Below are 144,179 nucleotides of genomic sequence, written 5' to 3' on the forward strand. Positions count from 1 at the left end.
GTCATACCTGAATGTTCTAGTGGTTTCCCCTGGTTTCTTCAATTAAAGACTTAATTATGTAATAAAGAGTTTATGATCAGAGCCACAGTCAGCTCCCAGTCTTGTCTTGCTGACAATATAGAGCTTCTCCATCTTTGGCTGCAAATAATATAATCAATCTGATTATGGTATTGACCATCTGATGATGTTCATATGTGGAGTCATGTCTTGTGCTGTTGGAGGAGTGTGTTTGCCGTGACTAGTGTGTATTCTTGGCAAAACCATCTAAAGGTGTTTCCTTAGATGTCTCCAATAACTAAATTATCTTCTTTAATGCTTAGAAAATGGGGTTTGTAAAACTATATTCCACTAATTACCTATCCTGTCATATATAGTACCATCTTTCTATAATGACCATAGTCCTCACCTGTGTAGACTGAATGTAGTGTTAGGGCAGAACAGTAGCTGTAGCCTTGACTTCTGGACCCGAGATCAGTCCAAGTTCAGTTGTCTCCTCCACACTGGCCTTATTTATGCTTATATTACTGTTTAGACACTCATTCTTTTCCAGAAATAAGCCCTTGTCTTTGTATTCTCCTCCCTTGCTCATGCTTATCCCTCTCAAGCCATCCTCCAGGGAAGAAATCTTTACATGCAGTAAATATGAATATTTGTCATGAATACTGTCAAACAGATCAAAGAACTCCTTCCGTAAGATTTAGAGAGTCAAGTTACTATTGCTTCACCCTCTACCCTGCCAAGCTGATTAGCTCTATAACCATCTGAAAATAGCATTTTCAGATTTCACAGAGCAAACGACAAAGCTAAGTGAAGTGCTGCTGCCGCTTCTAAGTTGCTTCAGTCAAGTCTGACTCTGTGTGAACCCATAGATGGCAGCCCAGCAGGCTTCTCCATCCCTGGGATTCTCCAGGCAAGAATACTGGAGTGGGTTGCCATGTCCTTCTCCAATGCATGCATGCATACTAAGTTGCTTTAGTCGTGTCCAACTCTGTGTGACGCTACAGACAGCAGCCCACCAGGCTTCTCTGTCCACAGGATTTTCTAGGCAAGAATACTGGAGTGGGTTGTCATTTCCTTCTGCTAAGTGAAATATTTATAGTAGCAAATTGTCAAGCACGATGAACTTTCCTCTCATAGCAGTATGCTTTTATAGCTTTACCCTTTTAAGTCATTCTGTAATAAATCTACCTAATACCAAGAACAAGACAAATAAAACTGTTACACAGGTAGTCTAATTTCACTGTGATTTAATGTGGGCATGTTTACTTCCTCGTGACTAGAAAACACTTTGGTATCCTACCAAACTACAGATTCTGATTCAGTAGGTCTAGGATAGAACCTGAGATTCTGCATTTTTAAGAAGTTCACAGGTGATGCTGAGGCACCTGACTCAGATTTCACACAATGAAGTAAACAAGAGTTTAAACCGTTTGTCCTTAGCTATGTCACTCATGAAGCGCTAGTTCCTTCATGAGTGTATAGACTGGAGCATTTCAGAAATATGTGCATAGAAGCTTACTAGCATCTGAGAACAGTTGGGAAAAGAGAATAGGAGTTAATATGTAAAAATGTTAGATAGGGTCAACAATAGCTAATATATAGTTATAGTAGTAATATCAAATATCATTCAAATCATACACATTCAAAACTAAATAAATGAAAAGCAAATCATTTTTCTACTAAAGGAAGTTTTTATTTTCACAAATATTTAATAATGCAGCTACCTTTGAGCCAAGAAAGGAAAAAGCAGAGTATGCCTGTATTTTTTTGATGCCAGTATTTGGCACTAATTCATCTTTAATTCATCAACTCAACTAGCTGTAAATAACTCAGAAAAACAAATATAGGCAATTCTGTTAGTATATGCAGAAAATCATAATGAACAGTGATTAATTAAGTGGAGTGGTTATTTATAGTTGTAGGTGACCATGAAGAGGCAGATAGAGAGAAAGCAGCCACAGTGTCTCTAATACATTGAACTTCAACCAGAACACTGAACTGACAGAACACACCTGCAGCAAACTCCAGCTAGAAAGATCCTCTGTAATTCAGACCAGACATTGATAATGGGTTAATAAGATCAACAGCTTATCAAACATGTAAAAATCTAACATACAGCTATGTTTCCCCTAAGATGACACCCCCTTTAACCTCTTTTTCTGAGTACTGAAAGATCTACACATTTTCTTTTCTTCATGTGCTCGTCAGCAACAGTAAGCCTCAACCCACTTTAGGATGCCACAGATTCTCCAGTTTATGTTAACCCCTTTGCAGATGATACAGATTTTCAAACTTTAAGTTTTAAACACCTGGGTTTTTGGGGTGATTTAACAATGTTGAATAAAAATGTGCCTCTTTAAAATATGGGGCAATTTTTCAATGAAAAAAAGCAGACTAATCCATCCATGTGTACAATTATACTTGCTCTGGGGCAATTAAGTCAACATGAAGCATACTCCCCAAAATGCCGAACTCCCGCCTCAGCACACGCATGTGGAAGCACACACACACACACATCCAAACTCATTGTCATATAAAAATAACTGTCTCCTGCTTTTAAAACAGGGTATTATACTTTCTACTAGGTATTTTTAATGTATTTCATTTGTCTTTATGTATGGATTGTTTTTCCTTTTGTATATTTAAAGAATTTAAAGAAAATATGGTAATTAATGATAAAAATTAGAATATAGTGAGTACTATGAGCTCATAAGTCAGAACCTTTCTCCCCGCCTACCAATGCAGAAGACATAAGAGGGGCAAGTTCCATCCCTGGGTCAGGAAGACCCTCTGGAGAAGGGCATGGCAACCCACTGCAAGTATTCTTGCCTGGAGAATCCCATGGACAGAGGAGCCTGGCGAGCTACAGTCCATAGGGTTGCAGAGTCAGAAATGACTGAAGCGACTTAGCACACAAATAATATGAGGTGCATTTCTTATTTTTTTTAATTTTTAAAAATTTCATATTTTTAAATATGAAGATTTAAAATCTGTGTCATTGATTGTTTATACAGTTCTATCTACCCTTAGGTGGGTATGTAATTTTTTATTCAATTCTTCTGAACTATTTCTGCTTTACATCATTCAACCCTATTTAGTTTAAGACTTAAAGAAGTATCCTTTGTATTCTTCCTAAATCAACATGTCCACAGGTATCCTAATGTAGTGAAAGTAGACTCAGTATATGAAGACAGATGGCTAGGATCTCACATGTTGTTTTGCCAAAAGTTTTACTTTCCTTTAGGTTTGATGAATTCGTTAACAAAAGAAACCACGCCTTACTCACAAATAAACAATTTCAATTTTTTTGAGTTAATTTCAATATACAGTCATTTTAAAAAAAGAAATATAAGCGATGAAGAAGTCACAGCTTATACATCACCAGATTGGGCCTATCTATATCCAGACTTGAGCAGCACTGAGAAGTCCCTCCTTAATCTGGAGCCCCAACAGGGAAAGGGTCCTGGGAAGTACATCCACCCCATGGGTGAGACTTCAGATTGAAGTTTTGGGATCTCCCATTTATAATCCCAGGCCAGCCACATGCAAACTGATAGCAAAATTGCAGTTTTGGTTTTTAACTTTTACAGTGCTGTTTGTTTCACCTCATGACTCATCAACATTTCTTAGAACCCCTTGGGGGCTCGTAAGCCCTTCAGGGGTTTAGTAGATTCCAAGATCTACTCTCTTTCCCATATAAAATACTGTCTGACTGGTGGGGCTCACAGGTAGGCACAGAATTCAGGCAGTGTCCAGGCAGGTCAGAAACCTGCTCTCCTGCTCCTGAAGCCTGAACTACACTTTGTTCATTTTAATTTCTGTAACACATCCCCATATTTTAGGAGGATACTTTTTCTATTCCCAGGAAATGAAAGGATATTACATCAGTATGTTTTGAATATTTTCAAGATTTTTTCCAAAGATCCTTCCAAACTGGTGTTATCTCGGTTTGCAGTTTTGGGTATTTATTTACCCTGGCAACTGACATGACAAGATTATTCTTGATTTTAGTATCTAAACAAAGCAGTTACCAATAATTTATCCTATAAAACACAAGGCAGAATGTGGTCCATCGTCCCCTTCTGTGGGGAGCCTTTTTAGGAGGACTCGTGGTCTCTGCCGTAAGTGAACTTCTGCTTAAGAAAGCAGGACTACCTAGCAATACATCTTCTGGTAAAAAGGAAAGGTCTTTCATAATCTAGAATTTAAGTTCTGCACCTTTAAAGCATGACCAACTATCTTTTTATTTCCTTATCCCCCAACTGGCTCAAAAATTAGTTAAGGAAAAAGTTGTAAAGATTGAATTTAGAAATAATATTTCAAAAGGAAATATTAGATTCATACAGAAACAAAAATTCAGATAGAACAATTAGAAAACTAGAGTAAATATTTTGTGACCCAACAGGAACTAGACAAAGTACAAGATTTTAAGGAACATCTTTTAATGTTCAAAACCAGTCTTTCTGAGGTGACAATGAAAGCAAGAAATTTTACAACAAATGACTATGAATACACATTCTACAGCTAGTAATCTTCCACATAATTTCTGTATTATCATTTACATCTCTTAGTACTAGCACAGCATTCTGAAGGTGCCAAGTGTAAGTTGTATGCAACTGAGTAGAAAGATGAAAATTTGCTCAGATTTCCAGAAGAGCTGTAGAACATGGAAGATAGCAAAGTTCTCAAACATGTCCAAATGCATAACCATTGACAAAAATATAAGCATATATTGTTATAAATACCATGGTTATAATGCCTTGCTGATGCTGTACAAAGGATTCCGTAGAGGAAAAAAAAACTTGAGAAATGTATAATAAATGGTTCATAGGCTAGTCATTTAGTTTACATTTTCAAATATCTTTCAAAATATTTGCTCTTCAGAGGCAATGTACTGACAGTACTGGGTCTGTGTTTTGCAGGGACACTGATGAGGGTAGTGATGTTTTCCTTTTGATGAGGAAGGCTAGTGTTCAGGGTCCAGGATTTGTGTAGAATGACCATCTCTCTGCTGAATTTAGCATTGGGAATAAATCAGTGAATCAGTACCAAGTAAAAATAAGTGGATCACGCTCAAGCCACATCTGTAGAAACTGAAGTCCATTCCATTGTGAACATGTTGAATTTTTAAAAGTGCTGGTTTTTCGTTCGAAGTGTGGAATTTAATGATGTCTTAATAATCCTTTTGAAATGTGCTGCTACTTATGGGGGCAGGTGGGAGGGAGTGTCACCAGTTCTTGAACTGTAAGATAAGGTGTGTTTTGCAAAAATAAAGCATGAAAATCTTGACTTTTGTAAGGTGATATTAAGAAAGGTCCTGACATAGCTGGTTCATAAATGTAGAGACTCTTTTACTCCCTGGAAAGAAGAAAGATAAGGTACATATCAGAAATTCATGGGAAAATAGTTAAGACTCAAATTCTATATATTAAAGATGTTGTATTTTCTAGAAATCAGCCCAATTTATCCAGCTGTAGAGAAAATTTCTCTGATGTGCTTCACGGATAAGGCAGTTATTTTCCCATTCCAGGGTTCATGGAAGACTCCTTCCCAGCTCTCAAGAGCTGCACGCAGTCAGATGAGGAGGGTCACTCATTAAATCTGCTCTGCGTGAGCATTTCCACTCCTTGCTGTCCCTTCAGACCATCCTCTGTTTAGTGGTGTATGTACTGCTTCTTTTGAAAAGACTATTGGCTTATTCTCTTCGTGATCCATTGAATAAATCCACACCTTCACTCTCCCATCTTTACTTTATTCCCTCTGCACAGCGTCTCCTTATTTTTCAGTTGCTTATAAATATTCCCAAAGGCATAATTAATTACAATATTCAACATGAGGCCTGTTTAAGGAAATCTATATCTGTGATTCTTCTAAATCTAGTAAATCAAGTAATCAACCTAGAAAATTTTTCTTCTCTATTTGTAAAGAAAAAAAGACATACTGTTGTATAAAGAGCAGTTACTTTCCTTGTAACAGTCAGAAGTTTAAGCCAAACCAATATATTTGTTGATAAAGACACTCTGGAAAGTTTTCAGTCTTTTACTTTCAGCTGCATAGCTCTGCTGAATCGCTCAGTTGTGTCCAACTCATTGTGACCACATAGACTCTAGCCCTCCAGGCTCCTCTATCCATGGGGATTCTCCAGGCAATAATACTGAAGTGGATTGCCATGTCCTCCTCCAGGCGATCTTCCCGACCCAGGAATCAAACCAGGGTCTCCTGCATTGCAGGTGGATGCTTTACCTGCTGAGCTACCAGGGAAGCCCAAGCTACATAGAGACCCAAGATGTTGGACATTCAGGGCTCATTAAGCACTGATGAAATAGGTTATGTAATTTCAATAGAGAATAATACCAAAAAATTTACAACTACTATAGTTCATTTTGAAAAGCTTATCTTCCCACTAGAACAAGTTTTGTTTTAACTTGGCTTTCAATAGATGGTATTTTGGTCTATTATATAAATGGTCATATGAATTACTGTGTTTAAACATAACTTGTTACTGGATTGATGACAGGTTTTAAAGGTGATGCCATATTTCCTTTATTATAACATGAATGTATTAGCATTTTGAATACATCCTGTCCAAATAGACCATAGGCAGAATTGTTCAGTCTCCTCTTAAGGAAATATATATAGGCAGAAAGCATCAGAACAAAAGATCGAGTTGCCTTCCTCAGTCTGAGCTTTCAGTCTCACGAACACACACAAAAAAATTGGTCCAAAAAGGCCAGTTTGTTTTTAAATCTTCAATTTAACTGATTCACACTTTGAAAATAGTTTTATACTGTTAAAATGTACTTTTCTGTAATGTCTCCCAAAAACAGAAGGGATGCTGATAGATCCATGGCTACTGGAAAATCATAAATTTTTATTAGGGATTAGCTGTGAAATTCATGTAAAATGGCATGATTTGAGCACATGAAGGTCAATAATTGTCAGTGGCAGCTCCAGAATTTCTATACAGGGCAGCTTACTGTCAGCAATCTGAAAGTGGAATGAGAAGACTTGTTTTAAAATTGTGATTGGTTTTCTTCAGAGCAATTTGCTGCTGTTGTTGTTCACTTGATAAATTATGTCCAACTCTTTGCAACCCCATGAACTGGAGCATGCCAGGCTACCCTGTGCTTCACTATCTCCCTGAGTTTGCTCAAACTCATGTCCATTGAATCAGTGATGCCATCTAGCTGTCTCATCCTCTGTCACCCTCTTTTCTTCATTCCCTCAGTCTTTTCCAGTGAGTCGGCTCTTCACATCAGGTGGCCAAAGTACTGGAGCTTCGGCATCAGTCCTTGCTTTAATTTAGATTATATATATATATATATTTTCTTGTTCTTCTTCTGCGCTTCCCTGGTGGCTTAGATGGTAAAGAATCTGCCTGCAATGCAGGAGACCCGGGTTCAATCCCTGGGTCAGGAAGGTCCTTTGGAGAAGGGAATGGCAACTCATTCCAGAATTCTGGCCTGGAGAATTCCATAGACACAGAAGCCTGGCGAGCTATAGTTCATGAGGTGGAAAGCAGTAGGATACTACTAAGTGACTTTCACTTCGCTTCATTTTTTTTCTTTGATATCCCAGGGAAGGAACGGTGGATAGAACCTATGGGTTAGTAGAGAATCCACTCCCCTCAGGCCATACCAATGCCATGTATGATTATTAAAGAAAGGCTTCCATTTAGAGAAAATAGGGTCTGGTATACACTCCTCTGTGTACAACGGGACACGGGTACTAATATTTAAAATACAGAGGCCTGAACTCCCTCTTTAGTTTTGCTAAAACTCATCCATCCATATTTATCTGATTTTTCCTTTAAACTCTAATTATTTGGTTTTAGTGAGTTCAACTTTATTCTATTTTCTTGTACTCATTTAATTCTAGTTCCTGAATTATAATCATTCATCAGGGCTTCCACATGGAACATCTAGGGTGCATGTCATGATTTTGGACAGCATGTCTATATGCAGCAGCTCTGTTTTTATATTAATATGCTATTTGCATTTAAAAATAGCATATTTTTATCTGATTTTTATCTCTACCATTTAGTGACTCTTTAATTCTCATTATTTTATAGCTTATCTAATTTTACTTTTTATTTTCTTTTCCCTTATAAATTTCAGTCTTCCCAAATAGCTGCCATTTTCAGTTTCACATAACGTTTCCTAGTCAGATATATTAAATTATTTGTGATTTTTAAAATAACTATCTAGAAATAATTAAGAAATAAAAATTGAGTACATGTATAGCTTTGGTGCAGCATTCTAACTTTTCAAAGGTAACACCTTCACAGTTTAGCCCATTTCCTCCCAAAATAAAGATGAAATATAGTGATCTGTTTAATATTGATAAGCCTAAGTACTCATTCAGTCTTCATTTTAACTTGCATTAAGTGTCTCAAAGTTTCAAGAATATATTAAAAATGATAGTTGACTAGACATGTTCATTAATATTTGCAGCCTAGTTTATAACTGTTTTGATAAAATGAAAACAAGTAATATTTAATGTTACTGAAGTAATATATGGTTTCTGTTATATACTTACTTAATTTACTCTCTTTGATCTGCATGCACAATATGAAATCATGAAAGCAATAAACATCACCACACCAACACTGAGCAAGACGATTTCTACCAGGCCCAGGAGGTTTATTTTCCCAGTCACTTGATTTCTGAACATTTCCGCCTTCTCATCACCAATGGTACCAGTCTGTAATCAAGTTAATAAATGGTGTTATTTGAGTAGGTTTGAGAGCAGAATACTCAAAACTCTCCACTTATGTGTATCACTTTTATCGAAACAGCACACAAATGTCAGTCATCTTTATCTGCAAGACAAGCCTGTTGGAATTCTCTTTGTATGTCAAAGAACACAGTAAATGCCCAGGTAGAATATTTAGAGAGAGAGAGAGAGAGAATATTCCTTCCTTTAAACATGTTATCTAGTGTTATTGAATATACTGATTTCATTGATCGGTATAGCAGTCTTACTGAAATATTCTCCAGTTTCCCAGAGGTTGCTTCTTAGTGACAGAAGGAAATGGCAAAGCTCAACTGTTTCTATCCTCTAAAGGCTTATGCAATGCATTTCCTAATTCTGTGGTTTATCGGTTCCATGATTTATATTTAAAATATCTTGTCAGGCACTAGATAGACAGCCTACATCTACTCTTAATTTGCCCATTATAAGCTTGGGTGGTTTTATTAGCACTACAAGGCTCATATTGAGTTATTTGGAGTTTAATATTTTCATGACTCTTTCCTAACACATGTACTATGACAAGAAAAATTATCTAATAAATGTATTATGAAGTATTTTTATTTTCATAAAAGTTAGACTTAAGTCTAACATAATCCTGATACTTCTGTATGACTTGTTTTAAAAAATAATTAATTATATAATTAATAATATATAAACTCACCCATAGATACAATGGAAAAACAAGTTCAAATACTGTGTGTGTGTGTGTGTATTTAATTTTCAAACATCAAAAACTTTTTCTGTATATTAAGCTTACTGTTTTTAGTGACTAATAGATAAAAATACTAACCTCATTAAGCCAAAGAATAGGGACAATATAGTTGTGCTTCAGATTCTTTAATGCTCTGTAATAAACATTGAAAATAAGTATGAAAATATATACTAATATGCTATACACATATGACAGATATTAGTAATTACTAGTGAAAATAAATGTTCAGAAATTAGTTGCTTTTACAACCTGGTTAAGTTACGTGCTTTGTTTCCCCTGTAATGAAGCATTTAAATTTTAATATTGCTGTTTCTCAGACATCTTTCCTACATACACATCTTTTTAATACAGATTTTTAAAAATATTTATTTATTTTTGGCTGCACTGGGTCTTCGTTGCCATACGTGGGCCTTTTCTAGCTGCGGCCAGCAGGGGCTACTCTGTAGTTGCTGTGCACGGGCTTCTCATTGGAGTGGTTTCTCTTGTTGTGGAGCATAGGCTCCAGGAGCGCAGGCTTCAGTAGCTGCTGCATATGGGCTCAGTAGTTACGACTCAACAGCTCCAGAGCACAGGCTCAGTTGTTGTGGCGCACGGGGTTAGTTTCCCAGAGGCCTGTGGGATCTTCCCGTATCAGGTATCAAACCAGTGTCCCTTGCAGTGCAAGGTGGACTCTTAAGCACTGAACCATAGGAAAGCCAGCTAATACAGGTTTTTTAATTAGAGTGACTTTTTCTAAGTATGTATTTTTCCTTTAAATAAATTCTACCCAGGAAACTAAAATATGAATGCTGAAACTATTGTCATAAAAATATTTGGACAGTTAGCAAAGAGAGAAATACCAGAAATACTCATTCCAAAATATGGGTAAGTACCATTTCACTACACATTAGATGTAATTCTAAATTACAAATGACAGTTATAAGCATTTGATAATTATTTAATGACATTAAGCCAAACAGAAGTTGAAATTTTATTTCCATCTCCTTTGATAGATATATCCGCATCTTACAAGAAAATTTGAAAAATCGAAATAAAACTTGTTTAAGAAACTCACTCAATTTTTTTTGCTGGCTTGACCAGCATGTTGACCTGCAGCCGTTTTGCAAACCGTAAAGTAAATCCAGTTATCTAAAAAGAGAACAAACTAATTACCAACTTATTTTAAAAACATTCTTTTATAATATCCAGACCTTATTTTTGTTATGTAGAGCCTAAGGTGAAAGTGTACTACTTGAACCTGTGAAATTTGTTATTTATTAATTGGACTTAATCAGACATATTGAATATTACTATGAGTATATGCATATGTGTATACAGATATATCCTTGCCCAACCTAATGTCAAGGTTTAGTTAGATTTGTGATGTTTACTTGAATTGCTTTTTGGGAATTAGTAATGACATCAACAGTAGTGAAATCTAAAACTCATTTGACAAAATATATCCTGGAATTTAAATACATACTCAGTCAGAATCCATGTATCATCAGTATAATTTTAATGTTACTTCTGTCATCATTTAAACTAAAATATGACTACTAAAGTCCTGACATTTCATTTAGCTGTTGAGAAGGGGAATATTAATATAAATGAAAAATTGAAACTATTAAACTATAGGGACTTAATAGATTTTTCTTGACAGTAAGAAATATATTTGATCTTGCCTCAAGTGCATGTATACCCATAAAAAATTTTTAATCCCTCATGATCTACAGGGTCCCTTCATATAAGCAATATTTGTAGTTAAGAATAAAGTACATTTGAAAGAGTAACATATAAAATCATTTTAATCCAAATAGAATGATTTTCATTATTCCTGACCTTTACTGAAAAACTAAAATTATCTTGACATTTCATAAGCAACAACAGGAAGAAATCACTGTAATTTTCCTTGAAGTAAAAATAAGTAATTTATTAAGAATGGAGTACAATAAATGTGACTAAATGTGACTGATAGAAAAGAGATAATTTAATTTTTTCTTCATTTTTATAAAATAAATCCGATCAATAAAGTATTTGCTTACAGGTTCAACATCTAAGTACGTGCTGTGTTCTTCTTCATTTGGACTTAAGCTTTCAATAGGTTCTGCAAGTTCAGGACTTCCATGTAGAAAATGAGGAAGTGAAATGTACACAGGTTTTCCTGAAAGCAAGTTTTAAGAGACAGTTGGGATAAATCATTTTCCTCATTTCATATACCACCTAGGAAAGATTTCCTTGAAAACAAAGCTTTATAATTTAAAAAAAGAAATGCAAATTTGGCTTTGAAATCTAATCAGGGGATGAGAGTGAGGGAAAATTATAGTATCTGATCACTTTTGAACAAAAATAAAATGTAAACTTCTACATCATCCTACTGACTATTTAGTTAATGTCTGTTGTTCATCCCTTAAGGTGTTTATTTTCACCTTAGGTGTTTTCAATATGTAAAGCTTAGCTACTGAACACAAAGTTACAACCATATACCCTCATGTTTCAGGCTGTAAAATGTCTTTGGACTGAGAATTTATTTAAAGAGGCTTTTCTTTCTTTATTCTCACCCACTCTAACATGAAGAAGGTAAGCAAAATAAGATAGACTCCAGATGCCATGTTTGAATCAATTTTTGTTTCAGAGACATCCTAAAATATACTTATTTTATTTACAGATTCTAGATTAGAATAAGAAAAATGTCAGATGGACAAGTTGGGATGCTCAAAGTATTCTGCAAACTATTTTCATTTTACCCTACATCTAAAAGGAGCACAGCCATTCTGCACAGCAAAAGAAATGGTCAGAAATGAAACAGGTAGGAGAAAATACTTCCAAAACACGTATCCCATAAGTGATTAACATCCAAAATATACAAGAATTCACGCAACTCAAAAAACATAAATAAACCATTTAAAAATGAGCAAAAGACCTAAAGAGACATTTTCCAAGTAGCACGGGAAGTATCGATAAGCATGATTATACCTAATAAAAACTAACTTTTGGAACACGAAAATAACTGAGACCCTGAAGCAAGACAAACATCAAAACAAAAATATCCTACCATCACTCTTACTTTCTGCCCTTATTGCTTTCTCACTTTATATTTCTGGTGGAATCCTGGGTGAAGTTTACATTTTAAAGGATAATGCAAATTATGCCATGGATTGTGACACTGAGAACTTGTACTCACCTTCTTTGCATTTGCCAATGTCTAGCACACCATATAAGGTACAATTTTTTGAGATGATTTTTTCTGTGCAGAAACAGTGGTTGTCTGGATTTTGAAATGGAGATGCAAAAGCAAAGGATGGAAGAATAAATCTATACACAGGGATTCCTTTCAGATTTATTTCAGCTCCAAACACAGCATAGATGGACCTGAATACAGATAAGAAAGAGCTTCATTCTGGGAATCTAAACTTCGTTGTGGAAATTTGTTTTATCTTATATTTAAATTAATACTATTGCTGCCTTAAATTAGAAAAATTAGATATAATCTTATTAGAATCCTTACCTTTTAGGAAAAAAAAAACTTGCAAAATTTTAAGACACACTAGAACTTAATACTTGAGTATGAGCTATTCTTATCTTTGTTTTCAAACGCTTCTGAGAAATATTTTTGCTTGTGAATTACCGTGGAGTATTTACAATTAAGGCATTCCTCACAGTTAGTTTCATTTATGGATTAAATATTTTCTAATCCCCAGTTGACTATTTGAAGAAATGCTGTTCTCTTCAATTTTACAGATAAGGAAAAAGATTCAGAGATATTATGCTTGCTTTACGAAACAGTGTTAAGAAACCAGGTGAGCATTCAAGGATAGACGCCAGTGCTTGCGTGATGGCTACTGGGCCCCCATCAATTTGAAAAGATGCTGTATGGTCAGTGGGGCACATGGACATGGTTCTGTGTTTGTGGTATCCTCTTCTTTACAAAGACTGGGCATGCCTTTCTAGATTTGACTGTTATCACTCTTACTGCTAATTTAGAAAAAGAATGAAAAAAGTAGTTCTTAAAAATAACAAAAAGAAACTGATTTGCATTATACACAACGTCCTTCTACATCAAATTTTAAAGACTCATAAATACATTGTGTGTGTGTGTGTGTGTATGTATGTATTGGTGGCTCAGTTGTGTCCAACTCTTTGCAACCCCATGGGCTGTAGCCCACCATGGTCCTCTGTCCATGGGATTCTCTAGGCAAGAATACTGGAGTGGTTTGCCATTACCTTCTGCAGGGCATAAATACATCATGAATTTCACATTGTATTTATTCTTAATAGATCAGGAAAAAAGTCCCTAAAAGTATTTTCTTTTTCTCAAATAACATGATTAATAAGCATGAGTTTCTTGGTCTGTGTTTTATCACTTAGAGAAAGAATTCTGACTTGGAAAAATACATCATTGTCTTTCTCTTACCTGCAAATATCAGAGGAGAAAAATTGCAATACCCTTGTCTTCTCAACAAAAGGTGGAAATGAGGCTGCATCTGTTTAAAAACCAAACCAGTGGCAAGGGATTAGATGGAAAGAGTGCATCTTAGACAAATCTAGAAATCTTGATTCCAGCATGGTTAAGAGAGATATAATGCAAACTGTATATATAAAATTAAAATTCTCCAGTAACTGCATTTTAAAGATGAAAAAAAAAAAATGTATCAAGTATATGTTGTTTAACCCCATATATCAAAAATACCATCATTTTAACATATAAAAATTAACAAATTTCTGAAAATCCAGTGTTTATACTTACCGTATTTCAGTTTGTACTAGCTGTGTTTCAAGTGCTGCTGAATTGTGACCTGTAGCTGCTGCTGCTGCTGCTGCTAAGTTGCTTCAGTCGTGTCCGACTCTGTGCGACCCCATAGACGGCAGCCCACCAGGCTCCCCCGTCCCTGGGATTCTCCAGGCAAGAATACTGGAGTGGGTTGCCATTTCCTTCTCCAATGCATGAAAGTGAAAAGTGAAAGTGAAGTCGCTCAATTGTTTCCGACTCTTAGCAACCCCATGGACTGCAGCCAGCAGGCTCCTCCATCCATGGGATTTTCCAGGCAAGAGTACTGGAGTGGGGTGCCATTGCCTTCTCCGATGTAGCTAGCAGCTACCATATCTAATAAGACTGTATACTATACGTAGTCATTGGTATTCTGTTTCATATTAAATTTTCCCATTCCATAAGTACAGATGAAAGTTTTTAAAAATGTCAAAATTACGTTGTCAAAATTACGTTGTTAAAACTGCAATTTTATGTTTTTAAATCTTCCATCTATCAGTAGAATAGCAATTTTTTAATCTTGAGATTCCTTTAAAACTCATTTTTGTAAATGTTGTTTGTACTTTTAATAGCGATCCATTCACCTACCCTTATGGCTGATCAATAGTTTTTAAATCACTAAACAATTTCACACAAATGGTTGGAAAATGTACACATCAAACAAAAAAGGGCATTTTTTGAGCTTAGTAAATCTTTACTACGGTTGTGCTCCATAGTACACACTGGATGTAAGAAAAAATAGCTAGATAATTCCTCCGTTTGCTCCACAAATGAACATCACCAAACATGAGCCACCACTGAATGTGTTTGTTCCAAACAGTAAGACCTACCCTTCAGTTATGAATACCATACTCTTTTTCTGGTAATGGCTCTGACCTTGTGATTTTATTACATTTCACTTACATTTTTGTGATAGGTGAAATATAACAGAGGATCTCAGTGAACCTGATAGAGACATTGAGAGAATGGGATACTGAAGGTTAAATTCCCCAAATAGGTCCCTGAATGGGCCTTGCCTACAACTGCTGTCCCAACACCTTAGCCATTAATGGAAAAGAGTACATTGAAAATCTTTAAAAACCATCGGAAATATCATCAAAGATTATGTTGTAATGACACCAGTAACTACCAAGAGCCATGACCATAACATAGCTGATACTAGCAGGGCTCTCTTTTTTTAAAATACATTCAAATATAAATAAATATTTTCATTTTATGTCTTTAAACTTAATGAAGAAGATAGAGGAAGTACTTCTAAATCATGATTTAAAAATCAACTTGGATCCATTTACATTTCATTAGTCTTTTTCTCAGAGAAGGCAATGGCACCCCACTCCAGTACTCTTGCCTGGAAAAATCCCATGGACGGAGAAACCTGGTGGGCTGCAGTCCATGGGGTCGCTAAGAGCCGGACACGCCTGAGCAACTTCACTTTCACTTTTCACTTTCATGCATTGGAGAAGGAAATGGCAACCCACTCCAGTGTTCTTGCCTGGAGAATCCCAGGGACGGAGGTGCCTGGTGGGCTGCTGTCTATGGGGTCGTACAGAGTCAGACACAACTGAAGCGACTTAGCAGCAGCAGCAGCAGTCTCTTTTTCTAGTACTGTGACCAAGAATCTCCCATCAGAGTCCCTGGTCTACCCAGTCAATCTTTGCTCCTAGTTTGTTTTACTGTTATTTTCTTCTTAGATACTTTTAATTTCATGCTTGATTCTATGTATATGTTACTGTCATTAATGGATCCTCTTATTACTGTTTTAAAACTGCTCTATTTTTTGTTTTAGACTAAGATTTAAATATATTTTAAGCCCATAAGCAATAGTTTACTATTTAGGAGAAGCACACTATATTTTTCTCTTAAGGACTGAAGTGTATGCTTATGAAATTAAAGTTAGTGGTATTGGGACAGTTGACTATTTACAGAAATGAGCTACTTGGAAAGGATTTCTTCACCCATCACCATGACTCTAAAGTGTTGCGAAGCAAATTCAGCGGTGGTTTTACTGGTGTTTTTTTTTTGTTTGTTTGTTTTTTTAGCAGAGTGTAAACAAAATTAAATAAACCTGTGAAACTCAGCAATACCTTTGTGAAAATGAACGTTCTCTATGTTTCCTTCTTATTTTCTTTTATGTACTTTATGTATAATATTTTTTTCTTCATTGTGTTACATTCTTCTAAAGTGTTACCTTATCAACTTTACATGCACAATATTCTGCTTCTGCTTCTTAGTAGCTGGAAGATCACCTTTGATTTTAAATACCTAATGGTATTTTATTCCTATTACTTTTTAAAATTTTAATACTTAAACTAATAGGCATATGTGTACTTTGCTTTTCCTTAAGGAGAATAATAAACTGGATCTATCACACTCTGAATCTAAAGTCCTAGTACCTTCTTTCTTCCCAGCTCTAATTCACAGTTATTTTTGCATACATTTCTCATGGTTAGTACAGATGCAGCTGTGTTTTATTGTTGTTGTTTTCTTTCTCATTTTAATCATCTCATTCAAAATCTGTGTTCAGCCTTGAACGTCTCTGATTCTGCCTCATATCGAAACCTGCACTTGGACACAAGTTTTACTTTTGTATTTATCTTGATTTTTTAATTCTTTAAGTTTTAAACTATTCAGTTCAGTTTTGTCCGACTCTTTGTGATCCCATGGACTGCAGCATGCCAGACTTCCCTGTCTATCACCAACTCCCAGAGCTTGCTCAAACTTGTGTCCATCAAGTTGGTGATGCCGTCCAACCATCTCATCCTCAGCCGTCCGCTTCTCTCCTGCCTTCAAACTTTCCCATCATCAGAATCTTTTCTAAGGAGTCAGTTCTTTGCATCAGGTGGTCAAAGTATTGGAGTTTCATCTTCAGCATCAGTCCTTCCAATGAATATTCAGGACTGATTTCCTTTAGGATTGACTGGTTTGATCTCCTTGCAGTCCTTGGGACTCTCAAAAAGAGTCTACTCCGACACCACAGTTCAAAAGTATCAATTCTGCACTCAGCTTTCTTTATGGTCCAACTCTCACACTCATACATGACTAATGGAAAAACCATAGGTTTGACTAGACGGACCTTTGTCGGCAAAGTAATGTCTCTGCTTTTGAATATGCTGTCTTGGTTTGTCATAGCTTATATAGTATTTCCAAAACATGCAAACAGTAACTACTACTCTAAAATATTCTACCCCCTTACTTCTGTGGCCAGGAAGGAAGTTCACTTAAGTAAAGCTTTTACGAAGCAAACATTTCCCAAGGAATGCAGTAAAGGCTTATCTTCAATGGTTAATATTCAGAAATCCCATCACATTAGACTGATATTTAATAAGCCTATATATAAGTATAGAGACTCTGAATTATGTTGTAGGGATACGAAGATAAGTAAATGCATATCCTCAACCCCCAGAACATTGTAGATATGATGGAAGATTTGTGGGAGAAAGAAGGTGGTTTCATTGTGATATTACCACAAAACAGATGTCCTTACCTGTACCATTAATCAGGTCACAATAACTTGACCAATAGGAGAGATTCCTTAGGAATTAAAAAAAGAAAAAGAAAATGATCAGTCTCATTTCAGGAGCACCTTCTCATATTACATTGTCTATTATGAGTCAGTATTTCTGCAGAAATAATAACAATTAATTAGACTAGATGTGACAGGTGCTAAGTTTAAGAAATGTTCTAAGTCATTTGGTCTATGTATTGTTTGAAGCCGGCATCTTGTTGAGATAAAGGAAGAGCTTGATAACACTAAGTGGCTAGATTATAAAATAAAAGCTGCCAAAATTTGGTAGTTAGGAACAACTTGGAAAAGATAAAGTTCTGCAAAAAGAAAATTTAAAAACACATATCAGCATTTAGATGTCTACTTCAAGAAAGTTTTTTGTTGTTGCTCCAGTGGGAGAAATGGAGTATTTCATATTATGTTGAAGTGTCCAGCTGAGGAGGAAGATACTAAATGGTTAACTGATATAAACTCATTATGAGAGAAAAGAGTAGAATGTAGAAAAGGAAAGAGATGTTTGATTAATAGAGATTTAGAAACATGTAGAAAATCAATATATACTTTTCCTCTCAACTCTTGCATGAGCTGGCATTAAAGCAGGATGAAGTTTATTAATTTATATTCTGGTATCTACATAAAATATACATGTGTGTGTATATTTATATATGGAAATAATGAAAACAACAGTAGTTATAGTTTCTCTGTATGCTCAACCACTTTTTGGTGATGGAAAAATGGTTTTGTGACTCTAACATACCATCCAGTAAGATGTCAAGGCAAGCTATTGCTTCTTTTTTAAACAGAATAAGCTGTCAGTCATGTTCAGTCGGTTAAGTTAACCTTATCATAATCTTAAATGAAATTCTTACTCCAATTTGGAGCATTTAGTAACTGTCCTTAAAAACTGGTAATATTGAAATGCAAGAAATTCTCACTTTCCTCAATATACAGAGATGTGATTTCCCTAAAATGAACATTTAGAAGTGTTTGTTTTCCTCCATTAGAATTTTCAAAATAATAAAAGACTGTGAACTCTGTAGATGAAAAGTCTACATGAGTGAGTATTTAACTGTTTTAGGCAATTTTTAGGGACACACTCAGTGTGAAGTTATGGTTACTTAATCATAAAAATATTTCATCTCTTTTGATTTTGATCACTTTATTCTTTGTCAGGAATTACTGATCTTAAAACTCTAATTTCAACTTTGAGGAGAAAAGCTTTTCCCCATTGATGTTTATTGGGCTTCTTTGTATTTTAGCTAGATGACAGATTAGGTGTACTGCACATAAACAGGCAGGAACTTGGGAGAAGTAGGAAATCATGGGTATGTGAACATATCTCATTCTACTACTACTTCATAGGAAGTGTACACTTTATTTTCAGGTTTAATATGTCAGTTTTGGAACAGGAAATAATAATTCCATTTTTTGCATTGACAATGGTTTAAAAAGCTGAATTATCAATATAGAAAATTATTTCAGGAAAATTTTTAAGGGACAAGTCATGAAAATGTTCACATGGATTCATTGAACATTCATCTTTATAGGTACATTTAATCATCTCCCTGGAATGAATGATGTTTTTTGACATGCTCAGTTAAAAAAGAAACAGTAAGATGTCTGTATTCTGACTTGCTAGATGATGAGTTGATATATTGATTTTCCTCATTTTCATTTATGTCATTGTTGCGTGTAAGATAATACCGGTTATGCAGCAGGGATGGAAGTAGTCCCTTTAGATTTCTTTATGTAAGAGAACTTGTTCATAAAGGTGAACCCTCCAGTGGGGCTGATACTCAGCAAAAATGCACTAGTGTGACCAGTCATTACAACTAAAGGATTAATGCCTGGTAGACCTAGGGAGTTTCTAGGGCTGAGATACAAACAGCTCTGTCCCACAGGTTGTGCCTGTGCTTTACCAGCTGGTAAATAAATTTCTTGCCTGCCTTAGAGTATCCTAGTGACACACACTTTGCCTGGATACTTACTTTCTGCCTTTGTATGTGTCAATTATAGCAACTTTGCTTATGTCGTCCTTTCCATTGAAAACTCTGTAAATTCCATCCGCAGTATTATTGTACTGAAGAGATACAAGAAACAATTACTTCTACAACAAACCATACTTTCCAAGTTATTAAATATGTAATTAACTCACATTTCTCAGTGGTTGTTCATAATTATTTCATACGATTTTAAATATACATGCAATAGTTTCAAAATTATTGGTCTTTAATATTTTAAAAAGACAGAATACAAAAGGTGACTAAAAATAAGTGCTAGATGCCGAGACAAAGTAAGATAACAAATGCCAAAGCTGTCGTGATCAAATTCTAGCGCTCTCTGTTTTATTTAATCCAGAAAGGCCATTTTGATCACTACTCCTGATATATTGAGGTGAGGCGAGAGTGAACAAAACCTATGAGAAAAATGACCAATGTCTGGACATTGTCCAATGTTATGAGCTCTAAGTAGTTACTAAGACGAAGTGCACAAAATTAACAACAGAATTAGCCGAGGAAAGAAATAAGAATATGTGAGTGAAATAATAGTAACTGAATTTATCTCCCTTAAGGCTTTCTGTATTCATATTTGATTGATATATGAACTTGCAACGCTAAAAACCATCTAAAGTAAAATAACAATGAACTGCAAAATATAATTAATATCTCATATAGTGCCAGAAGGAATCACAGTAAAATTTTCCATGCAATAGTCACCTTGTCCTATTTGTAATTCAGAACATTCTGCCATAACTAAGTACATCACCAAATTCACTTTTTATCTCCAAACTGCCATTTCATGAGTTTGTAGATAGAAGTTCTTATCAGCTCTGAGCACTGCACTCACTCACAGAAGTTCTTACCAACTAAATCCGAGAGAATACAACATGCTGATGTATCAATCTTGTGTACAATTTAAGGTGACTTTTAAATTTACACTGAAACAATTTTTAAAGAATGATATGATGAATATAATTAACAAAAATAAAATACAGCTTAAACTTTTTTTTTTTTTTAGACAGGAAACCAAAACCAAAAACAGTATTCAAACTCTTAGCACCTTATAACCTAATTTTAGACAATTGCATGTTTATCTAGGAGTGGAAACTTGATTAAATGGCCACTTCTTAATCTTAAACTTAATTGTCAAATCCAGATAAGTAAATTTTCCCAACCAGGAAAGCTAAATCCATGTGAGGTAGAGATTTTTTAAAACTTATGGTATGTATTCTGAGATCTGAAATAGGGTTTAACACACTGAATGATAAACTTATGAATTGCCAATGTGATTATATTTATCCAGTTAAAGTCTAACAGTATCAACATTTATAATTGTTACTCACAGGATAAAACACACCAATTGTAGTAGTAATAGGATATGGAACCAAATTCAAGAATGGATCCGTATAGCCCCACAATAGTTCTTTCAAAGTTCTGTTTTGAAACATAGAAGATTTGGACTTTTTGATAAATGAATTGAGTATTCCTTGCATAAATGTATTTGGATACAGCTGTGGTGCAGCCTGCAAAAAAAAAAAAAATCATGGTTTAAGACACCAACTGCAATATCACTTTCTTAACAAATAAATATAAATACAAGAATTAAACTGAATAAAACAATTTCCAGCTATCTTTAAAATGACTGCCAAATCTAGCCAGGACTAAAGTATATTATTTCTTCATCTCTTAATGATTACATTTCTCTGTGGTTGTGTGGGCCACAGGAAGAGGAGTTTCAAAGTTAAGTCCTACTTTTTGACAAATTTTACTTATTTATTTCATTAGTGATTTATTTTGGCTGTGCTGAGTCTTCATTGCTGTGCACGCTTCTCTCTAGTTGCCTTGAGCAGGGCCAGTCTCTAGTTGTGGTGCACGGGCTTCTCATTGTGGTGGCTTCTCTTGGTGCAGAGCATGGGCTCTCGGGTGTGCAGACTTCAGTAGCTGAGGCATGTGGGCTCAGTGGTTGCGGCTCCCCAGCTCTAGAACACGTGCTCAACAGTTGCGGTGCGCAGGCTTAGCAGCTCTGAGGCATGTGGGATCTTCCTGGACCAGGGATTGAACTCATGTCTCCTGCATTATCAGGTGGATTCTTTATCACTGAGCCACCAGGGAAGCCCCATAAATCCTTTTTAAAATGATACACTCTAAGTGGTCTTCTAATCAGTCTTCAGTTGTTTATTCTATCATCTTGTCATCTTTCCAAATGATCGTAATTCAAAATAATAACATAAGAAAGCATTTTTATAAAAATGAAAAAAAAAAGATATCTAATTGCAGTTTTAATCATGAGATTATTTACAGTTGGGTTCTAGAGGATTTCAAAATCAGTAATTTTGCTGTTGTCTACTCACTGCTACAGCCAGGTTGAGAATGGTGAACGTGTCATCCTCAGTTCCAACTGATAGCGAGGGTTCAAAGATGGCACCATTGGGCTGCAGGAAAGAGACCGTGTGGGTCTCAGGGTCCTGGGTTATATTTTCCTTGGCTAGATAACGAACTCTGAAAAACAGGAGGAACTAAAACTCAAAAGCATTGTTTCAAATGAATGTCATTCATTCTTGCAACAAATAATTTTAAGTACATAGACTAGACTGTGTCAGAAATTATGCTAAACAAGTAGACCAAAAGGATAAGCAAGCTGATGGTGAGACTCTAGCAAATTAGAGAAGGAAGGTCTTAGATGTACATACCAGGGGAGAAGGAATACATGTTATTATAGGAGGTTACACAGATTCTGTGAGAAGACAGAATAGGTACAAACCCAGGCTTGGGATGGTTATGGTGGGATAATGGACAGGATACAATTCCATATAAGTGGTTTGAGTGAAAGATAGAACTTTAACTTGGTAAAATATGGTAGAACATATAGGATAAGTAAGAACATGGTAAATAACATGTTTCAACATGGTTGGTTTACAGTGTCTGAGGAAGGGGGTGGTAGAAAACACAGCCACTGAAATGAGCAATATTTCAAAGACTAAAGGATTGCATTCTACATTCAGATGTTCACCTTTTATCTTGAGGGTGAGGGGAAAATACAGAAGTTGAAGCAGGGGAATATTATGAGCCCATTTTCTTATATTAGAAGGACTGTTCAAAGTAAATAGCCTTTCTATCACTGGCTTGGCTATAATTTTCATTATTTTAATGAAAGTTAAAGATGGCAATGGCACCCCACTCCATCACTCTTGCCTGGAAAATCCCATGGATGGAGGAGCCTGGTGGGCCGCAGTCCACGGGGTCACTAAGAGTCAGACAAGACTCAGCGACTTCACTTTCACTTTTCACTTTCGTGCATTGGAGAAGGAAATGGCAACCCACTCCAGTGTTCTTGCCTGGAGAATCCCAGGGATGGGGGAGCCTGGTGGGCTGCCGTCTATGGCGTCACACAGAGTCGGACACGACTGAAGCGACTTAGCAGTATCAGCAGCAAAGATAACTAACAATATATTTCCACATCACAGATCAATTCCTCTCCAACCCTACCCCATGTATGGAATAGTTACTAGTTCTGAGCTCCTGGCTGTAATCTCTAGGCAGAGTACCAACTACTTTCTAGGAATGTGGTGAAGGGTAATATCATGGGAAAAAAATATTTTGTACATACAAGATATTTACTGAGATGAAATAAGGTGTACATTATTCACTGCTCTATCATATATCCGAATGTCTCTATCATGTGATCTAATAGTTATTTGTTGTTATCTAAGATAAAAATTGACAAAATATGGGACTGAAATAGAAAAAACAAAACCAACCAGAAAAGCCTGACCTGATTTCAATCAAGTATAATAAAAATGTAGGTTCCTATGCCATAGGTATTATGAGTATTTTGTATCCCCAAGCAGTGTCTGGTACATGGATAAGTTCTTGGTAAATAGTTTTGAATGAAGAAATTATTTTTTACATTCTTTAAAAAGAGAATTCACAAAAATATGGAAATATATATTATTTCTAATACAATTTCATCAAGCTCTTTATTGTTTATTCTCCTTGGAGTAGTGTAGACATACAAAGAATATAAATATGTGAGACATCATCCTGGAGAATCTATTACTAATCAGTTACTCTTTTATATTAGATAGTTATATGTTAAAATGATATTACATATTCATATTTAAAATTAAAATAATTTTCAGGAACATTTATATTTATATAATTGAAATAATAGCAGTATAAGTAAGTGTAAGTAACTGAAAGTCACTCATTGGTGTCTGACTTTTTGCGACCCGATGGACTATACAGTCCATGGAATTCTCCAGGCCAGAATACTGGAGTGGGTAGCCTTTCCCTTCTCCAGGGTATCTTCCCAGCCCAGGGATCGAACCCAGGTCTCCCGCATTGCAGGTGGCTTCTTTACCACCTGAGCCATAGTTGTGACCCAAATTGTAGTTTACTTAGTTGTACTTACATTATACCAGCAGATGGCACTCACTAACAGAAAAAAAATCCTTCTAACTGAGGTCTGTGTTTACAATGTACTTGAAAAAGAGATTATAAGTACTCAAGTTTTTGTTTAAAAATTAGAATGTACACAGGTTTTACAGAGTGTTGGTTAATAAGGTTAAAGGGAGGAAATTGCTTCATATTTTGTTTTCCATGTACTCCTGGCAAAGCAAAGTAATTAAAAAATTAATGTTCTATCTGAGAATATTCTGAAGGAGTTACCAGGTCTTCATAGAGATGATATACATAACTAACATCTCAATCCAGGAAGTTTCATGCTTTGACTCATGTCACACCCTGTCAAAGTTTCATCAAGCTCACTTCAGCAGCTAAAAGGCAAATAAGCCTGTGTGGTTCTGTTGAGGAGGGACATCCTCTTCCACTTCCAATTTCAACTGAATTCAGGGTGTAATTGATAGGAAGTAAATTCACCTCAGCACATGGAAGACTCTCAAACTATTAACTTTTTCTGAAAGGTAACCATTGTTTTTCCCATTATTTAGGACATCTAGGTAGACAGTAAGGATTCCTTTGGCAACATCATAAAACATCATGAGATTCCTTTAGAATTGTTATATAAATTTGAGTTTGTTTACATACTTTAGCTGAAAATCCAACTTCTCCAACCCTCACCTCATTGCTTCTCCAAGTAAATGAATTATATCTAATCCACTCTATTTTTATCATGAAGGTTTTAGCCTCCAAGAATAAGATATGTATCTTATCACCTATCCAGAGCAGGACTGGGACAGGATTCTATATTATGATTGTTTTTTACATTCCACAATGAATACCCTTAAAAGTAAAAACATACCCCCCGACACACAAACAAGCAAAAAAATTAAGCAAAACCTGTGATGAGACAGATCTCAAATACCACCTATTTTCTCTTATCACATGTATTCAGTTCTCTCAGGGTATGATTTTTAATCTGTTATGGTTTGGCGGTTTAGTCGCTAAGTCATGTCTGGCTCTTGAGACCTCATGGACTGTAGCCCGCCAGGCTCCTCTGTCCATGGGGTTTCCTGGGCAAGAATACTAGAGTGGGTTGCCATTTCCTTCTCCAGGGGATCTTCCCAACTCAGGAATTGAACCCAGGTCTCCTGCACTGCAGGCGGATTCTTTAACAACTGAGCTATAACGAAGTTTAGTCAGTTATACTTAGATTGTATTAGGTCATACGTGAGTTCTAGATTTTCAGAGTACATGTTTTTTTGGAATAAGATATTCAGATATCTTATTATATCAGGTTTTTGATAGTTATCTAAGAAGTATAAGACTGAAAAAAAATTTTTTTTAATATTTCTGAAAGATTATTTTCTGTAACAATGAAAACCAAGACTTCTTTGACCGAGTTGTGAATAGTCATAGACATATGTCTGAAGACAGGAGATGGGGATAATTATTAGGATGGAATAGTACCATGGCACTCTACAGCTTATATATTATGTTACAGCAGCAGGCATCACCCTCCCAACTACTGTTACTTCATTATATTTGAGCAAGAGTTGCTGATATAGAAATAAATTAATGCATGGAGAGGAAAGAAATTATATAATTATAGACTACCTAAAACAAGTAAGAAAGTAAAACTATGAATTATAAATCTTTACAAATATGAACTTTTGTGATAATACTTGATTATTGTCTATAACTAGTTGTAATTATCCTTGAAAAATCATATTTATATAGCAAATGATACAACAGGACTTAATTCTGTTCCCATATGGGGTCTATAAATGTCCTAATACCTGGCTAAGGTTAGTGTTTTTAGCACTTCAATCTATAATTTTGATAGGGGGAAAATGTATGCAAATATCTAGGAGTTACCAGTTTCCAGGATTTTGTCATTGTGGACAAACCATTTAACTTACCTGGTGTCAGTCTGATTTTTAAATTTACAAAATGAAAAGTTCTGGCTAATTATTTCCCCCTACATCTGATGGATCTTAGATTCTATTCAAAATGTGTTAAACTGTTAAGGCATGTAGATAAAGGTATTTTTTATTCAGTCTTTGTACTGGAGAAAATATAAGAATGAAACTACTGCATAAATACACTCTTAAGACCTGAAAAATAGTTTGAATAGAAATCCTAAGCAGGTATTTTACTTACACAGAAGTTTAATGCTGTGGTTAGCAAAACTGACTATGTACTACAATCACCCAGAGTATTTGTAAAACTCATTACCAGTCTCAAACCAAGGGTCTCTGATTCACTTGGTCTAAGGTAGGGCCTGAGAATTTGCATTTCTGCCTAGTTCCCAGGTGATGCTGATACTGCTGGTCCAGGAGCCATACTTTTAAAACTACTCATGTACCTACACTTTTCAATTTTAAGATTTTAAAATACTCATTTTTTAAATTTTTGATAGATTTTTTTCTATTTAGATGCATATTTCAGAGTTTTTAAAACATATATGCCACAAGTATAAAACACATGTGACTTGTTACATGTAGGGTAGTTAACTGATGCTGGTAAATTCATAATAAAACCTGTTTTTTAATTACCATTAAATCCTTAGATTAGGATTTTATGTAGGCAGAAACAAAATATTTCCATATATATTAATGGTAAGAAAATAATAAGTACATTTCAATACAATGACATTTGTCAAGTGGAAGCTTTTTCAGAAATACCTGTGTTCAAGGAAAGAGTGCCACGTATTTTGGCGACTCACCTGTATGTGTAAGGACCTCTTTGCTTAACTTTAATTTTGCTGCTGTTAACTGTCACTTCATCTGGATTCTGCACATCAAATATCCAAAACTGTCTGTAAACATCTGTGCCTGTTTTAACCCAATTTTTAAAAGCAATTGTGCCTTCTTCAAGGACAACTTCCTATGAAAAAGAAAATGTTTGGGTTATTTTTTTGTAGCCAATATGGGCACCTGTTGGGAGTTTAAAATTTTTCGTTAGTCAGTGAAAGACCAAGCTGAAGTATCCTGCTCATGAAAACCTTTGCAACCTGCCACATGCTTGCAACAGAAATGTTTTCAACACATTATGGTAGCAATCTCTTTCAGTCAGCCTTTTACAAGGAAAATCAGTGTGTAATATTGCAAACATGTCTGGTGATTGTAAGCCAACCATTGGCAAGCTTTAGAGTGACCCTATTTCAATATTGCAATAATTTGTAACTATTTATTAAGCAAGATTAAAGCATTTCAAAAAAGTACTTATCAGGTTGAATATAAATTTCTAATGTACCGTCAATGATTCAGACTGAAGAGGCAAAATGGAAAAACAGAAAAATCTAGTGGAATTAGAAGTTTTCTCATTTTCTTCAGAATTTGGATACTTCAGGGGAAAGTCAGTTAACATTTGTTAAGAAAAACACAGCTTTGATTTCTCCCTTTCAAAACCCTGATCAATGAGGCTTTCCTCTCAGTACATTTGCATAAACCTATTAGTACATGTTTCCAAGATTACAGTAGTCTAATTCATTATTATTCGGTTAATACTTTAAAAATAAAAGATGAAATACAGAAGTTTTCTTTTCTTTTTTTGTGAAATCAGAAAATCCAACATTAGAAGTATCTACTAGTTTAGGTATCTTTTAGTATGGATATATAAGTATCTATTAATAGTTTAGGAGCTGAGACAGAATAGAGAGTCACCAAACCCTTTAAGGTCAATTTTATTATCTGTAAAGTGAGGGAGTTACCATAGATGCTCTCCCAGGTTCCTTCCAAGGCTTTTACTCTCTGAGCAAGAAGCCTATGGCGCTCTAGCAGCTAATGGAGACAAAGGTGACTTTGTGGCAGGCAATGTTTCCAATTAACTACCTTGGAAGGAACACATACTCAGGTGTAAAGCTCCAGCTTACCCTTTTACTGCTAGAGGAAGAGGAAGGAAAGCATTTCACAGAAAATAAGCCTTAAAAAACCCACAAGAACAATGTCACCTGTTTGTTTAGTTCACCAGGAAGCATCAATTCATAGAATGATGGATCAGAAAAGGACAGTGAACATGAGCACATTTCTAGGAGAGCATGCTGACACTCTGAGAAACCAGGTATCTGGCCCGAGGGTCACTGAGGCAAATGCCTAGTGGCAGAATCACCATGAAGATCCTAATCTTGACCCTTAGGCTAGTCCTCTTTTACACCGAGTTACTATTTTTTGTTCCTGTCACCTCTGCACTTAGTTGGTAGAAGTCAAAGTGAATTAGCAATCTTCAGGACACTTGACTTATTGCTTAATGGAGAGAAAGAGAGAATTCCTTAGAGAAGAACAGGGCATCAACTAAAATGTCATTACAAAATCCTGTGCTGTCACAATCCTTTTACACTGGGTACATTGCGACTGTTAAAGCAGTGTGAGACCTTAGTACTTTTAACAAGCAATTGTCCTTGAAGATTGCCTTATTACTCCTAAAAAGTCTTAATTCCATAGCAAACCCAAATCAAGACAAAATTATGTATAGATAAGTATTATGGCTATTCTAAATGTAAAGGTGTTTACTGTAAATGAGCAGGGTTTTGAAGCTGAAATCTACATGGAAGCTGCAAGCTATTTTCATTTACCCGTTTCAGGAGACATTATGAGAGGAGAACACACATGAACATATACACATGCACATTATTGCTTTCGCACTGTAGAATCTTAAAGACTAGTATAATATCAATTGTTTATCATTACTTCTCAATACACATATTTTATTTCAATAATGTACTTGCTGCTGCTGCTGCTGCTGCTGCTGCTAAATCACTTCAGTCGTGTCTGACTCTGTGCGACCCCAGAGACGGCAGCCCACCAGGCTCCCCCGTCCCTGGGATTCTCCAGGCAAGAACACTGGAGTGGGTTGCCATTTCCTTCTCCAATGCATGAAAGTGAAAAGTGAAAGTGACGTCGCTCAGTCGTGTCCGACGCTTAGCGACCCCATGGACTGCAGCCCACCAGGCTCCTCCATCCATGGGATTTTCCAGGCAAGAGTACTGGAGTGGGATGCCATTGCGTTCTCCAAATAATGTACTTGGTGGGACAGAAATCTCCCTAAGGCTTGTGCATTTTATATAAAGAAACATTGTAACTGTATCATGTCTTTCTTCTAAGGGCCATGAGTTACTTTGTCTTATTTGTCAATCTGGAGATAACTTTTTTAAATGGGGAAGTTGAAACACAAAGAGTTGAAATGACTGCATTGAATTTCTAGCTTTAGAGTTAGGGTCATCAGTGTCAGACTTTATTTTTCTGGGCTCCAAAATCACTGCAGATGGTGACTGCAGCCATGAAATTAAAAGACGCTTACTCCTTGGAAGGAAAATAATGACAAACCTAGATAGAATATTCAAAAGCAGAGACATTACTTTGCCAACAAAGGTTCGTCTAGTCAAGGCTATGGTTTTTCCTGTGGTCATGTATGGATGTGAGAGTTGGACTGTGAAGAAGGCAGAGCGCCGAAGAGTTGATGCTTTTGAACTGTGGTGTTGGAGAAGACTCTTGAGAGTCCCTTGGACTGCAAGGAGATCCAACCAATCCATTCTGAAGGAGATCAGCCCTGGGATTTCTTTGGAAGGAATGATGCTGAAGCTGAAACTCCAATACTTTGCCCACCTCATGCAAAGAGTTGATTCATTGGAAAAGACTCAGATGCTGGGAGGGATTGGGAGCAAGAGGAGAAGGGGACGACAGAGGATGAGATGGCTGGATGGCATCACTGACTCGATGGATGTGAGTCTGAGTGAACTCTGGGAGTTGGTGATGGACAGGGAGGCCTGGCGTGCTGCAATTCATGGGGTCGCAAAGAGTCAGACATGACTGAGCGACTGATCTGATCTGATCTGAACACCATCCATTTTTTTTAGTAGTGGAAGTGGGTCCTAGAAAAACAGATATCTAATTCAATGTTGCACAATAATTTGGTAGTAGGTAATGGTGAATCCGGCATTTCACGCCAATCTTGTTTGGTTTTTATAAACCACAATTTGTACAGAGACAGAGAAAAATATTGAATCAGTCTTAATAGGAATGAATTTCTTCTGATCCTAAGACTACGTAGGTACTAGAAATTTGTATAGACCTCTTTGACTATCAAGACTAAATATATCATAAGGTCCTCTTAAAAAGGAGCTTAAGTTCTTTGTGACTTTAAAAGGCCTTGATTTTAAATTGACTTTGGACTGTCTGGCCTATTTTGTGGATCTTTCAGTAAATTTGAAATACAAAGGTGAAATTATATGTACAAAAAAAAGTAATATAATTGAAGATCCTCTCCCTTGGCTGATACATACATCAGTATCTATCCCTGACTTTAAGTGTTCAGAGTATTTAGCCCTGGATTTAAGCTTGATGACTCGAGTGTGGCATGGTCTTCAGCTGAGTTGAAAGCCATTTACTTTGAAAGTTCTGTTTTGCTACATTAATTTGAAGGCAGATGTCTGGGACTGTAATACCCTCTATCTAGTCCTGTGGTCACTTGGGAAAGCAGTACTCATCCACATGATGGGCAACTTTAGTCTAACTATGTTCCTTTGAATGAACTATATAGAATACATATGCAGAAAATAATATTGTCCCACTTCTCAAGGTTCTTATATAGTACTGAAAGATGGAATCATATAAAGCAGATTTTAATCTATGAATAGATTTCCTTACCCTACTACCAACCTGACTAAGTATATTGGCTTCTGTACTCAAAGCCTAGAGTGAAAAGTGAAAGTGTTAATCACTCAGTTGTGTCCGACTCTTTGTGACTGGATGGATTGTAGCCCATCAGGATCTTTTGTCCATGGAATTCTCCAGGGAAGAATGTAAGAGTGGGTTGCCGTTCCCTTCTCCAGGGGATTTTCCTGATCCAGGGGTCGAATCTGGGTCTCATGCATTGCAGGCAGATTCTTTACTGTTTGAGCCTCCTGGGAAGCCCAGAGTGAAGTGGTTAACAATGAAATAGATGCTATGAGTTTGATTTCCAGTTTGATCATATGCTAACCATTTAAACTTGGGCAGGTTATTTGATTTCTTGTACCTCAGCTTCCTTATTTATAAAATAGGGATAATAATAATATTGGAAATAATATGAGGTTGAATTATATGAAATTAATATTTCTGAAAGTCAATATAGGTGGAATATGGTATAATTGTATTATTTATTTCATTCATAGCATTCCTGCCTGAACCAGTCATGTGGCAATAACTCATGTAAAATCCTGTGACACTTCTGCTATTTAATCATTTCTATATTTATTCTCCATCCAGTGAAATCAAAACTTCCCTAAAAAGCAGAAACATACTGAAAAGAGTCTTTATCTTCTTCACTCACTACCACAATTTGTTCTGTTTAGAACCAGTTACAAGCAGTCTTCCTATGATCAAAACATTTTCTCCTATGTGTATACATGCTGAGAGAAAGAGAAAGCAAGGATTAGAATATTAAAGCCAGTTGTGCTAACAGTCAAAAAGTGGTTTTGGTCTCAGGTTATTATCAAGTCATCACTTAAGCCTCAGACTAACAACTGGTGGAATTGATTACATATAATGTGTTTCTAAAACTCAGGAAATCAGCCTCCAAGTGTTTATGTAAGAACCTAAAATGGGAGAGTTTTTATTTGGCATGAAAAGTATACTATGTTGATATTAAATTGGGCTGGAGGAAGAAAAGTACACATGCTGACTTGCTGTTTCTTAAAACATTTTTAAGTGATTTTATTATTGGAGTTAATATGCAAATACATGTTTAATCCATGTTTTACTATTTAAATTTAGAATTTATTTTATATTATTTCATGTTCTCATATATTAATATTAAATTTAGAGCAAATTCTACTATCTTTAACAACCTATATATGTCTGGCACTTTTTTGAGCTTTTAGATACTATAATAAGGTAAAAATTATTTTATCATATCTAGAAATAGTCTAAGCATACATCATGAAATTAATATATATGTGTATAAAGTTTACTGTCAAATATTGACTATTGCTTTGAAATTATAGTCATTTTAATAAGTCAAAATAATAATCATTTATGTTTATTTTATCTGGAAGCATGTTTTGGCTATGAGAAGATCATTTGTTTCAAGAATAGGGAAAGGAAATGGTGTAATTAAATGATGGTATGATTGAACATTAGTCTTTTAATTGAAAAAGATATCTTGATTTTCTATCTTGATGTTCCACGGTTAATATAATAGGTGAATTCAAACTATTTAAAATTGCCTGTTATATAATATTCAGCAATATTAATCAAGTGATATTTTATGGTGTCAGGTGATAAATTATCCTTTGTGAGTGGTGCCAGAACTTTGACCTTTTTCTGAAGTCCTCTGATAATTTCTGCTTTCCACATTTGTGGCAGCTCATGCCATTGACTTCTAGTCTATCTAGCAAGATTGCATAAATCTGCTGGTCCCACTCAATTCCACTAGGAATCATGATCTGAAACACTGGTATAAAAGCATTCAGCTATAATGCATAAAACCCTACATAATGCATAATTATCTATAATGCATAAAAACCCTACAAAATTTCCTTTGGAAATAGTGAATAAAGAAATATAATGGTAAAATGTATCCACTGTTTTATGCCATTTCAGATGTCATCTTTGAGAACCACAAAGTATCAGAGTCCCAACTCTAGAGAACAAAATGAGATGGTTTTCTTATCTTTTTAAATTAAGCACTTTAATTTTTTATGGTGCTTATATATAGGTAATAACTTTGCCAATTTGCTGTTAGTCCATTAAATAATGCAAGTTACATGCAATGAGTTTTAATTGTAGAGAAAAACTGACTGGTAATATAACATATATATATATATATATATATATACACACACACACACACATATATATATACACATATACATACATATATATATACTGCCACTACTGCTGCTGCTGCTAAGTTGCTTCAGTTGTGTCCGACTCTGTGCGACCCCATAGACGGCAGCTCACCAGGCTCCCCCGTCCCTGGAATTCTCCAGGCAAGAACACTGGAGTGGGTTGCCATTTCCTTCTCCAATGCATGAAAGTGAAAAGAGAAAGTGAAGTCGCTCAGTTGTGTCCAACTCTTAGCGACCCCATGGACTGCAGCCTACCAGGCTCCTTGGTCCATAGGATTTTCCAGGCAAGAGTACTGGAGTGGGGTGCCATTGCCTTCTCCGATATATATATATGTGTATTTGTAAAATAGCAGCATTAACCTAAGTGCTCTTGAGGCAGGGGCAAGACACTTGGCTCTTTGTGCTTACACATAATTCAAAGATCTGACCTCTACATGTATGCCAAACAGATACATATGCTAATCTCATATTTAAAATAATTTTGTAAACTAAATTTAAAAGAAACAGTTTTATTTAAATGAAAAAGTCCCAACATCTTTACATAATTAAAATAAGCAAGGTCAACACCGCTATATGATAATCTGAGAGCAAAAGCAGGCTGTCTTAACTATACTACACAGCTCCTGACCATTGAAGGGCTTCTGATGATGTCTTGAAGAGTGAAAGTGAAGTCGTTTAGTCGTGTCCAACTCTTTGCGACCCATGGACTGTAACCTATCAAGTTCCTCTGACCGTGGGATTTTCCAGGCAAGAGTACTGGAGTGGGTTGCCATTTCCTTCTCCAGGGGATCTTCCTGACCCAGGGATTGAACCCAGCTCTCCTGCATTGCAGGCAGATGCTTTACTGCATTGCAGGCAGATGCTTTACCATCTGAGCCACTTAATCTTAACCAAAAGGCCAAGAGGTGATGTCTTAGAGATGATGTCTTAGTCTGTGAATATTGAGCTGGGTTACAGTGTAACCCAAAGATTGCAGGTAAGCCTCATTTCAAAAATAAGAAGGGAAAGCACTCTATTTCTTTATTTTATCCCACTTTATTACTCAGCACTACTGAAAATATAATTTTAAAGTTATTAGTGACTGTGTTTTAACTATTTCTTAATTTTCATCTGCCTGAAATAATTTTACTTTTTCCTTAAAAATTGGCTTCAAAATAACTTCTAAAAAAATTAGTCTATTATTTTCATTGCTTCATATAAAATAATTTTTCTGTTTTCTGTTGTCTTCCTACTTACCTCTGAATGCACAAATAGCGTAATAATTTCTCTGCTCTTTTGTCTCTATATTCAAACTCTCCTCAAACATATCTATTGTTTAGTTTTATCTGTATTCTCTATAATAATGCACAAATGTCTAAACCTTCCCTTTGAAATATACACTGATGTTCTTTTCAAATCATTTATAAAACCTCTGTGCTTTATTCTTCTAAGGTATGCATGCTTCTGTCAAGAACACAACTGGACATCTTGTAGTTTGAAATTTTTACTCCTCTTTTCCCTATTTATTTAGTTCCTCTATCCATTGCATTCCATCACACATCAGTTCTACATACTCCATCACACTAGACCAGAGAGCCTTTTGTTTTGTGCAAACTGTGCAAAGATCTGTTTAAAAGTAAGTGTTAAATTCTCCTTGAAAGTGATCATGTCCTACATAACATTTCCTGTTTTTGGTCTCCTCACTTTCCAACACTTTCTGTTGTAGAATTAGAGAGTGCAAAATGTATAAATCATCTCATCTCTGCCTTCAGATTGCCTAGGTTTAGAAACTAACTCATATTCCTTTTGGCTGGGTGAGTTGTCAGGTTGATTTAAGGTCTTGTGATGGTAGTACGTTCTCATTGATATTTGTGAAGATTAAATGAATTAGTATATATGAAGCTCTTAGTAGGACTAAAAAATGCTTTATTTAGTATGTAGTATAATATATTAGTATGTGTCGCATATAACTTACTAGTATATTGTATTGCCGTTTCCTTCTTCAGTATATTTGATACCCATCTCTAAATGCAGATTTTGTTATATCTAACAACTACAGGTAAATATACAGTACTATTGCCTGTCATGTCATTAATTAGTCTTCTGCCTGATGCTCAAAAGTTTCCTAAATTTTACCCCATGTTAGTATCTTTCCAATCATCTTTGCTGTTATTTCTTTGTTTTGACACATTAAAAAAAATATTTTTCCTTCTATCGTCACAATATTTAGTTGCATGTCCACAACTTTTTCCATGGCATCAAGCAGTCCCCTGACACTTTTATTGGAACGCTCTTTGGACTTTCAAAATTTTATACTTCAAAATCCAATTCAAGTCTCACCTTCTTCCTGAAGTTACTGAATACTCTGTGAAAGTTCTCTTTCTAAATAGTGTATGCTTTAGAATTCAAGTACAGAGTTTCACAAGTCTCTGTAGTTTTTTTTACAATATGCTTTTTCCCAGTTAAAATTTATATTTCTTGAGATAAATATTTATTCTCTCTTAGCCTCTATACAAATTTTTGATGTCTCAAAACTCTTATTTCCTGAAGATTAGGCATATGAACTTAGAGATAAATATTAAACAATTAAAATAGATGTTAGTGCCTCTCATGATGTCTAACAGAGACTCTGTATGTATAATATTGTTGAATAAAAAGAAGAAACAATAGATGATCACTGTTCGCTACTGATTATCAAGTATGAATAAAAAAAATCTTAGTCTAAGATAATGTAACTGGAAGATTATTGTGGCTTTTCTCTTCTGAAGATTAAATAAAAAATTATAGTCTGTGTGTCAAAATTTATCCTGTTCTCACTCCACAGATACAGAAGGGAAATGAGTTTATAGAGTAGAAAGGATATAGGACAGTAGCAGTTCTCTCTAACACGTTAGACACTCCACACCTCACCATCTCCTGTCTGTCTCTATTCAGCTATATTAATATCAAGAAAACTGGGAATTCCAAGGAAGGAGATGGTATTTAATGTATAATATTTCCAGTTAAATCCATGAGGTTACAATTTTGCTGTCAGTTAGCAAGAGAAAAGATAGAAATGCCTGTGTGGTTATTAAGCAAATATAGCATACAAGTATAGAAACTGTACCAAAAATGTCCTATTTCTTAATCTGTTGTACTAAGACAACAGCTATAATAATACAGTCAGAAAATTTTTTAAATTTATAGACTAAGCATTTAGCTGAACAAAAACAAACCAAAAAAGCTTTGGAAAATAGTAACTTCTTGTCCTGGATAACTAGATTTGAAATTAAATCTTCATATTGAGTCAGGCAGTGCTTTGGTGAAAAATAATTGTAATTATTTAAACTCCTAGTAAGAGTAGGATGTCAAACATGGGTGAATGGATGAGACAGATAAAGGTCTTGACAGGAACAGAAACTCCAGTATGTTGTTGATCTCCTCTGTACATTGTGCTTACTGACATCTAGACCACTGGCATCTGAACCAGGATGACAGCTGAGGCTAGCACTCAGATAAGTTTATTTGGCCAGCATTATATTTTAAAAATAAACATACATGCCTGTGAGCAGGGCACACACTTTTAACTTCACAGTAGTCATTGTCTTGTTTTTATATTGTCCTTGGTAGCTTTTTTAAAGGCTTGTCACCAAACCCTGAAGTTATTTGAATTTGCTATCCCTGGTTTAGGACTCCAGCAGATCTACATCTCCTTATGTCTAGTCTTCCTTTACTTTATCAATTAAAGTTGGTGAGTATAAAGCTGAATTAGAAGGAACTAGGATGAGAGACAGATTCTAGTTTGTTGTGCAAAGCCTATGTATTGTCACTTTATTTTTAGTTAAATCTGTAGTGAACTTGTTTGTATACATACATATATATATATATGCACACACACATATATATACACACATATACATACATATATATACTGGGATATGTTCTGCATAACATTTCTGAAAATATTTTCTAAAAGTCCCTTATCAACCTTCATCAGTAGGAAATGTTTATAAGAATCATATTAATATTATACACATATATAACAGTTTACCAAACAAAAATAAATTTTACCAGTTTTACCAAATATTCCTAAGTCAATATTAAACACAGTTTTAAGTTATATACAATTTTTCTTTAATCAACTGTAACCAAAGGGCAACTGTCACGGGCGGAGTACCTGACTCTGGCGATAGCCGCCGCCTCCGTTTGCGCCAGTCTCCATCTGGAGCACGGAACCCACCATGCTTACTAATTATGCCTGGGCTTCTAAGATCCGACCGGGGAGGCCTCAGTGTCTCCTCTCCTTCGGGAGAACGGAAGGACGCCTGCGGCCTACGTAAGTGGTGCAAACTTCTTGTCTTGAAGTTTTATTGGTCTCCCGCGTAAACCAAGCTACTCAGCCTCTTTTCTCCACTGAATTTTCCTACTGAGCTATCCTCATCCTATTACTCTTTATATCTTTAATTAATATCTAATTGAAGCTATCGTATCCTGACCCTCGCCGACGCCGTCTCTCCTTCGAATACCCTGGATCAGCCGGGGCTGGACCCCGGCAGGCAACTACTTTTATAAATGTACCCTCACAAAATAACACTCATTTCTCATTCAAAAGCATATGAAAAGCATATCAGCATACTCTTTGGACATAATTTAATGGAATTACTTCTACTTATCTGCATACCTATAATAGTTTTTATCAGAAATTAAATATTTAGACTTAAGATGACAGTGCATTCATACAGAGTATACATCATATTTTGATTACTTCTCTATCATGTAGAGTTTCAGTTGTTCAAAATCACCTTTGTGTTAGACACAAAATTGCTGGTTATAATGAAATATAAAACAGGAACCCTAAGCCAAACACAAATCAAGGTAGACTGAATCAGGATGAAAAGAAATATTCTTGATACCACTTGTACCTTTTTAATTGTCTTCTCAATAAGCATGTCTCCAACTGGCATTAGAATCCCTCCAAACACAGCCAGGACTGCACCAATGACAGCACCAGCAATGAGCCCACAGTTTCGATTGCACCCCATTTTTCTTATTCAAGGAAAAACTGAGGTTCAGCACCTGCTTCTTTCCAACTCCCGGGTCTGATGGAAGTGGTTGCCAAGAGGTCTGGTTCTGTCATTAAAAGAGATCATAAAACAGAAGCATAAATATCAGTACAAAAAGATCAAAGTACAAGGAAAACGCAACTGAAACAAATCATTTTGCCAGGTATAAACAGATTTTTTTTTTTTAGAAAAATTTCTAGATCTTTTTTTTTTTTTTTTAAACTAAACCTACCTACTGGTGGTAGAAACAATAAATATCATCACACAGAGCATTTCCTCAAAATTCTCTTTAATTTTTTTTCTGTGGATGATTAACATACTGAAATCTTATCTATGTAGAATATGCTTATGTACTCTTGCCCTATGCCTACCTTCTGTCAGCCTGGGACATTCATGGATATTTTTGCCCTCTATCTGGCTTTTCCACCTAAACACAGCCATTTGCACAGCACTACATAGGGAACAACAGACTGGTTCCAAATAGGAAAAGGAGTACATCAAGGCTGTATATTGTCAGCCTGCTTATTTAACTTATATGCAGAGTACATCATGATGCTGAAAGAAGCACAAGCTGGAATCAAGATTGCCAGGAGAAATATCAATAACCTCAGATATGTAAATGACACCAGCCTTATGGCAGAAAGTGAAGAAGAACAAAAAGCCTCTTGATGAAAGTGAAAGAGGAGAGTGAAAAAGTTGACTTAAAGCTCAACATTCAGAAAACGAAGATCATGGCATCTGGTCCTATCACTTCATGGCAAATAGATGGGAAAACAGTGACTGACTTTATTTTGGGGGGCTCCAAAATCACTGCAGATGGTGATTGCAGCCATGAAATTAAAAGACACTTACTCCTTGGAAGGAAAGTTACGACCAACCTAGCCAGCATATTAAAAAGCAGAGACATATTACTTTGTCAACAAAGCTTCGTCTAGTCAAGGCTATGGTTTTTCCAGTGGTCATGTATGGATGTGAGAGTTGGACTATAAAGAAAGCTGAGTGCCGAAGAATTGATGCTTTTGAACTGTGTGTGGTGTTGGAGAAGACTCTTGAGAGTCGCTTGGACTGCAAGGAGATCCAACCAGTCCATCCTAAAGGAGATCAGTCCTGGGTGTTTAGTGGAAGGACTGATTCTGAAGCTGAAACTCCAATACTTTGGCCACCTGATGCAGAGAGCTGACTCATTTGAAAAGACCCTGATGCTGGGAAAGATTGAGAACAGGAGAAGAGGATGACAGAGGATGAGATGGTTGGATGGCATCACCAATTCAATGGACATGAGTTTGGGTAGACTCCGGGAGTTGGTGATGGACAGGGAGACCTGGCTTGCTGTGGTCCATGGGGTCACAAAAAGTTGGATGAAATTGAACTGAACTGAACCTGGTATTCTCCTGCAAATTGAATGTGGGTTGACTGGAGTCTATTCCATCTAAATGCCAAACAAGAACGGTAAAAATTTTTTCTTTACCTTTTTCACAATTAGAAAGATACAGTTTTTACAGTAAACGATCTGATGAGTCTTAGAAGGAGTCAGTTCTTCTAATCAGTGGTAACCTATCAGTTAAAACAAAAAAACACGAGTAAATTAGGGAAATACATTGTCAGAAAATTAATACTACACTACTTTCTAATATCACCAAAATTATAATCACTGTTAAAAGAAAATTCCATTCTCATGGATATTGATTTCATGCTTGAATTCTTTCTTATCAACTGTGTTGAAAACGTTGAAATATTTTACATAATATTTTCACTTATTTTTAATAACTGATTTTTATATCTTCTAAAGGTGAACAGAACTTGAAGAAAATATGTACTGTAGAGTATATCTAGATTCTGTAATAGGTATTGCTTTCTTACTAGCCTGAAATACATATATTTTAACATATTCAAGAGCAATAGTGTTCCTTTTGTTGTAGGGAGCTGATTCATAGGGCTTCCCTGGTGACTCAGTGGTAAAGAATCTGGCTGCCAATACAGGAGACGTGGGTTGAGTCCCTGAGTTGGGACAATCCCCTGGAGAAGCAAATGGCAATCCACTCCAGTATTTTTGCCTGGGAAATCCCATGGACAGAGGAGCCTGGTGGGCTACAGTTAATGAGGGTGCCAAAGAATCAGACATGCTTAGAGACTAAACAGCAACAACAATAAACTGATTCATAACAATTCTGTTAAAATCAACTAGACTGTGTCAGTATGTATGTCACTTAGTCTTATCTTTGGAAAAAAATTCTTAGCGTAATAAGTAGATCCTATGGTAACAAGACTTTATCATTCAAATACCTAAAACATACTCTTGGAGCAGTTTGATTGCAGTAGGAAATCTATACTAGGGTTGACCTGACATTGATAAACAGAATGTGCTTTGTAGCTTGTAAACAAATACTCCCTACTTCAGAATGCCCTTGCCCAAGGAAGACAAAAATTGCAACAGATTGGAGGGACACACAATATTTTTGTCAGTCTTGTAAGGATAATAGTAAAAATCATACTTTGTTATGGTTTCAGATTTTTCCCTCCATGGCTTGGTTGTGGTTACAGTACCATTCTGATGGTTTTAATAGTATTTCTTTCCACTTGAGTAAGCATTTAATTTTTTAAAAGTACTAATTGCATAGCTAAGAAAATGTTAAGAATAATGTTAAGAAAATAAAGGAATAAGACTTTCCCTAAAAATGGAAAAAGGCAAATCTTACAAACTTTTTTCATTCTTCAGGATTTCCACTCGCTTATACCAAATACCTAGGATGATCCACTGTAAATCAGGATGAACGAACCGATTCACACTGAGGTCCTGGTGGCTAAGAAGTTTGAATAGTCATTAATGTCACATGTTTTTTCCCAATGTAAACAAAACACACAAGCCTAAACAAGTGATTTACTTTTCCTGTGGAATTTTATGTCTCTGAGCAAGTTGAGTTGTTGTTGTTTAGTTGCTAAGTCATTAGCAACTCTTAGCAACTCATGGGCTGCAGCACACCAGGCTCCACTGTCCTCCACTATCTCCTGGAGTTTGCTCAAATTCATATCCATTGAGTCCATGATGCTATCCAACTATCTCATCCTCTGCTACCCCTTTCTCCTATTGCCTTCAGTCTTTCCCAGCATCAGGGTCTTTTCTAATTAGTCAGCTCTTCACATCAGGTGGCCAAAGTATTGGAACTTCAACCCATCCTTCCAATGAATATTCAGGGTTGATTTCCTTTGGGATTGACTGGTTTGATCTCCTTGTAGTCCAAGGGACTCTCAAGAGTCTTCTCCAGCCCCCTAATTTGAAAGCATCAATTTGTTGGCATTTGGCCTTCTTTATGGTTCAACTGTCTCATCTGTACATGACTACTGTAAAAACCATAGCTTTTGCTATATGGACTTTTGTAGGAAAAGTGATATCTTTGCTTTTCAGTACACTAAGTTTGGCATAGCTTTCCTTCCTTTATTAATTGCTTGGGGGTAGAACCTGCCTGCCAGTGCAGGAGATGTAAGAGACACAGGTTAGTTTCCTGGGTCAGGAAGATCCCCTAGAAAAGGGAATGGCCACCCACTCCAGTATTCTAGACTAGAGAATTCCATGGACAGAGGAGCCTGGCGGGCTATAGTCCATAGGGTCACACTGGTCATGACTGAAATGATTCAACACAAAGAATGAAGAATAACATGCTCCCTCCTATGGCTTTGGGTAGGATTGTCATAATACAGTGGAATAAATTATTTAAACTTGATAATAATGACTAGATATTCTCAAGTAGAATCTCTTTTCTACTTGTGAATATCATTCAAGTGTGCTGTACTGTATGTAAGAGACCATATTCAGGGGAGCTTATCAAGCACTATTTTACTGAATGCCCATCTTATAGACCATTCCCCAGTTCTCATCTGTAAGTTATATTTGAGGTAGACATCAAAATACAGGGTTCCAAACTGCTGTAATTAAGGGTGGGAGACTCAAGATGAAACCAAAGTGTGATTGGCCATTTTCTTGCTCTGTTCCTCAATTTCTTCATGTGTAAAGTAAGATTATAAGATGAGACTCCCATTTTTTCATTTAAGCAGCTGAACTGGTTCTTCACTCAAATCCCTACATGGAAGACCAAGCCAAGTGACTTAGATTACAGCATTTGTGGGACCACCAAGACCCTGATTCCTAACTAGGTTTCCTGCATCCCACCTAGCTCTATTTTGTCCCATGTTTAGGATGCTTGAGGAGCATCTCTGTAGAAACCTGTGGATTGCAATTTATTAAAAAACTGGACAGGAAATCCTGAGGGTCAAATTCTAGTTTCGTTTATATAACATCAGGAATACAACTCAATCATCTCTTTTGGAAAGGTATTTTCTACATAAATGCCACAAAATTATTCAATATTAATGTCCTTTGCAGTTATGTCAGATGGAATATAAAATGATTTTATTTTTTTTAAGCCCTGTTGCTTTTATTTATTTATTTTTTAATAGAAAATTATTTAATTAGTATACATGTGTTCCCCATCCTGAACCCTCCTCCCTCCTCCCTCCCCACACCATCCCTCTGGGTTGTCCCAGTGCACCAGCCCCAAGCATCCAGCATCGTGCATTGAACCTGGACTGGCATCTCGTTTCATACATGACGTTTCACATGTCTCAATGCCATTCTCCCAAATCTTCCCACCCTCTCCCTCTCCCACAGAGTCCATAAGACTATTCTATACATCAGTGTCTCTTTTGCTGTCTCGTATACAGGGTTATCGTTACCATCTTTCTAAATTCCATATATATGCGTTAGTATACTGTATTGGTGTTTTTCCTTCTGGCTTACTTCACTCTGTATAATAGGCTCCAGTTTCATCCACCTCATTAGAACTGATTCAAATGTATTCTTTTTAATGGCTGAGTAATACTCCATTGTGTATATGTACCACTGCTTTCTTATCCATTCATCTGCTGATGGACATCTAGGTTGCTTCCATGTCCTGGCTATTATAAACAGTGCTGCGATGAACATTGGGGTACACGTGTCTCTTTCCCTTCTGGTTTCCTCAGTGTGTATGCCCAGCAGTGGGATTGCTGGATCATAAGGCAGTTCTATTTCCAGTTTTTTAAGGAATCTCCACACTGTTCTCCATAGTGGCTGTACTAGTTTGCATTCCCACCAACAGTGTAAGAGGGTTCCCTTTTCTCCACACCCTCTCCAGCATTTATTATTTGTAGACTTCTGGATCGCAGCCATTCTGACTGGTGTGAAATGGTACCTCATAGTGGTTTTGATGTGCATTTCTCTGATAATGAGTGATGTTGAGCATCTTTTCATGTGTTTGTTAGCCATCTGTATGTCTTCTTTGGAGAAATGTCTATTTAGATCTTTGGCCCATTTTTTGATTGGGTCATTTATTTTTCTGGAGTTGAGCTGTAGGAGTTGCTTGTATATTTTTGAGATTAGTTGTTTGTCGGTTGCTTCATTTGCTATTATTTTCTCCCATTCTGAAGGCTGTCTTTTCACCTTGCTAATAGTTTCCTTTGATGTGCAGAAGCTTTTAAGTTTAATTAGGTCCCATTTGTTTATTTTTACTTGATTTTAAAATTACAGATCTTTTATTTCTGAAATGGATATAGGTGTGTGTTATTTGTCTGTTCCCAGATTCTGTGCCATCACCTAGTTGAGAATCTATCTGACCTTTCCCAGAATCATTATCCTTTCTTTAAGCAGTCCCATGGACTATAGGGAAGAGTCCCGAGGGGCAAAAAGTCCCCCAAAATCTTATGGATGACCCAATGTGTTCTTTAGCGCCTTCCTCTCTAAACATGCTACTACTACTAAGTCACTTCAGTCATGTCCGACTCTGTGCGACCCCACGGATGGCAGCCCACCAGGCTCCCCCATCCCTGGGATTCTCCAGGCAAGAATAGTGGAGTGGGTTGCCATTTCCTTCTCCAATACATGAAAGTGAAAGTGAAGTCGCTCATGAAAGCTCATTATTATGCCATCCAAGGACCCTGTGCCCAGAGATGTCAAGTTATCGGCAGACCTGGGTACTGCCTAGACTCTGTCTGCTTTGAACTCAAAACTGAAGTGAGATAGTGCACACAGCCCAGTGCTGTTGAATCAAGTTCATCAGAAAACAGAAGTGTCAATGATTTATTCTGCTAAATTGCATGCTTAGACAGTTACTAGTCTAACACTGGTCTGGATGATATCTAAGCAAAGATAGTAGTGTGACTCACATTCCTGCATACATGTACTGATATTTTTTACAGAAAGAGATTGACTTTATGAACTTTTTGGCCAGCTTATTTCGTTATCTTGATGCAAGTTTTTTTTTTTTTCCTCTAAAAATAGGCAAGATATTTTATATAAATGTAATCCTTCTTTGGAGAAGGCAATGGCACCCCACTCCAGTACTCTTGCCTGGAAAATCCAATGGACTGAGGAGCCTGGTAGGCTGCAGTCCATTGGGTTGCTAAGAGTCGGACATGACTGAGCGACTTCCCTTTCACTTTTCACTTTCATGCATTGGAGAAGGAAATGGCAACCCACTCCAGTGTTCTTGCCTGGAGAATCCCAGGGAGGGGGGAGCCTGGTGGGCTGCCGTCTATGGGGTTGCACAGAGTCGGACACGACTGAAGCGACTTAGCAGTAATCCTTCTTTATCAATGGCTTTGCTTTCCATGGTTTCACTTATCCACAGTCAAAAGCGGTCAACTGAAAGCGGTCAACTGAAGCTAACTGAATCCTAGAAAGTAAAATCTTAGATTTTACTACTTAGGGTTTGGTGCTATCTCTAGGTTCAGGCACCCACTGAGGGTCTTGGGTTTATCACGCTTCAGTGCCTTGTCACCATGAGTAAGTATTGTTATTGTAATCATATTTCAAGCTTATGCTTCATACTGCTGCTGCTGCTAAGTCGCTTCAGTCGTGTCCAACTCTGTGCGACCCCATAGACAGCAGCCCACCAGGCTTCACCGACCCTGGGATTCTCCAGGCAATAACACTGGAGTGGGTTGCCATTTCCTTCTCCAATGCATGAAAGTGAAAAGTGAAAGTGAAGTTGCTCAGTCGTGTCTGCCTCTTAGCGACCCCATGGACTGCAGCCTACCAGGCTCCCCCATCCCTGGGATTTTCCAGGCAAGAGTACTGGAGTGGGGTGCCATTGCCTTCTCACCGCAAAATTACAAATACAAGTTGACCCTTGAACAACGTAGAGGGGTTATGGACAATGCAGGCGTGGAAAATCCACATATAACTATACCATCAGCTTACCTGTGGTATCCAGCCAACTGCATATATTGGATCAGGTTGTACTGTAGTGTTTATTCAAAAGATACTCCATAAAAGTGGACTGACAAAGTTCAAACCTATTGTGTCCAAGGGTCAGCTGTAATTTGTGCTTTCCCAGGAGGCTCAGTAGTAGAGAATCTGCCTGCCAATGCAGGAGGTGTGGATTTAATCCCAGGGTCATGAAAATCCCATGGAGAAGGAAATGGCAACCTACTCCAATATTCTTGCCTGAAAAATCCTATTGGACAGAGGAGCCTAGCGGGCTACAGTACATGGGGTTGTTGCAAAGAGTCAGACAGGACTTAGCGACCGAGCATACGTGCCACTGTAGTTTTATTCACCTGAAGCAAAGGAGGAACCAACAAATTAAATAGGACGTGCACTGAATACATGAGAAAAGTTCAGGTTACTCAGCATGCTGTACTCAATAACAGCTTTATAAAGTGTAGTTTGTCTCCACTATTCTCTCAGATGTAGCTATTTAGAGCAGATAAAATTTGCATTTTGCACACTTGGTTTTCTTAGTCATATAGATTCTTTCATAATAAAATTTTTTATTTGCTAATTTTAGGTTAAATTTTATTCTTACCCTTATTTCTTCATTAGAAATAATAATTTACTGCTTGCTTCAGTCCAGTTCAATTCAGTTGCTCAGTCGTGTCCGACTCTTTGCGACCCCATGAATCGCAGCACACCAGGCCTCCCTGTCCATCACCAACTCCCAGAGTTCACCCAAACCCATGTCCATCGAGTCAGTGATGCCATCCAGCCATCTCATCCTCTGTCGTCCCCTTCTCCTCCTGCCTCCAATCCCTCCCAGCATCAGAGTCTTTTCCAATGAGTCAACTCTTTGCATGAGGCAACCAAAGTATTGGAGTTTCAGCTTTAGTATCAGTCCTTCCAATGAACACTGAGGACTGATCTTTAGAATGGACTGGTTGGATCTCCTTGCAGTCCAAGGGACTCTCAAGAGTCTTCTCCGACACCACAGTTCAAAAGCATCAATTCTTCGGCACTCAGCTTTCTTCACAGTCCAACTCTCACATCCATACATGACCACTGGAAAAACCATAGCCTTGACTAGACGGACCTTTGTTGGCAAAGTAATGTCTCTGCTTTTGAATATGCTATCTAGGTTGGTCATAACTTTCCTTCCAAGGAGTAAGCTGCTTGCTTAAAGTACTTCAATTTAGAAAACAAAAAATTCACATATACAGGAAAGAAAACTTATTTTTGAGACTTACAAGAAGAAAGAGGAGAAAATAAAGACATTGTAAGATCCCACTAATCCCATACCTTTCTTGTCTGTGTTCTGTCAGTTCACAGACCATAAATCCTACTCTTTTTGTAGAGTTTGTGAACGTAACTACATGTGGGCTGTTTATTTTCTTGCTGTCAAGTCAACAGTGTGTTTCTAGATGAACTTATGAGTGTTATGCCTTTCCATTATGTTGGAAACCTGGTGGTCGGAACTGAGACTAAGTTTTAAGTGTCCACATAAGTAGGTCAGAATAGTCGAGAAACTTCCCAGAGAATTTGTGATTATTTTCATCTGTGTATAGAGCTGTGTTTACTTGGAAACTCCACCCAGAAAAAGGCATGGCCAAGAGGTATGGTTTCCTAGGATGCAAACTGTGAAACTTTAAAACAGTTTCATATTACATACTTGTGCTATGAATGAATGCCAGGACCTGGATGACATTTTCTGACTCATGAGTGAATATCTCAAATTTCCTATTCTATCCATAAGCCTTCCTTCTGCTTTTCATCAGAATAGGAAACCAGATCACATCTCTGTTTTCTACTGGACACACAAGTAATTCTTTTAATACACAACCTTTTCCTCACCAAATACAGTATTTGCCAAAAAAAACCCAGGTTTGGAGTTTGGGGGCGATTAATTCAACAACAGGTTGAATGTGAAAATTAGCTTTCCAAATTAAGTTCCTTTTCACACTCTTAATTTACACGATATCTAGGTGTGTTTTCAAAGCCACGATTCCCTAGACATGAGCAAGATGCAGATTCATATCAAGCTAGTTAAATCAGTTATTTAGATCTGGTTGTGTTTCATCAAGTGAATACAGAAGGTCACTAGATTAGTACTTACTTTACCTGCAATCGCAGCATATGAAGGTAGTTAAAAGAAGAACTATTCTGATCAAAGTGGGCAGGAACTGTGGCCCTTTCCCTTTCTAGTCACATCTCAGTTGGGCTCTGAGTCATCCCCACAGAACCCTAGGGCTCTGTGGAAAATGTTTAAATAACTACATTCGGAAATCTTCATCATCTTCTCTTATTGAAGTTACCATAATCTTTTTAATGTATATGGGCATTTCCATCCTATCAGAATATATGGAGGTAAATATATATAATAGAAAATGTATAGATATCATAATATAATACACTTCACTAAATTATGCCTTTCAAATATAACAACTTTTATTTTTGTGGTAATCTTAAAATACTTAAAACAGTAATTACATTGACTTCAGTATCACATTAAATGTTCTTCTAGAAACACACCAGTCTTTTGGAGTAAGTTTTAGAGTACTTGATTATAGAGATTACTGTAGATTTGAAATGATTCTTTTAGAGTCTTATCAGTTTAAATAGAATCATCTAGAACCATTCTTGATTTTTGAATCCTGATAGAAACACTATTGTTTCTTTTTCCCCAACCCAACTCTTACTATGAACAGAAAGATAGTATAAGATTTTCAATAAAATTGAAATAAAATTGAAATAAAAAAAAAAGTTATTATTCTGGGCTTTGAATTCAAGTAATTTAGGTTTTATTCTCAGGCTAACATTATAGTTTCTCTGTGGCTCAGTTTTCTCTAAAATGGATATATATACAGCATATATGGTTATAAATGTCAAGTAAAATTCAGTCAGAATGAATAAAATTTCCTGTCATAGCACCTGTTATGTTATTTGAAATATAGGAAATATATTGAACTATAACATAACAGTAAAATATTATTGTGAATTGGCCAAGTATTTTTAAAAATTCTACTAAATGTGTCTTTTTCATAAATAATAAATGATCATTTCCAAAACTCTTAGAATACAATAAAATCTGCTGAGATGGCTTATTCTTAAGTATACAGGGGTTTAGAATATTATGTAAATGAAAAATCAACTCCTAGGTTAGAGTAATTCCTCAAAACTTTCAGCCATGACTTGGGCTACTGAATTAAAAAATACCTTGTGATTAAAATCAGAAAATAGTTACAGAATCAGTTCTTTAAGGAAGAAAGAATCCACAAGATTTTTTGCCTATAGTGTTGCAACTATAACTCCCAAGATAAATTCCAAAATTTTCAGTGCATTCTGTCTAGTACCTCTCTAATTATACTTTATTCCTCTCAGTTTACTTCTATCTGATATCTGTGTATTTAATTTATTGTTCTGGTCTTGTAATGATTCTGGTAAATGAAACAAATTTCTGTGTATTTTTTTTCTCTCATGAAATCCAGTGGACCACTGGACTCTCTATATAACAAAAGTTTTGAAAAAAATTATTTTGGTTATTTTTTGATTGAATATTAAGAGCACTGTTTTTTTTTAACTAATTTAAAACTACACACTAAAGAACTGAAAAGTGCATGCAAAGATTTTAAAAACATTTTTCAATATGTTACTTGACGATTCTAGAAACTGTTTGAAATTTACTTTAGAGAATTTATGCCATTTACAGTTATGTATGAGTTCACTTACTATAATTAATTTATAACTTTTAATTTCTCCAGAATGATTTGTAATTTATTATTATCATTCAAGAAAATAATTTGCTGGTATTTGTAATAAGTTTCCTAAAAACACAAAAACTTCAATTAAAAAAAAATTATATTACCAAATTTTATATAATTTATACAGTTATATAAATAAAAATCATTTGGAATTAATATAATTTACCATTCCCAGCAGCAAGTAAAATTCAGTGAGAATGAATTTTTTAAAAATGCTGAAGAGGAATATAACCAAAATATACACTGCTGTTAACCATGTAGACAAAGTCAGGTTCATCAAAATATTGTGACATTAAAAACTAGAAGATTGAATAAACCAAAGGCTCTCTAAAATAGTAAGTACTGAAGAATTGCATATTAGAAAGCATGTTGGCATAAGAGTGTCAAGTGAATTTTAAGAACTAATCTTACTAAACTGATTGTTATTTATGTTGATTTTCATTCATAATTTAAATTAAAAACCGTGCATAAATACCCTGAGTAGACAATAAAAGTTCTGAAGTAACAAAATTGGATAGTACATCATTTTAACAAAAGCTGTTTATGCATAAACATAAGGTTTTAAACATCAAGACGCAACATGATACTGATTATTGGACAAAGTTTTAGTATTTCTTAAACATAAAAGGTAAGGTTGATAACTTTGGAAACAGCACAAACCTAGCTTTTAGGAAAAGCCTAATGATTTCAAAAAACAGTTCCTGCTTACTGCTGCTGTTCTATAACTTTAAGGGTGTGTATATAGTAGTGTCATCTCCTGTCATTTAGGAGACAGAAATTTAAAAAAAATCAGTATGACTTACCTTTAAAAAGACTAAGAAGTATTTTCCGATCAAATGTTCCAACATTTGAACAGTCAGTTCTTAGTAGGACCAAATGGTGTCCTGCAGAAAACCCTACACCGAAATCCTCATTATAAAAAGTGTGTGAGTTTAAATATGCTTTAAGAAAAAAAAAGAGAAAGGCAACGTCAGTCAGATCCCAGTGAGTGGTTTGTTCCAAGAGGAGTTTAAAAAAAAAAAAAGGAAACTGCACACTTCCCACTTAGATTGTGTGCGAGGGGTGTGATAGATCTTAAGGGTCTGTTTTTATATTATCGTGTGGACCTAGTACCTATATCTGAGATCCTCTGCTGTCTTTTTTTTTTTTTTTTTGGCCATTTTCCCATCCAAGTAAGTCAGAGGCCAGAGACAAAAGGAGCTAACTTGCTGAGCAGCCTTTCATATACTTTTTTATTATATTAATACAGTCATTATTCCAGATGATAAAATGGGCTCGGGGATGGAAAATGTAAATTGGGAAGAATTACCGGACTCACTTTCCTGCTTGAAACACCTATTTCAGGAAGTTTAAATAAAATATACTTTCTATGCATCATTTATCCAAAGTGTGTCAAGCTAATGATTTTGAAAACAGTTGGACTTTGTCAATTAACAGGGATGACAAACAGACTTTAAAAAAGGAAATAGCCTACTGTTCTAACTGGAGGGTCTTCACTATTTATTATTTTCTGTTAGTCTTACAGAAATTTCATGAGCAAAGCAAAATCCTTCTATGAAAACCAAGAAGTTGTATTTCTCTTAGATCTCTTTAGATAAAAAGACAATTTTAAATAATATTTAAATAAAATTTCATATTAAAAGCCATCCTAAATAGTAAAAGTATATAATGAAGTTACTTTTAAAAGAAAGGCATTATTTTAAAATTTCATCAAAAAAGAAGGCCTTAAACTTTTGGGGAGAAAAGACCCGCATGTTAAAATCCCATTCTTAGAAAGAAATTCTCAGAATCCTACAGGGAAAATAAAAATCTTCAGGTTAAACTGTTATCTGTCAGACAGACCAGATGAATAAATGCCTCTAACTCAGCCTTGAAAGACAGCAGCATAACAATAACAGGCAGAAATACATTTACTTCATTAGATCATGTCTAAGCCAGTGCTCACTGGGCTGTTTGTGGTGTTGCGTCTAGGCATGTGTTGAATTCTCTCATTTGCTAGCTGTACAATACAACTGGAAAGGAACCCAAAGCAATGTTTTACCTTGAGCATTGCTTTCTTTTTCCAGGATATTTTTATAGACAAATTTATTTAAAAATTAATGTTATAGAAGTCTTTCGTTATATTGGGATTTTGTTTTTCCAAGTATCACTTAATTAGGATAAAGTAGAAATGGCCTTGTGTAATCTCATTATGATTTATGCTTTTCATTTAAAAAGAATAAAGATTTTAGATAATTTAAAAAGATGATTCCCTTATCACTGTGACATTTTATCTTTGTTATACTATGAAAAAGGTAATATAAAGGCTAGTTTAATAATTATTTTGATTATGAATATCTATTTTATTGTATTTAAGCTGCTTTGATAACATTGCCTTCTCAGCCTTAATTCTCACAAATATACACAAGTACACATGTACACAAATACCCTCCAATGTGACAATTCAGAAATAGCCCACCAACACAGAAGTTCAGATGCTATTTTAAACAGCCTATCTTAAATGCACTGAAAGGATAATTAAATTATATAAAAAATGAACATTGTTAGAGTTAGATATTTCAGAAAAAATACCTGTAAAATTGATACCTAAGCTGACACTGAATTTACTTGAATTACTATTTAATCAGTAGTCTAATGACATCTAAATTCTTTGTCTTTGGAGAGGAAAATGTCACACTTTCCCATGAGCAGCCCAAAGGATCAAATTTGCATTCCCAGAGGCAGCTGTTAACTGTTTTAATACTGTGCACAACAGTTCCTGATACAGGAAGACACAGGAAACCCAGAGCCAAGTAAAATCTGTAATCATATGTCTGTATTTTGAGCAAAATGTTCACCTTGAACAAGGCAGAAAACTGCTACACCCATTTCTCAGTAATGCATGCTGGGGTTTTCATTTTTACAAGATTATGTATATGCAATATTTTTAAGGGGTATTTTTATACGAGCGTATACCTTACCTTCTCTAAGTCCACTAGAACACTAGACAGATGTAGCAGAATGAAAGCTCAAACTGTCAGTATGCCAAGTCAGCTTAGGCACAGTGCTTTGCAAACTTTTTACCTGGAAGATCACTTAGAATTTGGAATCAGACAGACTACAGTGACTTGCGATGTACTACCACTAGCTATATTGACTGGGGATTAGGAGTTAACTAACAATTTATTCTTACTTTCTTAATCAAAAAATGGAGAAAACTAAGAGATCATAATAAGGACTAACTGAGATGGACTGTGTGCAGCACTTGACAGCCGCCTGACTGTGAGGCAACGAAGTGCTTCCCTTCCCCTCAAGTCATTGTCCCTTTCTCCCTTCTGCTCTGATTACTGGAGATCACACAGCACCATCAGACAAGCATTTGACTTTTTTTTTTTTTGGTCCTTTCTCTGCATTTGCTAGAATGTTGACTCCATGGAATGAGAGACCCTCGTCTGTTTATTGCACTGCTGAAGCCCCAGGAGCACAGAGCAGGCTCATAGCTGGTAATCAGTTGAATGACTAGACACACATGATTGTCATAACCACAATAATATTTTTGAAAGAAATGAGAATAGCCAGAAATAAGAGGTTATTATATGTTTGTTCATACCACAGATATACAGTGCTTTGAGATGAAGGGCATGTGCTATGGAAGTAAATGGACCTAACTCAGAATTTGGAATTAATCCCTTCCTACAGTGTGTGACTTGTTACTACTACTTTACCTAAGTCATAGTGGAAATAGCTCCTTCTCAGAATTGTTGCAAAGGTGAGAGTAGTAATGTGACGAACTCAGTGCAGTTCTTGACATATATAGTATTTGTTTGATAAATAATTGGTATGGTGATCATTTTCTATTAAGCAAATTTTTATTTTAGGGAATTCATTAAGGTAATATGGACAAGTAAAAAATATTGAATATTATAAAAAGGTGTAAAATGAGAAGTCTCATTCAAGCATCAATTTTATTCCTCAGAAGTGACCAATGTTAGGTATGTCACTACCACCTAGGAATTTTATAAATTTTAAACTTATATATATATATATATATAAACTTATATGTATACACTTCTGTATGTTATAAACATAAGTATAAACACACAGCATACAGTCATCATTTTACTGATTTCCTAAGTATAAACTTAAAAGTTTATAACACACACATACACACACATATGGACTAAACCATATACTGAATCACACTTTCTACAACTTGTCTCTTTAATAGGGACTTGGAGATCTTTTCATATCATTGATAGTGTTAACTCTCTTTTTTCTTTCTCAATTATTGAAAAAATAGTCCTAAAAATGTACCATTGTCTTTTAAATGACCAATATCATATGTAATAGAACTTTTGATTTTTCTTTTTCCATTCTGTTACACCTTTCTTCCCTGGTGGCTCAGAGTAAAGAATCTGCCTGCCAATGTAGGAGACATAGGAGACACGGATTCAATCCCTGTGTCAGGAAGGTCCCCTGGAGGGGGAAATAGCAACCCAATCCAGTGTTCTTGCATGGAGAATCCCATGGACAGAAGCGCCTGGCAGGCTACAGTCCATGGGGTCTCAAAGAGTTGGACATGACTGAACATACACATGTGATGGAAGAACCTGAACAAACTTTTGGCTAACCAAATTGTTCTTTGATCTTACAAAAGCAATGCTAAAAATGTATGTACATATATAATTTTGTTTACTGTGCTAGGACACTAATAAAGGGCAGAAAGTGAAATTTCTGGGTGAGAAGTATGTACTTGTTTTGGCAAGGGGAGTTTTACCAAATTTCTGTTCATACATGTATACAACAATATGTGAAAAGGCCCATCTTCATACATCGGTCACACTGCTGCTACTGCTAAGTCACTTCAGTCGTGTCTGACTCTGTGCGACCCCATAGACGGCAGCCCACCAGGCTCCCCCATCCCTGGGATTCTCCAGGCAAGAACACTGGAGTGGGTTGCCATTTCCTTCTCCAATGCATGAAAGTGGAAAGTGAAAGTGAAGTCGCTCAGTCGTGTCTGACTCTTAGCGACCCCATGGACTGCGGCCTACCAGGTTCCTCCGTCTATGGGATTTTACAGGCAAGAGTACTGGAGTGGGGTGCCATTGCCTTCTCCGTCGGTCACACTGGCTCATAGTAAACTTTCTTTATAATAAGTACTTATTTTATTGCTAAATATTTGAGTGAAGTTTCACCAACTGTCTAAAGCATACTAGCATTTATATTTTTAAACATTTGTGATAGCTTTTCCTTATTAGCTAGTAAGGAAATAACCAGTCTTCTGACATTTGACAATTTTTTTTTAAAAAGTTTTTTGACTAAACTTTATTGAATTTTTAAATTACTGAAAATTTCCATTTTTATGCCATTAACTTTCACAGTAATTCCCTTTTAAGTATTATGTCATGCTTTGAAATGCTTTCTCCAAAAATAGGAAAAATAATGAACTTTATTCTAGCATTTCTATGGTTTCAAAAATCCTTTAGAACATATTTCTAGATTAGCTGATTCATGGCATGTAACACTTGTGAAGTAAAAGAGGAAGAGTGAAGTACATTGAGTAACTATAAATATTGCAACATATCTGAGAAGCATACAATGGATGCATAGCAGAAGAGGAATTGCATGGCATGGCCCAAGTTCTGACCACAGCCCTGTTAATAACAACAATAATAGGTTTTGTGAATGAGCAGCCCACAGTCATATTTCTCATTTCCTTTCTTGTCAAAGAGAGTAACTCCAGAACCTACCTACAGCCTCAAGCTGACAAGTCATACGGCAGATTTGTAAAGCTTTATACAGATTCTATGTAGTAGATAAAAACTTTTAACTGACCCTCTTTTTTTTTTAACAGTTCAGCAAATGAAAAGAATTTTAGTATCATGTGCGTTACAATTCTAGATTATATGGTTAAGCAAAGACTTATAAATTATGATGATATGCAATAACAGAGTTAACATGTATTGAGGGCTTATCTTCCAGTTGTTGAAATAAGTGTCTCATATAAGTTATCTTATTGACCTATGATACAACCTTGCTATGTTTTTAGACAACTAGTTGAGGTCACACAGCTACTATATGCCATAATAATTAAAACCCATATAGACTGACCAAAGCGCCTATAGTCTTTTCTGAAAGAAAAATGTGTTTGTGTGTGTGTGTGTGTGTATATATATATATATGAGTTCTTGATCAATACCTAATTTGCATATTCTTTTCAGCACATTTGTTCAAGCTGAATAACGATTTTAAATAGCCTAATATAAAAAAAGATATCTAAGTACAATAAATAAGGAGTGAACAGTGAAAGTATTCTGTAATTAACAGTTAACAGAATTATTTTGAAATTAACTCAAAAAATAAAATTCATTCTGAAGACCTGTAACACATAATACTGCACAGATACACTGTAAAGTATCTTAAAACTTTAGTTACCAGTGTAAAACCATAAGGCAAAATTTGATTTATCACTTTAATCCTTGGGATAGCTAACCATGGAGATTTACACACACACATATTTATGTACATGTATAGCACCACATGGTTATGTGTGCTACACAAATAGATATCTATTTTACCAGTTGCTGCCCTGGTCATTATGGAAGTATTAAACCAATGACAGGTTCTATCTGTTTTATATGATGAGGCGGGGCTTCACATACAGGAATGAAATACATATGTACATAATTTAAAGAGACTATTACATGCATAAGACATAGACATGATAATGCCAGTGAAAGCTTAAGAGATTAAAATGGAAGTTTTTAATATCACTTTTAAAGGAAAATTTCAAAGGACAACATTAAGGATAATGTGGAATATCTGGGTCATTAAAGTTTAGACTTAAGCTACATCATCTGATGAATCAAAGCACACGATCAAAGTATTGACAAACCTACTGCATTCATGATGTAAATTTTCCCCTATGTTTCCTAGAAGCCATGGTAGGAGCCGTGTATAAAGAGAGAACACCTCTCTATATCTGGATAGTTCTCATATGGGCAGGGCCATATAAATATGTAAATTCCACAGGCCTAAAAATGTTGGCAGATCTAATCTTTATTTGAACTGTTTGCAAAGCTGACTTAACTCTCTGAGGAAGTGGAGAAATGTCAACATTTAAACAATACTAAGAAACTTAAAGTGTTAAGATTTGCATAGTTGTCAGTACAATTTGTGTTCACACAGTGGAAGGGAAATAATTAGGAGGGAACCACAGAAATCTTCAAGTAAGAGGATAGCTTGGCCTCAAAGCTTGGTGTTATGAAATAGTAGGGGGAAAAAATCAATAATCAATAACAAAATATAGTATTTAGTTAAACAGTGTCAGATTGAAAAAATTATATGAGCAATTAATTTATAATTTCAAGTTCCAGAAATACTAAATTCTTTGAATTAAGGGTACAACAAAGTTTTCTTTTGAGAAATGTCTTCTACGTTATAAATAGTCCCTGTAGGATCTTAAAAAGGAAATAAAATAATTTTAAGAAGAGTTAGAGAATCAATTTACATATTCACAGTGGCTGATGGCTTGATCAAAATGATATGCTTTAAAATGCTAAAGGGTTTTTTTCACTCTTGTTAACTACCAGCAGAAAAAAAAAAAGTTGAAGAGCCATGATGAATGTTTAAAACCAGGAAAGAAATTAGATGGATAATGAGAACAGTAATTTTGTTCCATTTACTAAAAACGAGACAACCATACTCTAGTCCGTCTTTTTAACAATTTTGTTAATGTCTGTGCCAACTGATAATCTGTTAAATTTGGAGATATACAACACTTGGGTGTCAGATTCCTGAAAGAGTTAAACTCATACATGAATACACATATGCGCACACACGCACACACACATTTTCCAGGGACAGGGAAGCATACTCAAATTCCTTCTTAAAGCTGAGAAAATACTTTCTAAGAAGCATGTCATATAATAATAATTTTAGAAATCACCACATAGAAAATGGTACATTCCTAATGCCTTTGTTTTTCTGTTCGCTTGAAATGGAAAAGTTTGACCCTTCTGCCCTGACACTCGAAAAAACATTTAGTACAAACCTTGCATTCAAGTGGCACAGCAGTATTAAACAGTCTATCAAACCCTAAAGTGAAAGTGTTAGTCACTCAGTCATGTCTAACTCTTTGTGACCCCTAGACTGTAGCCCGCCAGACTCCTCCACCATGGGATACTCCAGGCAAGAATACTGAAGTGGGTGGCCATTCCCTTCTCCAGGGGATTTTCCCAACCCAGGTCTCCAGAATTGCAGGCAGATTCTTTACCATTTGAGCCACCAGGGAAGCCCATCACAGTCAAATCAAATCATCATTTTCCCAGATTTGTTCTCAGAGACTTAAGGAGAAGATCTGCTTGTGGTAAAGCCTGAGTTTTCTGTCTTTCAAGAGACCAAAGAGTTTGGATTAGAGTGCTACTTCTCAAATGAACTTCTTCGGAGAACTTGAAATGTATTAAGATTTCGAAGAATCCATAAGTATTCAAAGTTGGAACATCTTACTCTAATTGTATTTTTCATTTTGAACAAAGCTTCGTATAATAGTTTGTAAAAACAAACCAATTCTTGTAACATACATGCACACCCAAATATAGAGTGTATATCTATCTAATATATGTAATAAAACTTCTGGAAGCAAATATTTTCCTGGAAATGTTATAAATCATTTAAAATTATTTCTATATATTTTATTTTCATGACTGTATTCTGTAAATCATAAACATGAAAACCTAAACATAATAAAAATGGAAGACTAGTACTGTTTAATGCATAAGGTAAATTTCATAAAAATCCAGAATTCTAAATTAGCAGAACCCTGCAATTGTCCTGCATGTTTCTCTGTGACACATTTGATTAGCTGCTTAAATGAAGCAAATGACAACTAGTCAGGGATACAGTAACACTTTCCCCTTAGTATCTGCACAAAATTTAATAAATTTTAAGTAAAAGAGAAGTTCAACTTACCTATTAAACTTCATTTTAGCACTCACGTGTTAGTAACCACATTAAAGTTTGCTTCACATTAAGGGGCATTGACAATGGCTTGGATAAAGGAATTTACCTTAGGTTAAGTAGAAACAAATCTTCCAGTTCTTAAGTAGGTTTAGGTAACATCAGCCTTGTCTTTATGAAAGTGTCTGTCATCCTCAGTGTTCTCCAAAAGGCAACCAAGGACTCAAATCGTGCATCCTCTTAACAGATTCCCGAACGTCACTTTGTTAGGAGGTTGTGATTTAAGTAAACAGCAAGTTACGGAATCTGAATTGCTGTGGAATGTCACCCTCAAATGACTCTACTGGCCCCGCTAGTTCTGCACTGCTTGGTACATGTAGCCTCAGAGATTGTTCTAACAACTCTTTTCCTGGCTTTCGGGGCATTCAGTCGTGGTATTTAGTAAGCAAACTCTGCTACTCCACAATGCCTCCTGTTCATGGATAAAGATAAAAATGTGAATCGAGATCCTGTCCCAGTGTGTTTCATTGTATTCTGTAATATTCCTTTTGTTAATGGCACACAAAAAAATTCCTGTTCAGAGTGAATACACTGGGATTATCATTGTTTTCCAATCTGTGTTACAAGGTTTGGAGCACCGTCCTTCAAGTAGTCCAAGGACTAAAAACATTTTCTGGACAGGTTCCAAGACTGCCGCAGGCCTGTTTTTCCTCTCATTTTCTGCAGCCCCTCAGGGAAAACTGGGTAATCACAGTAGGTTGTAGAAAAGAGGACTACATTAAAAGTAATATTTGGAGGTGAAATAAGCCCATGGAAACCATACCATTTCATGCAACTCAAAATTAAAAACCACCAAATATTTCCCATGTTATAAAGAAGCCTGTCCCCAAATACTATTTTTATAAGTTTCAGGGTAGACTTCTCTCCTCCACAAGCTTCCCAGTTTTCATGTTTTCCTTTTCTTCTTCCTTGGTTACCTTGCATTTACCTATCCTAGTTGATTTTTATTTGACATCTCATTTTTTATCTAATAGTTTTTCAAGATTCAGTGGGGTTTTATGTATATAAATTTGGAATTGCATGAAAATTAACTTACTGCAATTATAAAATCACAGCTATTCCTAAATTACCAGAAACCATAAATTCATTTGGCCCTTCACACCTTTTATTGATATGTTCACATTACCCACTTAACTGGTAGTTTTGTTGTGAAAAACATCCACCCTCCAGTGGTAGTTCAGTACACAATCACAGATTTCCATCTATTACCAAAAACATTTTGGTTATAACTGAACCATATTCTGCCATTTATTTTTTAAATCTCATACTCCCATCTTGTTGGAGTAGGAAATGGCAACCCACTCCAGTTTTCCTGCCTGGGAAATTCCATGGACAGAGGAGCCTGGCAGGCTACAGTCCATGGGGTCGCAAAGACACAATTGTGCACACACGCCTTACCATCCTGTATAGTAGAAAACATTTAAATTCTTTATGCTAGGAAACTAAAACCAAATAAAGATTGAACTAAATTTGTGCTATTTACTGAAATTTCTCTGGCTCATTTACCATGTCACGTAGGTTAGGGGAAAAAAATACTGTAGTGATTTTCTTTTTAAGTCTTTTGGTGCAAACTAATTACAGGGAAACCTTTTCTTTTTATGATAAACTATTCCACCATTGAAAATGTCATCCTTTCAGACAATCTTCATCCAATATTAGGTGACTAAAATTAAAATTGAAAATAGACAACATAGTTTTTTTAAAATTCCAATGCATATGTGTTGAGACATGTTTCAGGGAACTGGCTTCAGTTTTTAAAGATGAAACATAATGAATAAATATAACTAAATTCAGCCTTTTTGATTAAATCATAACCTTTAAGGGACATTTCCACATGTTTAAGAATTTCCCAGAGGAAAGGAAGATCATAATGTTTCTTCAAGAACTTATCCTAGCCTAACAGATCATTAGTATATCCTATGTAGTTAGAAGTAACTTGTGTTGCAGAAACCATGAGCAACTGACTTCGCTTTCAGAGATGACTCACAACACTGAGTACAGAAGAAAAGATTCAAAAGTTTATTATCGTGGTACTAACATGATATTTCCATGGAGTCGCAAAGAGTTGGACATGACTGAGTGACTGAACTGAACCTGATATTGCCTCTAAAAATGTCAATGTTCTATTTAATATTTTTTTTATTAAATCCCTATTTAATTGTTGTAAGTTAAAATGTTATAAGAACTTCAGTGTTATAAAAACATACATCTCCTCAGGACTCACAAAAGCTTTGCTCTTTTGTTCAGTGTGGGTGGGAATGATCTTTTCACTATTATCTCTCCCCATCTTCATATTTATTTGTAATAAGTAAACATGTACGAATGCTGCCAGGAACCATCTTAGAACTTCAAGGAAACTAGGGTGAAAGCCAACGCCCAAATAACAGGCAAGAGCAGATAAGTTCAGAAGAACAAACGGTTTGATCTAACTGTGCCTACAGAGTGCTAACTCTGAAGTTTTTCAGTTAAGTGAGTGAGTGAAGTTGCTCAGTCATGTCCGACTCTTTGCGACCCTGTGGACTCTAGCCCACCAGGCTCCTCCATCCATGGAATTCTCCAGGCAACAGTACTGGAGTGGGTTGCCATTTCCTTCTCCAGGGGATCTTCCCAACCAAGGGATCGAACCCAGGTCTCCCACACTGCAGGCAGAAACTTTAACCTCTGAGCCACCAGGGAAGCCCAGATTATGGACCCCAAATCCCTAAATTGATACAATGGTTTGAGTTGAAAACACTCAAACTCATATCCTGAGATTCTATGTAAAATGTGAACTGTAGATCACACACATTTTAAATAACTAAACATCTAACCAAATTTCTCACTCATTAACTATCATCAAGAAATGTGATTTAATCAATAGGTCCCTAAAAAAAAAGGAAATAAACAGTCCCTACAACATGGTTTTGTATACCATGTGCAACAAGCAGAGGTCTTAATATTAAGCACATACAAAAAGCCACGTGACTCTATTTATTCATCTTTATATCTCCAGAATGCTCTAGTGTCCTACTCATACAAAGTATAACAAAAAAGCTCAGTTCATTATATACTCATTTATGACTTCCAAGGGAGAAGGTCACAGTGGAACTCTCCATAATATATTCACTGAGAACTGTGTTGGGAATATCTACTTTCATATGCCAGATTTTAAAATAGTTCCTGACACATAATAGGCATTCAAATATTCATCAAATAAATGCCAAAAAACCTATACTACAAGTATCACAACATACATTAAAGAGACATGGGTATGTTAAATACTTTGGCAAAGAATATATTTACTTTTCCAAGCTATCCAACATAGAATTTAAAAGGACTAGTTATCTGAATTATTAAACAGTCTGGTTCCTCCACACTGAAAAATATTTATTCTCAAGGAGGGCTTCTATTGTTCCACAGATATGTATTGAGTAGCTACAGTACAAAGACAAATGACTTACCACTACACGATAAGCTTTTCTCAACTATTATAAATGGTCAGGTGGACCAATTATGTTTATATCTTCATTTCCAGGAATAGACATATTGATTAAAGATTTCAAAAATTTATGAAAATAATTCAATCATAGGCCAAAAATAATGGTTAAATATAGATCATTCCTTGTATTGGGTTTTTTGCCCATCAAAAATTCTAAGTCTCCTGAATATTATACTCTACCATCTAATTGTACATGCCAATCTACTATCTCTTTATAAGCTAACGTGTGATCCCTTGCTAATAGTTTGATCCCTTTGGGTTATTTAGTGCATTTGTACTGGACTGCTCACTTATTTTGTTAAAAAATAGGCCTTTATCCAGTTGCACAAATGCACCTCTGTTGAAGGTGCCATGGTAGCCCAGTCATTGGACCCTTAAACAAGGGCCCCTGAGAATTGGCTTTTCTGTTCTGATGGCAGTTAATTTAATGAAAATAGCCCACTTCTTGTCTTCCTACTTGTTTCCATCTGTGAGATGAGATATATCATCATATCATTACCATGGGCACTACCCAGGTAAACTGACATACCAGAGGGGTCAAAAATTTTATCAGTTGCACAATTCTGTAGAAATGATGTGTAAAGAAAAGTTGAAAGTAGTAAATGCATCCTTATCGCATAAAAACCTAAGTCACACTGACTCTTTCATTCTCAAGAGAATTTTTAATATGACAAACTCTTATTAAATATCAAAACAAAATGCGTAAATGCCAAACCCCAGGAGAAAAGGACAGTAACTAAAACCTTATAGGACTCTAGGCTCAGGAAAGGCTGCTGGGTCCACCTGTGCTACTGGCTGTGATAAACATGAGAGTCGAAATCAATAAGGAGATAAGATAAATACAATTCCCACATGTGAAGAGGTACCGAGGAGATTGCTGTTCTTGAACAACAATGTAAAAAATTGATAAACTGAAAGATACTATTAAAATCTCAAACCATGCCTTGAATCAAAGGAGGCAAAGAGTTGAAAATATACTACAAAGAGCAAATACTTAGACTGACGATGAGATTGCATTCCCCAGTCTTTTCCATTATTGGAAAAATGTGCTTTTCAAATAAATTAATTTTCTAATATATTTGTGTATACAAATTACAAATATAAGATTTTAAAGAGAAATAATGTGGTAAATAATTTTAAAGAAATATATTTATATGTTAAAAGGGGGTTTATAATGTAAAATATCATTGAAATACACTACATATACATGTATGGATAAATTTATGGATTTATAAATATTAATAGAAGTCATTTGTAGAGCCTTTTTATTATCACATAGATGATACACTATACTAGCCCAACTTTCCCATGCTTCTAATTTAGTGCAAATCTTAATGTATGTATAATAAAATTTAGGCAATGGGATAATAACCAGGTGACATAACACATTTCAAGTAACTAAAATTACATAGTGAGCTTAAGCTTAATTTTCTTGTATTTGCTAACTATTATAAGTTATTCTTTTCAAAATTTGGTAAACTGTAGTATTATTTAGCTTGATTGTGTGACTAATAAACAGTCATGTGATGGAAGGGCTGATCAGAATATTCATACTAGAAAAATATGGAGATTTGGCAAAATGCCAGGTAAGTTAGTTTTGCGTTCACTGATAAGTTGGGTTGCTATAGCAAGCCCATAGTCACCAGGTTTCTAAGCAACCTAAGACTCCACAGACTTGAGATACTTAGGAGTCCACTGATCTTTCATCATCCTTAAGGGAAAAATCTGAGAAACTGTGGTACCAATCTCAGTGGAAGTTTCCCCAGTTATCCAGTAGAGCAGTGACCCTTATACAACATCCCCTGTAGTGATAGATTTAATTTATTAAATAATGATGTTCATACTAGAGAATTAATTGATTACCCAAAGTGTAAAGTGGATGAAATTAGGAATGGGAAATGATCAATACCTAGTTTGTTGTGGGCAAACAAATGTGTGTTGAATGAATAAACAAGATTCAACACATAATCCAACTCTCCAAAGTGATTTACATAATGCTGGCATTCATAAAGTCCTTAACTTTATATATATATAATCTGTTTAGTAGCATTACTATAAGGCATGCCTCTCAGTTTTTTTGTTTTATAATCATTTACATTTAGGTAACATACATAATTCTAAGTCTGCAATTATTTGTGAGTTTAATTCAAAATATGGATTGTCTGGAATACTTATGTAACAATATTAACTACCAAAATGTCAGTTAGAATTGTATCTGTCTAAGATGCAAGCAAAGTTGTGAATTAGCCCTTGAATAAGCTTTTATTAACATTTCTGCTGTCTTGACACAGTACTCACTGAGGCAAACCACTGCATCTAATTTTAATTTACAGTTTCCAGCTCTTTAAGATAATCACAATGAAATAAAATTAAGGTAAGCCTTACAAAACACTGTATAATAATATAGGCTGAAATAAATGTCATTAATAGAAATGATTATATGTGACCAATAAAATGATTAAGTGTGGAATCTGTAAAATTTTACATAATTCTTATACCCGGTTTTCTATGCCTCCCATTGTCATTTTATGTAGCTTGTTCTTGCCATGAAAAACCTTGTGACAATGATTTGCAAAGAGAAAATTGGCTTTAATTTAATGGCAAATTTTATAATGTTACTGCTTGTATCCTGCTAGCTATTGCATTAAAGATTCAGTAGCCCAAGTCAGGTGTACAGTATGATGACTGAGTTTCCCTACCTTGAGGATAAAATAAAATTCCAAAGTCACCTGTCTAGCAAGTCACAGTAACCCCTAATGGACTAGATCCATTCCAGGAATGTCTCGGTACAAAGTGCCTGTGACCTCTACTGGTTGGTGCTGTTCAGTGGCCAAGTCATGTCCGACTCTTTGCTAACCCATGGACTGCAGCACACCAGGCTTCCCTGTCCATGGACGATGATAGATTCTTCTTGCTCCAAGACTGGAAAGAACAACTGCTCTGCCTTACAATCTTAATATGAGAGTCCCAAACATATACAATAACACTCATTATAATTGCCTCTTCAGGTAAAAGTGGCCGTCTATAATTTAAGTCTTCCTGGGCATGTATTTTCTTTAGAATAAAAGATAGTTTTTGATCTTGTAATATATTGCTCTACTAAGATATTCCTCCATTGTAGCATGTATACAAGCACAGGTGTGCTGGAAGGTTTAGACAATTTCAAATATTTTTGAATGTCCTCTTATCATCTAATATTTAGTTATTACTGACAACATCATAGCAAAATTACAAAACCTGACCAACTCCTTCTGTTTCCTTTTAGACACAATTTCTTATCTAAAAGCTTGGGACAGGCTTTCTTAATGTCTATACTATCTCATATACTCTATTCATTAGGAGAAGAGAAAAAATGCACGTACAACTTAAACTGGACAAGAACAATGCAAAAATCAGATCAAAGTAAGAGACTTTAGTATTACAGGCACTGGTTTTGAGTCCTACTTTGTTAGGTTAGATAACTTCACAGTGATAATATAGGTGTAATTACCAGTTGGAAGTCCGATGAAAAAGTGCAAGGCCACCAGTGTCAACGTACTTTCAGAATGCTGGTTGGAGGACAACGAAATTAACACTGATGACTCTTGTTGTGTCTGCCTCAAGTGCTGGGTCAAATCACCGCTGTACATCCGTCAGCCCCACCTCCAAGTATCCAAGAATGGCTGTGGAATTTTGATTGACACTCCAGTGAGGCAGTGGGATTCCTAAACCAAAGTAAACCCTGCAGCTTGTGTTTGCCAAGCTCTCTAGCTTGAAAATGAGCTTCTCTTCTCCTGGTTCTTTCCTTAAAAAAGAAACAATTACTCTGTGATGCTTAAAGGAACACAGAAGCAACTCCCTCTCCAGAGATATCCCTACTTATTTTCTTATAGCAATTCCCTTGACTGTTTTCATCCTTTGTCTTTGTGTAGGACTTTATAGTCTTCCTAGGAACCACATAACAACATTGCACACTGGCCTTCAGGATAAGAAACAAGGCATCAGTGAATGCGGAAAGCTGGAGATGATAGCAGCATTGGGCAGGGTTTTGCTAAATGGACAAGCTCAAGTTTATGCTAGTTACGACATTCTTTTCCCATGTAAGATTAGCAATGTTTGCTGACTATGCTATTATATATGCAACTCATAAGAAGAAACTAAGATAAATATATTCTAAAAGCAAATCAAGCCATTACAGTATATGCTAAATTAGACAAAAATATATGATTTTCCTGATAGTACTTAAGGCATTAATTCTCTAAGGATTAATGTTGATGACATGTAGCCTCATACACACACCCACACACATACTTAATGAAAATCTGTTATGTGTCCACTGTGTTCTTAGAATCCTGTCATCAAGAAGAAGAAAGCCTGATCCTTCCAGTGAGATTTTCTGGAATGTACTTCAAAACCTTGAAAATAAAATGCAATGATGGAGTATTGAATACTTTTAATCTAAGTGGACAGCTAACCTAGTTGAGAATATTCATTCTAGAACTGTTTACTTAGCATGTAATCAAAATATGTATTTTAGTTGCCTTTTCTCCTAAACTCTGGAAATTTTCACAATAAATATAACAGAGAGGTTTTCACTGGTGAAATTAATGGTTTCAAAGATTTATGAACTGACCAGAAAAATTACTGGCTAACTCTCTATCCTTATATCACAGGCTATAAGAACCCACCAAGTTTATTGTCTAGCTCTTGATTTCAGGGCATTCCTGGCTGCCTGAGTGGGATTGGACAGTTAGCTGAATTCTATAGTTAGCATGCTGTGTGTGCCCCCGATGAAACTTCCAGGCAAGAACTATTGGGACACTTAGAAGGACAGAGAGTGGGTACTTCACAAATCCCATGGAGCAGGCTGGGGAACCTTGCTATTTAACTGCTTCTTTACTGCTTCTGTTAGAAGCCAGTACTGAGAGGGCTTTCTTTGTACCTGTTTTGAGAAAGATCTGTAGCTCTCCCCACTGTTATTTATTGAAAGCTACCAACATGTACCAAGATAACCCAGTAACAATGTGCGCCCAAATTGGCTTGGATAGGTTAGCAACACTTACCTTAAGGAGCTCATCTTCTAGAGATGTAGCTTAGACACAGAGGACAGTTACACATGAAGATTCTAGAGACAACCACAAGGCTCTGGGCTCACGGGACATCCACATTTACTCATTTATAAATAGCTGTGACTCTTAGTTCAAAGACCTTTCACCCACTTCCATGTATGACACACTTTTTCTCTCTTGCTCGTGACTTTTTATTACAAAATGTGAAGAAATTTTAAGAGTCATCTAATCTTGGTCATTTAACAGATAAAGTTTCAGGGATCTGAGGAAATGCTCGTCTTACATTGCCCTAAGAGCAGTTAAAAAAACAAAGCCCCTCAGCTAAAATATTGCTCTCTTTTTCTCCTGATGTTTCTTTTTGTTTATTTTTATTTTGTATATTTCACCTCTTTTCACATATCTTCTCCCAGGATCTGGCCTGATATTTGCTAGTGTATTACTTTAATATTTTTTGTATGTCATTATACTTTCAGAAGTGCTAGTCAATTTAATATTAATTTCCTGGGTAATTGGAATAGTTTACACCTCTTTGATTCCCAAATACTGTACCCTGTTACTAGAGTGAGGTTAGTTTTTTTCTAAATTATTCTGGTTCCAGTGCTCTTGCCTTTTTAAATTTTATTTTATTTTAAATATGCTTTTTAAATTATCTAAATTAAATTATTAAATATAAAAACAGAATACTATTTATTCCTCCTTATAAGGACAACTTGAAAAATTCTACGAAAGGATAAGGGGGAGGACAAGTATTTGTTGATATATTATTATGGATCAGTTGTCAGGCTAAATACTTCCATGTTATTATTTAAATCTATAGAAAATTCTGTAATTAGGTATGGTTAGCCTACATTCCTACAGAGGAGACAACTGACAGAGAAAATTTAAAAAATTAGATAAATGCTAAGATTTCCAGCATTTTCATGAAATGCATCACCTTAGGTTTATGCATCCAGGTGGCAAGTAATATCAAAGATTAGTCAGAAGACATAAGGATGCATGATCATGAAAGGCAGTTTTTGCCCGTATCTAAATCCTTACCTTGTGTCAGTATAAATCTCTCAGCAGATGCATTGTGCTATGCTACTTTGATGTTTCAAAATTATTTATTATTTTCATATACAAATTATAGTTAAAAACTCATTGGTTCACAGAATTACTTAATTTAAGAAACTATTCCTCCTTGGCACCAGATATTCCTGGGTCCAAAAATTATAAAACTCTAGCTTCATGGAATGGCAGACACATAGAAAAATTATTATGAAATCATACAATAGATGGTCTAATAGAAGGTCTATGGTACTGTGAGAAACCTACAGAGGGGGTAGCTTTCAGAAGGGGAAGCTTCATAGAGAACCTAACATCGTAGCTTCTTCCTCAAGCATGAGTCAGAGACCAGTTACCAAGTACTGACTAACACAAAGAACACGTTGTCTAACATAAAGGCAGAGAATATTTCTCCATCCTTCGTAAGATATGGCAGTTTCTGCCAGAAGATAGTGACTTCAAGGAAGAAAATATGAAAAGCTGCTGTGGCAACAAACATATAAGATTAAAGAAATTAATTTCAAATTAATTGAGTGTCCACTTTTTCTAGGCACTGTTAGGGAACAATATGTATATTCACCTTAGAATTTAAAATAAATTTTTATTTAAACTGCCAAAAGTTACTTCTATTGCACAAGAACTAAAAACTCTGCTTCAAAACATAAAAATTTTTACTTAATATTGAGAAAAGAAAACCATACTGGATGCCTTTTACAAGTAGTTTGTTATGTTACTATTTGGTACCTGTATAGCTTTTAGAAAGCTAATTTAAATTTATTTAAGTTTGTAAGATATATATATATATATATATATCTTTGGAAGGATTTCAGTGATGTTTTAAATGAATATTAGACTAAGTATCAAGGGGCAAGTGTTTAAGATACAGATTTCTTGCTGCATAAGGAATATAAATTTTAAAAAATATATTGGTATATTTTTGTGTCTCTTACCAGATCCAAGGGAACATTTCATGAACAGATGGGCACAATAAGGGATCGAAACAGCAAGGATCTAACAGAAGCAGAAGAGATTAAGAAGAGGTGGCAAGAATACACAGAAGAACTGTACAAAAACATTTCTAATGACCTGGATAATCACAATGGTGTGGTCACTCACCTAGAGCCAGACATCCTAGAGTGTGAAGTTGAGTGGGCCTTAAAAAGAATCACTACAAACAAAGCTAGAGAACGTGATAGCATTCCAGCTGAACTATTTCAAATCCTAAGGGATGATGCTATTAAAGTGCTGCACTCAATATGCCAGCAAATCTGCAGAACTCAGCAGTGGCCACAGGACTGGAAAAGTTCAGTTTTTATTCCAGTTCCAAAGAAAGGCAATGCCAAAGAATGTTCAAATTACTGTATAATTGCACTCATTTCACATGCTAGCAAGATTATGCTCAAAATCCTTCAAGCTAGGCTTCAGCAGTACATCAATCAAGAACTTCCAGATGTACAAGCTGGGTTTAGAAGAGGCAGAGGAACCAGAAATCAAATTGCCAACATCTGCTGAATCACAGAAAAAGTAAGGGAATTCCAAAAAAACACATCTGCTTCATTGTGACTAAAGGCTTTGACTGGGTGGACAGCAACAAAGTGTGGAAAATTCTTAAAGGGATGGGAATACCTGACCACCTGACCTGCCTCCTGAGAAACCTATATGCAGGACAAGAAACAACAGTTAGTACTGGACATGGGACAATGAACTGGTTCAAAATTGGGAAAGGAGTACATCAAGGCTGTATATTGTCACCCTGCTTAGTTAACATATATGCACAGTACATCATGAGAAATGCTGGGCTGGATAAATCACAAGCTGGAATCAAGACTGCCAGGAGAATATCAACAACCTCAGATATGCAGATGATACCACTCTAATGGCAGAAAGTGAATAGGAACTAAAGAGCCTCTTGATGTAGGTGAAAAAGGTGAGTGAAAAAGCTGGCTTAAAACTCAACTTTTTAAAAACTAAGATCATGGCATTTGGTCACATCACATCAAATCGATGAAGAAAAAGTGGAAACAGTGATAGATTTTATTTTCTTGGACTCCAAAATCACTCCAGACGGTGACTGCAGCCATGAAATTAAAAGATGCTTGCTCCTTGGATTAAAAACCTGTGACAAACCTAGACAGTGTATTAAAACACAGGAATATCGCTTTACCAACATAGATCTGTGTAGTCAAAGCTATGGTTTTTTCAATAGTTAGGTATGGATGTGAGAGTTGGACCATAAAGAAGGTTGAGTGCCAACAAATTGATGCTTTCAAACTGTGGTGTTAGAGAAGACTCTTGAGAGTCCCTTGGACTGCAAAGAGATCAACCTGCTGCTGCTGCTAAGTCGCTTCAGTTGTGTCCGACTCTGTGCGACCCCATAGATGGCAGCCCACCAGGCTTCCCTGTCCCTGGGATTCTCCAAGCAAGAACACTGGAGTGGGTTGCCATTTCCTTCTCCAATGCATGAAAGTGAAAAGTGAAAGGGAAGTCGCTCAGTCGTGTCCGACTCTTAGCAACCCCATGGACTACAGCCTACTAGGCTCCTGAGGAGATCAACCTAGTCAATCCTAAAGGGTATCAACCCTGAATATAAATTGGAAGGACTGATGCTAAAGCTGAAGCTCCAGTACTTTGGCCACCTGATACGAAGAGCCAATTCACTGGAAAAACCCCTGATTCTGGGAAGGATTAAGGGCAGGAGGAGAAGGGGATGACAGAGGATAAGATGGTTGGATGGCATCACTGATTCAATGGACATGAGTTTGGGCAAACTCAGGTAGATAGTGAAGGACAAGAAAGCCTGGCATGCTGCAATTCATGGGGTCGCAGAGTCAGACACAACTTAGCAACTGAACAACAACAAATATCTCTTACTACAGGTAAAGCATATCATCTTACTGGGAATGTTAGGGGTTAGAGAAAGCAAACATTTATATTCAAGGCTAAGGAAATAAGAAACCTGAGGTTGTATAAATGCTAACTCATAATAAGACAGAAACAATAATGCAATTGCATTTTTAAAAGGTAATAAACATGGGGAGAATTTATTTCCATTTGAAAGCACAGAGGAAAAATATTTTGAATTAAAACTTTGTTGGCTCAATAATTTTTACCATAAAACATTCTTACAATATGAATAGTCTATATTGTAGCACTATGTCATAGAAGTTGACTTTTTAGAAATATGGATTTTCCTCTAATCTCTTTTGTTCCTCTCACTTTAAAAGTTTTTTCATACTCCGATACAAACAAAACAAAACTGAGCCCAGTATATAAGAGGACCCAGAATATTTAAATTCAAAGTCATATTCAACAGTTTCCTTACTTCATGATTTCTCAGTCTTACTATTCTCATAACACAGCTCCAAGAGAAGGTCCTGGTATGCCTTATTTCCCAAACTTATTTGACCATGTGTCACCCTAGGATATCTTTATTAACATCTACTGGAACAGTGTTTCATAAAGACAGTTGGGGAAGTGCTGAATTAAATTAGAAGGACAATTAACATTTTCTAAGAAAAGGCAAAAGGGAGTATATAGGTGGTATATCTGACTTGAAAGGTTAAGTCTACAAATTATCTTACAATATTTGGTAGGGCTTCCCAAGTGGCACTGGGGGTAAAGAACCTGCCTGCCAATGCAGGAGACATAAGAGACAGGGGTTCAATTCCTGGGTCGGAAAGATTCCCTGAGTAGGAAATGGCAACCCACTCCAGTATTCTTGCCTGGAGAACCCCACGGACAGAGGAGCCTGGCGGGCTACAGTTCATGGGGCCGCCCAGAGTCAGACACTAGTGAAGCGACTTAGCACACGCACATAACCTTTTGTGACCTGTATTTTTTATCTTTGTAAACAGGAAGAATGAAGAAGAGAGGACAGGAAAGACAGAGAGACAGAGAGACTTGAGATAGGGAAAGGGGCAGTCCTTTGGGCTGCAGGAAAAAAGGGAATTCAGACTGCTCTGGGTCTGGCAAGCAAATAAGTTGGTAACTATCGACTTCTTGTGAAGCCCAAATATAGCTATTGTCCACAAAGGGGTTTTATCTTGTAAAAGCTTGCCTGGCTTGATGTCTATTGATCAATTGCCTCTGGCCACACAGGACAGGATCCTTGATGGTTGGTTGGATCTTTTCTTTTTTCATGTGCTCTGGGACACACATTGATAGCCTGGGTTCTGCAGAGGAACTTTGGGACAGAGAGTGAGTGGGTAAGATTGCAGATTGTGGAGACAAGTTGCTGGGTTGATAGTGAGTATCCCAAATGGTCTTGGACCTATTGCTTGACTTCTCTGTGTTTAAGTTTCCTCCTCTAAAAGATGAGGATGATAACAATATTTATTTCATAATACCATGGAGATCAAGTAAGATGAAATATATGCATTTATTAAAACAACTAGTTGTAATTACTGGTATCATTGATAATGGTAATAAAGATGCTATCTCTGTGAAAAAAGTTTTTCTTCTTCACAATCTCAGGTCATTCATTTTAAAATCTACTTTACTGGTGCCAGCCAGTTATAATGCTTTCTGATCATATTCAATTCTAAGCTGTACTAACCTTACCAGACCCAGAGGCAGTATGAGGGCAGCACGTTCTTTCTCTGTGTAACCCTCCCTCTGGCCTCTGTCCGGCGGTGTGTCCTGGACTCCTTCCCTCTTCTCTGTTGCTCAACTGAATTTAGGTAATAAGAAGCAGAGTCTTCACAAACTTAGAAAATGAGCTCGTGGTTGCTGAGGGGAAGGGATAGCTAAGGACTTTGGGAAAGTCATGTACACACTGCTGTATTTAAAATGGATAACCAACAAAACCTATTGCATACGCATGAAACTTGTGCTCAATGTTATGTGCCAGCCTGGATGGGAGTGGGGTTAGGGGGAGAATGGATGTGCTCAGCCACTCAGTCATATCTGACTCTTTGTGACCCCCATGGACTGTAGCCTGCCAGGCTCCTCTATCCATGGGATTCTCCAGGCAAAAACACTGGAGTGGGTTGCCATTTCCTTCTCCAGGGAGAATGGACACATGTATATATATGGCCGAATCCCTTCACTGCTCACCTGAAATTTCACAACATTGTTAATTGGCTATACCCCATTACAAAATGTTTTTGGTGTTGAAAAAAAAAAGCAGAGTCTTGCTCTCCTCTATCCAATAGGTAACTCCCAAAGTCCTTGGAGACAGGGACTGGACTCTTATTACCCTGAAATTTACAGAGCTTCAATGTTTAAAACCACGAATAAACATTCAGGTATATGGGAAACCTTGTAGAATGAGATTACAGGCCAAATAATTATTTAGGTCTAATTGAAAATACCACCTAAATGGTGTCTAATGTCCTGTCGTCCTTTGACTATATATAACCAAAGCTATTTCTGATGAGTACTTTTATATTTTTTAAATATTGAGCTTATTTGAGCAAAAATCATTTTGAATCTGGCAGCATCCAATCCAGCAGATAGAAAGGAGCTCCAAATATTATGTATAAAATAGTAAGTAATGAGACCCTGGGTGTTCATTGGAAGGACTGATGCTGAAGCTGAAACTCCAATACTTTGGCCACCTCATGTGAAGAATTGACTCATTGGAAAAGACTTTAATTCTTGGAGGGATTGGGGGCAGGAGGAGAAGAGGACGACAGAGGATGAGATGGCGGGATGGCATCACCGACTCGATGGACATGAGTCTGAGTGAACTCTGGGAGTTGGTGATGGACAGGGAGGCCTGGCATGCTGTGATTCATGGGGTCACAAAGAGTCAGACACGACTGAGTGACTGAACTGAACTATGCAGCACAGGGAACTCTATACTCAGTTTTCTGTGGTGACCTAAATGGGAAGGGTATCAAAAAAAGAGGGCATATATGTATACATATGGAGAGTGCTTTTAAAAGTCATTGAACTTATCTCTAGAATCTTATTGGAGGGCAGCAGACAAATTCCTATTGTGTGTTGACTGACTTTTAAAATAATCACATCACCATTTTTTATTCCTTGGAAAACCACTTGGTGTTTAATGTGTGAAATGATAAAACTTATCAGAAGCACAATTTTTAAAAGCCCAAAGTGTGTCATGTAAGACAAATGGCTCACATTGAGGGCACTTACTGCAGGCAAACACCTTTCAAAGGACTCTATATGGATTATCTAAATTAATCTTCATAACCATAATTTGAAGTAAGAATTGTTGGTTTCCTTAATTTACAAATAGTAGAAGTACCATGCAGTCCATGGGGTCTCAAAGAGTCGGACACGACTGAGTGACTGAACTGAACTGAAAAGTACCAAAGTACTGAGAGGCAAAAGGACTGAGAGGTCAAGTAAACTGCTCAAGGTCAAAGAATGCCAAGCTATGGTTGTATCACCTAGGACACTTGTCTGCAAGTAAGAGAATGCTCCAATAAAAGCAGATCAGAATATGGGGGGAACTTTACTTGTCAAATAATAAATATTAGGAAAACTATCAGCTTCCAAAATTCTAACTCTTCTCTAAAGCAGCCATTTTTAAATATTGGGCTGTCATACCATCTTGATAATACAATTATTTGCTTAAATTGCATATACACGTGTATGTATATACAATCAACTCAAAATCAAGACCATCTCCTGTCCCCTGCTGCTGCTGCTAAGTCACTTCAGTCGTGTCCGACTCTGTGCGACCCCATAGACGGCAGCCCACCAGGCTCCCCCATCCCTGGGATTCTCCAAGCAAGAATACTGGAGTGGGTTAAGGAGAAATTATTACATGTTAAGTTTTCAAAATCAAAGTTCAAAATAAAAATTAAGTCCAAGTTTCTATCGCTCTGGGAAACAAAACTGTTTAACCTGACAAAGGGAATATGAAACATAAAATTAATCTAAAACAAAGAAAAATAATCATGGTTACCTGGAAAAGGTTTTCTTTTTTGTTTGTTTTTTGTGAGAAAGAAACTTTGGGAATGGCTGCATACTGTATATTACTGAAATGGAAATGAGTTTTACAATCACAGACTCAGGTGTGCAAAAACAAAATTTTGTTGCACTAAATTTCATTTTATCTCAAACCTCCATTCTGTCTGATACAGCATATTTAGTCACTTTTAAGAAATTTCATTTTTGCTGTTCCTCAGTCATTTCAAGTTTAAAACTCTTGTTACATCTTTCTCAGTACAGGCTATTTTCAGAGAAGGAGATGAGAACACAGAGCATGCCCTCTCAAAATTTGCAGCTATGACTTTCCCTGGTTCTGGCCTTGAGCACTTTGCAGGTGGTGCCTTTCTTTTTCTCAGCTAACTTGCATAACCTTCAGGGGCCTTGAGCTCAGTGTTAGGGTCCAAGGGGCTCCATGAATCTGCTTCTAAACAGCGGCCCACATACCACACACAGCCCTGGATACTTCACTGCCATAGTCTCTGGGGCAGTGTTTTCTGACATTTGTTCTCTCTGATAACACTTGTGTTCTGAGGTCCTCCCACTTGAGAGTTGAAAGGGAGAAGAGAACTTGCCTTTAGGAGTGAGTTGGCTGTGGAACGGATCACAACAGCTCTTTGGGATTCGTTCATGTCTAAAGTCTGTGTTTCCACTTTTATCCATGCTTCAGTTCTGTTCAGTTCAGTCACTCAGTCATGTCCGACTCTTTGTGACCCCATGAATCGCAGCACGCCAGGCCTCCCTGTCCATCACCAACTCCCGGAGTTCACTCAAACTCATGTCCATCGAGTCGGTGATGCCATCCAGCCATCTCATCCTCTGTCGTCCCCTTCTCCTCCTGCCCCCAACCCCTCCCAGCATCAGAGTCTTTTCCAATGAGTCAACTCTTCGCATCAGGTGGCCAAAGTATTAGAGTTTCAGCTTCAGCATCAGTCCTTGCAATGAACACCCAGGACTGATCTCCTTTAGGATGGACTGGTTGGATCTCCTTTCAGTCCAAGGGACTCTCAAGAGTCTTCTCCAACACCACAGTTCAAAAGCATCAATTCTTTGGCACTCAGCTTTCTTCACAGTCCAACTCTCACATCCATACATGACCACTGGAAAAACCATAGTCTTGACTAGACGGACCTTTGTTGGCAAAGTAATGTCTCTGCTTTTTAATATGCTATCTAGGTTGGTCATAACTTTCCTTCTAAGAATTAAGCGTCTTTTAATTTCATGGCTGCAGTCACCATCTGCAGTGATTTTGGAGCCCCAAAAAATAAAGTCTGACACTGTTTCCACTGTTTCCCCATCTATTTGCCATGAAGTGATGGGATCAGATGCCATGATCTTCGTTTTCTGAATGTTGAGCTTTAAGCCAACTTTTTCACTCTCCTCTTTCACTTTCATTGATCAAGAGGCTTTTTAGTTTCTCTTCACTTTCTGCCATAAGGGTGGTGTCATCTGCATATCTGAGGTTATTGATATTTCTCCCAGCAATCTTGATTGCAGCTTGTGCTTCTTCCAGCCCAGCCTTTCTCATGATGTACTCTGCATATAAGTTAAATAAGCAGGGTGACAATATACAGCCTTGATGTACTCCTTTTCCTATTTGGAACCAGTCTGCTGTTCCATATCCAGTTCTAACTATTGCTTCCTGACCTGCATACAGGTTTCTCAAGAGGCAGGTCAGGTGGTCTGGTATGCCCATCTCTTTCAGAATTCTCCACAGTTTATTGTGATCTACACAGTCAAAGGCTTTGGCATAGTCAATAAAGCAGAAATCGATGTTTTTCTGGAACTCTCTTGCTTTTTCCATGATCCAGCGGATGTTGGCAATTTGATGTCTGGTTCCTCTGCCTTTTCTAAAACCAGCTTGAACATTAGGAAGTTCATGGTTCACGTACTGCTGAAGTCTGGCTTGGAGAATTTTGAGCATTACTTTACTAACGTGTGAGATGAATTCATACTTAGGGCACAACTATTTTCCTAGTCTTTAATAAGACTGAATAGTAACCGAATGTCAGTTCCTTAGGTCCACTAAAAGTTCTCCCTCAATATGCAGCTTCATATCTTGCAGTTAGAAAAGAGAATGAAGTGGGCAGAATAAAACCATGTGGATTAATACCTCACAGTATAACTTATCATAGTATAAAAAACTATAAATTGTGGGAAACACACACATGATAGAAGTTTAGCTAAGAAAGAGATCAATGGGGACTGAATTCCTAAGAATATGTTCATAGAACTCTTACATCCTTAATCTTCCCTAGAAGATGAGTTAAATGTAAAAAAGTAGAAGGAAGTGGGATTCGTGGGAAATAAAATTAGATAAATCACGTAAATCATTTAGAAATGTAATTGGTATGGTTGGAAAAAGGCATGTGCACAAGCTAAGCCTGGCTTGCCATAAAGGTTCCTATCTACAGAGAGATGGACATATTAGAGCAGTTTATAGGAGACTTAAGTACCTGAACATAATCTGACAGAAAAGATAGAAGGGAATAACAAGATATTAAGATTTAAAATTATGACCTCTGGTTAAATGTGGCAGGTAGAATACATTTTCACTTGCATCTGAAATCTCATTAAAATGAAAGTTGTAGGTAGAATTTATAAAAATAGGAACACACATGTTCAGCTCAAAGATTTAGATTAGTGAAGACAAGAAATCGGTCAACATACAGAAAGCATAATGGACTAATGGTAATTGCTCAAACATCCTACAATCCGATTCTAAACATGTAGAATCTACTCTGTCAGCAAAAAGCATCTACTCTATAAGTCCACATAGGACAATGGGGTGCATGGAAAGCAGAGTCTGAACTTGACTGAATATCTCAGGAAGTCCTAAACCTAAAGCTTCTCTCCATATGTTTTACACAGCCTGCTCTCCTTCCTCCTCATCTGTCAGAAGATGGGGTGTTTCCTCTTTTGAAACATGGAGTAAGAGATTTCTGGACCTAAGACAAGGAAGCCCAGCTAGGGATATGAGGGAGATCCATGTCGAAATAAGTTTAAGCCCTCACACTAATTTCTCTTCCACTGCCAATTCCAGAATTCTATCAAGCAAAACATTACAGAATTCCTTTCTAAGGAAACTGACACAAGATAAAACACTTGACACTATTTATTAGCTGAAGTGGAGAGGAGGTCAGGGAGCACAGTGAAATGGTCAGGACCTTCTGCTCAATCCAGAGTAGTACTGTCTGGGGCAAGTATGATACAAGCCTCATGCTAAATATTCCTTTAAAATATCCAGTAGCCACATTGAAAATGTAAGTAACTAGGTAATATTACTTTTAATATTATATATTGCTTACTACAACATCATAAATACTATCATTTAAATAAACATAAATTATTAATGAGATTTTTTTGCAGGGGCACAAAGTGTTAAAAGTCTGGTTTTTACTTTACTCTTAGAACACATTTCAATCTGGATTAATTATGTTTCAAGTTCTCAATAGTCTCTAAGTCGCTTCAGTCATGTCCGACTCTGTGCGACCCAAGATAGCAGCCCACCAGGCTCCCCCGTCCCTGGGATTCTCCAGGCAAGAACACTGGAGTGGGTTGCCATTTCCTTCTCCAGTGCATGAAAGTGAAAAGTGAAAGTGAAGTCGCTCAGTCGTGTCTGACCCTCAGTGACCCCATGGACTGCAGCCTTCCAGGGATTCCAGCCATCCGTCCATGGGATTTTCCAGGCAAGAGTACTGGTATGGGGTGCCATGGCTACCATATTGGACAGTGCAACTCTAGAATGAAATCTGTATTCATTTTGCCACAGTCTTAAATATAAATGGACAACCACCAGACATTTGAGGAATACTTCTGACTTGCATGAAAAAAGTCAAATACAAATAAACAATAAGGTTGAATACAAGAAAAAGGAATAAAAAACAAAATATTTTTGTGATTACTATCATCAGACAAGTAAGAGACAATTTTGTATCATGAAACTAGTAAAAAACCACGGGGCTTTCCTGGTGGCTCAGTGATAAAGAATCCATCAGCCAACGCAGTCCCTGGTCCAGGAAGATAACTACATGCCGTGGAGCAACTAAGCCTGTGCATCACAACTACCGAACCTGTGCTGTAGAGCCTGGGAGCCCTAACCACTGGACCCCATGCACCTAGAGCCTATGTACCGCAACAAAAGAAGCCACCACAAGAAGAGAGCAGTCCCCACTCACCACAACTAGAGAAAAGCCTGTGCAGAAATGAAGACCCAGCACAGCCAAAACTTTAAAAATTAATATAAAAATTCTAATCACAATTTTAAAAAATAAATAGGAAAGAATCACTTTAAAAAGAAAACCATGAAATCCTAAAATCCACATAAATAAAAGGCAGCAATCTGGAAAAAGAAAACCATGATAGTAGAAGTAACACAGTGGAGCAAGCATTTGGAATATCTGAGTACAGAGGAGCCACGGAGCAGCATTAGAGTAGCTAGCTATGGAACAGACCCAACATCCACATAATGGGGTTTCCAGAGGAAACAAAACCAGACAAAGTGGAAATAGGATAGAATGCATGAATATTTTTCAGAATCAAAGGACATTAAATCCCCAGAGTGCAGAAAGTCGCCCATCTACAGCAGAGCGGATATAAAGGGCCACAGGCTATGACCTAGCTGCATGTTTTCACATCACAGGTACCAGAAATAAAGAGAAATTCTTAAAAACCTCTGGTGGGCTTGAGAGTAATGTCACATACAAATCGAAGAGACAACAGACAGCAGCACTGGGGACTTACAAGTCAAATAGCAATCTCTTCAAAAATGTCCAAAAATTATCTCCAGCTGTTATTCTCTGTGCAAATATATTTTCAAGAAAGAGGATATAGACATTTTAATATACACACAGTCCTAAATTTTACTTCTCTTTTACTGTTTTATAAGGAGCCCAAGAAATCTCAGAATATAAATTTTACTGAAACAAGGAAGTAAAAGTAGACGGGGAATTAAGGAAATAACTCATACAACAAATGAGAGGCATAGGGAATTTCCAGGAACAGCAGAAGGGAAGTTTCACAGTAAGAATTATGTCACAGGTCAAGGGGAAAAAAACAAAAACCAATTAATATTGGACCAAGAGGACAGAGGATATAAGGATGCAATTATTACCAGGAAAACATAAATTGCACCAGAAAGAAAGCACTCATTGTTTATTTCTTGGCTCTGCTGCTCAGAAAATTTCTAATGATTTACACAGTCAATACTATTCGAAAAATACCTACACTATTAGATGGAAGGTGAGAAGTATGTATATAGATGTGAAGGATGGAGTGGTATTGTATTTAATACATAAAAGTTAGATCCTTCTCTTCTACAGGAGGAAGTTGTATTAAAAAAAAAAACAGCTTTTTTTTTTTTTAAACATCAAGAACACTTTAAGTATGTCATCTAAAAATAGTTCAGTATTCTAAAATTTAACATGGGGAGTGGGACAGGGTGGAGCAAATAAGGCAATTGTCTGTTTTTCTTTAAGTTTAAAAATATCATTTGTCCTTTTAAAAAACTAACAAACATTCATTTGATATCTATATACATTTTAAAAACAAGATTGTAAGTGAATTGAGCTGTGCTAAGCAGTCCTTTACTTTTTTCCTATCTTGTGACTCTTGCCTTCACTCTCTTGGTTTTGCTGTGGCATCTTCATTTTCCTAAGTATTTCCCTGGAAACCTGTCTTCTCAGGATAAAGTTTTATTTCCTGCTTTAAAAAGTTTGAGGCCATCCATTATGTATCTCTTAAAATCTCTTCAAAATACAGTACCTCCTTGACCCAGGTACTGTCATCCCTTACTTGGAATCCTGAGTTTCTGTGAAGGTATTTTTGGGCATGGAGAGTTAAGTTCATGTTTCTGTTAAGAGATTTGTGTAAAAATTTCAGTAACCATTCTACCTGCGTCATTTCTGTTTAGCTGGAAAATTTTATTGAAATCTTTACAAACATTTGCTATATAATTCTAAAATCAGAAAATCAACACAAAAAGTGTAATTCTTTGTTTAGAATTTGACCAATTGCTCTATGAGTATGAGTGAACTCCGGGAGTTGGTGATAGACAGGGAGGCCTGACGTGCTGCGATTCATGGGGTTGCAAAGAGTCGGACATGACTGAGCGACCGAACTGATGTGGAATCTAGAAAAATGGTACAGATAAACCTATCTTCAGGGCAAGAATAGACATGGAGAATGGGCATGTGGACACAGGAGAGGAAGAAGAGAGTGGGAAGAATTGAGAGAGTAGTATTGACATATAATATGGCCATGTGTAAAGTGGATGACTGGTGGGAAGCTGCTGTATCGCACAAATTCAAGATAGGAGTGAGTGATATATTTGTAAAATAACAAAAATTGATTTTTAAAGGAAGAGAAAAAGTGAGAAGAAGGGGTGAAGGCCAGATGTTGAAGCTCCTTGTATAATATTTCAAGGAGATTGAACGTTATTCTGGAAGCAGAATAGAACTGTTAAGTAATTGTAAATAGGGAAAGGGACGGGTAAGTGTTTTCATTTTTAAAGGGCCAAGTTAAAAGCAGTACATTGGGATGAGAATCTACATAGAAAACTAAGCAAATACTGGGAAGATAGATAGCTCTGCACTAGGACTTGTGTTCAGTCTAATGAGGAGAAGGTGGACTCATTCCTGACAGCGTTTGGATTAGTGGGAGAATGGTGCAGTTCATGGCAGCAGCTGTGGCAAAGGGTTGTAAAACGAAAGCATGCCCTTACAGCCATCATCATGAGTGGGAGAGAGATTCTGGTTAAGCTTTTATTTTATTTTATTTTTTTTGATGGTGCTCTGGAGCATAACAGCAAGGGTAGAAAGAAAATTAATGAAAACTGGGTAAGAACTGAAGTAACAGTCCTGGTAAAAGCAGAGACAATACACTAAAGGTCAAAGGAACTGAGGGGCTTGACACTTCTTTTATATTGGCTCAGGCTGAAGTGACATAGCATTTGCTCTACAAATAGCAGAGCAGATAATATGAGCCTGCACAGACTTCAGTTGATATTAACATTAGGAAGTATTTAATCCCCTAATTTCTCACTTTCCCAATTCACATTCCAGGCTGAGGTTGGTGGACTTAGGGCCATGCTCAGCCTCATGGGAGCTGGGGAAGAGATGTGGGGATGAGGGTGAGGAACAAAGATCAACTGCAAACAGCCATGGAAGAGTAAGCAGGAGACATCGATCCTTTGATTTACTTAGTCTAGAGTCAATAACTGGACCTTGTCGGAAAGAAACAATGGAAAAAATTATTATATGAGCCTGCTTTTTGTTGAACATGTAATCTTTCTTGTTTGGCCAGTAGATGTGTAAAATGTAGATGCATTATGCCAGTTCAAAAAGGATAGGATGGAAGAGAGGAGAATCTAAGCCTAATGACAGTGGGGGAAAAGGAGACTCTGGAAGAAATCATCTGGATAGTTTTTGCAGTTGAAAACCATTGCCACTGTTTGCCGCCAAGCCTGATATGCTCCGAGAAGAAAGGAATATATGTAAACAAGAATAAGAAAGCTACCTTTTTATTCTGGCATCAGTCACAACAACGGTTTTGAGGATACCTGTGATGTGTTAAAGAGTTTTCAGAAGCACATCATGTGCAGGAATATTTCAGGTAAGAAAATGGATTGGCTTGAATCCTTTTCATTTCAGATTGTACCTGCTGCTTAAATGGGTACTCAAAATACTTCTTTTGACAAAAAGCAGTAATGTAACTCCATCTGTAGTAAACTTCTAGACAATAATATTAAAGAACACACATATCCAAAAGCACATTATACTAATTTGACCCCGCATAAAACAGACTCCAAGAATAGACTACGTTCCCAAGTAGCCAATGGATATTTATTGTATTATTTCCCTTTTTTTACTGTTAACAAAGAATTAAATCAGTTATCAGGAGTCTTCTGTAATGTAATTATTGAACCATTCAGATTTAAGGATCCAAAGTGCTGCCTTCGATTGTACTAAAGAGTGAATAAACCCACCTCTAGGCCCATGACAAGTATCTATAGTCTTTAAAATGACTTAAGCCTTATTGTCTAATTAAAAGTTAAATATTTAACTTGAATTTTAACTTTTTAACTTCCATTTCCTGTTGTAAATTATTATTTCTGGTTCACATAAAAAAAAGCTACACATCTTACTTGAAAACAGGAAAGATGAAATAGAATCATACAGAAGAGTAAACCATAAAGAGACAATGAAAAATGAGCATCTTTCTTGGTTTAGATGGTATCTTCAAGGGTAACTAAAGGCCAAATTTCATGAAGCTCAATCAAAACATCCTATCCTCACTAATAAGATAATATGATAAATAAAGCAGAGTTGGAAAATAAATAACTATTTCTTCTTTATTGCTTTTATTCTATTCTAAAACCAATCAAGAAACTCAAAGATGAAGAAACTTAATCTTACATATGAAACTGGTAATCTTGAGCCTATTAAATAGCTCATGTTTAAAGATCATATATGTATAAGTCAAAAAAAGTGTTATATTTAGCAATATTACAAATACATTTAATATTACATTGTGGAAGATATTTTTTCATGTGTGACTTATAGAATAAGCCTGATTTATATAAACTTATCTCCTTCTCTCTTCAGAGCCTTCCACCTGCAACACTTTCTGTACATATCTGTAACAAGTTACAAAGCAAATTATTAGCATGGGACATTTGTCAGTTTCTACTCATTTAAAATCCATACATTGCTTAAAGATTATTCAATCATGACCTTAAATCACTTAATTAGATGTTCTTTTAAGCAAAACTGATGATAATGACAGTCCATTATGTAAAAGAAAAAGATTATCTCACTTTTTTTAGTAGGCATCTAGAATGTCTAAGTAGTAAGTTTTTAAACCACATTTATATGTTTAGCCTAGATATATATTTCCAGAGATATTTTGATTCATCATAATTCCCAACTCCAAAATTCCAGTCTCTGATTATTAAATTCTTTTCTATATAGTAAGTGGAAAGACCCTTTAAAATCTTCACAAGTAACTTTCACTAAATAAAATTTAAATTTTATTCCATTTATTTCCTATATGCCAATGGTTTATATTTACATAAAAGATTAGTGTTTATGGTATAAGTACAAAAAATAATCTGTTCCCTAACAATCTGTGCCCTTTGTAGTTATTATACATAGATCAATCTACTTTTGTGGTCCTTATTGATCATCATCATATTGCTAGCTTAAGAGGAATCAAATTTTGTATTAAAATACGCAATGGGTTGAGCATACCATAGGGCTTAGGGAGGAAATTACAAAGAACTGTTAGAATCTTATCACCAAAGTACAGGAAAGTGGATTTCATGGAAGTAAGTTTAATTACTGAAGTAGCAAAGAATTTTATCATGAGAGAGAAAACAGCCCCTGACATCCAGGACCTGGCCCGGTGCTATCACTTAGGTCTTGTTGTCTCTGGACACTGCCCTGGCTCTCACACCTGGCTGTGGTATCCTCGTGTTGAACAGAACCAGTTTCACAGAACATCAACTTTAGGCAAGGACACTCTATGACCATGAAGAGTCAAGACAAAAACAAAACGCTCTGTAATTATGTCTGAATACAGACCTCTTATGAACACTGTCTAAGCCACAGGCATCATGTGTCCCCTTTTCCCAGCTAATCTGGGTCACTGCTGCTGCATTACCAAGATAGGCTTATCTTCCCTCTTCCTAGATAAGACTTTTTAAGGCACCAAATTGTAAAATTACCCTGCTTCCTGACAACGTTCAATTCAGAGTAATGCTCTACTTCCTTAAACCCTCTCCCCAGATCACTCAACCGAAGTTCAGCTTTTATCAGAGGTTCTTTTCAACGGCTTCTGACCCCATGGTACACTTTTTCCTCTTGGCAATAAGTAATGAACTCAACTTTTTCAACTACAGGTGTCTTCTTAGTAGTCTCTGGCTTAAGGCAAGGACAGTAATAAGTCAGCTAAAAAGTTTGACCCCTCATGCCTGTGTTATCAGGTAGTTCTGATGCATTTGGTTATATAATTTCCCAGAATTTTGGAGAAGAGTAAATAGAACATCAGGCTTCCCTGGTGGCTCAGCAGTAAAGAATCCACCTGCCAATGCAGAAGATGTGGGTTCAGTCTCTGAGCAGGGAAGATCCCCTGGAAAAGGAAATGGCAACCCACTCCAGTACTCTTGCCTGGGAAATACAATGGACAGAGGAACCTGGAAGGCATACAGTCCATGGGATCGCAAAGAGTTGGACACAACTTAGCAACTAAAACAACAACAACAAATAGAACTTCACAGAAGGAACATTAGTAGATGACACAGTGATGAGGAACAGGAGAGATTATTACGGGGTATGCAAAACGACACTAGACAAAGATTCTGAGGCTAAAGCTACTGTTTCAAGTATGGAGTGAAATATCCCACTGAGATGAAGAACATGATTCAGGGCACAAGGAGAGGCAGATCATGAGCCAAAGAACCATGAAACACCAAAGAGGCTTATAACCCTGTTTCACAACTAGAAACAGGGTTATAAGAAGAAAATTTTAAGTCTGAATACCAAGTCTTAGCCACTATGTTGAAAATATTATACTATTCTTATATGTATATTATATTGTATCTATAAGAAGCATGGCTTCCCTGGTAACTCAGCTGTAAAGAATCTGCCTGCCAAGCAGGAGATGTGAGTTTGATTCCTGGGCTGGGAAGACCCCCTGGAGAAGGAAATGGTGACCCTACTCCAATATTCTTGCCTGGGAAATCCCATGGAAAGAGGAGCACAAAAGAAAAGCTAAATATCACTAGGAAACTAATAACCCTCCCAGTAAAGGGTTATCAGGATAATTGTAGGTTAATTTTAATAATTTAGAAGAGATTAAGATAAAGTGTGTATTTAGAAGGGATTAAAATGTTAGATAATCAGCAAGATGGGAAGATCAGGGTACAAATGTAAAAAATAAGAGTAACGATGACAATGATGATGATGACAGTTATAAAATTATAACAACAATATGACACATAACATGAGTTGCTTAGAAGCAGGTATTATGGCTACACTTGGGCTGCACACTCTGTGCTTGCCCAGCCATAAGACTGAATAAAGAGCTCAAAGTCAGTGGCAGACACATCAGTGGTATAATGAATGGGGGATCTTACATGTCAGAAGCAAGTTCCTGAATTGACACTCTACCATGCGTGGCAGACAATGGGCAAGACATGGCAGCAGTCTGCTGGTAGAGGGCCAGAGGATGTGGAGAGGGAAGTTAGCAGTTGATATCAGGTTGAGTCATCAGTTACCAGAGAAACCAATAAAGGGGTGCATCCCTCATTCCCCTTTGATAAGCTATCTTGGTGGAGATGTTTTGATCAGGAGATTAGGACAGCAGTGCCCACTAGCTATTTTACTCAGCTCCTGGACTGTGATGAACTAGATGGGTGGGATGGGGGTGGGGCAGAGGACAGTCCAAGAGGGAGGGGATATGTGTATACATATAACTGATTCAGTTCCTTGTACAGCAGAAACTAACACAATGTGGTAAAGCCAAAAAAAAAAAAAAGCAAAGGAAAGGAAGAGAAAGATTGGAAGAATCACTAGCTGGGGCCAGGGACAAGTTTGTAGGCATTTATTGATTAGATTCAGTGATTAACAAGGAAGGTCAGTAGGATGTGAGTAGGGTGTAGGTGGGCAGGGAATGGTTGAGCAAGGGATGTACAGAGAGCAAGAGAATAGCCTAAGCATGGCCTAAGCATACAGGCATTCTTAGTTACTCTCATGCATGCCAATATTTTGAGATCTAATGTGTTAAAGCTAGTCTGATTTAAACAACTATTAAAATTGAGCCTAGTGCTATGAGATAATACTTCATACTCTGTAGTTTCCAGCACTCACCTAGTAGTCCTTATTTTCCAAAAGAAGGAAGAATTTAAAACTATGTAAGACTCTGAACCGGAGAAGGCAATGGCACCCCACTCCAGTACTCTTGCCTGGAAAATCCCTTGGACAGAGGAGCCTGGTAGGCTGCAGTCCATGGGGTCGCAAACAGTCCGACACGACTGAGCGACTTCACTTTCACTTTTCACTTTCATGCATTAGAGAAGGAAATGGCAACCCACTCCAGTGTTCTTGCCTGGAGAATCCCAGGGACGGGGGAGCCTGGTGGGCTGCCATCTCTGGGGTCGCACAGAGTCGGACACGACTGAAGCGACTTAGCAGCAGCAGCAAGACTCTGAACTTGGCTTACCCATGATGGTACATGTCCTCACCTAATCTTATCTTGCCCTCAACCTCTTGCCTACATGGCAAGCACTTGCCAGGCAGTCACGCCTGCAACCTGAACCAACTTCTTCTGATCTGGTCCTTCACCACTGGATCACAACCCAGAAGATACACAAATTCTGGCTCCATTCTTTTTGCAATGATTTTTACTGGTTCTCATAGTGGATCATTTCCCCTATCAAGCTTTTTGCATTTTTTTAAACTATTAGATTACTTTTGAAGCTACTTTCCTATAATAGTTTGAATCATTCACTTTGTTTCTCATTTATTTATGCTTTTATTCTTCCATTGACACTGGTAAATGTTTCATTGACCTGTAGCCACTGAAACAGTAAAATAAAATAAATTCCTTAAGCATTCTTAGCCTGGGCTTCTAATTGGGATGAAATGAGGGAATCAACAGAACAAAAACCTGGTATTTTCATGCAAGGAGCTCACAGCATCCCTAGGAAGACAGCTTTGTAAACAGACAATTATAATATTAATTTACTGTGACACGTACACCCAGGTGGGAAGAAAAATGGTGGTTCATGTAAGAAAGTGAAAGGACTGCTGGTGGAAGAAGTGATAGCTTACTGCATATAGTATACAGGGTCCAGGTAAGGAATGGGGAGACAGCAAAGTGATTAGGGGCATGCCCCTAAAATGCAGATGCATAAGAAATTGTACAACTGGGGAAATACAGTTTGGTAAGGCTTTGGTACATGGTACGAGTTTTGGAAAAGAAAGGACACTGAAGAGGTGGGCACAAATGACATCATGAAGCCCTAATGTAATGCATAATATACCAGGCTGAGGGTTTGGCCTGAATACCTAGGAATTCATTCTCTCAGAAATTTCTCTTGAATGCAATACAGAGTCACTTGGGGATTTTAGAAGGTAGCGTGAACAGGCAAGATTGGTTAGTAATGAGCTAGGTAGAGGGCTTAAAAAACAAAATGAATTCTAGGTTTTAGGCTCAGAGCAACAAGATAAAAAGAAAGAATGGAGAGGAAATAAGAGATCTGGGGTGGGACAGGATAGCTCTATCTAGCGTTCTCACTAACTGCAGGACCCGAAGCCAGTATCTTAATCTCTGTGAGCATGTTTACTCACACTGCCTATTTAAAACTATTTGAGAATTAAATAATGACAGTTAACCCTTCTTCAGAACTTATGTGCAAGGCACTTACATATTTTACATAGCCACTTGCTTATTTTGAGCAACTGGTCCATAAAGGCAGTACTTTGATTAATCTTATTTAACAGACAAGGAAGCAGAGATACAAAGAGGTTTAATATGTTCCCCAAGGTCACAGAGCTGGAAAGTGGCAGATTCCAGGTTTCAAATCTTTTCAATCCAGCTGCAGAGAGTATTTCAACCAGTGATTCCCAGTGCCTCTCATTAGATACTAGGCATTTTTCATAATTATTATGAATGCCCTGAACATACCAGTAGGTTATAATTGGCTATTATAATTTAATCCAGCCTGTTAGTTTAAAAGTATTTGCAGAGTACATATATATGCATGTTTTACTGAACTTTAGAAGATACTCAGCAGAGTAGGAAACAAAACTCTATCGGGTTTGTTTGCAATTTTGAGCATAAATGCACCTCATAAATCAAAGCACAGTAACAAGATAATGTGTTGAAAGAGGTTAGACACTTTCAACTCACGAGTAATGCATCCATGTCTAGAACTTGAGCAGCAGGCACGTAGATGGGTGAGTCTAATGATCAGGGAAGAGATTGGGGTGGTGAAAAGATTTGGGTCTCTTCAACAGCTAGGTTATAGTTGAAACCATAAGAAAATAGATGTTGGTGTTGATGGGAAGGGGGAGCCTAGAAAAACTGCAGAAAGGGCAATCCAAAGGCTAGGCCCAGACAGGAAAGCTCACTTCACTTCTTTGGGCCTCAGAGTCCTCACTTGTTAAAAAAAAAAAAAAATTTAGTGAATCATGGTTTAAGACTGTGCCAGGAACTATTCTCACTTGCAATGTTTGCAGCTTTTGTTGTGAACAAATGTGAACGTTGGAAGACCTGCTGAAAGGTGACTTCTAGCCTTAAACCGGAGGGAAGAAGTTCAACTTCATAGCTGCTGCTCTGCCATGGTAAATTATTATTAAACAAGTTTTCTTCTCACAAAAGCCCATTCAAATGGTTTCAATCGCTTTTATTTATTCTACAGGATTTCAGCTCCACAAATGCTCCTGCTGTTACTATGTACAGAGTTCTGCATGGGAGATGTGAGGAAGAAAACAAAATGGCATCTTTCATACGCAGGAGGAATATTAATGAGGTAGAGAAGAGGGAAGGGATCATTATGGTAAGCTTCCTTTCTGTTTGCCCCCTAAGATTAGAATTTACTTTTTCCTTGCCTAATCCTGGTTTTCCTGACTTCATCCGGTAAAACATAGAATTTTGCTGAACTGCTATAACTGAATGATATAGTATGTGAAACAAAGTTTGGATAACAGGAGACAAACTCTTAATGAGGTCAGGACGCAACTCTGACCAATGAATTGAGAAAGAAAATAGAGAATGATGTCTGTATCTCTCCATTTGCTGTGGCCATTACATCCGCCTCAAGGGAGGGCTTTGGAGGTATGTGTGGTTAGGCTAACAAAGAACATCTACTATGCTATGGTTTCCCATGAAGTAGGAAGTGGAGAAATCAAAACCTGTACTTTCCCTGTTCAGTTCAGTTCAGTTCAGTTCAGCCACTCAGTCGTGTCCGACTCTTTGTGATCCCATGAATTGCAGCACGCCAGGCCTCCCTGTCCATCACCAACTCCCAGAGTTTACCCACACTCTTGGCCATCGAGTCGGTGATGCCATCCAGCCATCTCTTAGCAAATCTTAAAAATGACCATTGGACCCAGAGTGGAACTGGCTTTATCTAAAAACTTTGGTAAATGTACTGTAGACACCTAAGAAACTGAACACAGAAGCAAACATATCTAAGCTCTGCACATAGAATGGGAAATAGGATAAGATTTTCATGGCACTGGGTGAGATGAATGAGCTTCATGGATTTGGTTCATTGAGGAATTATCAGTGTCTGTGAATTTGCATACTTAGCATAGCATGAAACATAGAATATTTCTGTTAAATTTTATAATTTTAATAGATGATCTACCCTACACAGAGAGAGAGAGAGTAAAAAACAAAACAAAAGAGACATGCTGAGAAAGGTGAGGGTGGTACTGGTGATGGTAATATTCCGTGAAACTGCTTACCTGAGAATTTCTCACTCACAAAACTGCACACATCTATGTATTACTTTATGGTAGAGATTTATGTCAAGTTGGATATTTTTTAAAAAGTGCTAAGCATAAGAAATGGAGATAAAAGATTTTAAATTGTTTTACATGAATAAAAATTCTTAAGATCTAGTTTAGACCTCATTGGAAGGTGAACCTTTTGGGTTATAAAAGATTTACACCTATTTTTGAATAAATATGTACTATCTGTTTATTAAGTGCTTACTATGTATCCAGCACTAGATATTGCTGATACTAAGTCACAAATGAAACCCAGCCTTCATGGAGTTCACAGCCCAGCAAGAAGTGCAGACTCCACATAATAGCAAAGGTCTGTAAACAGAAGCCTTATATCAAAGAACAGAGCTGGTATCTCTGAGCACTGGCCTTATCACAGCTCATGGCAATGCATTGGAATTCCCTGTCTACGTGTCTGCTTGGATGTAACTTTTGACCAAGCAGCTCTTAAAGACTGGGCTCATAAAAACTAGATATTTCCATGCAAACTAGAGTGTTTCTGCCAAGAGACCCAACTACAATTTAGATTATATTTGTCCCTCACTGCAGACAAAAACACTTCAATCAGAAATAAATTTAGGAAGCTAAGCTAAAATGGATGGGAATGGGCAAATTTAATTCAGGTAACCATTGTATCTACTACTGTGGGCAAGAATTCCTTAGAAGAAATGGAGTAGACCTCAGAGTCAACAAAAGAGTCTGAAATGCAGTAATTAGGTGTAGACTCAAAAGTGACAAAATGATCCTGGTTTGTTTCCAAGGCAAACCATTCAACATCACAGTAATCCAAGTCTATGCCCCAACCACTGATGCCAAAGAAGCTGAAGTTGAACAATTATACAAAGACCTACAAGGCCTTCTAGAACTAACACTAACAAAAGATGTCCTTTCATGATGGGGGACTGGAATGCAAAAGTAGAAAGTCAAGAGATACCTGGAGTAACAGGCAAGTTTGGCCTTGGAGTACAAAGAAGAAGCAGGACAAAGGCTAACAGAGTTTTGCCAAGACAATGTACTGATCATGCAAAGACCTCTTCCAGCAACACAAGAGATGAATCTACATGTGGACATCACCAGATGGTCAATAATACCAAAATCAGATTGATTATATCATTTGTAGCTGAAGATGGAAAAGTTCTATATAGTTAGTGAAAACAAGACCTGGAGCTGACTGTGACTCAGAACATCAGTTTCTCATCACAAAATTCAGGCTTAAATTGAGTAAAGTAACAAAAAACACTAGGCCATTTGGGTATGACCTAAATCAAATCCCTTATGATTTTGCAGTGGAGATGACAGATAGATTCAAGGGATTAGATCTGATAGACAGAGTGCCTAAAGAACTATGGACAGAGGTTCATAACACTATACAGAGATGTTGACCAAAACTATCCCCCCAGAAAAAGAAATGCAAGAAGGCAAAAGGTTGTCTGAGATAAGACAGCTGAGATAAATAGCCAAGAAAAGAAGAGGAGTGAGAGGTAAAGGAGAAAGGGAAAAATATACCCAGTTGATGGAGAATTCCAAAGAATAGCTTTGGAATTCCAAATATTTCAAAGATTATCTCTCCAAAGGGGACATAAGAAAGCCTTCTTAAGTGAACAATGAAAAGAAATAGAGAAAAACAATAGACTAGGAAAGACTAGGGATCTCTAGATTAGAGATGTCAAGGGAATTAGAGATGTCAAGGGAACATTTCATGCAAAGATGGGCATAATAAAGGACAGAAACAGGAAGGGCCCACAGAAGCAAAAGGGACTAAGAATAAGTGGCAAGAATACACAAAAGAACTATACAAAAAAAGATCTTAATGACCCAGATAACCATGATGGTGTGGTCATTCACCTAGAGCCAGATATCCTGCAGTGTGAAGTCAAGTGGGCCTTAGGAAGCATTACTATGAATAAAACTAGTAGAGGTGATGGAATTCCAGTTGAACTATTTAAAATCCTAAAAGATGACACTGTGAAAGTGCTGCACTCAATATGCCAGCAAATTTGGAAAACTAAGCAGTGGCCACAGAACTGGAAAATGTCACTTTTCATTCCAATACCAAAGAAAGGCAATGCCAAAGAATGTTCAAACTACCACATAATTGCACTCATTTCACATGCTAGCGAGGTAATACTCAAAATCCTTCAAGTTAGACTTCAACAGTATGTGAACTGAGAACTTCCAAAGGTACAAGTTGTATTTAGACAATGCAGAGGAACAAGAGATCAAATTGCCAACATCTGTTAAATCATAGAAAAAGCAAAAGAATTCCAGAAAATCATTTACGTTTGCTTCATTGATTATGCTAAATCCTTTGACTATGTGGATCACCCCAAACTGTGGAAAATTCTGAAAGAGATGGGACTACTAGACCACCTTACTTGCCTCCTGAGAAACCCTTATGCCAGTCAAGAAGCAACAGTTAGAACCAGACATGGAACAATGGACTGGTTCCAAATTGGGAAATGAGTACATCAAGACTGTATATTGTCACCCTACTTATTTAACTTGTATGCAGAGTACATCATGAGAAATGTTGGGCTGGATGAAGCACAAGCTGGATCAAGATTGTCAGGAGAAATATCAATAACCTCAGATATGCAGAGGACACCACCCTAATGGCAGGAAGTGAGGAGAAATTAAAGTGCCTCTTGATGAAGGTAAAATAGGAGAGAGAAAAAGCTGGCTTAAAACTCAACATTCAAAAAGCTAAGATCATAGCATCAAGTCCATCACTTCATGGCAAATAGATGGGGAAAAATGGAAACAGTGACAGACTTTATTTTCTTGGGCTCCAAAAACACTGCAGACTGCAACCATGAAATTAAAAGGTGCTTACTTCTTGGAAGAAAAGCTATGACAAATCTAGCCAGTGTACTAAAAAGCAGAGACATCATTTTTCTGACCAAGGTCTATCTAGTTAAAACTACGGTTTTTCCAGTAGTCATGTATGGATGTGAGAGTTGGACCATAAAGAAGGCTGAGCACCAAAGTATTGATGCTTTTCAACTGTAGTGCTGGAGAAGATTCTTGCGAGTTCCTTGGATAGCAAGGAGATCAAACCAGTCAATCCTAAAGGTTATCAACCCTGCATACTCACTGGAAGGACTGATGCTGATGCTGAAGCTCCAATACTTGGGCCACCTGATACAAAGAGCCAACTCATTGCAAAATACCCTGATGCTTGGAAAGATTGAGGACAGGAGGATAAGGGGGTGACAAAGGATGACATGGTTGAATGGTATCATCCTCTCAGAGGATATGAGTTTGAGCAAATTCAGGGAGATAGTGAAGGACAGGGAAGCCTGGCATGCTACAGTTTGTGGGGTCGCAAAGAGTCAGACACAACTGAGCAATAACAACAACAAGCCTTAGAGCACACAGTACTCTATATATAATACACAGTTATTATATTTTGGAGGTATTTCCATGTGTTATATATGTTAGTTACTAGAATTTTAAGAGTCAATTATGCATTTATAATGGCAACAGCAAGATGCTCACTCTGGTATCTTCCTTCTATTCCTCCAGTAACTATAGTATTATTTTTAAGTCACTTGTTTGGCCTATTTTCTCTTGATAGGTCCTTAAGGAGTCTGTTTGTGTGCAGTGGTGGCAAAGTATCCACAGAATTCAACTTGTGTCTTCATCATTTACTAACTTAAGTTTTTCTTTTTTCACTTTCATCAATAGGTTTCATTCCATAGAAACAAAATTTAGAACCACCACCTGAAAATAAAAAGATCCTGGATCCTTGTCAGTGTTCAGCACAATAAGATGTCTAATAATGTTTTCTGTAGCTTACAACAATGTCTGACACACAGTAAGTGCTCAAATATTTTTCAACAAATGCATCGAGAAATAAGTTTATCTGAAAGAGGATGACTATTATGTATTCAACCAAAACAGGTTTCTGCTGTTTTACAGTCCCATCAAAGTAAGAATTGGAGAAGGCGATGGCACCCCACTCCAGTACTCTTGCCTGGAAAATTCCAGGGACGGAGGAGCCTGGTGGGCTGCAGTCCATGGGGTCGCTGAGTCGGACACGACTGAGTGACTTCACTTTCTCTTTTCACTTTCATGCACTGGAGAAGGAAATGGCAACCAACTCCAGTGTTCTTGCCTGGAGAATCCCAGGGACGGGGGAGCCTGGTGGGCTGCCATCTATGTGGTCGCACAGAGTTGGACACGACTGAAATGACTTAGCAGCAAAGTAAGAATACTTGTAGGAAAGATGCCACTTACTAAAGTGTATACCTACTCTGAGAAGACACTGTATTTAGGGTCCATGAGATGGGACCACTGTACTGAATAACCTTTTATTTCTTTATTTCCAAAGCTTCCTAGAGTGAGATACAAGAAAGACCCCTTATAACAGCACCTGTTACATTTCAAATAGAGTAATAATGAAGTTCTACATAGAATGAAGTGAGCCTCCAAATGAATTTCAATTAGACTGTGTTCTCATGAGTACTAATATCCCTCCCTTTTGATTTAGGCGAAATGGAAGAAATTTGGGGAAATTAAGATGGGAGGAATGTAAGATTGAAGTTTGGAAGATTTAATAAGAGAAACAATACTGAGATCAAACTCATCACTTTTAAAACTGTCCTCACTCGACTTTTAAAGTTCACAAGCACTGAAGGATGCATGGTGCTCTTCTATTTGCGCTCACTGTGGAGTCGTTGGTGAAGGCAGCCAAGCTGTCTGCTATGTCGCCTCCAGAACGTTTGCCAATTTTCTCTCATTTCCTCCTTGAGATGACAGTGTGTGACAAAGGTCTCTGGGTATATTTCAAAACATCTTAAACTATTTAACAATGTAATATCAAGCCCTAATTTTAAAGTGTTATTTATTCTCCAGAAGACTAAATTTGTCAGAAGACACAAAGCTCAATTCACCTTGCCCTGATCCATAAAGAAATGACTAGAAAGTGCACTGTGGAACCAATGGCATACTTATTACTTGCCAGATGTAATGGAGAGAAAGTTTCCAGTGGCTTAGTCAATATGTATACTTCAACATGCAACACACGAAACAGTAAAACTATTTACTAAACTATATTTCTTTTTATATCCCCAGCACACTTACCTAGTTTAGACTGTTTCCTTTTCCTGGCAAACAATTCATTGTTTGTGATTTGAGAGAATCATTTTGGATTAGGCATGATTTCAGATTCCAGGAACCTGGTGTAGACACAGCATCACTCCTCCAGCAGCACCTCCCTCCTCCCCACTCCAGATCTCTGCTTTTAGGTTATAGTAAAGTGGAGAAGGAAATGGCAACCCACTCCAGTGTTCTTGCTTGGAGAATCCCAGGGACGGGGGAGCCTGGCGGGCTTCCGTCTATGGGGTCTCACAGAGTCGGACGCGACTGAAGCGACTTAGCAGTAGCAGCAGTAAAGTGATGGCACGCTTTTCAATTTTCATCCAAAGAGCAATCAACAATGTATAAACAACTGACCAATTAAAAGTACTTCTCATCTAAAAGCCCTTCTTTTTCATTTTAAAATTTTGTGAATTTTTCCTTAAAAAATTCAACTGTGAAGTTTAGTTTGTAAATACTAAGAATATTAAATTCCTTAGCTAGTGATCTCAACCAACAATCTATTTTAAAAGCAAAATTAGCCCTAATCACTTCAAGGGCAGTACATTATTATGTATTTCTTCATTCCAAGAAAAAAAATATTCTTTCATTTGATTGGTCCACTCTGCAGTCTTATATGGTCTTTGCCACTGATTTGTTAGCATTTTAAAGCCTTTTTTCCTTTTTTGTTTTTCCTCTTTTGCCTAACAATGATTCTTCTGGGTTTGGGAGCTTACCATTTTTCCCCAGGTGAAAATCTTTTTATTATTCTCAGGTGTTTGCTTTCTTTCTGTAACTCTCAGAATAATTCATTGCAAAGTCGTCATTGTCCTTTACAAAAGGATCAAATTCCAAATAATTACAGTTTGTATTGTACATCCTTTGAAAATATTTCTCCTTTCCCCTTGCCAGGATTGCAGGAGTCTCATATATTGTCCCACAAACCCTACTGCTTTTTCTTAGTCAGGTATACCTGAGAACAGGACAGGTTGCTTGTTTCTCTCCATCTGATCCAGATCCTACCTGAGTTCTTGCATAGGAAGTGAACGGAAGTTAATACTTTTAAAAGTATCAGTCCAGAGTGCTTTCCCCTGTATTCAACACGGCTCCAAGAGACCATTCTCCAAAGAATTATGGAAGGTGACTCTTTTAAAAGGTAAAGAAGCCTGTTTATTTCATTCTCAAGACTTTGTAACAAAGCATAGAGTCAGATGGAACTGCTTTTTTGGTATCAGCAGTTGTCTCTAAAGAAGTATATCATTATATACTTATTTGTCTCTAAGCATATCCTTAAGTTTCCTGTCTGAATAAGTCTTATATAGCCATAGTATGAAATACACCATATAACAAAAATTCTGCCATGAAACAAAATTCCCTCCCCTCAAATATCTGGTGCCAACAGTCAGTATAATTTCTATGATCACTAGTGATCAGTAATTTTATTTATGGAAATATTTTTTTCTTCTAAGACTTTGTTAAGAGGATTGAGTCTTTTAGATTATTTCTTAAATATACTTGTCAGTCTTGACAAAACACCAAAAAACATTTTTAGGTCCCATGAACAAAGGTCATTCAAATTCTAATCTCATTAAAACATGTTTTTTCAACTTGTAAGCAGAAAATTGAATTTGAGAGCATCCTTTTCAAAAGAGTAACATTTTTAAAACAAGGCACACAAAAGTTTAAATAAAATAAGAAATCAGTTTAGAACAGGACATGACAGATCAACTTAAGAATCTTAAGGAAGAAAAAGTTCCACCAAAATTGTACTTTTAAAAATACTTAAAGTTTTCTGATACTTTGAAAATAAAAGATATGAGAATGTATAAATGGAAATTTCATAGGATCAGTTGAGAGACTAGTGGAAATGAAAATTTTGTCTTAAAAGTCTATCCATTTAGTTAAAAGCTTATAACTCTGTTGAAACAATATCATAAACTAAATTATTACACCAGTTAGTATTTAGCTTCTTAAGGAGTTTGAAATAACAAGTATTAATGTTTACTTGATTATAGTCCATCAACTACAAAGACATTTATAGCCACACCCCTACACAAAAATAATTGTGCTCACCAACTTTTAGAGAAGCTTGCTTGCCCAGATGTAGGATCTTAAAACTGGCTTCACAGTGACTGTTGTAGGAGGAGATGCAGAAAATAAACACATGATTTCCACAGCTGAGAACTCAGAAATGAGGCTCAGGGTCTTGACCATTCGTCTGTCGTTAAGGTTTTCCTGACATGTGAAGCCATTGACATCCTGAGACTTCCAGCACTTCAGATGCCTAAACCAAGATAAATATAGATCCCTGACACCTGAGCCAGATGAAGTGAACTGTTAACTTGAAAAATCTTGCTCATTTCGGCCCTCCATTGAGGAAAATAAAACCTTTAATCCTTTTCCTGTTAAAACCTGTTACGCCTTAACAGATAATTCCTTTGCTTATGAAGCACAGGAATTCAGATCAATCATACACAATCAATCTGCTTCTGTCTATTTGTTGTCATAGTATAGATACAGATTTGAATTTCTCTTGCTTGATTAAGTTGAAAGAAAACAGTAATGATTATTAAATATTTATTTACAAACTTTTGTCAGGAAGTTTTCCAAGTGAGTCATTGAAATGTAAATATGTATTTGGTAAACTTTCTAGTATGTTTTTCTCGTACATGGTTTAAGTAGTAATGTGGTCCTTTTTGGTTTGCCTCATTTAATGATGTGGAAAGTGTCACGCACTGCCAAGGTACTCTGGCTTAAATTAATCTTTTGGTATAGTTGTATCACATGATAGATTTAAATCGAATTGTGCTTAGTACTGTTGTTAAGCATAAGGATCTACCCTCAGTCTGATGAAAGATGTTACTCTGAAGCTATAATTGCAAAATTTCTAACAATAAGTCCCTTCCTGGGATTCATATTATTTATTAAGAATCTATAATACTATATCAAAACAAAGTGGATAAAGAAATTAGAAAAGTCATGCTGCTTTCCTGAGATTTTGAGGTATTAATTATTTTCAGTTAATACAGTCTTTACAGAATGGCACTCGAGAAAAACGATGGCTTTTGGAGTTACCACTTTCTAAATGAAGCTGAACTATAACCAGTATTACCTATCATTCCAGGCAGGAGAGTGACTTTTTTCAAATGGCCAAAACTAGTATTTTAATATCTAGTATTTTATTTAGTAGATGCTGTGCACTGAGCACTGTCTACCTTCTTGGCACTTTGCTAAGTACATATCATATACTCTCATTCTCTTTTCTTAACCCTGAAACATCCTTTCAAATCTAGTTAATATTTTTAGGTCCAAATATTTACAGGAAAGAAAGCAGACTCAAGAGGATAAATACTGACAATGGACATGTGGCTAATAAGTGGTTCATATGAGAGTCTAACACCCAATTTTGACTGAAAGCGTGTTTCTTTCCCACCCTAAAATATAGTTAGAGGTTAAAAATGTTTCATCCACACATTATCTGTGTCAAAGTAATCAACCTATAAGTAATTCCAAAACTGTTTTAATTTATTGCAAACAATGTTAGGGAAAGTACAGAAGTGGTCCCTGTGGAGTATTGCTATGACACTAGAAAGTCTCCCCAGAAGCATTGTCCTTAACACAAGGAAAAGATAGACAATCTGTAAGTACAACACAATCCTAGCCAGAGATAGCTCTCATCTCTTGCATTTACTTTTTTTTGAATTGTCCTATCAGTTTGTGTAAGCAAAGTTTGACCTACCAGAGCCTGGAGGGCCAGTCCAATGGCCGCTTCTCAGCCATTAATATCATGTTTGGCAGTCTGAGGTGGATACCTAGCACAAAGAAGTGACATCCAGGTGACACAGAGTCACCTGGCAAGGTCAGGTGGTCAATACCAGAGAGATTTGGCAGGGGAAGGTCAGATTCTTATCTATTGTAGAAGGTGACACATTTCTTTATAGAAAAAAAGGTTCTATGTGTATAAAATGCTTTTCTTTTACTTAAACTAAGAATCTGTTAAACAAAATGTTTTATCAAAGAAGTCAGAAGACAAACTACAAATTGAGTGAACTCAGGATCACATATGTCTTCTATGAATCACAATAAGTATCAGAGAATGCCCACACCCTAAGCACCCGTTATCTTTGAATACGGATTCAGTTCAGTTCAGTTCAGTCGCTCAGTCGTGTCCGACTCTTTGCGACCCCATGAATCGCAGCACGCCAGGCCTCCTTGTCCATCACCAACTCCCAGAGTTCACTCAGACTCACGTCCATCGAGTCAGTGATGCCATCCAGCCATCTCATCCTCTCTCGTCCCCGTCTCCTCCTGCCCCCAATCCCTCCCAGCATCAGAGTCTTTTCCAATGAGTCAACTCTTTGCATGAGGTGGCCAAAGTGCTGGAGTTTCAGCTTTAGCATCAGTCCTTCCAAAGAAATCCCAGGGCTGATCTCCTAGGCCTTTTAAATAAGAATAGGGAATGTGGAATATCCTTTCTATGAATTATATATTCATTATCACTGAATTTTTCACTCCCTGGTGACACTGACTTCTGAAGGGTGAATGTTGAGGGAGAGGGAAGATAGTGATGGACTGAGGTACAAGTTATTAGGCTCTGGGGTAACTCAGACAAGACCTCTGACCCTCTTCAACCAGAGAATTTTCATTCTTAAGCAGTTATCTTCAGAATTAAATATTTCATCACAGGATATTACTTAAACCTAGGACTTTTTCACCCCAAACTGTTGCCTTTTAAGTATTAAACTAGGCAAAATCAAAACCTCTCCTGGATTTTGTTGCACAAGTGCCATAAACTGTAAGGAATTAAAGTTGAACCAACAACCCAACCACTAACAGCAGCTGTTGCCAGCTGTTAATAGCATGTTCTTCACAAGACATTATTGTGAAATGTCCAATTTCTGTGTGAAAATGTTTTTCTCAGAACAGCAGTCAAATTAATCTGCCCATATGCATCACCGTCACGGATACAGTGGCGGAAGTAGTCACACTCGTATTTCTGTCCTTCCCAGTTTCTATCCCACCCCTCAAATCCTATTTTCCTGATGCCCTCAGAGGGTCATCTTTTCAGATCCCTCTTCTCTACCTGACCAGCACCATCTAAGGTGCTCCATCAAGTATTATTAGCAGCACTGACTAGAAGTCACCCTTCTTAGCACTTCACCCTTAAGTACTATGTCCTGCTGAATAGGTTTAGGCCTTTTCAATTAATAATATGATGCGTTTTTAAAAATCCCCTTCAAAAAAATTCGAATTTTAAATCAAAGATTCGCCCCTTTGTTTATATTCCTATTCACTGTATAAGTGTTAACAGTAATCTGTGCTTGAATCCTTGACTCTGTAACATAACAGGGAAGGAACAGTTTGTGGCCTTATCAGGAAATGTTGGCTTAAACCTCTGTACACACTTGAAAACAATGAGAATATTCACCAAGATACTTAAACATGTGAACCTTACTAAATTTGGGGGGAAAGCACATTTGAAAAACATCCTTGAATTATTATCAGCTTGCTTAACGTGTATATTCAGTATTTGAAAGACATTTTGGGGACTAATTTGTCATCGATTCCAGTAACACACCCTTCTTTCCAGGCTTTTTTATTTGTCTGTTTTCCCGTGTTAGTGTGGAATAAATAATTTCACTCAGACATTCTTCATAAGGAGCATTTTCCTAGAGGAAAGCTGGGGACAAGTCAATAATAATCTTCTCTGCTTAACTTGCTCTCCTCAAATCTATACATGTGTGAAATGCCTTTATTCCTTATTTCCTCACAAAGTTGACTTCAGAGGTGAGTGCTGGCTGTGTTTGTTATTCAAAAGTAATGAGGATTGATGGAAATCTCTACTACTAAAAATAATCTAACGGAGCAGTGCTCTTAAGTCTTGGAAGCCTAAAATTATTGCTCACCTGTGTATTTATTTTGCTTTCTGCCTTCCAGAGTCATCCTCATTAGTTGTAAAAGCCTTATCGATAATTTGCAACCAAATATTATAGCTCCAAAGCAATATTCTTTCCTTTTAAGGTTGATGGGTTTTCGTTTAATCTCTTATCCATCCAATAGCAGGACTCACTGAAATGTGTTTTGGTATTGTGTATGGTATTCTGCTACTCCTGTGGGGAAAATGGTGAATAAAAGGTCAAAGCTGTGCTCTCAATGTCTTCTTATTTTGTGAAGGGAGACAAGCACTATTTAATAAATCATATTATAATGAAGTAGGATAAATAATGAAGGAAAGTTTTATTGTGATAAGCTAGGCTGAAAGGTCAGAGACGTTTCCCTAATATACATATGCATTTAAATCTATAGATAGTGTGCATATATATATGTATACACACACACATTGTATGTATTTATATTAACATATTTATGTATATATATAAATGCATATGGGTACACATCTATATAATGTATGCATTTGTTTATATGTATATGTAGGTATAAATGGATATATGCAGATTTTGTTTATGTATATGTGTGTTGGTCGCTCAGTCATATCTGACTCTTAGCAACCCCAAGGGCTGAGCCCTCTGTCCATGGAATTCAGTCCATGCAAGGCCCGTTTGTCCTTGAAATTCTCCAGGCAAGAATACTGGAGTGGATAGCCACTGCCTTTTCCTAGGGATCTGCCCAACCCAGGAATTGAAACTGGGTCTCCTGCATTGCAGGCAGATTCTTTACCATCTGAGCCAACACGAAAGCCCCATTTATGTACTGTCATAAACTGTGATCAATGAGGATAAATTTTGAAGGAATTTACACTATGATAAGGTAAGAGGTCCCATCACTTCATGGGAAATAGATGGGGAAACAGTGGAAACAGTGTCAGACTTTATTTTTGGGGGCTCCAAAATCACTGCAGATGGTGACTGCAGCCATGAAATTAAAAGACGTTTAATTCTTAGAAGGAAAGTTATGACCAACCTAGATAGCATATTGAAAAGCAGAGACATTACTTTGCCAACAAAGGTCCGTCTAGTCAAGGCTATGGTTTTCCCAGTGGTCATGTATAGATGTGAAAGTTGGACTGTGAAGAAAGCTGAGCACCAAAGAATTGATGCTTTTGAACTGTGGTGTTGGAGAAGACTCTTGAGAGTCCCTTGGACTGCAAGGAGATCCAACCAGTCCATTCTAAAGGAGATCAGTCCTGGGTGTTCTTTGGAAGGACTGATGCTAAAGCTGAAACTCCAGTACTTTGGCCACCTCATGCAAAGAGTTGATTCATTGGAAAAGACTCTGATGCTGGGAGGGATTGGGGGCAGGAGGAGAAGGGGATGACAGAGGATGAGATGGCTGGATGGCATCACCAACTCGATGGACATGAATTTGGGTGAACTCCAGGAGTTGGTGATGGACAGGGAGGCCTGGCGTGCTGTGATTCATGGGGCCGCAAAGAGTCAAACACAACTGAGTGACTGAACTGAACTAAAGGTGAGAGGTCAGAGAGTTTTCCCTAAAATTTTTGTATGTACTCTTCCCTATATAATATGTATATTATCAAGATGTCTTAAAATAGTACCTGTCTGCCTTCACTAAACAGTAAGATTCTTGAGAGTGCTTTGTTTATCATTTAGTTCTACTACACCTAAATATATATGTACATATATGTATGTATATATATACATATAATATAGAGCACACACAAATACCTAAAAATGAATTGCTTTTAATTGGCAAAGAATTAAGAAAGCATTCAAAGGTAAGGATCCACCACTATAAGGAAGTGGCACGGACAGGAAGGAGCACAGTGGAAGCCCACTGTGACTGGATGAGAGAGGTTAAGGAAGAGTAATATGAGAAGACAGAAGGGTTGGGGGAGAATGGAGTGTTACAGGGATTTGTAGTGATTTATCCTAAGAACAATGGGAAGCCTTTGAAAAATTTTAATCAAGAGAGACACATAGGTGAATCTGAATTACATTTAAGAACAAGCTCTCTGATAGTTTCATTATTAATGGATTAAAGAGAGATAAGGATAGATGTGGGGAAACCAGCAAGGCAATTAATAGTGACTTTAATGATAAGATCCTAAAATGGATGGTAAATGGAGGAAAAAACATGGTTTTGTAAAATGTGTAGGTAAAATCAACAGATTTTGGTGGTGGTTGTATATGAGGAAAAGGGAAGAAGAATAATTGAGAAACTATTTAAACTGAAGCTATCTAGGAATTATTCTACCCCCTAACATGAACATTTATTCTTCAGATAACATATGAGAACACATCTAGCTCAATGATTGGCATATTTCAGCTGGTGCTGGAAAATTTCTTGAATAACAGATTATATAAATGGATGAGTGACAGTGAAGTTGGGTAGAATGTTAATAGGAGTGAATGCTTGTTGCAATGTATCTTCTTTTGTTTGGGTCATCATACAGAGTTTCCACAAGGCTGTGGCAAGGAGAGTCACAATACACTAAGTGATACCTTAAGAGACTAGAAATACAGGGAAATGATGAATTTTCATGCAGACAGGTCCAAAGGAAAATGAATGAACCTAGTATTAAAAGGAAAAATTTTTCAGTGACTTAGAAATTGTTCAAGTGTCTCGCACACATCTGGCTCTGTGTATAGAAGCTTGTAATCTAATGGAAACTTTAGTCCCCCTGGACCAAGAGCAAATAATATCCACAGGACATGAAGTCCTTCTAGCACAACAAACAACAGGCTAGTAGCCAATTATGGTAGCAGCCAAGCAGAGTCTCACTGGTTTTTAAATAAGACACAGCTTTGTTATAATTATTACCTAACATGTTGTAGCATTATCTGTTTATGAAATTTTGTTTTGATGTTATCACATGATAATTAGCTAATAATCAGATAATTCTTATGTACTTTCTTGATGAATGATTGTACCAAACAGTATTTAGTGTCTTGTAGCTCTGTTTTCTTTAGGATAGGGGAAGATTAAGCAGGATGATACTGAGGCTAATCAAAATGTTCTAACAAAGCTCTAGAACCAAAATGTCCAGACTTTAGATCATACTTCAAATAGGATTCCTCTGTGCATACATTTTTCATGTAAAGATCAAATATCCGTCTTCTTGATTGTCCTTTCCCTGTCCATCTTTGTGTTTCTCTTGCTCTATCTGCATTCTAAATATAGGAGTCCTCTATATTCCTGTCCTGTCCATTCTTTTTTCTTCCTATGTCTTCTCTTTCTTGGCAATATATGCTACTGTCTGGGCTCAATTTATCACTTTCGCACAGTTAATCCCCAAATCTACTTTTTACCCCTAAATTCTACCCTAATGATAAATTTACTTAGCATTTTTGAGAATTCTCTATACCCTAGTAACATATATTAACTCATTTAATTTTTTTTAACTCTGGATATAAAACTAACATTTACCATTTTACAAGTTTAAATGAATGTTTAGTAAAATTAAGTAACTTAAGTCACAGTGACAATGCTCTGAGTAGCCAGATTTGGACTCAGATGACTCCAGATTTGGGCTCAGATGATTTGGGTCCAGATGGCTTAAGGCCCTTAAACACTGTGCTGTGACTGACTCACTGTGATATAACTGTTGATCAACCTTCCGTGGACATGTCTACCCTGCTGCCTTAACACACCTCCCCTTCCCTATCTTTACATCTCTACCTCCTGCCACCCAGCCTGAAACTGGTCCCCTTACACTGAATCATCTTCAAATTCCTAACAACTCTAATTTCATCATGGATTTTCCATTTGTTTCCCATGTTTTGTTTTCACTGCCTCTACTTAAGTCAGATTTCCATCACCACCTACCTTTAATCATTGCCATGGTCCCCTAATTGGTTTTCCTGCATGCAGAATTACTCCCCTCTCATTTATGCTTCCCACTAATTTTAGGGTAAGCTTTCTAAAACACAAATTTGATTTTATGGTTTATTTATTTAAAATAAAACATTAATAGTACCCATTTCCATTAACAGTACAGAATGGACTTTAAACTCCTCAGACCAGCACTGAAGATTTTTAACTATTATTTCTGTTCCTGCATGAAGTCTATTCTTCAATAAAATGGTCTCTGCATTTTTATCTTGCATTTTACACTGCTTTAAATATTTCCTCTATCTATAATTTTCAATTGTCTATATAAATGCCACTCTCCAAATTCAATGATCCTTAGTGTGGTGTGTACACTGAAAACTCTAAAATATATATTCGTCTTCATCCTAGACTATTTAATTGAAATTAATGAATACTTTCATGTTTAAAAATTACTGTTAGTGCTACTATTGGTCTATGTGGTTAATTTGTACAAATGAAAGGAACTGCTTGTTCAAAATACTGTGATGTACTTTACCAGAAAATTGTCATTATATATCTGTGTATATTTTATATTACATTATATATAATATTATCAAATATACAATGTGAATGACATTTATTGTCATTGTTTATTGTACAAGTATTACCATATTGTTTATTGTACAAGTATTACCATATTCAGCAGTGGTCTTCCTTTAAGATTCAATGAACAAATCTCTCTTCTCTCTGTGGTTTATTCAATTCTCCTTTAGCCAACAAAACCTCTTTCTAAACTGACCTCCCATATTATTATATATGATTTACTTCCCTGTAAATTTAAATCTTGTTTTATCAAACTTAGTATATATATTTGGAGAAGGCAATGGCACCCCACTCCAGTACTCTTGCCTGGAATATCCCATGGACGGAGGAGCCTGGAAGGTTCCGGTCCATGGGGTCGCTGATGGTCGGACATGACTGAGCGACTTCACTTTCACATTTCACTTTTCTGCCTTGGAGAAGGAAATGGCAACCCACTCCAGTGTTCTTGCCTGGAGAATCCCAGGGACGGGGGAGCCTGGTGGGCTGCCATCTATGGGGTCGCACAGAGTCGGACACGACTGAAGCAACTTAGCAGCAGCAGCAGTATATATATTTAATCTCTGATTGAATTCAGGGTTTATTCATTTAATCTAGTCCACTGTTTCTATATACTAACCAATCATTTAATAAATGGATTTCATATGAATCATAGTTTAGAAAGAAAGATCTCTGATATACAGATTTGGTAGTTTTATTGATTTATTTCATTATATCTATTTCTAGAAGGTACTTAAAGCAACAATACACAACAGAAAATGCGTGAAGTTATGAAACAAACAACGAGAAAAAATAAAGGAGGGGAGATGAATTTGGCCTAAAACCTTAGCTGAAGAACATTGGGTCACTCAAGCCAAGCCCAAGCTTGGTGTCTCCCGGCAGCCACAACCACAAGGGAACTGTGATGTGTTTTAAAACACTCATCATAAATGAAAACTTAGCAGTCCTTCAGCAGGCATCGGATTTCTTCATGAACCAAATCTTAAGATAACTTTATTTCTGGATCTTTAAAAGAGATAGACATTAAAATGAACAGTGTCTTCAAAGAGTTCTAACAACTGGTTCAGAAGTAGAAAACAGTCTTTAAATATGGGGAATCTAAAAAACCTCATCCGGTTAGCGGTTAATCTCTCCTCTCTCTTTAACTCTTACTGTGTTGTAGTTCATTCACTCTGTTCATACTATACTGGCCCTCCTGGAACATGCCAAACTACATCCTACCTCTGGACTTTCCCTTGACCTCAAACCCTCTTCTCCCAGGTATTTTTGTGCAGGTTCTGCTCCCCTCTTTATTCAGCTTCTCTGCTCAAATATTCTCTCTAGGGCCCAATGTATTTAAGAAACAATCTCTCTTCATATTCTGTCTTCTAACTCCACACTACTGCATTTATTATGCTACCTTATTTTATCATATATTTGTTTGGTATTTTTAAAATCTTTAACATACACCATATGAAGATGTAAAGTCCTTGGGGCCAGGGAATTTTCACTCTCCTGTGCACTTCTATATTCCACATTGCTAAGAAGAGTACCCAACACACAGAAAGCATGCCAGAAATATTTGTGGGCTAGCTGAATATACTATTTTTATATATTTATTTATGGCATTAACCTGCAACTAAAATGTTTAAGGGAGCTTCCCTGGTGGCTCAGTGGTAGAGAATCCACCTGCCAAGCAGGCAGGAGATGCAGGTTTGATCCCTGGTCAGGAAGAGCCCCTGGAGAAAGAAATGGCAACCTGTTCTAGTATTCTTGCCTGGGAAATCCTATGAACAGAGGAGCCTGGCTGGCTACAGTCCATAGATGGGGGTTGCAAGAGTTGGACACGACTTAGCGACTAAAACAACAACAAAATGTTTAAGATTTAACATTCAACCCTTAATTCCATGAAAGAATTTCTGTGGGGAATGAAAAGTCTTAGTCTAAGAAATAGCTTTCTGGTTATTTGTTTTGATATAGGAAACAATGTGAATTAATGGAACAAAAAAATATACCAAAAGAATCCAAAAAACCCTACCATATTGACATCCCATTTCACAACTCAGTGTGAAAGATGCAACTGAATTTGGATATATGAGGATTACCAGAGGAAAGCTGGGAAGAAATACGAACTTCTAAGATTTGTATCTTTCTCCTGAACATTTCAACACAGGTTGAAACTACATGTATACTACATACAGGCTGAAACTACACTCAAAGTAGAGCAAGTAGAGAATGGTATGAAAACTTTGCATAAGGACTACTGCATCGGTAGGTATGTTAGTGACACTGTCATACCTATTATTTTTATAATTAACTTGTGCTCAAAGACTTTTGGTGGAATGTCTTTCTTAAGGGCCTATACCTAATAAGTGGCAGTTTTAAAAAATTCAAGTCTGTCTGGTTTTACAGTTAGTTTCTTCTCTAACAAATTTTGCTCACCCCTCCTCCTTTCAACTCATGTATTTATTCATCTACTGATTTATTTATACAACAAATTTCTGAGTGAATGTAAATATTAATTTATTGCATTCAGTTTAAAATTGTTTTTCATCAACTAACATTTCCAAAACTTTTGAAACCTGTGACCCATTTTAATAATTATGTACCTACAGCCTGTCATGTTAAAATTGTATTCATTTTTAATAATATGAGGTAGAGTCAGATTTCATACTATATTAGGAAATTATTAAGGATTGTGTATTCTTTGATATAGCCATATAGAAAAATAAATTTGATTTTTTTCTACTAACAAGGAAATTTTACTTCCAGATAATTAATAAGAAGCTTAATTTGTTCATGAATAAATTAAAATTTTAATGTGTTGTGTTTCACTACTGTTAGGTAGGTAGAATAGGGAAAAGGAGTCCAAAATGGCAGTGGCTAAAAGACAAGGAAGGTCAAAGAAAGGTCCAACGACCAGAGTGAAAACTTCAGGCAGAACAAACAGCACTCCTGGCTAAGCCCAATTTGCATAGGGCAGGCCCAGGTGGAGGAAAAAACATATAAAAGGAGGAGCCAAAGCGCTTTCTTTCGGACTCTCTCCCGTGTGCGTGTGCTGTTTTCTTTCTCTCTCTCCCTCTCTCTCCCTCTCTCTCTCTTTCTTTCTCTCTCTCTTTCTCGCTCCCTCCCCACGCACTCCTCCACTCTCTTCTCTTCGAGTCTTGGATTCTCCTGCTATCTTCTAAATAAAATGGAGCTGTAACACTGATTTGCCTAAGAGCTGTAACACGGTTTGTCCAAGACCTGAGAGCTGTGATGCACCGAGGGCTTTAATGTCCGTTGCTCCAAATCTTTGTTGTGACGAGACAAAGAACCGAGGAACATACACTCGTGCGACACTACCAAATACATAGTGAACTGTGTTTTGAAAGTTAACAATTTCTCTATCAGCAAACATGGACAAAAAATCCTTTCCTTCACTGTTACTTGAATTTTGCATTTCACAGTTTTAAACTATGTATTTTTTTATATTTATAATGTTTAATTTCTTAATTATGGGAGAAGAAAGGTTAGAAGCCACTTTTTAAAAACACTTCTCCATCGATAACACTATTTGCATGTGACTTGTTTTTGTACCTAACAAACAAAAGATTAAATTTAATATATGTGACACTATATATTCTTTTTGGATACTGACCTTGAATTTCCAGATACAACTCTTTCTGCTTTATTGAAATGTAAAATACCTGAATGCAATTTTCAAATCTGATAAAGATGATCTTGGTGCAAATTTATACATATACAAGTTTCTTTACTTCTACTTTCACCTATGATTTTTAATACCCTTAATTCTCTCAATATCTTTAGTCAATGCTTTATAAAATAGTTCTAAAAATAAGAATAATGGTAGTATACAATTGAATAAAGCTTTTCCTGTAACTGGCAGTGTTCATCTTTGATAAATTGAATGCATATCATTTGATAGCCTTTAAGACTTCAAATGTTTTTTTTTCTCTTTTAAGCAGTTTTATTTCAAACTGATTTTTAAAGTTGAAATTGAAACACATATTTACTATTTTTATTGTTGTTAAGGATTGAATATTTTAAATCAGTGGTTCGAAAAACTGCTTTATAGAAATAATGGCTAGTTATAAAATAATAAAATATGCATAAACAATTTGCTTTGAGATCTGAGAGAGAGATGAGGAAATGCAGAGGTAGCAGGTTATTAAGCTTTGAAAAATGAGTAGGATTTGAAAAAGTGGAAAAAGAGGAAAAAGGGCTTCTAGATAGAGCACACAATGTTAATAAAAATTCTGAGGCCCTTAAAGGTGTGGGATATGTACAGAAATAGAAAGGCAATCAATGTGCCTGAAGTTCTGCCAACTCAGCAAATAGGAAATAATTTTTAAATGGGGAAGAAAGAAAAGAAAGCCTGTATGTTTGCCGATCACAGAAATATCAATAGTTGAATGCTTGATTAAAATATGCATTCAGTAAGGACTGTGGTGATATGGAAGATTTATGAAATAGGCCAGCAGAATTTAATCTCTGCATTATCTTGTCTCATACTTTCCCTTTGCTTTGCTATTTTTTGTTTGTTTTGCTTTGCTATTTTTAACTCTCCTTACTTGCTTTGAAAATTTTAAGTATCTCAGGATAGTAATAACATAGAATGATATTCAAGACATCTGTACTACATGCCCTGATATTACTATTATTATTATCCTAAATTTTGCATCCCTGGTAGCTCAGATGGTAAAGTGTCTGCCTGCAATGCGGGAGACCCGGGTTCAACCCCTGGGTTGGGAAGATCCCCTGGAGAAGGAAATGGCAACCCACTCCAGTACTCATGCCTGGAAAATTCCATGGATGGAGAAGCCTGGTGGGCTACAGTCCATGGGGTTGCAAAGAGTCGGACACAACTGAGCGACTTCCCACTCTCCATGAACTTCTATTTTCTTATTTATATATTGGCCTTCAATTGCCAAATTTCTGTTTTGTTGTTGTTGTTTTTACCTTAGAACTTGTCAACTACAAATTGGCACTTGCCCATCAACTACAAATGGACCCTTGCCAATAGCATTTGCCAGCAACTGAACAACAAGGGCATTTGCTATCTACCTGTGCTGCTGCAGCTGCTTTGACACTCCCAGAAGGGAATTCAGGGTGGAGAATGAGGCACTCTGTGCTCTAGGGAAACTGGTGGAATAGATCTTTAGATAGTTTGATGTTTTCAGGAACTGATTTCATGATCCCAATCCTTGCATCTCCTCTTATCTAGAAAAGCACTAAATCCCTTCATGGTGACATCAGCTCCTTGTGACTAGCAGAACACCTTTTGTAAAACGAGTACTTGATTGCATTGAACTCCTCCTTCACCAAAGTCTTATATGACTTTGCCCCACTGCTTCTTTGGAGGACTGTCTCAGCGCTATCGGAGGTGCTGTCTTCTGGGCTGCGGTCTTCATTTTGCCCCAAATAAAACTTAACTTGCAACTTTCATGTTGTCCATCTTTTTAGCGGACAAACTCTAAGCATATCAACTGATTATTCTTTGCCACCTCATTTTCTGGTATCACCTAGGTGCATGTAAACAGCATTTTTATTTTAGTAAGTAGCTTATAACAATTTACTACTAGAGGAAGATAAGAGATAGCCATATCAAGTCCATGCACCTTATTACTGAGTTCAGATTATGTCACTGATCCTGTCCATGATTCAGCTGGCTCAGCATGTAGCCAGAAATCAGTCATAATTGTAAGTGTATAAGAAGGAGAAACAGTTGTCATAAACCCTAAAGATTTAATAACAATATTATATAAAAGGATGTTTTTATATTTTTGTGTGAGGTAAAGTTTAAATTCAGTTCAGTTCAGTTGCTCAGTCGTGTCCGACTCCTTTTCAAATTAACTGTTTAGTAATTGCATAACATATCACAATAGTCTATTTTATTAAAACAATAATGAAAACCTGTTTGCTTTCATTTATTATCTCATACATTATAAAAGTATGTTTGCTGATCATAATATCAAATTTTGGCGCTTTAGTAATAAATTCCTGAAAGATGTGATCTAACTTCGGTTTTAACTTTTGCCTTTTCATTTGTATGTAAGTTACCTAGATGACACTGATAACAGCTTTCTGTTTTTTATTTCATGTATCTCTGATGATGTTTTTATTTTACTTTTTTCCTAGAAGTTATGTGCTTTATTTTTGCTTTTTCAAGCACAATGGGTAGATTGACTAAATTACACACAGTACTCAAAGCAGACCACTCTCCACACTTGTTTATGCTGTTAAAACGGCATAATGCAGCAGTAATCATTCTGCCTGAATGGAGGCCAGGTCAAATTATATTTGAAAGTACACAGATACAAATGGGAAATTTTAAGGAACAGCTGTAGATTTACTACATGGCTGTTAGTTCAAAGAGATAAAATATAAAAACCAAAGCATAGAAGACTAACTGGGTCATTGTTTGAGCAATGGAAACTAAATGGAGCCACCCACAGATGCATGGGACTGGGGAAGCTTTTTGTTTTGTGATCCAACCAGTTTTATTAATGTATCCTTTCCACAATAGCTCATTCAGCTGTGCATCTGATGTAAATCAGTAGTATGTTCTTTAACCCCAGATCCCCTGCAACCAATCCTTGGGTGGCTTTTTGTTCTGAGACTCATCATGACTATGGACCTTGAGAATAGTTTTTCTTTAATGTTCTCCTCAGTATTTCAACAGCTAGCACAGAGAGTGGTGACACACCCAATGGGGACCTATCCTGCATTTCTCAGTGAATGAAGACATCAGAAATTAAAAACTTTATGTGGTCTGCCAAGTGTAAGTGTCACAAACCTGCCAGCAAGTAGCTGCTGAGAAAATGCTGAATGTGCAATAATGTAATTTATTTCCTTTTAAGTACCTTGCTCAGTCATGTCTGACTCTTTGTGACCTGTGGACTGTAGTCTGCCAGGCTCCTCTGTCCATGGGATTTCCCAGGCAAGAATACTGGAGTGGGTTGCCATTTCCTACTCCAGGGGATCTTCCCGACCCAGGGATCAAATCCATGTCTCTTGCATCTCCTGCACTGACAGTTTAAAATAATCTGATTTGTGTGTGGGTGGAGGTGGAGGGTTGTTGGAGGGTCTGAGGCCTTCGTTGAGGACATAGGTTATTATTCCCAATGGAATTAAAAAAAAAAAAAAGTCCAGTAGAAAGCAAAAAGAATTTTGCTAAGTCACTGTATCTAATTACTAGCATAGATTTAAATTTAGAATATGTGAGAAATTAGCCTATATTGCTGGCATCTGAACTCTGCTGCTCAGCTAAGACAGTCTGTGAAACTCAGTCCTATTTGCTCATTTCCAATCTGTGTTCATGATATTCTCTCATCCCACTCTGAAAACGTCTTTGACTTTAGCCTTAAACTTCATCACCTGATGCAGTGTACGTATAGGTGTTTTGCCTGGAATATTGAGCTCATCTTTTTCGTAGGATTTTTGCTTAGGCTCATGCCATCGGCAAATAGGGCTTTCTAGATTTTTGAGTGGGAAACTTTCAGTGAGCTCTTTAAGTGAAAGTCGCTCAGTCGTGTACAATTCTTTGCGACCCCATGGACTATACAGCCCAAGGAATTCTCTATGGCAGAATTCTAGAGTGGGTAGGCTTTCCCTTCTCTCGGTCTTCTCCCTTAACAGTCAGATGGTACTTCAAATGATCAGCCTGTGTACAATTTGGTTTTAAAAATACAGTCTAGATAGATCCCTAAATTCATTTATCACCTATTAAAATGCATTTCAAAAGAGATATAAGTATTTAAAAACATTTTAAGAATTTGTTTACAACTGGTGTGTATGTCTATAAAGTTACTTGATGGCAAAACAAATCAGATCAGTTTCCTCTGATTTGTGAATTGGCACTTATGTGTAAAAAGCAATATTTAACAACTGTTTCCCCACTGACATGATTCCTTAACATAGTTTCACTTAGACTTCAAAGACGTTAGCCTTCATCCCTAAAATACAGCATCTACTTAAAAATAAAAAAAAGATATTATCTTGTCATTTTTTTTCTTTTGGAAATGTTCTAAGTCTAGAGAGTTCTTAATAAATAATGTAGTTTTTTAGACAAAAACATTGTGTAACCACTTGCAATGAGATTTAGATAAAATATAAGACTCAAGCATTCAACACATTTGAAAATTAAATGACAACTCTATTGAGATTTATTGACATCTTCTGTAGGACACTTTTGAAAAGCTGGGCAGGGTGAGGGGCGGGGGGTGGGGGAGGTGGACAGAATATATACTCGTAAATGTTATTTTACTGTCAAAAAACCAAAAGTGCTTTCCATGTAATGGGAGCCCTTGACAATGAAACAGTTCTGAATCAGGAGGTTTGAGCATGTTTATAATGGGAATGTGACTCTCCCACTTGAAGATGTCTGAGCATAGGCCACTTACACTCTCTGATGGTTAATTTTATCAATTGTAAAACACAGCAGAAAGATGATAACTTATAGGACCTGAGGAATTTGGCTTTTATAGCAGCTAATATAATCCCGACTACATTTTGATGGTGCATATATTTGATCACATCTATCAAAATTTACATCAAAGAAGCATAGTGAATGACACTGTCCATAGTTTTTTTTCCCATTAAATGATATATTTAATATATATCATTTAAATATAAAGGATATATTTAATATATTCATTAAATATTAAGCTGTGAAAATAGTCATATCCTAAAAAAAAGTATTAAAAGTTATTAAAAGTGGTATTCACCTAAGAATACAAACTGGAATATTTCCCTATATTTTTTTTCCCTTCTACATTAAGATTACAGTTAAACAAGTTGTAAGACTGTTGTCTATTTTTTCCTTAGTCTCATCTGTTATAGCCATACACTCTGCTTATTTCTTCTTTTTTTTTCTTTCCTTTCCTTTTCCATCACACTTTTCTCTTAGAGCTTCCTTCCTTGTCCCTGAGACACTATTTTGAGCTTCTAGCTCAAGTACTCTATACTGCAATGTCTCTAAAATAACCTCATGGAAGGTGTATATTATAAGAGAAACAGTTCAGTTCAGTCACTCAGTCATGCCCGACTCTTTGCGACCCCATGGACTGCAGCATGCCAGGCCTCCCTGTCCATCACCAACAAAAATAACTAATACCAAATAACAGAAACAAGGGAAGCAAATAAGCCCTACCCAGATCTAGAGGAAACACCTGGCATCTAATGTTAGAGATATGTTAAAAAAGAAACCCAGACCTGTGAGATTTTAAATTTAACAATAATGATCACAGCCTAGGAATTTGTGAATTTAGCAGTAAGATTTCAAGGTCTGTTAATCAAGAGTTATATGGTATCACCCCTTCAAGGAAACTTATAAATCACTAGAGATTGATAGTCTTCCATATAAAAACTTAATTGCACACAAACTTCTTAAAGCAGAGAACCCTTGTGTTGTTTTTTCCTTCTGATGGCCTGTGAGTCTTTCTCTAAACTTCTCTCTTCCTGTAAAATTAAACAGTTTCATACCCATCTGATTCCCATGCACTATATAGGAAAGTGGCTTTGTCTTTTGACCTTCTCTTGAACTTTTCAGAAGTGGAAATAAAGGTATAATGACCCTGTATGACCATCCCCCAGCTTCAGTAGTTATCAGATTTTGCTACTTGAACAGCAATGACTTTTAGATCTTCAGTCCAAAAGGCCTTCATGAAAAGAAAGAGAAACGTGGAGGAAACATACAAAATAAACAGATATGTAAATATTGGGAACCGGAAGCTAGGTCAGAGATTAGATTAAAGTCACAAGGATCAAGGTCTGGAGTAACCAGGAAAAAACAGTTATGAATTGTATGTTGGTTTTGTATTCACACCAGTCCACAAGTCAGAAGAAATTAATCAGACTTATTTCATGATAGTATGGTAGTTACAATGTTAATAAATCTGCAGGATCAAAGAGATAATATAGCCTTGATATCAAATAGGGGTTTGTCACATTTTAATATAAATTCCCTTGGAGGTTTGGCTCAGTTTTTTTGCCAGCATTAATGAGTTTACCCTCATTTAGCACAGAGCCTTTCACTCTTGAAAGCTTTCTATCAAAATTCACTGGACAAATTAGTTCAATGAGCCATGTAAGAAAACATGTTCCTGGGTACCAAAATAGGAAATTGAGAGATTAATGTGCTATCAAGATGAAAAAGCCATTAAAGGGAGGGCTGGTTATACTCCAAGGACAAAAGTCACCCAATAATATTTTTGAGCCATGGCTCTATGAGTAAACTAGCTGAGCTTACCAGATGGCATTAGAAATCCTCCCAAACACCAATGAGCACCAAACAAACCTTAAAAACAAAAAGTGCATGTGACCAGTGACTCTCCATCTTCTTTTCAAATCAGATCAGTCGCTCAGTCGTGTCCGACTCTGCGACCTCATGAATCACAGCACGCCAGGCCTCCCTGTCCATCACCAACTCCCGGAGTTCACTCAGACTCAGGTCCATCGAGTCCGTGATGCCATCCAGCCATCTCATCTTCTGTCGTCCCCTTCTCCTCCTGCTCCCAATCCCTCCCAGCATCAGAGTCTTTTCCAGTGAGTCAACTCTTCACATGAGGTGGCCAAAGTACTGGAGTTTCAGCTTTAGCATCAGTCCTTCCAAAGAAATCCCAGGGCTGATCTCCTTCAGAATGGACTGATTGGATCTCCTTGCAGTCCAAGGGATTCTCAAGAGTCTTCTCCAACACCACAGTTCAAAGGCACCAATTCTTCAGCGCTCAGCCTTCTTCACAGTCCAACTCTCACATTCGTACATGACCACTGGAAAAACCATAGCCTTGACTAGACGGACCTTTGTTGGCAAAGTAATGTCTCTGCTTTTGAATATGCTATCTAGGTTGGTCATAACTTTCCTTCCAAGGAGTAAGCATCTTTTAATTTCATGCCTGCAGTCACCATCTGCAGTGATTTTGGAGCCCAGAAAAATAAAGTCTGACACCGTTCCCACTGTTTCCCCATCTATTTTCCATGAAGTGATGGGACCGGATGCCATGATCTTCGTTTTCTGAATGTTGAGCTTTAAGCCAACTTTTTCACTCTCCACTTTCACCTTCATCAAGAGGCTTTTTAGTTCCTCTTCACTTTTTGCCATAAGGGTGGTGTCATCTGCATATCTGAGGTTATTGATATTTCTCCCGGCAATCTTGATTCCAGCTTGTGTTCGATCTTCTTTTACTCCTACTTAAACCCATCTTCCCTTCCCCATCTTTGAAAATCTTTCCAGGCCATACAACTAAATCAGATTTCCAGATCCCCTTCCTCCTTTCCCCATGCTGAGTATTTCATTCCTAAATTCATAGGAAAAAGCTAGAGAAAATAAGTAACTTGTTCAGAAGCCTAATCTGTAAGGAGCTTGAAAATATCCTGAGGAAAGTCTCAACACTAGTGTAATTTTTCTTGAATTACTAAGCAATACTTAGATATTCTTGAGAATTGCTAAGCAGCATTATTTAGATAGGGTACATAAAAATTAGAAAAGATATTTACATCTCTACATTATGTGAGGTAGCTCAGTGTATGCCTTTGAATAATTTCATGGAGCTAATGAAAATTGTCATGATCATCTAACTTCCCATTGATCATTCTATGAATTCACAAACTTTCTTTTGCAGTTCTTTCATAACTGCTTTACAAACAGCATGACATATGGGTTTTTCTATTAACTGTTTTGGTGGCTTAATAAAACCTTTAAAGGTGTTTATACAACTGCAATATAAGAGAATTATAAAGATATATTATCAAAGCAATTACTTTTTTCTATCACCAAAAACCTACATCCTAGAAAAACTTTCACTTGTTTTAGGTTATCAATAGGATTGCTGTTGTTCTATATTTCTTAGGAGATGTCGGAGTTTCCTTTTTAAGAAAAATTTTCACATTTACACAGAGGAGTAATAGAAACTTCCACCTTCATGGATTGCAGCCTTGTGGCGGTGAAGGGGCTTGCCTAACTCAGTGAAGCTATGAGCCATGCTGTGCAGGCCCACCCAAGACAGACAGGTCATACTGAAGAGTTCTGACAAAATGTGGCCCACTGGAGGAGGGAATGGCAACCCACTCCTGTATTGCCTGGAGAAGCCATAGACAGTGTGAAAAGGCAAAGAAATATGACACTGCAAGATGAGTACTCCAGGTTAGAAGGTGTCCAGTATGCTACTGTGGAAGAGCAGAGGGCAATTACTAGTAGCTCCAGTAAAGAATGAAGTGGCTGGGCCACAGTGTAATCCACACTCAGTTGTAGATGTGTCTGGTAGTGAAAGGTAAGTCTGATACTGTAGGAACAATATTGCCAAGGAACCTGAAATATTAAGTCCACGAATCAAGATAAATTGGACATGATTAAGTCGGAGATGGCAAGAGTGTATATCAACATCTTAGGAAATCAAAGAACTAAAATGAATGAGAATGAGTGAATTTAATTCAGATGACCATTATATCACTACTGTGGGGGGAAAAATCACTTAGAAGAATTGGAATAGCTCTCACAGTCAACAAGAGTCTGAAATGCAGTACTTGAGTGCAACCTCAAAAGTGACCGAATGATCTGTTTGTTTCTAAGGCAAACCATTCAACATCACAGTAATCCAAGTCTATGCCGAAACCACTGATGCCAAAGAAGCTGAAGTAAACTGGTTCTATGAAGACCTACAACACCTTCTAGAACTAACACCAAAAAAGATGTCCTTTTCATCACTGGGGATTAAAATGAAGTAGTAGGAAGTCCAGAGATACCTGGAGTAACAGGCAAGTTTGGCCTTGGAGTACAAATGAAGCAGGGCAGAGGCTAATAGTTTTGTGAAGAGAACATGCTGGTCATAGCAAACACCCTCTTCCCATAACCCAAGATACAACTCTATACATGGACAGCACCAAATGCTCAATACTGAAATCAGACTAAGTTCTTTGCAGCTAAAGAGAGAAGTTCTACATAGTCAGAAAAAACAAGACCTGGAGCTGACCTCTTTATTACAAAAATCAGACTTAAATTGAATAAAGAAAGGAAAACCCCTAGGCCATTAAAGTATGACCCAAATCAAATCCTTTATGATTATGCAGTGGAAGTGACAAACAGATTCAAGGGATCAGATCTGATAGACAGAGTGCCTGAAGAACTATGGATGGAGGTTTATAACACTGTACAGGAGTCAGTGACCTAAACCATTCCAAAGAAAAAGAAATGCAAGAAGGTAAAGTATTTATCTGAGGAGGCTCTCAGACAAAGAGCTGAGGAAAGAAGAGAAGTGAAAGGCAAAGGAGAAAGGGAAAGATACACCCAACTGAATGTAGAGATCTGGAGTACAGCAAGGAGAGATAGAAGACTTTCTTAAATGAACAATGCAAAGAAATAGAGGAAAACAGTAGAATGGGTAAGACTAGAGATCTCTTCAAGTAACTTGAAGATATCAAAGGAACACATCATGCATGGATGGGAATGATAAAGGACAGAAACAGTAAGGACCTAACAGAAGCAGAAGAGATTAAGAAGACATGGCAAAAATACACAGAAGAACTGTATAATAAAGGTCTTCATGACCTGGATAACCACGATGGTGTCGTCACTTACCTAGAGCCAGACATCCTGGAACATGAAGTCAAGTAGGACTTAGAACCATTACTATAAACAGAGCTAGTGGCAGTGACAGAATTCCAGCTGAGCTATGTAAAGTCCTAAAAGATGATGCTGATAAATTGCTGCACTGCACATGCTACAAACTTGGAAAACTCAGCAGTGGCCACAGCACTGCAAAAGATCAGTTTTCATTCCTGTCCCAAAGAAGAGCAATGCCAAAGAATGTTCAAACTTTGTACATTTGGTATGAAAAATTGTGCTCATTTCACATTCTACCAAGGTTATGCTTAAAATTCTTCAAGTATGGTTTCAGCAGTACATGAACCAGGAACTTCCAGATGTACAAGCTGGATTTAGAAAAAAGGCAGAGGAACCAAAGATCAAATTGACATTTGTTGGATCATGCAGAAAGTAAGGAGTTCAAGAAAAACATCTACTTCTCTGTTTCTTTGACTAAAGCCTTTAATTGTGTGGATCACAACAAACTGTGGAAAAATCTTAAAGATAGGGGAATACCAGACCACCTTACCTGCCTCCTGAAAAACCTGTATGTGGGTCAAGAAACAAGACTTAGAGCCAGACATGGAACCAGACTGATTCAAAATTGGGAAAGGAGTACAACAAGGCTATATATTGTCACCTTGCTGATTTAACTTCTGTGCAGAGTACATCATGCAAAATGCCAGGCTAGATGAATCACAAGCTCAAATCAAGACTCCTGGGAGAAATAGCAACAACCTCAGATATGCAGATGATACTACTCTAATGACAGAAAGTGAAGAGGAACTGAAAAGCCTGTTGATGAGGGTGAAAGAGGAGAGTGTTAGGCTGGCTTAAAACTCAACATTCAAAAAACTAAGATCACAGTACCCAGTCCCATCACTTCAGGGCAACTGGAGAAAAATTCCAAGTAGTGACAGATTTTATTTTCTTGATCTCCAAAAATATTTATACATGATGACTTCAGCCATAAAGTTAAAAGATACTTGCTCCTTGGAAGGAAAGCTATGACAAAACTAGACAGTGTGTTAAAAAGCAGTAACATCACTTTGCTGACAAAGGTCCATATAGTCAAAGCTATGGTTTTTCCAGTAGTCATGTGTGGATATGAGAGTCGGACCATAAAGTAAGCAGCCAAAGAAGGCTGAAAGCCAATGCTTTCATATTGTGGTGCTGAAGAAGACTCTTGAGAGTCCCTTGGACTTCAGAGAGATCAATCCAGTCAACCCTAAAGGAAATCAACTCTGAATGTTCGTTGAAGAACTGATGTTCAAGCTGCAATACTTTGGCCCTCTGATGCAAAGAGCTGATTCATTGGTAAAGACCCTGATGCTGGGAAAGATTGAAAGCCAAAGGAGAAGGGGGCAGCAGAGGATGAGATGGTTAAATAGCATTATTGACTCAATGGACATGAATTTGAGCAAACTCAGGGAGATAGTAAAGGACAGAGGAGGCCTGCATGCCACAGTCCATGGGGTCACAAAGAGTGGGACATGACTTCATGACTGAGCAGTAACAATAGAAACTTCTAGTAATTTCGCATTGTGGCTTAAAAGGTATGTTTTTTAAAGATGTAAATGAAATGTGCTCAGAGAATATTACTAATGTCTTCATTTGTCTGTTGCTGCTCCCAGCCATGTTACAGATCAAAAATAACCAGTTGCTAATGATAATAGTAAAGCCAAAAGAAATTCTATATAAACAGCTGCTGCTTCTCCTTGGGGAAGAATTACATTAAGTTGAATGTTCATTTTCCCATGAAGCTGGACAAAATACCACCAGGAAGCAGAGAGAATTTATGAGTCTCTCTATTCAGAGACTGTTTCTTCTGATGAACTCCTGGAGAATTTCCTGTCAAGTGACACTCATTTGAAAACTAATAAATGCTGTGTTGTGTTACTACTTATAATTTTCCACTAAATTATAAGCCTCTGGAACAATGTGATCGTGGCCTTGTACTGATCACCGTTCTATAACATTTGTTGTTTTTTAGTTGCTCAGTCATGCCCGACTCTGCAACCCCATGGACTGCAGCACGCCAGGCTTCCATGTCCTTCTCCTCCTGCCTTCACTTTCTCCCAGCATCAGAGTCTTTTCCAACAAGTTGCCTCTTCACATCTAGACCATAGTGGGTGCACAATAATATTTTTGCATGCAGGGATTCATCAATACTTTAAGGGAATAAACAATTATAAATCAATAGTTTGATTGTATCCTGATCCTCTGTTCTATCAGAATCATGAACAATGAGTCTCTTTCATATATAAGAATTTCCTCTTTCCCAATTAAGCAATCTTAAAGTTTAGTTTTAAGATCAAACTAAACTCTTTCCCTTGGATCTCAGAATTCTCTCCAATGTCAAGCAATTCTTTAAAAAAAAAAATTTATTTATCTTCCTTTTCTTCGTTCTGGGTCTTCATTGCTGCCTGTGGTTGTGGTGACTGGGGCTTACTCTTAGTTACGGTATATGGGGTTCTCATTGTGGTGACTTCTCTTGTGAAGCATAGATTCTCAGTAAATGGGCTTCAGTATTTGCAGCCCGTGGGTTGGTAGTTGTAGCGCACCTGCTTAGCTGCTCTGCAGCATGTGAAATGTTCCCGGACAGGGATGGAAGCCATGCCCCTGCACTGCCAGGCAGATTCTTATCTACTGTGTCACCAGGAGAGTCCCAAGCAATTCTTTAGTGACTTCCTAAGTTTGCAGTTTCCTGAGGAAGGCAGACCTTTAAGAAAAGTTCTTCTGATGACTTTGACCATAAAATCCAGGCTGGCTGATACATATACATAAAGCAATTCATTCATGGTGGATGCACCTGAATAGTGAAAATTCAATTCTGTGGTGTTGGACTGGAATTACCTATATCTGTCAGTCTCTCTCTCTATTTACTTGTGTAGCTATGGAAATGTCCACTAAGAGGGCCTGAAAACAGCAACTCTTCATAAGCAATGAGCACACCCAGTATCCAGATGTTGGTTTCTAAATAACAGTTCTCCACTGAAAAGAACCAAAGCTCTTTGGAGAAGTGTTTGACTCCAGGGTTCGGGCGGGGAATAAGGACAGGATGAGCCTGGAAGATCTTGTGTAAGAGAGGAAAAGACTATTCAAGTAATCATATAAAATCAAATGGACACAAAAGTTGACTTGAATGGGCTTCCACTGGTCAAATCTGGGACAGTTTGACTATTATGATAAAGTGATAACAGTAGATTATAATGAATAAAACAGGAAACCATGAGCCCATATGACTTAATAAACAGGTGAGGGAGATTAAGAGGTACAGATGTCCAGCTTCAAAAATAAATGAGTCATGGGTATGAAAGGTATAGTGTGGAGAAATAGTCAATAATTATATAATGTCTTTGAATGGTAACATCATACCAGACTTATTACGGTATTCATTTTGAAATGCACAGTCATACCTCATTATTATGTTGGGTAAAACAAACTAACATTATATTATAGGCCAGTTATACTTCAAAAACAAACAAAATTATTGTAAGAAGAGGTCAGATCTGGGGTTACCAGAGAGTGGAGGGAGCATTTTGTGGGGTGACAGGGTGGGGAATTGGTTCAAGGTATTCAAAATGGACAAACTTCCAGTTATAAGTACTAGGAATGTAATGTACAACATGATAAATATAATACTGCTGCATGTTATATACGCAAGTTGTTGAGTAAATCCTAAGAGTTCTCATCACAAAGAAAAAATTTTTTTTATTTCTTTGCGGTGATGGATGTTCACTAAACTCATGGTGATAACAACAAAAAAAATAATGCAAATTCCAGTCACACGTATGGTTTAAAATGCCTTCCTCAAGATTCCATAACTGTAAGTTGAAGCACTGTGGCAACTCTACACTACACTGAGTTTATGTCTCAAAATGTAACTTAGGACTGATGTTCCTTCACTGTGCAGTTTATAACTACTCGTTTACCACCCCTGCTCCTGCTGCTACACTCCACCTTGAAGCCTCTTAGCAGTCAGAGAACTAACGAATTAACCATCATATTTAGGTCTTATGAAATGTCCCTTGTAAAGAACACCATAGTGCAGATAACCTACTAGGTGACAAAACTAGCCTATATGTTATCCATATAGGATAAAATTTAAAATTTTAATTATAACATTCTTCCTTATCCTGGTAGCCACTTCTTGTTTTTATACTTACAGCTACAGTTCTGAATGAGAAATCAATGTTTAACGGATCACCCATGAAACTATATTTTCCAAACACTGTCACTTGGATGATTTTTCCAACACTCAACTGCCCCAACTAACCTTCTTTTAAAACCAAGGACCTCTTTTTCTCAGCTATGAATAAGAGCTGTGAATCCTGGGCCCTTGAAGGTTAGATTGTGCATTGCATGAATTCTACATTTGTCCTTGGGCTTATCACTGTTTACACTTAAAATTGAGATGTGTAAAGAGCCTAAAATCAGAATCAAGGGCTTTTATTTTTTGCCTTTTACTGTGCTCTATAAATATTTGCTGTCATAATATCTAGAAATAGTTGTCAAAATACACCATAATAACTGATATTTAGAATATCAGGAAATATTCCAACCAGATTAAAAAGTAAATCCAATAGAAGCAAAGCCTAAATGAATGAGGACTGAGTTGTCATGATAAATTTAGCAAGTGTAAGTTGATCTTGCAAATGAAGATTCCTTAAGGACTTTTACAGGCAATAGCATGCCTAATTATTGCCTTTTAGCCTGTGTAGCCTTTTATCTATCTTGTACCTTTTTCTCCAAAATCATTTACATCCTCCATACATACATACAGCCTTAGGGGAAAAAATCATTTTTAAGTCCAAGAACTTTGATTGAAAGAGAAGGCAGAAGGACTTAAGAAAAACCATCTTCACTTGGGAGATCTTGTAAGTAAAAAGGGAAGACATTTCCTCCCAAGAGAAATCAAGCCATAAATAAACAGAATGAGCTCAGATCCTAAATTTTCTGACATCCAGACATTTCTAATATACCTGCTCCAGAATGTTTCTTTTTGTAATGTTAAAGCTATTTAGAAAATCTGGGGTACAGATAAATGGTGACATTAAGTTTTCTGACAGGAAGGGTTAAACAAGATGATTTGAGAAAATACCATCTTAAGGCTCTTTCATAGGGACAAGTAGAGATATTAGTGGCTTCCCCAGGAACCCCTTACCACAATCATTTTCTCATCTTTGCTGTATATAGAGTGTACTGGTTATCTATTTTTTTAGCCAAATATGCAAAAGCACTAGAAAACAATCATTTGAGGGTAAGTAGAAAATGATAGTGCCTCAAATAGGGAAATGCGCTACGAAGTGAATTCCCTTTCCTTTCAAAATTTGAAAACAAATGACATTTCACAGATTGCCTGAAAATACATTCTAAAACTTTTCCTTTCTCCTATAATCCCTCAGAACAAGATGTGTAACAAATTTCAGAGAAAAATGAAATACAAACAGTGAGCAAACCAGGCCTCCACCACAGCTTTACTAGGGAGACTACAAGCTCTCTGGTGCAAAGAAAATGTCTACTTCTTATCTTTGATCATCAATCAAGTGGCCCAATAACTTTCATACTTAGACTCCGGATTTTATTTAAACTTCTCTTTATCAGTAAACTCTCTGACACCATGGCTGCAGAAGGATACGACAGGCTCCCCTGCTTCTAGTGCACTGTGGCAGCAGCTCTGTGGTTTTCTCCTTTCCCCTTGACTTTGTCTTACTTCTTTGGCTCCCCTGCTCACTTTGTCCCATGTCACAGTATCTGATTACATGATCCAGGCACTTATGCAATGTGCTGGCCCGCCTCCTGACACCCTGGCACCTTAGCCAACATATTATGGCAGAGATGATCATGAGAAACTCTGCCTGGGTCTATTGAAAACATGATGAAACATACTCAGTATCAAGGCCAAGGGAGAAGAGGTGCTTAGAAAACAAAGGAAAGGACAGAGAAAGATGGAGAACATGACTGCAAGTGAAGTGAAAGAGAAATGGGTGCATTTATTTTAGGCAGATTTCTTAAGTGCATTCTATATTCCAGACATGCAAGATGTAATGCATGTATTCCAGGCCCTTAAGAAGTTCAAAGTCTGGTAAGGAAGACAAGAATTGAGATAGGGCAGCATTACTATAAGATGGTATGAAAAGTAGAGAGTTAGACATGTGCACAGGGTGCTCTAAGGATCAGAATAAACTGTTTTAGGAAGCACGGAGGGCTTCTTTTAGGAAGTAACATTGAGTTGAGTCTAACAGGGTGAATAGGATTATATCTAGGAAACTAAAAAATCTTTTGCAGATTAAAGTATTATTGGTAGAGAACAGTAAGTCAGCAAGCATCTTTGCGTTCTTTTTTTAAAATATTTTTAATGTTATTGATTTCAAGTCTCTTCATACAACAAATATTCATTGCTGGTCATTATATTCAATAAACTAAAATATAATGAATTAAGTCTTCCAAATTAGAACTGTTAAGACATAAATTACTTTTTTGGAAAACAGAGGGCCTCTGGAATTCAATTCTATAAACTTAGTCATAATTATATACAATACCCAATATAATTATAGAGTAATCAACATTAAAAGAAACATAGAAGAAGCAATAAAGTGCATTAAGAGTAATTTAAATCTACCTTATGGATTTTAAGTTCTTTATTTAATAAATCCCATCTTAGCCCTTTCTTTCTTCTTACCATGTTTTTAGCCTTTAAATATATCACATATTTCAAATATGTGATACCGTACATCATGTATTTCACATATCAAATAAAGGACAGAAATGGTATGGACCTAATGGAAGCAGAAGATATTAAGAAGAGGTGGCAAGAATGAACAGAAGAACTGTACAAAAAGATCTTCATGATCCAGGTAACCACAATGGTGTGATCACTGACCTAGAGCCAGACATCGGGAATGCGAAATCAAGTGGTCCTTAGGAAGCAGCACTACAAACGAAACTAGTGGAGGTGATGGAATTCCAGTTGGGCTATTTCAAATCCTAAAAGATAATGCTGTAAAAGTGTTACACTCAATATTCCAGCTAATCTGGAAAACTCAGCAGTGGCCACAGGACTGGAAAATGTCAGATTTCATTCCAATCCCAAATAAGGCAATGACAAAGAATGTTCAAACTACACACAATTGTGCTCATCTCACATGCTAGCAAAGTAATGCTCAAAATTCTCCAAGCCAGGCTTCAACAGTACGTGAATGATGAACTTCCAGATGTGCAAGCTTGATTTAGAAAAGGCAGAGGAATCAGAGAATTAAATTGCCAACATCCATTAGATCATTGAAAAAGAGAATTCCAGAAAAACATCTACTTGTGCTTTACTGTTTATACCAAAGTCTTTGACTGTGTAGATCACAAAAAACTGTGGAAAATTCTTAAAGAGATGAGAATACCAGACCAACTTGTCTGCCTCCTGAGAAATCTGTATGCAAGTCAAGGAGCAACAGTTAGAACTGAACATGGAACAACAGACTGGTTCCAAATTGGGAAAGGAGTACATCAAGGCTGTGTATTGTCACCCTGGTTATTTAACTTATATGCAGAGTATATCATGTGGAATGCTGGGCTGGATGAAGCATAAGCTGGAATCAAGATTTCCAGGAGAAATATCAATAACCTCAGATATGCAGACGCCACCACCCTTATGGCAGAAAGTGAAGAACTAAAGAGCCCCTGATGAAAGTGAAATAGGAGAGTGAAAAAGTTGGCTTAAAACTCAACATCCAAAAAACTAAGATCATGGCATCTGGTCCCATCACTTCATGGCAAATAGATGGGGAAACAGTAGAAACAGTGACAGACTTTATTTTGGGGGGATCCTAAATCACTGTAGATGGTGACTGCAGCCATGAAATTAAAAGATATTTGCTCCTTGGAAGAAAAGTTATGACCAACCTAGATAGCATATTAAAAAGCAGAGACATTACTTTACTGACAAAGGTACATCTAGTCAAAGCTATGGTTTGTCCAGTAGTCATGTATGGATGTGAGCATTGGACTATAAAAAAATCTGAGTGCCGAAGAATTGATGCTTTTGAACTGTAGTGTTGGAGAAGACTCTTGAGAGTTTCTTGGACAGCAAGGAGATCCAATCAGTCAATCCTAAAGGAAATCAGTCCTGAATATTCACTGGAATGACTGATGCTGAAGCTGAAACTCCAGTACTTTGGCCACCTGATGCGAAGAACTGACTCATTAGAAAAGACCCTGATGCTGGGAAAGATTGAAAGCAGGAGGAGAAGGGGACAACAGAGGGTGAGATAGTTGGCATCACCAACTCAATGGACATGAGTTTGAGCAAGGTCCAGGATTTGGTGATGGACAAGGAAGCCTGGCATGCTGTAGTCCATGGGGTTGCAAAGGGTTGGACACCACTGAGAAACTGAGCTGACCTGCTGATATATCACTATATGGACCTCTTCTTGGCTTCAGGATTAGTTCTTTGTGGTTTTTTCATACATTCTGAAAATATCTTATATCTCCTATTTGCTAGTTTATATATCTCATTGTCCAAAATTCTCACCATAATTCATATTTTATAGAAGCTATTCTGAATTGTGGATCAATCCTCCAACACTTCATATTAGAAAGAAAGAGCAATAAGAGCAAATCATAACTCTTCATAGAAATTCCCAATGAAAATTACATTCAATAAGTCATATAAACACCATGAATTTAGGAATAACATATTTTATAAAAATCTGACCTGAATGAAATGACACAAAAGAGACCATGCTAGAGATTACAGTGAGCCTGTATTTAAAAATTCCAAATCTTAATTACTACAAAAGAAAGATATAGGAAGCTTTGCTTGTTAATTCTTTGAATATGTGGGTTGCAGCAAGATGGTTCTGTTTTAAAGAGTAATGTTATCACCTTCCTGTTTCAGTTCAGCCCAGTGCAGTCGCTCAGTCATGTCCAACTCTTTGCAACCCCATGAATCGCAGCACGCCAGGCCTCCCTGTCCATCACCAACTCCCGGAGTTCACTCAAACTCATGTCCATCGAGTTAGCGATGCCATCCAGCCATCTCATCCTCTGTTGTCCCCTTTCCTCCTGCCCCCAATCCCTCCCAGCATCATGGTCTTTTCCAGTGAGTCAACTCTTTGCATGAGGTGGCCAGAATACTGGAGTTTCAGCTTTAGCATCATTCCTTCCAAAGAACACCCAGGACTGATCTCCTCTAGAATGGACTGGTTGGATCTCCTTGCAGTCCAAGGGACTCTCAAGAGTCTTCTCCAACACTACAGTTCAAAAACATCAATTTTTCAGCACTCAGCTTTCTTCACAGTCCAATGCTCACATCCATACATGACTACTGGAAAAACCATAGCCTTGATTAGACGGACATTTGTTGGCAAAGTAATGTCTCTGCTTTTTAATATGCTATCTAGGTTGGTCATAACTTTCCTTCCAAGGAGTAAATGTCTTTTAATTTCATGGCTGCAGTCACCATCTGCAGTGATTTTGGAGCCCCAAAATATAAAGTCTGACACTGTTCCCACTGTTTCCCCATCTATTTCCCATGAAGTGATGGGACCAGATGCCATGATCTTACCTTTCTGAATGTTGAGCTTGAAGCCAACAATTTCACTCTCCTATTAGATAGGAACAAAAAACCTTTTAAGGAATTGTTAACAGAAGCAGACCTGTCACAGTTGTGTGTGTGTGTTAATGTGTGTGTATGTTTCTGTTTGGTGTCAAGTTGTTATGATTAGTAATGAAAATCACAGTCCTTTTTGGATTCCGCTGGATCATCGAAAAAGAAAGAGAGTTCCAGAAAAACATCTATTTCTGCTTTCTTGACTATGGGGAAAACCACTAGACCATTCAGGTATGACCTAAATCAAATCCCTTATGATTATACAGTGGAAGTGAGAAATAGATTTAAGGGCCTAGATCTGATAGATAGAGTGCCTGATGAACTATGGAAAGAGGTTCGTGACATTGTACAGGAGACAGGGATCAAGACCATTCCCATAGAAAAGAAATGCAAAAAAGCAAAATGGCTGTCTTGGAGGCCTTACAAATAGCTGTGAAAAGAAGAGAAGTGAAAAGCAAAGGAGAAAAGGGAAGATATAACCATCTGAATGCAGAGTTCCAAAGAATAGCAAGGAGAGATAAGAAAGCCTTCTTCAGCGATCAATGCAAAGAAATAGAGGAAAACAACAGAATGGGAAAGACTAGAAATCTCTTCAAGAAAATCAGAGATACCAAAGGAACATTTCATGCAAAGATGAACTCGATAAAGGATAGAAATGGTATGAACCTAACAGAAGCAGAAGATATTAAGAAGAGATGGCAAGAATACACAGAAGAACTGTACAAAAAAGATCTTCATGACCCAGATAATCACGATGTTGTGATCACTGACCTAGAGCCAGACATCCTGGAATGTGAAGTCAAGTGGGCCTTAGAAAGCATCACTATGAACAAAGCTAGTGGAGGTGATGGAATTCCAGTTGAGCTATTCCAAATCCTGAAAGATGACGCTGTGAAAGTGCTGCACTCAATATGCCAGCAAATTTGGAAAACTCAGCAGTGGCCATAGGACTGGAAAAGGTCAGTTTTCATTCCAATCCCAAAGAAAGGCAATGCCAAAGAATGCTCAAACTACCGCACAATTGCACTCATCTCACATGCCAGTAAAGTAATGCTCAAAATTCTCCAAGCCAGGCTTCAGCAATATGTGAACCATGAACTTCCTGATGTTCAAGCTGGTTTTAGAAAAGGCAGAGGAACCAGAGATCAAATTGCCAACATTTATTGGATAATCAAAAGAGTAAGAGAGTTCCAGAAAAACATCTATTTCTGCTTTATTGACTATGCCAAAGCCTTTGACTGTGTGGATCACAGGAAACTGTGGAAAATTCTTCAAGAGATGGGAATACCAGACCACCTGATCTGCCTCTTGAGAAATATGTATGCAGGTCAGGAAGCAACAGTTAGAACTAGACATGGAACAACAGACTGGTTCCAAATAGGGAAAGGAGTTCGTCAAGGCTGTATATTGTCACCTTGCTTATTTAACTTCTATGCAGAGTACATCATGAGAAACGCTGGACTGGAAGAAACACAAGCGGGAATCAAGATTGCCGGGAGAAATATCAGTAACCTCAGATATGCAGATGACACCACCTTTATGGCAGAGAGTGAAGAGGAACTCAAAATCCTCTTGATGAAAGTAAAAGTGGAGAGTAAAAAAGTTGGCTTAGAGCTCAACATTCAGAAAACGAAGATCATGGCATCCAGTCCCACCACTTCATGGGAAATAGATGGGGAAACAGAGGAAACAGTGTCAGACTTTATTTTTCTGGGCTCCAAAATCACTACAGATGGTGACTACAGCCATGAAATTAAAAGACACTTACTCCTTGGAAGGAAAGTTATGACCAACCTAGATAGCATGTTCAAAAGCAGAGACATTACTTTGCCAACAAAGGTTCATCTAGTCAAGGCTATGGTTTTTCCTGTGGTCATGTATGGATGTGAGAGTTGGACTGTGAAGAAGGCTGAGCACCGAAGAATTGATGCTTTTGAACTGTGGTGTTGGAGAAGACTCTTGAGAGTCCCTTGGACTGCAAGGAGATCCAACCAGTCCATTCTGAAGGAGATCAGCCCTGAGATTTCTTCGGAAGGAATGATGCTAAAGCTGAAAGTCCAGTACTTTGGCCACCTCATGTGAAGAGTTGACTCATTGGAAAAGACTCTGATGCTGGGAGGGATTGGGGGCAGGAGGAGAAGGGGACGACAGAGGATGAGATGGCTGGATGGCATCACTGACTTGATGAACGTGAGTCTGGGTGAACTCTGGGAGCTGGTGATGGACAGGGAGGCCTGGAGTGCTGTGATTCATGGGGTCGCAAAGAGTTGGACATGACTGAGCAACTGATCTGATCTGATCTGATCTGACTACGCCAAAGCCTTTGACTCTGTGGATCACAATAAACAAACCCTGTTTATTTAACTTCTATGCAGAGTACATCATGAGAAACGCTGGACTGGAAGAAACACAAGCTGGATTCAAGATTGCCGGGAGAAATATCAATAACCTCAGATAGGCAGATGACACCACCCTTATGGCAGAAAGTGAAGAGGAACTGAAATGCCTCTTGATGAAAGTGAAAGAGGAGAGTGAAAAAGTTGGCTTAAAGCTCAACATTCAGATAACTAAGATTATGGCATCCAGTCCCATCACTTCATGGCAAATAGATCGGGAAACAGTGGCAGACTTTATGTTCTTTGGGCTCCAAAGCCATGGCACAGGTGACTGCAACCATGAAATAAATAGGTGCTTACTCCTTGGAAGAAAATTTATGACCTAGACAGCATATTAAAAAGCAGAGACATTACTTTGCCAACAAAGGTCCGTCTAGTCAAGCCTATGGTTTTTCCTGTGGTCATGTATGGATGTGAGAGTTGGACTGTGAAGAAGGCTGAGCACCGAAGAATTGATGCTTTTGAACTGTGTTGTTGGAGAAGACTCTTGAGAGTCCCCTGGACTGCAAGGAGTTCCAACCAGTCCATTCTGAAGGAGATCAGCCCTGAGATTTCTTTGGAAGGAATGATGCTAAAGCTGAAACTCCAGTACTTTGGCCACCTCATGCGAAGAGTTGACTCACTGGAAAAGACTCTGATGCTGGGGAGGGATTGGGGGCAGGAGGACAAGGGGACGACAGAGGATGAGATGGCTGGATGGCATCACTGACTCGATGGACATGAGTTTGGGTAAACTCCAGGAGTTGGTGATGGATAGGGAGGCCTGGCGTGCTGAGATTCATGGGATCACAAAGAGTCGGACATGACTGAGTGACTGAACTGAACTGATGCTTGGTATAAAACAAATCCATTTTTAAATTGGCATCTTGGCACTTGAGGTTCCAGTGGTGCTCTCTATCCTCTGTGACTATATTAGTTCCTTTGGCTCTCAGATCCCATGTTCCTCCAACACTTGTACTTGGAGCCAATCACCTCACCACTCACCTTGCCACTTTCAAGGCACAGGACTGGGCTCCTGACTCTGACATAGGAGTTTCCCCAGTTTTAGATCACTTAGCACACTGGCTTTGTAGTAGGCCTTGTTGCCCTTATACTGGGCGGGGAGGGGCAGCTCCCTGCTTCTTTAATAATTGAAGCCACAATTTTACCTTCCAGGGATTAAATTTTTAACCAGAAAAATCACTTTCAATGAACTAAAGTCCCCAGACTTATTGTGTCCTAACTGGGTCTTGGGCAGCTGCTATGGATATCCTGTAATATATTCCTGTACCTAAGATAAGAATATTGATTATCTATTTGTGCCAGACATGAAAGTGCTTACACAGTGCTTTCCACTTTAGAAAACTTGGTATCATCCACTGAATACCATTCTAAGCCCAGACGAGCACTTCTTGTGGCCTTTAGTGGTGGGGTAGGGTCAGTGTTACACCCACACAGGAGCCAGCAAGCCTGAAAGTGAGAGTGTAGTCACTCAGTCGTGTCTGACTCTTTGCAACCCCATGAACTATAGCCCACCAGGCTCCTCTGTCCATGCAGTTCTCCAGGAAAGTATACTGGAATGGATTGTCATTCCTTTCTCCAGAGGATCTTCCCAACCCAGGAACTAAACCTGGATTCCCACATTGCAGGCAGATTCTTTACCATCTGAGTCACCAGGGAAGCCCACAAAGGAGCCAGGAAGCCTAGAGACTGATATTTACCAGTCAGATCTCCTTTCCTCTTTGACATGGCCCATCTAGGAACTTAGAGCTTCATTAGCATCTAAGTGGTATATACTCTCTATTTCAACTCCGAATTATCTCATCAGCACTAAGTATATCTAGAATATTCTTATTCTTGGGCTTCTTTTGTGTGATAAAAATGAAAGAATGAGGATTGGTATCTTCATCAGGATTGTTGTGGTGAATCGGGAAGTTTTTAAGTATCTAGACTTGACCATTAACTGACATCTCTGGAATTATTCTGATCCACCCAGCCATCCTATTCTGTCCATATTCTAACCTCATTTGACTTCGTTCCTCAACTCCAATTTACTTATTTATTTTTTCTTACAAGCCCTAGGTGTAATCTTTAAGAGTCAGACACACCTAATACCTTGGCTTTGTGAAACACCTTGACTGAGTTTCTGATATTTGCCCTCTGGCACCATGCACAGTGGTGTGAAAAATACTCTTAAAACTCTCTGCACTACCCTTCAGACCTGAGAAGTGTTACTGCGGGATTGGGCTTCCCACTGGTTAGAAAACAAAGCATTTTGTCCTTTCCTGCCCCTCTCAAAGAGGAAATACCCCCAAGGGCAACTGAAAGGAGCTTTTACAAACACAACACAACTCTTTGTTGGTAAAGAGAACATTTTGGGGTGAACCACACCCACCCAACCAAAGCAACACTCAGTAGCTATTGATGGCATAAAGTCATATCGTTTGGAGCAGCTAATATTTTTTGGTAAGCTAGAGTGAGAGCATTCTAGTGCTAAGCAATTATGCTCCCCAAATTCTCATTCTTCTCTCATTCTGGAAAGCCTGGACCTCAAATGAGTGAGGTCAAGAGGCCAAGCTTGTTTAATCTAGGAAAACATCAGCAGGAGATCATGATACAGGTATGATGGAAGAAAGGGGAAAATTAGGAAGATGACAAGGTATTGCTGGAGAGTAAGATTCAATGCTATAATTGCCAATAATAAACATAAATTTTATATAACTGCATTTAGGTCAGATGTGCTTATATTTAGAACAAATACCACTGAGAATAAGTGGGGCCCTAGAATGCTTCTGAGACTGAGACTCTGGATGGGATGGAGTTGCTGGTGGGAGAAAAAAGCTCCTGTAAGGGGTCATCAAACATTGTCCTCTAACCCAGGCTCACCTCCCTAGGTCTTGAGATGTCAGCAGGCACTCTTTTGTGTACATGTCACGCTATGTGGGGGTGGCATCTCCATATGGGATAACAGGAAACATAAATGTTTCCGCTTTCTGGAGGCAGTCGAGATGGTGACTATGATAATGGTATGCAGTTACACAGGAATAGGAAACAAGTGTTCTTTGAGAGGACATAAGTTTACTACTGGAGGAAAATGACCAAATTATTGAGTTATGTATATGTGACTGACCTCCATTTTTCCTTCCTTTATTTCCAAGCATATTGTGCCACTTGAATGTTCTTACCATAAAGATTTTTGTAAGCTGTAGTTAATAGAAGGCATGTGAAGTTAACTCCATGTTACACCTTTTTTTAAGTATTCAAACACATGTAAAGAGATTATGCTTGATATCACGGAGAAGTGACTTTGGGAGAGGATGGAAAAAGTCAGGAGCACCTCCTTGTATCTCCAGGAATACCAATTTCCATAAAGGTTTTTTTGTGCCCAAAACAAAACAGAAGCAACAGAGTCCCAGAAACCCAGGGTACCCTGAAGACTTAGTCATTGGACATTTTAGTAATAACCAGTGAGAATAAAGGATATGAGCTCTCTGGGGCTCTCATGCAGATTAATCCTCTAGGATCTATCTATGACTTAGACAGGAAGAAAGAGAACCTCCATAATAACAACAAAATTCTCTCGACGGATTGGGTTCTCAGACTCTACTTTAAGTATAAGAATAAGAGTATATGACATATTTCCCACTCTTCAGTTTGTGGCTAACAAAGCCATATCCACTATAAAGCATACCTACAAATATTGACGGTACCTACCCAGAGCCCTATTTCTTATAGCCCTAATTCCTATCAGGTGGTTAGGTGATAAGAATTCAAAAAGTGAACTTGCCAGGGAGTAATGAAACATTCACCAGTCACTCATAACTTAAGTACTTCTGCACTCTTACCCACTGAACTCAGCTCCTTTCCTTAGTGAAATAAAGGCTCCCCCTCACATTGGTCCCTGGCCCTACCTCTTGTGATGCGGTCCCGGTTCCTGAACTTCATGTGTCTAAGATCTACTCCTCTTCTTCATCTTTTCCTGAATTTTACTATTTTCTTCCATCTCTACCTTGTTCTGGTCTTTCTAAAATTTCTGACCACTTAATCCAATCAGCTGCCAGGATTTTCATTCACATATCTTGATTTAGACCTACAAAGGTCACTAATTCTAATCTACAATTTCTCTGGTGTTTTCTACTGTTTTGTTCCTGACTCAGGCTGATTTCCTTAATACTGACCTACAGTGTACACTATCTTCTTTTCTAAACTTTGGAACTACAACTCTTCTTGACATTATGGTACTGCCTATTACTCAGTGTGACATGAGGAAGTTTTCAACTTAATAGGTGACTCTATATAATCAAAACACTTGAAAGATATAAAAATAATGGTGGTATGGGTTTTGTTTTTGTTACTTTGCGCCCTGTCTTGTTTTCTGTTTTCTCATTTTGTTTTAAAGCAAACTACATGCCCCTAATTATTATATGCTGCCAATCTCACATCCATTTCTGCCTACTAATAAACTCCTGGTAGAGGTCACATTGATTTACACCACCAATGTTTTGTTATTTCTAAAAAATTTTAGATGGTATTAAAATGCATGTGAGCAGAATATTTATATATTGTCAAGGAACTCCTTTATGGCCTCTACTAATGATATTCATTGTCCTGCCTTTGCAATTTGGGTCTACATTAAGTAAAATTTGAAGAACATAAAGTGGTTCAAGAGAAAGACCTAAAAATGACTAGAAGAATAGAAACACAGAAAGAAGTAAGAAAAAAATTTGGAATACAGAACCGATATATTTCCCTGATGGCTTAGCAGGTAAAGAACTGTCTGTGATTCAGGAGACACGAGTTTGATCCCTGGATTGGGAAGAGTCCCTGGAGAAGGAGATGGTAACCCAGTCCAGTATTCTTGCCTGAAAAATCCTATGGAGAGATGAGTCTGGTGGGCTACAGTCCAAAGGATCACAAAGAGTCAGACATGACTGAGCATACATGCATGAATATAGTACATAAGAGGATATAATTGAGTGGAAACCATCACTGAACATATGATTTGTTAATCTAAAAACAGATTTGTTTACCTTTACTCGCTGGTAAGTAATACTGTGAAGCACTGAACATGATTTTTAGAATTTTTTAGAGTATTTTTTTTTTTAATTCAGAGAAAACCATCTGCCTTAAGTCATCATAATCTAATAGGCAAATAAACCCAAGGTCAGAAATTTGCCTAATTGAAGAGGCTCAATTTTTATTTTATATACAAACAGCACAACAGAATTAAACTCATCTTGCAGTAATACTAAAGTATGCCTGTATGGTTAATTACTCATCTACTTTTTTATGGAAAGCCAGTATTCTTGATATGACATAAAACATATGGTAGGACTAGAACAACAGCTTTTCGGAGATCGTGTACATCATTCTTTTTGGCTTATAGACAAAGAAGATGGAATACCCTGGGATTCAGTGACTTGCATAAATACATACTTATTTAATAGAGTTGGAGATGTCCTCATTTCTAATAGAGTATGTCCAATTGCTATCACATAGAGGGACATTGATAGATTCAAGGAACCTATGTGGGACAGATTTAAAAACCACAAATACTTGCAAAGTGACCATCATAAATAAAATCTGAATACATTTACATTTATTATCATTTTAAAATTATTCAAAGAACCCATCTGCCTAGAAATGCCATAAAGCCAATATTTTATCATAATTTTTAGAATGGTTCATATAAATGTCTTAGGGAGCAGTTTCCAAATAAGATTCACCACTGAATTCAGAAAATATTATTTTTTCTCTTTTTAACACCACTATGTTTTGCCAAGTACAGAAGCAGAAGATATTAAGAAGAGATGGCAAGAATACACAGAAGAACTGTACAAAAAGATCTTCACGACCCAGATGATCACGATGGTGTGATCACTGACCTAGAGCCAGACATCCTGGAATGTGAAGTCAAGTGGGCCTTAGAAAGCATCACTACGAACAAAGCTAGTGGAGGTGATGGAATTCCAGTTGAGCTATTCCAAATCCTGAAAGATGACGCTGTGAAAGTGCTGCACTCAATATGCCAGCAAATTTGGAAAACTCAGCAGTGGCCACAGGACTGGAAAAGGTCAGTTTTCATTCCAATCCCAAAGAAAGGCAATGCCAAAGAATGCTCAAACTACCGCACAATTGCACTCATCTCACATGCCAGTAAAGTAATGCTCAAAATTCTCCAAGCCAGGCTTCAGCAATATGTGAACTGTGAACTTCCTGATGTTCAAGCTGGTTTTAGAAAAGGCAGAGGAACCAGAGATCAAATTGCCAACATCCACTGGATCATCAAAAAAAGCAAGAGAGTTCCAGAAAAACATCTATTTCTGCTTTATTGACTATGCCAAAGCCTTTGACTGTGTGGATCACAATAAACTGGGAAATTCTTCAAGAGATGGGAATACCAGACCACCTGATCTGCCTCTTGAGAAATTTGTATGCAGGTCAGGAAGCAACAGTTAGAACTGGACATGGAACAACAGACTGGTTCCAAATAGGAAAAGGAGTTCGTCAAGGCTGTATATTGTCACCCTGTTTATTTAACTTCTATGCAGAGTACATCATGAGAAACGCTGGACTGGAAGAAACACAAGCGGGAATCAAGATTGCCGGGAGAAATATCAATAACCTCAGATATGCAGATGACACCACCCTTATGGCAGAGAGTGAAGAGGAACTCAAAATCCTCTTGATGAAAGTGAAAGTGGAGAGTAAAAAAGTTGGCTTAAAGCTCAACATTCAGAAAACGAAGATCATGGCATCAGGTCTCACCACTTCATGGGAAATAGATGGGGAAACAGTGGGAACAGTGTCAGACTTTATTTTTCTGGGCTCTAAAATCACTACAGATGGTGGCTGCAGCCATGAAATTAAAAGACTCTTACTCCTTGGAAGGAAAGTTATGACCAACCTAGATAGCATGTTCAAAAGCAGAGACATTACTTTGCCAACAAAGGTCCGTCTAGTCAAGGCTATGGTTTTTCCTGTGGTCATGTATGGATGTGAGAGTTGGACTGTGAAGAAGGCTGAGCGCCGAAGAATTGATGCTTTTGAACTGTGGTGTTGGAGAAGACTCTTGAGAGTCCCTTGGACTGCAAGGTGATCCAACCAGTTCATTCCGAAGGAGATCAGCCCTGGGATTTCTTTGGAAGGAATGATGCTAAAGCTGAAACTCCAGTACTTTGGCCACCTCATGCGAAGAGTTGACTCATTGGAAAAGACTCTGATGCTGGGAGGGATTGGGGGCAGGAGGAGAAGGGGACGACAGAGGATGAGATGGCTGGATGGCATCATCGACTCGATGGACGTGAGTCTGGGTGAACTCCGGGAGTTGGTGATGGACAGAGAGGCCTGGCGTGCTGTGATTCATGGGGTCGCAAAGAGTCAGACACGACTGAGTGACTGATCTGATCTGATCTGATCTCGTCAGTGCATGTGTGCTATGTGCTAAGTCACTTCAACTGTGTCCAGTTCTTTGCAACCCTTATGGACCACAACCCACCAGGCTCCTCTGTCCAAGGGATTGTCCAGGCATTAATAGGTTGCCCCACCCTCCTGCATGGCATCTTCTGGATTCAGAGATGGAACCCACAAATCTCACATCTCCTGCATTGTCCAGCGGGTTCTTTACCACTAGTGCCACCTAGAAAGCCCACTCAAGTCAGCACTGGGGATAAAATGGTCATGTTTCCTCTCTGCAATTACTTAAAGACTAGTGAGGATTTGAAGCAATTAAACAAGCAGTTAGAATTCAATGTAAAATCTTTTTGTTTTAAATTGAAATACAGTTAACACTATTAGTTTCAGGTGTATAACATAGTGAGTCAATATTTCTGTAAACAGTACTCCATATAGTATAAAGTGTTGACTATACTCCCTGTGCTGTACATTACATGCTTATATTTTATTTATTTTATACTCATAGTTTGTAATTCTTCATCCTTTTCACCTATCTTGTCCCTCTCCTGTCTCCCTCCCCACTGATAACTAGTTTATTCTCTGTATCTGTAAGTTGTTTTATTTGATTTTTGTTTGCTTTATATTTTAGATTGCACAAATTAGTTAAAAAATTCAGTATTTGTCTTTCTCTGACTTACTTCACTGAACATAATATCCTCCAGGTCCATCCACATTGTTGCAAATGGTAATATTCCTTTTATGGCTGCTTCTGCTGCTGCTAAGTTGCTTCAGTCGTGTCTGACTCTGTGCGACCCCAGAGACGGCAGCCCACCAGGCTCCCCTGTCTCTGAGATTCTCCAGGCAAGAACACTGGAGTGGGTTGCCATTTCCTTCTCCAATGCATGAAAGTGAAAAGTGAAAGGGAAGTCGCTCAGTCGTGTCTGACTCTTAGCGGCCCCATGGACTGCAGCCTACCAGGCTCCTCTATATATTAATTAAAAATAGAACAACCATATGATTCACAGAATATCTTTTTCTATTGCCTCTCTTTCAATCTATGTTTTTAGCTGAGTCTCTTGTGAGCAACATTTAGATCTGTCTTGTTTTCTTATCGAACCACCTACCCTATGTCTTTTGTTTGGGACGTTTAGTTCTTTGACGTGTAAAGTGATTATTGATCATTACATACTCACTGACATTTTGTTACTTGTTTTGTGGGTATTTTTGTAGTCTTTTTTTGTTTGTTTGTTTGTCTCTTGTTATGGTTAGATGATTTTCTTTAGTTTTATGTTTGGGTTCCTTTCTTTCCAATTTTTGTGTATCTCTTGTAGATTTTGGATTTGTGGTACCATGAAGTTCATATTTGTTTATCTATATCTATGTGTTTTAAACTGATAGTCATTTAAGTTCAAACACATTCTAAAAGATTTACATTTTTAACTCATCTCTCCCCCATGTTTTTTTGGGTTTGATGCCATACTTTACATCTTCATGTCTGTCCCTTAACTGTTAATTGTAGTTACAGTTGACTTTACAATTTTTAACATTTATCCTCCATGCTAGCTTATTTAAGTGATTGATCCACTGCCTTTACTATATATTTTCTCTATACATAACCATATGTCTTCTCACCTCCTACTAGACTTCATTTGATTCTTTCTTTACAGTCTTATTTATAGAAGAGTGCTTCTGCTAGTTCAGGTGATTCTCAGTGAGAGTTTCTCAGTATTTAGTTGTAGTTTTGATGTGTTCAAAGGAGAATATGAGCTCAGAGTCTTCCTAGTCTACCATCTTGACTCTGCCTCCTCTCAAAAGAATCACATTTTTAAGCTCGTTATTTTTTCAGCACTATTGCATGTACTAGAAGAAGCTATACGTCAGAGAAGGGAAGCTGCCAAAACCTTTGCCTTACCCTTCTATGAAAGAGAAGAGGAGGAAGAGAGAGAGATTGATGGAGATAAAGAGAAGTAAAATATAAATGAATACATATTCATAAATAATTCATGTGCTACCACAAAATGATAAATGCATGAAAAGAATAAATTTGGACAAAGAGAACAGAGTACCTAGACCTGAACAACAAACTTGGCTCTTTTGGAAGTCCTTTCTGAGGTGATGAATTGGAACAAAGAAGCAAATGGAAAAGAGATAAGCCATAGAAGGATCTGAGAGACCATTCTAGTCAGAGGATACCGCAAATGCCATGACCACAAGATGCAAAGGGTTTGACAGTAAGATAAACACCAGAACCAGTATCATGGGAATGGAGCAAAAGACGGGGAGAGAGATGAATAGAAGATGAGGTGTGAAGAAACCAGGCCAGATTAAGAAAGTATTATAGGTCATGGAAGGAGTTTTGATTTCTTTCTATGTGTGTTGGGAAACCATTTCAAAATAGTGTGCTGCTGCTGCTGCTGCTAAGTCACTTCAGTCGTGTCCGACTCTATGCAACCCCATAGACGGCAGCCCACCAGGCTCCCCCGTCCCTGGGATTCTCCAGGCAAGAACACTGGAGTGGGTTGCCATTTCCTTCTCCAATGCATGAAAGTGAAAAGTCAAAGTGAAGTCGCCCAGTCGTGTCCGACTCTTTGCAACCCCATGGACTGCAGCCTACCAGGCTCCTCCATCCATGGGATATTCCAGGCAAGAGTACTGGAGTGGGGTGCCATCGCCTCCTCCACAAAATAGTGTAATGTAGATCAAAAGAGTGAAAACAATGGAACCAGTTAGAAGACTAGGGCAGGAGGCTAGAGGTAGAGAAGTTACAGAGGATAGTATAGGTATTGATGTCAAGAAAAGACTGGATAAATTTACATTAGTAGTAAAGCATATTTGCCAATGAATTGACTGGATGTTGAATATGGAGAAACAGGAAAAATCATGGTGAATCCTGGATGTTTGCTTTTGAAGGAATATCAAACTCAGCTGTGGATAATAAGTAAACATTTCTGAAGAAAGTACTATTCTGCCAGTTTTATTAGGTCGAATTATGCATATATTCCCCAAATACACAACTAAGTATTCCCCAAATACATTAACTAAAAAGATCATTGCTGAACCTAATCTTCAATAAGAATTAAGATAAAAGGCTTATAAGTTCTTTCCTTTTTATTAATAATTGGAGAACCTTGGGCGAATAATTGCTAACCTTGGGAGAAATGTGATCATTTTTGAAGACTGATAAATGTTTCTATGAGATCTTTTAAATTTCATGTGCCATCATGAACATAGTGGGCATACAAAGGGAAAGCAGTATGTGTAGATTATGTTTTACTGAAACAGATTAAGCCAGCATAATTCAGTAGAAAGGAAGGTAGAGATTTGTAGGGAAAATAAAATCAATATAAGGATAAAATATTCAAGTTGAAAAGAACTTAGAAGTCATCTTATTCATCCACATTATCTTCCAGATGGGAAATTAAGTATCAGAAATATTAGGTAACTCAAAATAATTTCGCAAAAATCCCTGTCTTTCTTGTTTCCATGAGAGTATGTATCATTTAGCGTTCTTCTAGCTCCATCTTGATTTCTTCATATGTGTGATTTTAAATTGAACAAGCTGTCTATTCTTACAATATGATAAACTAAGCTCATATTGTTTACTTCCTTCCCTCCAAAACTCCACTCAAATAATAGTAAACACATAATAAATGTATAAACCTGATGAAACTACCTGGAGGAGAAACTTCAGAGTATAGGAGATTCCAACACATTTCTGGAAAAGGCTAAAGGGATTAAAAAAAAAAAATTACTGAAAGGTGAAGTAAAAACGAGGAAGTCATTGCCTAAAATACACACAGAAATGGCTGTAGAGGAGTGTCCAGATGATCTTCATCAATAGAAAATATTTCAAATTAATGATTCAAAAAAGAGTGATCTAACTATAGTGTTTAGAAACTGGGAGGTATTAAGAAGATCTGCTGCTGCTGCTAAGTCGCTTCAGTAGTGTCCGACTCTGTGCGACCCCGTAGACGGAAGCCCACCAGGCTCCCCAGTCCCTGGGATTCTCCAGGCAAGAACATTGGAGTGGGTTGCCATTTCCTTCTCCAATGCATGAAAGTGAAAAGTGAAAGTGAAGTTGCTCAGTTGTGTCCAACTCCTAGCAACCCCATGGACTGCAGCCCACCAGGCCCCTCCGTCCATGGGACTTTCCAGGCAAGAGTACTGGAGTGGGGTGCCATTATATTACATGGCAAATACTATTCTAAAATATTTTAATGTATTACAATCTATAAAGTTGATACTTCCATCTCTATTTTACAGAGTTACAAAAGGTTAATAAGCCAAAGGTCATTAAGCTAATAAGAAGTGAAGCCGGGATTTGAACGCAGACTCCACACTTTAGCCACCTCATTATGCTAAGTGCACATACATTTGTGGAAGAACTACAAGAACTAAAACTAGAAAAGGCAAAAGAAATGGGACAGAGATTGTACTTTTTCTTTTTGGAGGTTCTGTATTTTTAAAATTTTGCAAATATTACTAATAAGTAAACAAACAAAATTGTTTAAAAAAAATAAGCAAAACCAGTTGTGCTAAAAGCATGAAATGATACTGAGTAATGTGAATATCTTCAGATTGGCCTAACACAGAGTACATACAGAGCTTTCTTTGTTTTTCAGTTTCCATGCTAGGATCCTAAGATTAACAACAACTTTGTACGTTAAGAGACTCACATTTTCAAACTTCAAACAGTTCTACGACCATCCTGTAATATATAAAAGTGTACAAGGAAGGAAAATCCTAAGCTTAAAGAACGATACCTTTAAAATCACAGACTTGATATAATCCAAATCCTCTGTAAGATTTATTTCTTTTCCCGTATGAACTTAGATTCTAAGAATGAAATTGAGAAAGAAGTCCATTTCATAAATAACCAGCACCAGAAACTGATGATCTTACTGTTTGAAGGCCACTGAGTTCTAGAAAAAGAGACTATAGTTATATAATAATAAGAATTAGTTAATTGAGATTTATATTATTTTCTTAGGTCCTAGGCTATCATCTTAACATGTATCTCATGAGTATGAGTGAAGCAAGAAAATATTATCAAAATAGAACTTTGAAAGTGATGGTTTAAGACAAAGAGAAACAATTAACTCTAATAGTTTTCAACCTAATAGAATAAGAATCAGCTAAGGAGTTTGCCGGAAGTTCAGATGACTAGACTAATGCTTGGAAATTCTGTTTACTTGGGTAAATGGACAGCAGAGATACTAAAAAAAAAAAAGTGTCCACAGTCAGATTTTAAAAGCCCTGAGCTACATAATAGAATACCTATGTTTAGGACAGATTATTTCCATTTTAAATAATCTTGTGATTCAGCCGGAAACAATGTATCCTAAATATAGAAAAAATGGATTACCCAGACAAAAAAAGCTAAGGATAATCAGGGCCATGAATTCTCTTATTTTTGTTGTTCCCATCACTTCTAAGAGAAATAAAGCACCAAGAGGACAAATGTATAAGCATTAAAGAGTGTCTTTGGAATATTTCCTCAAAGAGAACAAAAATATGTAGTTAACGTGGTCTTTTTCTATCATACATGATAGGCCTATTTTGTAAAAACTATATGGAGGACAATGGAATACCATAGACTCAACAAAGTGACTCCATTTACAGCTGTAACGTAGATGTGTTATTTTCACTCAAACACGTCAACACAACATAAAACACAGAGATCTACTGATCTCTCAAACATATTTTTGCCATCCCTACAAATAAATATAATTTTAAAAATAAGTCTGCCTTTACATGGCAATCAAAAAGCATTCACATTCATGGTCCAAGGCTTTGTTAACTGCTTGCTCTCTGTCATAATATAGTAGACAGGATGCTTCATATTCTGCACACTGTCTCTCTGGTTCTATGTAGAGA

At 37.1% G+C, this 144,179-nt stretch overlaps 1 protein-coding gene across 28 annotated transcripts; it reads right to left on the bottom strand.

Moving 5' to 3' along the window:
* Nucleotides 1-4,420: 4,420 nt before the first annotated feature.
* LOC133245987 (platelet glycoprotein 4) lies at nucleotides 4,421-97,323 on the bottom strand. Of its 28 annotated transcripts, none has more exons than XM_061413810.1 (18): nucleotides 97,106-97,285; nucleotides 65,734-65,837; nucleotides 64,934-65,105; nucleotides 40,661-40,765; nucleotides 39,433-39,518; nucleotides 37,824-38,031; nucleotides 26,842-27,002; nucleotides 22,067-22,214; nucleotides 21,059-21,238; nucleotides 19,704-19,795; nucleotides 17,695-17,741; nucleotides 13,857-13,926; nucleotides 12,627-12,814; nucleotides 11,488-11,606; nucleotides 10,521-10,594; nucleotides 9,545-9,599; nucleotides 8,539-8,703; nucleotides 4,421-5,358 (listed from the first exon to the last, which is right to left on the bottom strand). In XM_061413810.1, the coding sequence occupies exons 6-17, from the start codon at nucleotides 37,941-37,943 to the stop codon at nucleotides 8,539-8,541; spliced, it is 1,419 nt and encodes a 472-aa protein (XP_061269794.1). In that variant the 5' UTR covers nucleotides 37,944-38,031; nucleotides 39,433-39,518; nucleotides 40,661-40,765; nucleotides 64,934-65,105; nucleotides 65,734-65,837; nucleotides 97,106-97,285; the 3' UTR covers nucleotides 4,421-5,358. The 28 variants fall into 28 exon arrangements, with proteins under 28 accessions (XP_061269794.1, XP_061269803.1, XP_061269799.1 ...); XM_061413819.1 differs by lacking the exon at nucleotides 97,106-97,285 and adding an exon at nucleotides 49,772-49,909 and having other exon boundaries at nucleotides 4,421-6,987; nucleotides 40,665-40,765; nucleotides 64,934-65,227; XM_061413815.1 differs by lacking the exon at nucleotides 97,106-97,285 and adding an exon at nucleotides 49,772-49,909 and having other exon boundaries at nucleotides 4,421-6,987; nucleotides 64,934-65,227.
* Between the last annotated feature and the right edge of the window lie 46,856 nt (nucleotides 97,324-144,179).

The sequence above is a fragment of the Bos javanicus genome, chromosome 4 (assembly GCF_032452875.1).
Source record: "Bos javanicus breed banteng chromosome 4, ARS-OSU_banteng_1.0, whole genome shotgun sequence".
NCBI lineage: Eukaryota > Metazoa > Chordata > Mammalia > Artiodactyla > Bovidae > Bos > Bos javanicus.

What these genes read in the sequence shown, in the direction of transcription:
- LOC133245987 (XM_061413813.1), bottom strand. Translation starts at nt 37,943, where the DNA reads ATGGGGTGCAATCGAAACTGTGGGCTCATTGCTGGTGCTGTCATTGGT. An exon ending in TTCTCCTCTGATATTTGCAG is followed by an intron (nt 12,815 to 13,856) that starts GTAAGAGAAAGA and finishes ATCTGTATTCAG; the next exon opens with GTCCATCTATGCTGTGTTTG. An exon ending in CATTGGCAAATGCAAAGAAG is followed by an intron (nt 11,607 to 12,626) that starts GTGAGTACAAGT and finishes ACTTGCTTTCAG; the next exon opens with GAAAACCTGTGTACATTTCA.